The following is a 107117-nucleotide window of genomic DNA, read 5'->3' as shown; positions in this document are numbered from 1 at the left end:
ATGAGGATCTTCTGGCCAAACATGATCTAGAACGAGGAACTCCGGCACAGAGCGGGCGCAAGCACCATCGCTGAGACCATCGCAACTCGTCGATGGAGATGGCTCGGCCACGTCTGCAGAATGCCCCTGACTCACTACCAAGGGTGGCACTGAGATGGTCTCCACAGGGGAAAAGGAACCGTGGCAGACCCAAAGAGACCTGGCGCCGAACCGTGGAGCGAGAACTCAAGACCAGAGGCCTCACCCTGCAGACCGCCCCCATAACAGCAACCGACAGACCAAAATGGTGCTCCCTTGCTGTCGCCTCAAGCACCAGACGGCGCAGAGAGAATTGATTGACACACACACACACACACACACACATATATATATATATATATATATATATATATATATATATATATATATATATATATATATATATATATATATATAATAGGTTTTGTTTCATAATACATTTTATTTAATTAACCCTTTTACTGTTTTTTAAAGTGTCACATAAACAGGACAGGTGAAATATTTTCATGTAATGCTTCTCGAGGGTCGATGGTTCCTTCCGGGGATTTCCCGAGTTCTTACTCCACCATTGATACTGGCCGCCATGTATAGCCTATCGTGTGCTGAAAAATGGCGTTAAACCCTGCAACAACAACAACAACCATGAAATGCAACCTTAAACACATGATAAGACCTAGGTTTCCAATTTATGATTAAACTCTACTATCTACACACAATACATAGACGTAAAATGTAAAAACTTAAATATCTTGGAAACAGTAGCCAATCAGTTATTTTAATTGTCATGTTTGAATTCAGCACATCATAATCCATAATAAAATAGCCCACTTTACCTCTGAAGCAGACAACTTCTTAAAAATTGCAAACCAGTGAATAAGTAACTGTTGTGTGATGGTTCGGATTCCAAAATGGAAAGCGTGGTAAACTACAATAAAAGGTAAGATCTCCCTATGATAATTATGAAACATTGAAAAATAATAACACAATTATTTCTTTTTATTTTAAAGAATTGTTTTTCCAAAAAAGAAAAGTTTCATGCCAGATTCAGTTTGTAAGCACGTTATGTTGATATGAAGCCTTTAGATTCGTGGAAATTATAGCAAAGACTACAGTAAGTGTGATATTCAGTACTGGAAACAGCTGCAGTAAAACTGTGATGTACATTAATATGTCAACTACAACAAAATCGCAACATAGAATATTTATTGATCTCTTTATGTAGCTGTTTCCTTCGTTAAATAATCCGGTTCCTGTCTTTGCATGTGATTCTGGAGGTACTGTTTGTTACGGAAAATGTTCTTCAGACTCTGTATTTAAAATACACGAATATGTGTTGTTCCTCGTAACGTTTAAGATAACTCTGTGTGCATAACGTTTTCGCAGAAACCTTGCAATAGTATAATTCTCTATGCAGCGTCAAGTGCCTGCTCAAGTTACAGCCGAATCAACACTTCTTACTGCAAACCTGGCAAATGCGTTCTTTTGTCCCAAAATGTTTACAAACGTGGTCGTTTGGTTTTGATATGCTCTCACACTTAAAACTGCATATTTCGGACTGAAATTTAAAATCACGTTTTTATTTCTTATTGTGATTTTTTGAGTCGCTTCGGTTAGCAGAAGCCTTCCCACACTTAGAAAAAAGAGAAGACCTGAATCCAGTTTGTGACGTTCCACGTTAAACTTGCTAAACGACCAAAGCCACACTCCGTGCAGATATGTGTGACATTCTCTTCATCTCTGCCTTCGTGCTGTTTCATTGAGCTGGCGGACTTGTATTTGTTTGTGCAGAATCTAAACAATCCACAGTGATATCTGAAAGAAATGATTTAAATGGGTTAACATGAAAACCTTAGCATTGAAATATGTCAAGTTTGTATAAATAAGTTAAAGGGTAATAGATTAAAACAATTCCTACCATCCTTTATCTCAACCGCGAGAAGGCTATTGGAATGATACAACTTAATGGGTTTGTGGGGGTTATCCTATTGTAAAAGATGGTTATCATGTTCAAAATTGCATACGAAGTAAGCATTTCATGACAGCCATCTTATTTGAGCATTGTCTGGAAGCGATATCAAAAACTAGACATCCACCAGGTGACTCATTGTGAAAAATTTGCTTACATTTGAAGTTACATGCTCTTTTATAAATTTCTAAGGACTGATCTTGGTGCTATCTCAAATAAAATTTAACTTTGCGCGAATGTTTCCAGAAACCAGACAGTCTTTGGTACTACCATTGATACATGTTGTTGTTGTTGTTGTTGTTGTAATGGGGTTTAACGCCATTTTTCAGCACAAGATAGGCTATACATGGCGGCCAGTATTAATGGTGGATGAAGAACCCGGGAAAACCCCAGAAAGAAGCACTGACCCACGAGAAGCTACCGGCAAGCTTTCTCACATATCCACATTAGCCGAGCCCGAGCCTCGAACCCACGCAGACAGAGGTGAGATGGCAGTGATCCTTAACGGCGAGCGCTTTAGACCACTCGGCCACTCGGGGCCCCTTGATACATGTTGATTCCTTGCAATTCACAATGGCACATAGGGCACAGCCATATTTAAGATGTGTGGAAAATAAGGCAACTTGAAGCAAACATTTACCCTAAAGTAAAAACATGGCAGTTGAAATTATGTGGCATCTATCTCTTTTATAATGTAGTATATCAGCCGTGATATTCGTTGTCTGCGCTTGTTTGTTTCTTCTTCTCTCGCTAATCACAGAGTTGGCAATACGTCGAACGAAGTGCATACACTTCAAAATCGTGGAAGACATTATTCCACGCCAGGAGAAACGCATCCTTTACGCCTGGCTCTTGTCAGGGACACCCTGCCATAATTGTGTTAGGCACTTCGATTGTAGAGAAGATCCCAACAGCTAGACGAACCTCAGGAAGTGCCGCGTTTTCAAAGCCTGATCACAAAGTCACATCACATTTAGTCACCATTTCTCAACTGGCTAACTTCTTTCTTTTCCTCTTTGAAGACAAGCTTGCAGAGTAAATGAGCTATATGCTCTGTTCGTAAATTCAAACTACATGCAATTCAGTTCCGATGGCTTAGTTCTACTAATAATGCAACCTTTCTCAAAGTAGGCTTTGAAGATAGGTAGTCAACAAGTAACAACCCCCCACCCTCATATCGATAGATACGTCGAGAGACACGAGTTATAAAACCCGGTACGTGACCTTAGACGCTATCTGAAGCACACGGAGAATGTTCGCTACGGCCGTCAAACGCTCTTCCTACGGGTTATGGCAGGAGAGAAAGACGTAACTAACACAAGTGGTTGTCAAGGTGTACTCTTAACTCTCACAGGATCGGGTGCGATTCATGCAGATTTTGGTTCGCGAAATACAAGCTTTTTCTACGAGCCTGGCCGTCGAATGTATCTCCGGTTTCTACTTGCTTAACATGGCCTCGCAAAGGAGAGAGCTAAATCTTATCGGGCTACTGGCAGCTACCCAATTAGCTACCACGCACCGTTCATTACTTTACAAACAAAGTCCGGGGCTGGATCTTGCAACTTTCTACATTTATTAATGTAAAGCAATAGCCAGGTGCAGGATCCCCCAGGGATCGACTTTGCACGTGTATAAACGCGTGCTCTTCGGCTGTGCTAACCTCACTTAAGGAGAAGTTCCTTCTTTCATTAAAACAATCTTCGTGCTCCTACAGGGTAAGGTAGATGTAGGATGCTCAGGCATTTGCTCCTCCTCTTACCTATTATCCGAATGTTAATATGACTAGGTAATGTATTTGGTGCAGAAAAGAAATCTTTTAGTAAATTATGTTTCTCTGAAATTATATATCTGATTACATTACTATAAATCCTCCAACCCCCAACCCCCCGCAAATGTAAACATTGTTATTAGTTTCACTTAAGCTTAAACTAGTTACATCTGGGATACCAGTGGCCACGTAGCAGAAACAAGAGGCCTTAATCTGTAAGACGGTGGGGGATCGTTCGAGAAGGGCTGGATTTGGAGGTAGGAGAGATTAATTTCCTTATGCCATTGTGATCAACTACGTATTTTATGAGAAACATAATTTACACAAAAATTTCCTTTCTCTTAAACTAAAGAAACCCTCGTAGTAATAGTTTAATCAGAGGTAATGCTGTATCCTACAGACAAAAATATACTAAAACGAATTTTCAGTTTTATTATTTATGTGGAAAAGACCATGAAATAGGAATTATTGTGTCTCACTATGGTTGCTACTGACCAATCTTGCTCATCGACTATCTAGAATTGTTATGTGTTACCATAATAATGTAAGGGCATATAATTTAACCCTTGCCCATTGATCTCACATTGGTTAGGTGGTGTGTTTAAGTTAATTTTCAGGCACGATAGCAGTGTATCCACGTTCGTTGAATTTACATCGTGTTTCACATAAGACTTTAAATATAGATCTGCACAACATTTGCGTCAAATGCTGTTATTAGTTATTGATGTAACATAATGTTTCACGGTCATCGGATCAATATACATCTTTTGTTGTATGACATAATATATTTGTTGACATTAGAGGGCTGCTAGAGTAATAATGTATTACTATTTCGTTTGCAGTAGTTGTATTTGTTGTTGTTGATGTTGATTTTGACAAACATATCACATTCTCATCAAAGATATAAATTAAAAGTGGTAAAGGTGGGTCGCAGGTATTTCGAGAAATTGAATGAACTTTCTTTGATTAAAATGAGCATCTTTTTTCTTGGATGAACTAACTTGGTTCTTTTACCTTTTATATTTCTACCTAAGCTTGTTCAGAATTTCTTTAACATGATCGTACTTACATTCTTAAAATCTAAGTGTTAGTTGCATTATACTTCTATTTGTCACTTTCTATTTTGTTTTACTTTGTTACGTATATCTGATTTAATTCATATTTATTTTAATTTAATTGTTTGTCAGTTTAAAAAAATTATTCTATTTTATGCTATTATAATGTAAATTTATTCACTGGAAATCATATTTTTCCAGAAAATTGGTTGACCTGAATCATTCTTTTCATAAAAACCAGGTGTTGGCCTGGATGCTGACCTTGATTCAAAGTTCTATCTTTGGTTTAATATGATTGGTTGTTGTCAAGGTCATGATGGGGCTTTGGGTTTTAGATGTAAACAACTTTTTTATTTTTTTTATTTCTTAGAGAAAATGATTGGTTTTCGTCAGGGTCATTTTTGGTGTACGTGACAAACACAATCACGTGACACCCCCCGTTTGATTTCACAATTCTGTTTTTTTTTTATTACTATGCATTTGCTAGTTTTAATAGAGATGTATATAAATAGATTTCTAAGTTTTGGGCTTTTACACTTGGTATCAAGTTGTTTTCTTTGTTGTTGCCAGATTTTGAGTTAATAATCTTCAGATCATTTGGATTTCAAAGGAATTAATTCTTTTTTCTCTGGAAATATTTTGAGGAGTGCTCACACACAAATTTTGGAAAGACACTGCTTCAAGGTTTAATTTGGATTTCCGATACCGGAGTGCCATTATTTCTATTTCTACAAGGAACTGTAGATAAGCACAGCACTGACTACAGCATACGTCATCGTCGTCCATCTTGGATTTTCCATCAGGATTCGAACTTAAAATTATTATAACATTTGTTACTAGAACTTGTCGTGGATTATTCTTAGATTATTTTTGGATTGGATTCTTGAAACCGTAAGTTCTCCTTTTTTCATTTTTACAGAATTTTTCCAGGAAAATAAATTATTTGTTAAATTTTAAAAGGTTTGTTGTTGTCACTCTTTCTGTGTTTCTGTTTATTCGAGCCTAAACACGTAACAACTTAAAGTCATTCTAGATACAAAACCTAAGGTAACTCAAGCCTCATACTGGTAATTAATGCATTTTAAACCAAGACATCACTTCTTTTTTAAGTAATCATTGAATATCAGTTATGGAGAACATTGTTAAAATGTTAATGTATCATGCTTTTTGTATGAACTTATATGTACATTAAAAACTCATTTTCTTAGGGAAAACATTTTCCAGCCGAATCCCAAAATTATCGACTGCAATACCTCCTTGACTAAGGCTCGGTTTGCTGGTAATATGGCGTGATTTTAGGGCAAGCCGACCAAAATCTACTGTAGAAGTACTGACTACACTGTCATTTCAGGTAAAAATGATGGATTTTGTGCTGTATGCATTCACTAACTGTAATTAACAAATAAAATAAAGTTAGATTGTTTCTTTGTTTTTAGAAATAAAATTCCAAATTGTAGAAAGACTCGGAACACTGATCCCTTTCTTTGTCCAGGCCATCTCAACTCGGATAAAGTAACCTACGGACAATGGACACAGAAACACCGAAACTAAAATCGGTACTTTCCTATAGCTTACCAAGCCACCCACTCCTGGCTATGCTTTTTATATACCTAATTTTCGTTCCAAAACCAACGCTAAAATGAACGAAAGGCCCATATCAACCGTTGATATAGTCAGCTGCTCGAATTTTGTTGGCTGGATGTGCTCAGCGTTTGATTGGTTGATGCAGGGCTGTTAATGTAACATGACTGGATAGAATTGCTTTAATATCAGAGGTAAACAGGTAAGAACAGCTTTGATCCCTTGCTGAAAAACAGCTAAAGATAGTCTAGACTTAATTGTTAAATTTAAATTACAGCGATGTGTATTTGCTCATCCTCTGTCGTGCCTCTGATGACACTTAGGGTTTCGATGAGAGAGCGCCACTGCTAACCGTAAAAAAGATTACTGAGGAAGTAGCATTTTGGCTAACAAATACCCTGAAAAAAAAATAGTTCGCTCTGACAAATTATGTCCGTTATATTCATTTAAAACACCTGACCCACGCCACATATCCCTACAATCAAATGGTTGGTCACATATTGCAAAAATAAAAAGATGGTAACATTTCAAATAAAGACATATGCCAGAATGTTTCCGGAAAGTACCCACATCACTGTCACATGTGTGTCAAACCGTGCCGCATTAGTAGGTAGGTAGGTAGGTCAAACTGTGCCGAAAGTTTGTTAGAACTTGGGCCACATCCTTGCCGCAAGTGTGCCAGATGTGTGCCAGAAATGTCTAACGCAATTAGTGTGCTTGAAAAGTAACTTGCGTATCAGAACTACGTTGACCAAAATATATGTTGCGGCAAATAAACCGCAAGTTTTCTGCAAGCGTGCAACGAAGGCTCCACGATTAAACATCTCAATATGTTTGTCTAAGTTAGGTAGCAAAGGAACCTTTTATATTTCAGACAGCAAATAATAAGCAAAAATAATCTTCTGTTTTTTTTTCTTTCATTTTTTAAAATATTTTTTACTTCTCATAATTAAACCATCCAAGCTGACCCAATAGGGATGTAAACAGGCTCTTTTATTACATCCACTCAAACCCGTCTCATATCTCGACCACCTCTGGTGATTTCCCTTTGTCTGGCATTTGTGTCATGCTTCACTGTATCGTTTTATTACTCTTTGTTTTTGCTCCCCTGAGTAGAATAGCGCCTGTTATTTTTGTATTATTTTATTATCACCTTATTATTATAATCTATATCATGTAAATTACACTATTCCACGAACAGAAAGTGTTAACAGGTAAACATTGGATGGTGCAACTCTGTTTTGACTGAATGATCCACTTGTCATGCATTTGATTTTATTCTCATTTCTCTCTTTAGAGAGGATTGTCTACGAAAAGCAGTTTCATCTTACCGCCCATAAAAGAATAAAATATGAGGACTTATTGATTTTCAAAGGTAGGGTTAAGTGACTGAGGATATTTTATAATATCTTTTCATCACCGGCTATCGATTCCTCTGCAACAGATGGGCATTAGATAGAGAGTGTGACGCAAACTAGTTTGCTTTGCATCAACTAGGTCACAAATGAATCGATATATAATTGCATCCGAATCTGGTTAAAGATAACTCTAGCTTTATAGTGGTAGGGACGAGAGCATGGCGACCAAGATGCCGTGGATATTCATTTGAGGTGGCGGATTTGACAGAGAATAATGGATAAAGATAAGGAACCCGACTGTCCACAAAACTTCGACACTTCTACGGATTTATCGCACAACACCAGGTATGCGTATCAGATAGCTAATATGCATTCAGACATAAGTGGTGGAAGAACTGAAGCTAGGCTTTTATTTAAAGAACACAATTTTAAAATGTGCTTTAACTTAAGATTCAAATTATTCAAGTACTCTTACCTCTAGATCAATACAATTTCTATCAAAAACCATAAGAGACGGTGATGTAATTTATAGCTTGATCTCCAAGGCAACACTCGAGTAACGACTTTCACACGAATCCAATAATCAGATAGGATGAAATTTAAGTCAATGAACAGTTTGAACAATCCAATGCCTCAATCCCGAATTTAACTCTCAAAACGTGCTATGACTTTTACACCAAAACTAGAACGTGACTTTCTTAAAACTTTAATACAATGTTACAGTTCATTATTTTTCAATCTTTGAATAAGTTTGTACAGTTTTTTACATTTTGTTATATATATATATATATATATATATATATATATATATATATATCCTCCTTGTGCTTCAATCTGTATAAAGAGGCTAAGTTTAATGTGCTATTTACTTGCAGATGTTGTAAATGTTGTATTCTTTAACTAGCGCGTTGGTTGGCAATCTGTGTATTTATTTATTTATCGAAAGTCTATGAAAAGGAAAGATTTTAAAGTTGTATTTTTACATCTTAATACTCTATTATTCATTAAGTATTTGGAACAAAACGCTGAACTTGTTAAAGAACGCTCGGAAACTTGTGTTAGCACATCGTTTGATAAATCTCTTTTGGCAAACGAAATGTATGATTCACGCCAAGGACACAAAACCAATGATTATGTGGGTCTGAATGTGGTGGATTCTTCATCAAAAAGGCACTGATATGAACGGACAAAGTTGATCTTGATCATACAAATTCCTACATTGAAATAAAATCAAATCGAACTTCTGATTATCTGTTATTCATTTTGTTGATGAGCTTCGCTGGTATTCACCTGTAGAAGAATATTTAGCTCAGTAATGTGTATTGTCTTGTAACTGTTTAATATGAATGCCTTGGTAGAAAAGCGATGCCTGTGATGGAACTGGTCCAATAAAAGCTGTTAAACCTCATGCAAAATAATTATATTGAACAAGTCATTGAAAGTCCAACATGAATGATGCAGACCTCCGCTATAATTGATCTCCCATCGTCTAACTTTGACAAAAAGACCAATTTAGGTGTGATATTTCATTATGATGCTTATCTTTTCATTTCTTTTATTAATTTAAATGTTAACATCTGAAAACATTCATTTGCCTTTATTACCACGTGAAAAACTTTCTCAAACCTTGACACCAAACAGTCTCCTCTCTGACCTTATAAAGGCTTCATAGAAATCAGTATAATATAACGATACTGAATCTTGTCATGCATTATAGAAACTATTTTCGACAATACTCTAGATTAACATGGTATTATTAAAATGATAAGAATATATGGTTAGAAACCAAAACATAATAATAAAATTGAACGTGTAAGGTCTGACAGAGATTGTACTTGTCGAAAAGCACTAAGGCTGAATACATCTGTATGCTGCCATATTAAAATTTTAAAATTAAATTCAAAATGAACAATATGGTCAAACAAACCTAAAGTTGTCCATAGTTCTACCATTAATGAGTATAAAGGTGACATCCAACAAATTGAGCATATGTCTGATTAAATAAACCCACTGGACTTGACAAATGGCAAAACCAAAATCCAGAAAACATATACCTGTCTTATTTATGTGAGGCTTCCACATAAAATTAATCTTCTTTATAACAGGTCAAATTCCAACATCTGGGGAAAATGTACGTGTTTCACTTATTGTTCAGAAAAAATCAGATTCATTCAATTATCGTCCAATATCTGTTTTGCCGCAGTTTCCAAAAGTCGTGAGCAAAGTTTTCATTTCTCAGATAGCGATGTCTCCTGCTCGTCCAGTCCGGGCTTTTTTTCAAGGATATTCAAATGTATAGGTTTATTTTAGATTAGCTAAATATGCTTTTAGCAAATTCAAGAAATAAGCACGTTGGGAATGGCAGCTCTTGATGTAAGCTTTTAAAGAAAGCCTCTGACACTCTCTAATCACTCCATTCTTTTGCGAATATTAAAACATTAGACCATTAAAGATGCTGAATTGCTGGTGTTTTATTATATGTATTGAACACAAATCAATTATCAAGCCTTTATGACTATAAAATTATCAATATAATTGTTCCCCAAAGATCCATCATGGGACCTCTTGAATCCTATTGATTTAAATGATCTGCTTATTTCTCTTAAAGACCCTAAAGTAAACATGATGCAGCTTATTTTCTTTGCTGAGAACAATGTTTTCAGACTAAGATAAGTTCTACTATGAGAACGTTATGTATATGAATGACTGAATGCCAACGAACCATGTCTCCACACAATAGAAAGAAAATTGGTTGGCGCCAAACTGTCTATTAAACTTAGCAATGAGTACGGCAGTTTCCTGGGTTGAGAACTGTGACTATATATATATATATACATATCGATTAACAGTCTGAAATATGTTTGTTCTTTAATTCCATCTATACCTGGTAGACCTTGTATAATCCTCACGTTCTTCTCCATATCGATTATACTTCTAACATGTGTTATTGTCTGCCAACGACTGATACTGATAGACTTCAGAAAATACTCAAACTATCTCACTTGTTCGGTATTTCATTTAAAAGTAATGTACAATGCATGCTACTGAATGCGAAAGGAGGGCGTGTATGGATTGGCTTCCAAAACGCTTAACAGGACAAATACATTCAAGTCTATTTTGATTTCCAACTCTTCTAGTTCAGTTTCAAGATGTGTGTGTATATATGTAAAGATCAAATCTATTCTTGTATCTATTTGTTGTCAATGGCATGGAATGAACTCCTAACAGATATATACAATCCGCTACCATCTTTCAAACTTGAAAAGAATAATTATAAAAAACTAAAAAACATTGTGCCCATTATCTACAGTTTCTCAAAGATTCATTGTAATATTCATGACTTGTGATAAATGACATAAAATGTTTTAGCTGTTCTTACAATTTAATTTTCCTTTATGAATAATTATTTTTTATTATATGTATGATATATAATAATGTCTTAATATCTTCTTATCTGTGTTTTTATCTTGTATCATAAATAAGTTTTAGGCAACCAGTATCTTGGTGTTTGGTATTCCTTTTTTTGTCATGCCTTTCCTAACTTAAGTCCACAAAGCTGTATTGTCTCCTTTTGTCGCGTCCATAATGTTTTTATGAATCATTGTTATGTGATTTTTTTTAACAATCTCTCGTCTTTAATGTAACCTTTTGAAAAACAATTGTTTTACAGCTGTCAAGATAATCGTATTTGGAATGAAAACATCGCTGTTTCCACAGTCCTTCAAGAGTGTTACGTTTTGTTCAAATAAATAAGCAATCTACATGCGTTCTATTCCAGACTTCTTTCATATATTATTTATAGAGTGTATGCTTGGCAAAGTGGGTAGAACGATGTACATAAATCATTCGATGTCTTCATAGGCAGCGGCAAACCCTGCACAAACTCATTATACGATGCAAAATCAACTTGAATATTGCTCACGAAAAAGCATCGCATTTGTTTCTGACTTCACTTCAAACCGTTAACCACATATCAATATCACATATCAACAATGGGAAGTTCAAGTGTTTCAAATATTCAAAACGGAAACAAATGTCAAATTAAGGCCAGATACAAAAAAATACTAGATTCATATCCGATTTTGCTGTAACTGACATACTTCAAAGCATTTATTATACAAAAGACTGTTTATCGTTTATGTTCTATCATGACAAAGTCTTTGGAATTTTTATACATTTACCGGTATGTACGCGTTCAAGTGGCGCATTCGTTTGAAGGCGCATACATATTGTGATTTTGTTTGCTCCAGAACTGGTGGGGGTCCACACAAACACAGAACCCACCCAGCACACCGCCTATTCCGTTTCCAAATTCACGTAGTGTAATATTCATTTTTTAAGTTGTGTAAGAAAAGCAAACCACAAAATCTCAAAATCCATTCTATGTAGTCAAAGTCATATATCAGTATCTGACAGTGAAACGGTTCATTTTCTAAACAAAATTTGTAAGAAATGTCACAATCCAATAAAACTACTTTATTAGAATGATTTTAATGAAAACATTCAATACAGGGACCCAAGTATTGAATCAATAGTTAAAATAATTCTCATAGTTTCACTGACAGAGTTTTTAAAGCATTTGATAAGTCATATTTTTCATACCCTGTTAACCCTCCCCACCCCCTTCCATATTTATATACCGCTAGCATTGCATACACAAAGCTGGAAATAGTAAGCTTCATTTGTGTAATTATTTTAACATTTAGTATGGAGATATGCACGTTTCAACGATGCATTTATCGATGATTTAGTGATTTACTCCAAGAATAAGTAACTTCATCACAAAGCCATACACCAGAGAAAAGAACTAATAAAATTAAGGGCAATGTTATTGAAACCATGAACTATGTTTTGTCTTCAATAGTTTCCCTCCACTTAACGAAATCGTCCATATGCTACTTTCAGAAAATTCAGCCTGACAATAATCAATAAAGAAAAACCTTTCAAGATGTATACCGAAGAGCGGAAAGACTCAAGGTAATGAAGTCTTTTCAGTGCCATTTATATATATATATATATATATATATATATATATATATATATATATATATATATATGTAGAGAGAGAGAGAGAGACATACATATATACATACATACATACATGCATACATCTGTGGGTGGGTGTAAGTGTGTAGGTGGGTGTGGGTGTGTTAATTTCTATGTAAATATTACGCCAATAAACCAGCCTCTCACCTATAATAATATTTGACTGGCAGTTTAGGGGCTGATATCGCCTATTCATTACAACATGCACAAATCTTCTGCCGCTTTTTTCTACACACATCGGTGTATATTTTATACACTTACTGGTATATCTCACAGGATAATGTGACTGGGTGGGACATCATGCTATATGTATGCGGCATGATGCCCCAGTGCTATACATCACTAGAAACTGCTTCACTGCAGACATCGTAGCGATATGACTGAAATTTTTTTAAAGTTGCGTCAAAAATCCAAATCACACACACACACACACATACACACACAGCTTTTGAGCTACCATCGGCTGAATGGTTCTTTTGGCGATATGTTTATACTTTTTCCAAATCATATTCCACGTGGAATAACACAACCCTCTGTAATATGGCCATTTTGAATGTCGCGCTAGATATGACTGTTACCAAATAACAGTAAATGCCTAAACTGTACGCAGGTGTGTTCCGGAAGCATACGCATCAGTATCAACACAGATTTGGGGGCTGATTTATTGGACTATGTGGATATGTACAAAATGTAAACGGGTAAAGATGTGAATACTTTATTTTGCCTGTCTTAATGCACATTTATGACCAGTAAAAGTGCATGATAAACGTAGGCCATATTTTATCCTATTTGTTCTTCACAACTAATATGGAGCAATAGTCATGCAAATGTCGCATTTTCGATCTGAAACACAATAGTTTCTGTAGTGCAAGTTTACGTTCAGTTTTGTAAAGTACACGGTATGCATCATAAACCTTTAAACTTGAAAATCTAGAAAAGCATTTATAGCATGTGCGTGTCTAAGCTGTCCAGATCGAGAGAAAGGTTTAAGTTTTCAACTCAATGCCCTACTTAATTTGCATATCTAATAAAGGCTTGATTATAAGATTCTGGCTATAAAGATAACGTGAATTGTCTAGCAATATCTTCTTCTGTGCTTGTTCATACTGGAAAACACAACAATTAAATGATTTCGATTGGAAAACATATTTCAAAATCAGAGACTGTTCATAAAAAAATGCAAATAATACTGTGAATGGAATATGGAAATATATGTCTGTCTCGATAATGACCATCAGAGAGAGAGAGAGAGAGAGAGAGAGAGAGAGAGAAGAACAGAGTTATGGGCAATAAAAAGGTAGTTCCAGTTTCACTGAGATTAAACTGCAGAAATAGAGCAATATCATAAAGAAACACAAAATACTCGTATGCACTTGTCGTGTGCATCCTGGTTGAGGAATTATGCTTATAGCTTTTTTATGTGTGTGTGTGATTTGGATTTTCAACGTAGCTTTAACGATTGTTCAGTCATATCGCTACGATGTCTGCAGTGTGGCAGTTTATAGTGATGTCTAGCACTGGGGCATCATGCACCGACATGTAGCATGATGTATATATGCTGACACCAGTCCGACCAGTCCTAGCACTAACTCATAATGCTGAACACTAAGCGAGGCAGCTCTTAGTACCATTTTTATAAGTCTTGGGTATTACTCGACCCGGTATCGAACCCATGACCTCCCGCATCCGAGGCGGACGCTCTAACCACTAGGCCACCGGAGCGGTCGCTTTTTTATGAAATATACATAAATAAAAAAAAGCATAAATATAACAGATTCAGAAAGCTTTGCCTAACATATCAAGAGATCTTGTTTACAATGGCCAAATATTTGAAGCTTAAGCTGAAAGCTTATTAATGAGTTTTAAGACTCCTTGTCAACGTATATTATCTGAAATGTTTCACCTTTAGGAACGACATTGTATCGATGAATTCTCTTTAGATCAATCCTTTTCTTTCTCTTTTTTTCAACATCTGAGTCATTAGAATGCATTTGATAATTGATTTTAACTTACAGAAGATGTTTGTATTTGCTTTCGTATATTGGTATATCTCTTGCAGTACGAAGGTCAATTTCACACCCTATTACTCTCATACCAACAGGGTTGTTTAGACAAGGTCTAAACCAAACGTAATAGAAATGGCCTGTTTAAAATGTTATTGTTACATAATATTGTTTTCCACTTCCACAGCGATGACGAAGTTCAGTTGGTCAAAGAGGTATCGGAAGTATTAAAGAAAAGAGAGGTTTTTCTCCTCAATATTGCCTGGTTCGGACTCAGTCTCATGTTTCTTCTTCTTTCCGTGGAAGGTGAGCTCATCATTAATAACCTCAGTTGTTTTATGTAAGTACCCGTAAAATATCTCATATTTACTTCTGTAAAAAGGCAACAGTTATGTAAATGAAGGCTTGGAATTCTAGAGCCAGCGTAGCTCAGCAGATGTATCGAACTAAACATTCTGCATCATCTTTCATAAAATTTAAAACTGTAATTACCCTTTTCTTTCTTTCAATAAAAATGATTAATTTTATTCATAGAGAAGAAATCTGATTATAAATAAATAGCTATGTTGATTATTGGGTTGGAGTTGAAATTTCTGCAAATCCGAGATGTCAATTATTAGTAACCAAACATGGCCTCTAAAATGGTTGGCGTAAAAATCGTGCTCTTCATATATAACGTTTGTACATAGTCGGTTATCATGCTAGCTGACTTTCTAGTCGTCTTGTACTCATTCATTCACCTACCAATCTAATTAATTTCCTATTTAATGTATTTATTTTTGGTTAAGTTTCGTTATTTATTTATTTTCCTAGTTGTACCCGCACAAATCCAGTCTCTGGTAGGACCAGCTGTTAAAGGTCGATGGCTTGGCGGTATGGTGGCGGTAGGGGCAGGTAAGATAATTCATAAATCTTTACAAACTTAAACATTTTTAATGACAGCAGTAGAAAACATAATTTTACTAAGTAATGGGGATTAAAGTAAATATGTCAAGATGACAAATAGAACTCCATTTGTGTTTTCATTTGTGTCACCGGAAAGAAAGTAAAATAAAGTCTGAGAATAGACTGGATACAATCCCTGTTCCATATTAATTGTATAATTTTACATCGACTCCTCTCGAACATGTTTATTTTTTTCATGTATTTTATAAAATTCAAATGCATTTTCCATTGAGACCAACTTGTGATGCAATGTAGTCAATAAAAATCTAATAAAATGTTATGGATAAGAAGACTATGTCATGTGTGCTGTAGGATTATTTTGCTAGGACACGGTGACCTATATTACACTATCGTACAGAATGCAGTACATGTTGGAGTCAATTTCTACTAAATTAGTTTGGATAGACGATAGGTTTGAAGATAATAATAACATATCTCAGCAAAACGTAAAATATATACTGACTCCTAATTCCATTTTTAAGAAAAAATTGAAAGCGTTTTGTTAATGCTGTAAACAAGTCGAGCCCAACCTTTTCTTCAAGACATAAATGAAAACAAAAATTATGCTTAAAAATGGAATATTTTTCTCTCATCTTTTGACTGTTCAAACCAGTTCAAGTACACAGAACTGGTATAGTGTATATACCAACCAAATGTTGCTGCTTGTGGTTTTGCATGACTAAGATTGAATTACATAATTTGATAGATTCAATTGATATTCATGGAATCAGATATATGATGTCCGAGAAACTGTCTTATTTTTTATGACTATACTTTTCGATCGACCTTCCATGATAAATGATGTCTAAAATCAGCAAAAGAAAACACTACAAAAGCGAGTAAATGTATCAGTTTCTCTCCTTTTATGGGAATATTAGATAATAATTGCCTAACGCAAATATGCATGTAAGAAAATGGTTCAACGGCAAGCAGACACCTTTCAATCCAGCAGAAAATCTTGAAACGAAATAATTATGTTTCTTTGAAGGTCAAATAAGTATAATTACGTTGTCAATGTGACATACCCCGGCACATCTATGCAAGTTGCTTTTTATTCTATCAAAAGGAAAATAAGAAAACGTATCTTATGTCACCCAAAAAGAAGTTAAATTAGCTTTTTATGTCTCGATGTGCTACTAGTTCATGTCTTGCCCTTTCCTGATTGAGTGCTTGTATTATAATATGACAATACCGGAATATAATGTCATTTCACACACGAAGGAATATCGTTTTGACATTAAAGGAACACAAAACACGTGACTTGATGTATCAACATCACGCATATGATTTATTTCATCATGTACATACAAACGGAAATTCTATGCATAGAACAAGTTCGAGATCTCGATAGGCAAGAATTAATCCCCTTTTATTTATGTCGTTCCTTATTGCCGTATATGGCGGCATAATGAAGTAGATAGGTTTTACTCATAAAACAAGATCAGGATCTTGAATGATAAGAAAGACTCCTTAACTAGGTTGACCTTAACTTGATATTATGTGTAGTAATTGCAAACTAGGAAGCTTCGTTTATCAAGAATCCATGTAATCTCCACTTTTCATTTTGACTAACAAACGGATTTAAATAATGTCCTTAAAATATGTGTTATCTCTTAATGATTTCTCTTATTAGACACATTCAACGTAATTACCATATAGCAACGATATTTGGGACCCACAATCTTGGACTTTTTTCAAGTAATTGCAGACAGAGACTGCATTTAGACCCAATCTAAATTTTCCAGATTCCCCCAAGAGGAATCATGATGAAAGCAATATGTTATTTCTGGATTAATGGAGATTAGTTTTTATTGATCTTTTCCTACAGTGATGCATAATCACATAATAACATCCCTCTACACTCTTAATGGGAATAATAGAAGGAAAATTTAATAGCATTTAATTTCGGGCATATTATTAATATTTTAATATTGGGCAGTTGTATTGGCTGTTATTTTCACCAGAGTAATGATGACTAACGAATATCGTAGTTTCCATTTCTGATAAATTTATATTCGCAAATAAAGATAAAGATTTTTTTTAAAAAAAGTATTGGATGTAATTTTAAGCATCTCTCTCTCTCTCTCTCTCTCTCTCTGTCTCATGACTATGTATATTGCATGATATTAACCACGTACCGTGGCCAGGACTACTAGTACACAGGTGGTTCGAAAGATGAAAACAATGTTGCAGGCTGCCCCACTATATCCAGCTGGTTACTGTACTAAGAATATAAGGGCTGTTTGCGAATTAGGCGGCTGTGACGCTACGCGTAATAGCCCATTTCATGCTGACTTCGGTGAACTTCGTAATTTGCTCGGAAATTTTGATCACGTGGCGGGTGGTCAGCTGACCGTAATAGGTGGTGGGCAAAATACGGCTAACGTTTCAGCATTGGCATCAACTTCTGTAACTACTTCAACATCGTTTATCCAGTTGAAAAATGCATATTCAACAGAGATGCTGACGCAGATATTGACGAAATTTAATACTGGAACCATCCTGTCTTATTTTCTGGAAACCAGGGCGGATTTCAAACCCATACGAGGGGTAGCTTTGAGCTATTTACATCTGGACATGTACATGTAAGTAAGGAAACGGTGTCGAAGTAAACAAATTTAATCCTGACAGGCAAAGAGCAAGTTGTTCAAACTATTTCTGTGCATCCGAAACGTCACTATAATAAAATGCGTTTCATATGAGTTTATCAGATTTGTTTTTGAAAGTCTGTGGATAATTTACATATAAATGTCAATCATTTAATTAATTTTTTTTCTGAAATATTTCCAAAAAACAATGGACGCCATTTTGTTATGTACATGTGCCCACCAGCGTTTGATTGGCTGGAGTATAAAGTAACTCGGGAGGTTATTCGGATAATTACGGAGCAACTCGGTTAAATTCGGTATGAAATGGGCTATGACAAAACGCATAAAATAGCACCACGTGGGAAGTGTCTTAAAACCTACAGACAAACTTTGTAACATGGTAGCTTAATTTCAAAAGGCAGAGTTAACTTAAAACGATGTTATCAGGGCGAAATTTCCTTACAACCCAGTACCTAATAGTAAGTAATAATTTGTACATATTGATATGATGATAGTAGTTTATCGTTAGTCCTAGTGTGTACTACGCCTCCCTTGATATTCGTGATTTTTAGGTCGCCCTTTTACCGCCTAAATAAGGGCGCTGTGTAGCATGTTCCGAGGTTGACTAACATTGGAACGAGAGGTCAAGTTTTCAGGAATATCTCACACACTTGACAGCCCATATCTACGCTTTTCTACAAACTTAAGTCATATTGCATTAGTCGGACTTTACTTACTCTGATGTCTTTTTTTTTTTAATGAAGTCAAATCTCACACAAGCAAATGTATTTGTTTTAAAGTTCTGTTAACCTACATTTCGGTTGGATGGAATGCGATGGTAGCCGGGAATACCGAAATCGGTTAAAGAATAATAAATATCTTGAACGAAACGAAGTTATCTAAAAACTTATTATTCGTTTTGTTATATATAGAAACATGCTTCGCGCTTCATTCATGAAACTGACGTTCTAGTCCGATTTTCCTCTGACCCTTGCCACCCCATTTTTGATATTTGGACGTTTATGTTGGGGTGTAGGATCAGAGTCAATTTCCTATCGAAAAGTTTGAATTCGCCTACACCATTTGGGGTCGGCAAGGGGTAGCCGCTTACTAGCTCGTCTAGCAAACTTTAACGAAGTTTCACCGAGATATACCTGCATGAAATCGATAGGAATATGATTTATTTTCTCAGATATTGCGAGTAGAGCATTTGTTATATCTTTAATCCGCTGACAGACTAGCCTGAACAATAGCATTGATGAAATTTGACCTGGAACTCGCCATTTGCATTCCGAGTCACATGACTACACAAATCTCGCGACCTACATGTCAGCGACATCAGAGTTCAAACAGTCACGTGATATCAACAATGAATCATTTCTAATGTTGCTGCAGGAAAACAAATCGAACATATAAATGAAAGTCACGTACTATTTACAGGAAAATGAAAGAACATAAACTTCTAAAACTACTTATTCTGAAAACAACGACCAGAAATCTGTAAATGTTGCAGCAACTTGGAAAAAAAAAAACATATTCAACAAACGGAGAGCACAGGTCAATGCGGTAGTCACGTGATACCAACAAAATACATTGCAGACACGTGCATATAACTTGATGAATCTGGTTTTCTCCACCTTGCTGCGATATCGACAGGTTTCTAGTCGTTGTTGTCAGAATAAATATGTTGGGAATTAAGCGTACATTATATTTATGTACAAGTATTACGTGACTTTAATTAATATTTCCGAATTCTATGTACAACAACTTTCGAACTGGTATAGTGCTGATAGCACGTGATTATTGGACCTCTGATGTCATTGACATGCAGGTTGCGAGATTTATGTAGTCATGTGACTCTGAATGCAAATGGCGAGTTCAGGTCAAAATTCAACAAGGATGTAGTTACATCTCGTCTGTCAGCGGATTAAAGATATAACGAATGCTAAATTCGCTATTTTTGAGAAAATGAACCATATGCCTATCCATTTCATGCAGGTATATCTCGATGAACTGTCGTTTTAGTTTGCTAGGCCGGCTAGTAAGCTGCTACCCTGTGCCGACACCAAGGGAATTGAATCTGACCCTAAACTCAACGTAAACGTCCAAATATCAAAAATGGGATGGCAAGGGTCAGAGGAAACTCGGACTACTGATGTTCATGCCAGTACCAGCTGATCGAAATTTAATTCGGTTTGTGATTTAAGATGACGTTCGTAATAAAAAGGTCAAAATCTGAAGTAGTTACTTTTGTTTTTAATATGTGTATAGGAATGTTGTTAAATTCTCTGAAAATTGATAAGCATATAACAAAATATCCTTATCATAGTAATTCGATCTTTATTGCTAGACCATGTCTTATAAGCATCAGACAACTAGGATCATGATTCGACGCTTCGCGTCTGGTGTATATACATGTATCCCAGACCTTGATAGCGGGGTACTCCATTAATTCTTATTGTTGTGCAAATCAGCTACATTTGACAGGTGATACAGATTAGTTAGTGTGATTCAGTGAATCTGCATCTGATGTAGGATACTTCGATTTAGTTGGAGCAAAGAGCGAGTTTGCGTGCTATGTAGTGTATGTTAATGAGCGACATTTCCTTCGTCTTAGCTGTAAGCCTGTAACACAACTCTTACTCCCAAATATCACACTGGCCCCATCAGACCCTAAATAAAGCCGCTCCTGTTCCCGCACATCTCGTTGGCCTCATTAAACCGTAAAGTACACTGCGTTTGCACCGACAATCTCACTGTCGCAATTAGGCTCTAAAAATGTGTTTGTTCACTGGGATAGAGGCTATACAGTAACGGGCATACCTGTTTTGAATGCAGCAATTTTCACTCCTAATGTAAAATTACCAATAAATGTGTTCAAGTGTCTGTCCATAAACTTTACATAAACAACAACGGTTTATGTAATGGATACGTATGTGTTATCATCTGTTCTAATGAAAATAACGTATCAACAACATTGTATATTTCTGACAGTATCAGCCTGCCGTATGTCAGCAAGGCCTGTTTCAGCTCTTCTGCAATAAGATGTCGTAATGGCACTAACGCATCAACAACTTTGTATACTATTGACAATATTAGTAAGCCGTATGTCAGCAAGGCCTGTTTCAGCTCTTCTGCAATAAGATGTCGTAATGACAATAACGTATCAACAACGTTGTGTACTTCTGACAATATCATGTTGTTAATAAAATATTCCTGTTTGCATTTTCTCCCTGGGGGTAATGACACTATTTCCCCGTTTGTTAAAGCTAACGTTAACTCATTTTTGACCTTATGATACTAAATGGGTAGTAATCATATATTGTGTATGAAGATACCATAACTTCCGAATCACATTTGGAATAAGTAGCATACACATGACTAATAATTGCCATACTGGAAGCTGTTACACGTATTGGCTGCTGAACCAAATGCACAACACTACATGCAGTAATCACATCCAGTAACTTTAGTCTGGTGTGTAATGGCATGGTTGAATGTCAGGGCATGTCCATTCGTTCAGTAAGACAAACTTTAGCATTTGGTGGTCTGTACATACGAGCTATTGAAAATAACTTTAGCATTTGGTGGTATTTACGTACAGGCTGTTGAAAATAACTTTAGCATTTGGTGGTCTGTACATACATTGAAAATGTCTTCTCGTGCTATACATGAATCTCAGTACAAATAGATTCAACATTATTAGTCTCAAATTTACATTTTCTGACCAAATGAATACTTTAAAATATATAGACAAACTCATCATATACCATATTTTGTCAAGCCTACCTTTCCATACGCTAATACTGACATAAAAATAATAGTGTTTTCACTAGTATATGGATGTTTCACAAAAAAAAACAGATTATACAAGGTCTGCCTTTTGAAGATAAGCTGAAGCATATTTCGTCTATATTAGGAAGCAAATGCTGGTTATTATGAAAATTTATTCTTATGCCAGGTATATATATATATTGTAAGATCATGCATATTATGATATCTTTATCGGAATTATTACAAAAGCATACATCCTCAATATTAAAATCTGCGTTGGAGTGTGAAGGTGGTATTTTATATCAATATGCAAACTCATTAGAGGTATAAGTTTAAAAAGACATATTATTTACATGCGAATAGTTTTATGACCTTGGAGCAAATTATGGCCTCCCCGGGGATAAAATCTGACTACACTATATGCTATCAATATTATTATTGGACAGATTATTTACATTGCATGAATTTGTCATTTTCACGAGACCTTGGTGGAAGAGAGTAATATGTTATCATAATGGTGTGAAAATGATGATTCTTTTTTGCCTTTCCCTTAGAAGTGATGATTTATGAAAGTCTAGTCAGCAATATATATATATATATATATATATATATATATACGTACGCATGTATGTATGTATGTGTGTGTTTGCGTGTGTCTATGTGTATTACTTGCACATAGTTCTTTTTTGCAGCATTGACGTTTTTCACCAGTCCAATAATCGGAATGCAGAGCGATCGATCCAGGTTCCGAGTGGGAAAACGTAGACCTGTCATGTTGATTGGAACAATTGGTTTATGGTATGGAGCAACAACATTCCCATCCGCATTATAATCATTTTGAACATCACAGTAACATTCTCGTCAGAATTATGGTCATTAACATAAGAACAACAACTAAAACGTTGTAGGTAACTTGAAAACAACGAGAATGGATAAAGTTTTTTATTGCTCATCGTGGCTTTTCTTTTCTTAGATGACAATAATCTTACTTATTAATATTTCTGCCCCCCCCCCCCGCTTGTGACATTTTGAACATAAAACCGTTATATAAGTCAAATATTTTATTTATTCATTTATTTTTATATTTATTTAATTTCCGTCAAACTGTACAATACTGAATGCATTCATATTTCGATCCACAATAAATAAAATTACATTGAAAGAAAAAGCAGAATACTGAAATCCATAAACTTAGCAGGAAATATCAGCAAGAAAGAAAGAAAGAGGACGAGAGCGACAGATTTACTGTTTTCCTTCGTTTGGACAATATCTTGCAATCAGTGTAATCAAATATGAATAAAAGAAAATTCCTATAGTAGTATTTACACGTCGCCGTATCTTGATAAAATTGAGTTTTCTTCTCAATATTGGTATGTAATAGTTGGGAACTATTATACGTTTGCAGCCTTATTCGAATACCGCAAACAGTTCCCACTTTTTCCATCTCATCTTCAAGTTCACCTTTCCTATCGTACTTATAAGTCACATATATTTCAGTCTTAGAACAGTACGGTACACGGCTTATAAATTCCTTAATATTTCAATTTCCTGATTTAACAGTTTGTATGTGTATATATGAATTATTTAATTATAAGGAATAGCATTCACCTGCTCTAGTTGTTCTTTTCCAAACATACCTGTTTTTTAATCTAATTCCATCTTAAAATCTACGTTTGATGTACCCACTGTTATTATTTATTCCCAATATGTACACAAGAATCCTATCATATGTTTTTTTTATTCGTCATTTACTTTCCGCGCCGTCCGTCTCATCGTATCCCTCGTTATCCGCTTCGTTTTCTCCCTCCTGTTACAGATTTATGGAATCTAACGTATCACGATCCCGAGCATTTTTTGCCCTTCTCCATCATCAGCAGGTGTTTATTATATGATGTATTTTGAAATAGTATTCCCAAAAGCATAGTTGCCATGCTCAGTAATCCCATTTAAGTTCAGGAATAATGTATCGTTAACGTTCATAGTGTGATACACAATTGAAGCAAAACTATTTAGTATTTTGGTAAATTCTGTATGTTGTTTCAAATTGTCTGATATCGTCAACATGAATATCTATTTACTGAATTATTTTCCGTTTAATCTATATAGTGTATCCAATAGGTAATTAGCTGCTTTCAACATATCATGCCAATATTATTTTTAATTGTCAAAATAAAATATTATAGATATTATTTCTACAATTCAATTAAATTTTTTTTTTTTAACAAACTATCTTTTTTCTATATGCTGAAAAGATGCCAGATCTGTGTAATTTTCAAGGCCACGATATATTTATTAATGACAATAATTTTAAAACCTGTTAGACTAATCCCTTGTATCAACGTTTAGCGTATAATTCTCTCTATCCATAATATACATATATGTTCAGAAAACGTCGTGTTAAATTTGTAAATTATTTGAGCTTGTAGATCTGCTAGCGAAAGAAATAAGTGATTCAAAATTGGAATCACTTGCTGTAATTTATCCAGTTGGTGTTATATTTTCCTTGTAATATATACTTAACAAATTTCAAACTTTTTGGCATTTACACTCATAATTATTTGTTTGTCTTTTCTAACTGAACTAAACGCTTCATTCCTATTCATCTAAACTCAGATTCCCGCTGTAATAGTATGTTATGGCGACATGTTTTATCACTAAGCTTTCCACTTCCAATCCAAACAGCTTTTATTTTGGTAATGTTTAATTTGATTCCAGACATCAAGGCCACATTTTCAAGGCCTTCTCGATCTACGTGTGCTGATGGGAAGGAACCATCAAGCGTTAATATTGCTTCATCTTCAAATAGTGAAATTAAATAATTTGCGTCATCAAGAATTGTCTCTTTATAATTATTATTACGTTTCAAACAATCTACTACAATTTCTGCACAATAAAAAACATATGGACCAAGAGGATTCCTTTGTCAGCACCCTCTTGTAATATTAAAAACAAACAAAGAAAGATAATAATTTGGGATACCTGCTGATAAGATGGTACTATGAAACGATTTAATCTGGATTTATATTATTGGACTGAAATAAAAAAAGAAATGACTTCATGCAAAATTATCCAACTAAAGGAATTAAAGGCAATTTGAAGAAAGAAAAAAATACAGTCAACGAGTTGTAATATTTCATGTATTTCTTATTTATATTGTATTACATCATATACCGTGATTAATTTTATGTTATCTTAAATATATCTCTATTTTGAAAACCCTGTCTGATTTTCTTCAGACAAGCAAATTTAGTATTACCTAACAAATTCCACCACACGGAATTAAAACCTTTTTCAAGGTCAACGAGAAGTAATAAGGCTTGTATATTTTTTCCCTTATATTTCAATCTATTTTTTACATTATTAATCTTGTGTTTTCCCGAATATATCTCTCTCTAAAAATTCGATTCGGATATATCAATATGCATGTTTATGCACTACATATAAAACATATATTTGACCCAAATTTATCATGTTGTATTTAAGTTAATCATTTTTAGGGATCCATATTGTATTAAAACAGTGAAACATTTTCCAGTATCATAAACATCGATTGGTCTGACTATAAAGTAATTTTCATTGGCTAGCCGTGTAGCACGTATTATGATGTGCATTTAAACAGAGCTAACTTAATTTAATGCATATTTGTCCAATGGTCAAAACACGCACTTTATTGACAGATGGATCTAAACTAGGCAAAGGACGATTAGTAAAACCTAATAACAGCATGAGCAGCAGAGAGGGCGATCAGACCACTTTAGGGAGTGGCCACCCTTGTGTTTGAACAAAAAAAAAACAGTGACCCTTCATAGAGGTCAATACCATGTCTACGATTATTGTTTGTCCCAAACATAATTGTAGACGAACCCTCTCTGCTGCTATTCATGTTGCAAAAGAAATTTTTACCACCATATCAAGTTTGATGAATATTTCTCAACGCGTTCTCCTCATCTGAATCATGGGAATCTTCATCTGAATCATGGGAATTTGTTCTATGTTTCAAGTAATATTCAAGTTCTGATGGTGGTTTTTCTATTTTTGGATTTATGTTCTTTCTGTGTTTATAATATATCATCAAACTTCTGTATCGATCTCCACCGCAATTTTTGCAAATCTGATATAATCCTCTAACGCCGTTGTTACATCCAACACAACTTCGTGGACCAGCATGAGGATTTTTCTTTATAAGATAATTATGTTTTTTACAATATTCTCCACGGCATTTTTTATCACATTTGTTAGTGGTTCCTTGACGCAGCCACGCACAATTGTTCATTATATGAATGATATCTTTTTAATTAAATTTACACCCCTTCTGCTGATATTAATTAAATCATTATGTTATAATAAAATGGTACATCCGGAATCTCATACTGCAAGAATAGCACGAGAACGATTAGAAGCAATTAAAAAATTTCTTCCTGTCAGAGACTCATTCAGAAAAAATCTACAAGCGCAGCAAGAAGCACAAGTTGAATACGAAGAGGACACTAAAAAACTGTTTAAACCCGTCACTGCAGCTACTGAGAAAGTTACAACTGTCATCAAAGAAGATCTTCTTCCGGTATCAAAACAAACTGTAGCACAGACTGAAAAAATAGCAAGAAGAACTAAACAGGCAAAGGAGATTTTACGAGATCTTCCAACTAATATAGCTGCGGCTCAGCCTCCACCTGTTGGTGAGGAAATACTTAAAGAAATTGGAAAACTTCATACTGAATTAGCCGACGTGCAAAAAAAAACATGCATCTAAACCCGAACTAGTAGAAGTAAATCCAGAATTGATTGCAAAATTTAACGAAAAGGTTGTTGATGATATTAGAAATACTAAAGAAGAAAAATTACCTGAGATGATATTAGATAATATATTTAATAAATCTAGTATTTTAAAACCCCGTCATGAAAAAATAAATGATGATAATTTCATTAAATGGATATATCGCGTATATTACAACAAAAAACAAGCTAGAGGTCAAAAATATGAAAGTCTTGATAGAGAAGTATAAAGACTTTATGGAGAGAAACTGAAACAACTAAAACAAGAACAACCCTCCCAGCGGAAACTTCCTCCATCTTTACGTAAAATAATTTCTGCGCCGGAAATGACATTTACACCGGTAGATTCACCACATGGATTTCGAAGAAGTGACTCACCTGACACACTCCGGGTCATCACTGAAGTTCTTACTCCGGTAATGCAACCACCAGTATTTAAAACACCTCAAGATGAACCTAAAACAGGATCTGGTTTATGTCCTGATAGTATCATTAATGACGTGTCACGGTTAGAAGTTCTCATAGGAGGAAAACGTGCCGGAAATAATTCACCAGAAATAATTAATGAAGCAGCTGATATTTGTCGGCGATTATTTCAAGGTGGTATCATGGATATTGGCGTTTACCGAGAACTTATCGATGAACTTGTTGATGACTAGTTGTTAGATAAATGGTAAATAAAAATAAGATGATCATACATAATAATCATCGCAAACCTGTACAGGTCAGAGCGGTAAACTCACGATTACCAATCTACAGAGCTACTTACGGAGATGGACTTGGTGATGTTATTCAGGGATTATTTACAAGGATAGCTCCAAAAGTAGCACCCGTTGCAAAACAATTATCGATGAAAGCTGTTGATATTGTTCGTGATAAAGCTCCTGGTGCAATTGTCAATGTTGCTGGTAAGGCGTTCTCGGCGATCAAAGAAAGACTAGCACGATTATTGCGACGAAAACGACAACCACCAGAAAAATGGCCAAGTACTGAGGTGATGCCTGCAGATGTCAGTAAAATAATAAATCAGGCTGCAAATCAAAAACTGGCGGCGTTAGCAGGTGAATCAGGGAATAATATTTCAAGTTTGCTGTCAGGAAGTGGAATTTCCCGAACGCGGTAATCAACGTGTTAGACGAAAATAATTATAATAAAATGTTCAAGCGTATATCCGACACAGCATTTGACATGGAAGCACCCGTCCTTAAGGATGAATCGGTACGTGATTATCAATTTTATTTTTATGACGCACGAGTACCAGATCAACGTGGAAGAATTGAACTACAAGTTCATGACACAAGTAGATATTTTCTACCCGCTGAGGCTTTTCTTGAGGTAGAAGGTACAATTGTAAGAACAAACGATGCTAATTACGCAAATGAAATAAAAGTTGGTTTTGTCAACAACGGGATCATGGCATTATTTAGTAGCGCCACATATATGATTGATGGAAAAAATATTGAATCACTTCAGAATGATGTCGACGTTGCTACAACAATAATTGGTCTAGCAAGATATTCTGATGATTATGCAAGATCAGCAGGTCCTACAATGATGTTTGTGAAAGATAATACTGGTCACCCCAATGATGATCAGTATAATATAAGACGACCAAGAAACGAAACTAATACCGCTGATGCTGCTGTGTGGCCAGTAGTTCATGGTGCTAATCCAGATTTCAACTTGGGATTTGCAGTGCGTAGAAATATGTTGCTAGGAGCCGATAGAAGATTTTCATGTACAATTCCACTATCGCATATTTTTGGATTTTGTAGAAATGTTAGAAAGGTTATTTTGGAGCTAGACACACCGTTGTTCTTGAGAGAAAAAGTGATGATAACGATGCTCTGTGGAGACCCGCTGGTGATGCTGGTAAAGTAGTATTATCGAAACTTTCACTGTGGATGCCGGTAATGACTCCAACGATCGCAGAAGAACAAAAGTTGATTTCTTTCATGGACACTGGTGGTAAATTCTTGTTGTCACGGTTAACAACAAGCACGGATAGCATGCAAACTAACGTTAACGGTCAGTTTACATGGCATATAGCATCACAACAGGGTGTTTCTGCACCACGACATATTTTTATTGCTTTTCAGAACTATGATCGATAAGGCTCACAAGTTCACTCTCATATGATATTTGACAAACTAGGTATCACAGATATTTCCTTACGGATAAACGGGCAACAAGAACCAACAGAGAATATACAACTAAATTATGAACAAAATCGTATAGGACGTGCATATCATCGTTTAATGTCATTCATGGGACGTGATCAAAATGTTGATACTGGATTGCAAATATCGCAACATGATTTCAGAACTTTATATCCGATTTATTATTTTTCATTAGAACATCTTGATCTATCAAAACAATCTGTCGTTGATATACATCTCAAAGCAACATTAAATACCGGTAATGTTAATTACAGAGCAATCGCGGTCATACTTAGCGATAAAGCCATGTTACTTGAAGGTGGTAGTGGTCGAATGAGAGTCGTTGATGCACCAGTGGAAAATCTTTAATTATTCAGAAAAATATTATTTATATAAAAATGTCGTATAGTCATGTTAATGTTACTCTGACTCCTGGTCAGGTAAAAAAGCTTCAATCAAAAACCGCCAACAAATGCGGAACTAAAATATCACTAAAACGAGATCAGATTAGTGGTGGTCCAAACAAATTATCGTTGACAAATAATCAGATTAAACATTTCAATAAAGCCCTGGAATCAAAAACTGGAGTTCAATTTCATCTTTCCCCGAGCGCCATCAAAGACATGGTTAAAATAGGTGGTATATTTCCACTTCTTGCGGCTATTTCAGCGTTAATAGCTGCTGCTGATCCAGCCGTAGCAAAAGCAGCCGCGTTAGGTGCTGTTGGAACAGCTGCTGGAATGGTTCTAAAGAAAGCAACAGGAAATGGATACAAAAAAAGGGACGCGGCTTAAGATTGCCAGGATCTCGTTGGGGGAGAGGCCTAAGGCTTCCACGTTAGACGTTCCAGCATCAAATTTTGATTTACTTGATGCTGCTAAAAAATTAAAAATAAAAGCCTTTAGAGGTGTTTTTATGCGAGATCAATTACCGAAACAACCAAACAAACTCGAAACAGGTATTATTAATCTAGACTCGAATTCAGGACCCGGTACTCATTGGGTATCATACGCGGTTGATCCACGTGGAATCGTTTATTTTGATTCGTACGGGTTAGCTCCACCCGTTGAATTTATCAAGTATGTCGCACCACTTCACGCAAGAACCTCTGGTTGTAAAGTTTGGTATTCAACGCTACCCACACAAACAATGACAGATCCGCCAATATGTGGCCGTGAAGTAATTAATGTACTCGACGCTATATCAAAATCATCCAAACCACCACATAAAGTTGTGCATGATTATACAAGTAACCGATTCGTTGCGCGTAAAGCGTTTTAAACAACAGGTCTTATTATAATGGTTGATATTTACGGAAGAAGATCCTCACGCGTTAGGAGAACATCCGGCGATGTTGATCTGTCGAAGTATGCGACTAAAGATGACCTCGCTGATATCATGAACCTGGCTGGAGTTGACCCAGATGAGGTTGTTATTTTTCAAGATCGATATGGTAAACTAAAAACGAGCAATATCAGATGAAATGATATAGTTCGACGAGTACTTGGTGCAGTCACGGATAATATTCCAGTGTTTACTGACAGCGGCAAAATCAGAGATTCAAGTGTATCATTTGCAACAATTAGAAATGAAATTGCAAGAAGCGTTGCTAATCGCGTGAAAAACACCGTCGACACAATGACGGGTGAGCTCAGCATGAACGGAAATAAAATAGTAGTTTTAAGAGATCCAACATCTGACGAAGACGCAGCAACAAAAAAATACGTCGACAACGTGGATGGAAAACTATCCACGCTGCGGGCCGAGTATGATGTTCACGTGGGTGCTTTTGCAAGATTTCGAAGAAATTTTCAAAAAACCGCAGAAGAAGTCTTTGGCACTCCGCACGCCATTGATATAAAACTCGTTGATATCAAAACTAACCTAGACACGATCAAACAAACACAGCAAGACATCGTAGCGGGAATTCCTGAGATCGTCAACAAAACCAATTTGATTAAAATTCCAACTGGAATAACTCCCGGACATATCACAAACATCGTATACACGGTATCATCGGGTTTTGCAACATGGTCGCAGCAAAATAAAACTATCAAATATACCGCAACAGTCACTGGCGTGTACAGGCTGTCTGTGTTTAGTGCTGAAAAATTTGAAATATTTACAACGTTTCCATGGCGTCATTCAACCGATAGGTTTTCGGGGGTTGTATCTGTTATATTAAATAGCGGAACCGAAGAAATATTTATTCTGGAAGCAGCTGATAAGAAATTAACCGCAACATCTTACTGGTGGTGTTTGGAATTTGTAGCTGAAAACACCTCAATTGGTTACTGCATAAAAATATATGGATGGTGCACAATACAGGTACAATCAAGCGCGTGAATGGCAGGCGGCGCTAAAAAATCAAGTCGATCAGTATACAGTAAAAGTAAAAAATATCGACGACGATTAGTTATCGTTGATGTGATCGTTTATTCAGTATCTGCTGTTGTTGCTGGAACCGGTGTGATATTATCAGCGGTGACAATGATGGCACCAGTAGCCGTAACTATTTGTATTTCAGCAGCAACAACTATTGCAGGTGTGCTTAATATCATCGTAAAAAATATATGTACTTGCACGAACGAAAAATTATCCGATTACATAATAAAATTACACACAGCGACGGTAGCATACTCGAAATTATCCTCGTTGTTATCAGCGAGTCTTAGTGATGGAATTATATCTGATTTCGAGTTTTCAGTGATGACTAAAATATACGACGAAGGTATCGGTATTAAAGATACAAGTATTAATAATGACAGAATTACTCCAGCAGATCGTGACCAACATAACTCCGCCAAGGATAACGATGATCTCGGTAAGTTCATCTGATCCTGAATTTAGTGTTAATTTTCCTACTGCAATTCCAGTAAAAGAAATAGCACTAGCGCAATTACGGGTATATTACAGCTGGCCAAATATCAGATCAAAATCATTTCATGGTACACCAGCAAATAATTCGCTTGTATTTGCTAATAAAAATAAACCCGATGGAACACCTGACTGGGTTGTTGTTGGAATACCAACTGGCAGTTATGAGGTCGAACAAATCAATGAGGAATTTCAGCGTAGAATAAAATCAATAACCGGAAAAGAAGCAAAAATATCAATTAATGTTCATGAACCGACCCTGTCCTCGACGATTGAGATACATTCCCCCGATTACGTCGTTGATATTTATCAATCCACAATAAGATCCGTACTAGGCTGGCCTGAAATTCCCCCGGTGTATGAAGGACCACCAGAACCAACGAGGGGTGATTTTACGTCAAAGAACAGTTTTCGTCATGATATTAAAATGAATTCAGATTGGTTAGATTACATATAAGTAAAACCAAAAAGGGGGTGGGGGGGAAGGGATATCCTATATATGATCCTGAAGGTCCTTTTTATAATCTTAATAAACGTGTTATTGCTTTGAATATTGATTCTATATTTGCTTCAATAAACTCAGACCATGAAATACAGGTAAATAATTTACGTGATAGTTTTCAAGAGTATTTATTTGATTTGACATCTGCGCGCGATAATATTATTAGGTACACAGAAGTTTTAAATTATATAGTTAATTCTTCTGAAGTTATCTATAATAGAATTAGAGATATGGTTCTTAAGTCATCAAGCAATTACAAAAATTCCTTCGCAGCCAAATACAAAATACCCGAAGCTGACATTGTAACGTTTAAGTTTCCTGATTATAATCCAGATAAATTAAGAAAATCTGTCAATGATGTCATTGATGAGTTTTTTCCTAAAATACTCGATGCGTGGAAAAAAATAGCACCACTAGCATCTGTTCTTAGATAATGATCCACATGGCGGCGGCAGACACGTATCTCCGGGAATCGTTAATATAACATCGACAATCGTGGTCAATATGGTTTGTGACGTAGTCGATGGCAGCTATCAAATAGATCTCGGAAGATCAAATCAGGCTCAACAAGGATATATTTTATACACATTTACACCACAAGTTTCCCCCGGAAGTTTAATCGTGCAGGAACCAACTAATCCTGTGTATCTGCGGTGTCACAATAATATGTTAACACGAATAAATTTTAAGCTTACAGACCAGCTTAATCGCTTAATTGACATACGTGGAGAAGAACTTGTGATAAATCTGTATGTGAAATCTTAAATATTATGTAATGTACCAGCACGTGAGGGTTTTTATACATGACAAAGAAGTACTTGAAAACGCCATCAGAACAGCGTTTTCACAAAATACAGAAGAATTTAACGTTAATTTAGTTATTGATAAATACGGAAACGAGGATTTCTTATTAACACAAGAACAGTTAGATGAGCTCTGTCAAAAACGTATTATCGAGATCATTTGTAGCAGAGATCAGATCCTAAATTATGCACACTCCTGTATTAAAGTCGATCAACTTAAAAAAATTTATTCCAGAATGAATAAAATAAGGAGCGGATTAAGAAATATTTTATTTTATTTTATCAGAAATATTTTATTTTATTTTATTTTATCAGAAATATTTTATTTTTTTCTGAATTTCAGTGAAAAATCAACAAATTTCGTGTTTTTTGAGGGGTATTTTACCCGACGATCTGATGGATAATTCAGAAAATAAAATAAAATAATAAATCTGAGTACCAACTAACCCATCAGAGTTATAAATTTGATTGATTTACATAAATCTGAGTACCAACTAACCCATCAGTTTCAGAAAAAATAAAATATTTCAGAATAAATATAATCTCAGAATAAATAAAATATTTCAGAAAAAATAAAATATTTCAGAAAAAATAAAATATTTCAGAATAAATATAATCTCAGAATAAATATAATCTCAGAATAAATATAATCTCAGACAGGGTTGTTTTGGTCGTTACCTGCTGACATCATTTTTCTTAAGTATCTTATGCGGGTACTGATTGTTTTATTCGTTTCGTACTCGCTGGATAATCCCAATCTGACCTTTTCTACGGCAACAGAAAGAGGAACAAATTTATTTACTTGATCATCGTTCACCATAGCCAATGACTGAAACATAGCTGCCTGAATCCGCTTTATGAACTTATATTGAGATGATAGAACATGCTTATTTTCATTCTTAAGTTCTAATAACGTTTCAAAATCAGATATTATTTTTTCAGGATTTAGTTCATCAGATATATTAATTCCGTTTTCTTCTAGTTTTTTGATAGCAGAAATAATGTCTTTGATATTTTCATGGTTCATTATATAATATATAAATCTTTAAAATAAAAAAAAATTATCCCTATAGAACCCCTATCGAGTCTTTAGCGAGTTCGTCGGGATGTTTCAAAGACGGCACAACATATTTATCCTCATTAAACTCGCAGATTACCACCGTATTCTACTAAATTTAGAGGATATACACATAACATTCAATGAATGAAGAGCTCCTATTCGAGTGTCTTAGCGAGCTCAGATTATGGATATATACAATGAATGATGAGCCCCTATTCGAGTGTCTTAGCGAGCTCAGGACAGTACAAACATATAACTTAATTAAGGAAATGTATATATACAATGAAATGGGTATGTACAATGAAATGGATATATACAATGAATGAAGGACAGTACAAACATATACGCTCAGCAAAATCCCACCCACAATAATCAATCCCGTGGGTGATACGAAAATATGTATCAACCACCGGTCGATATGGTAGTTGAATTTTGCTGAGCGGGGGTTTTACGGTTCCCCAATTGTTATAAAAATTGCAATTATGCGTACACCACCTACAAGTTGTCAGCCATGGGGATTCGATCCTGTACCGCGAGCGTCACAGTCCAATACGATACTGACTGAGCCATCGAATCTTGTTACAAACATATGTTTCGGAAGTTAATATATAGCTAAGGAACTAATTTCAAATATACTTGCTCAAAATACAATTCTGAATTCAAGAAATACGTTTTCACCAAACAAGTTAGATTTATAAAGCTGGATTAAGGAATTTCCTATTTACTATACCACGCCATCTATGATAGAACATTCGGTCCAGATCATCTAACTGTTAGATGTTTTCATCCTTCCTATAACATAACTGTTAGAGGTTTTCATCCTTCCTATGACTATTACGAGATTTTCAGTCCTCTCTATATCTGTTCTATGGAGAAATATATATTACGAGATTTCCCACTCGTAAATCTGTATCCATGAACATGGTCAAGGGAGTATATAGTTGTTAATATTACTCGATAAAAAAAGTAACCACACATACGCACACAAATACATAATCACACATACGTATACAAATATATATCATGTACATTTTGCTATGAACAAGGAAAAATGCAACTGATTTTTAATTCCAAACACTATATACACGTATTTCTGTAATCGAGTAAATACATGCAGGATCCCTGTAATGTAGATCTAAAATTAACCCGCCACGATTGATACAGACTAGACGCTGGATTCTACACTCAATAAGCTGGAATATAAATGTCGGTTTTCTGTAGTTTAGATGTAATGTATATGCTGTCTATGTGTTGTGTTGTTCTAAATGTTTCACGAATAGAACAGAAAAATACACGAACTGCATATTTTTGTAAGTTAGAAACCGTAGATAATTATGACCGTATACCGAGGATCATAAAATTACCTCCCTTTCATGAGTCAAAAAATAAGTAGTGTATGGGGGAAATACTGTGACATAAATTAAAAAAATTAATTCGAGGTAGAGATGATAATTATTGATATCGGAAGGTGATTCTCTGTTTATATTTTATCGAGAAAGCGGTTTTATATATATTTTCTGCTACTTTTTGTACTGAATGCGGGTGAATATCAAAATATTTCGCAGCTGAATGCATCGAACGAAATATAATTACTTCGCCAGTTTCTCTGTTTGTGGAATTTACCGCCCTTCTAGAAACTGTCTTACATCTTCCTGTATTACCACATGCAGAGTTCACGCTTTGCGTGACAACACGAAGGTTGGATAAATTATTGTTTTGAGGATCCCCATCAATATGATCGACCACTAGACCGTCATTGATCACTCCGAAGAAACACTCATACGTGAATCGATGACACAGATAATGTTTCTTTCCTCCCTCGTATGTGAACATTAGATAACCATGATTATTAATATAACCAACTGGTTTTTTTAACCTGCAGTAACCTGCAGTGTCTGATCACACCATTAGTATCTGATTCATAGTTTGTTATTGTGGGATGTGGGACAAATTTATTTTGCTCCATTTATACAATAATATTACTTGTTCAAATCATTGTTTGTCTGAAATCTTGATATATAATCCTCCACGGATTTTATAGCGTTTTCACCATTATTATTTTTTTTGGTCATAATATCTTTTAAGTTCTCTGAACCGTTTTCCACCGCACTTTCCACATAATCCTGTTTTTCCTCGCACTCCAATACCACACCGCAGACATGGTATTGGTCCTAGACTTCCTCGTCGTATACTTTGTGAGTGCATCCAACAAAATTCCTTTCTGCAGGATTTGTTGCATCGATTTACTGAGCCGATCATCAACCATTTGCATTGAGACATTGTATATATATATAATTTGCTTTATTTAAATATTTGTTTTAATTATATGAATGAGTTTGAGAGATTATCCCAAACTAGGCCTGTTAAATATAAATTCAACCTCGACAGATTATCTCCAGACTTGCCAGTGCGAGATTTGGTTGATCCGAAAAATAAAAGTTTGATCTCGAAAATTCACGACGCCAAGAAAGAATTTTACACGGATGGTGCATCTCATACATGGTCAACGTTCAAGATTATACGCAATACTATCAAGGACGCCACAATGAATGACAAGCGAGCGGCAACAATCATTAACTACATCACTGAATACGAGGGTAATCAAAAATATTTCTTCAGAGTAAAATTTATTGTATTAACAGAAACAGGTAGTTGGATTATCCGTGACAAATATGATCCTGTCCTTGGCAATAATAAAACTGTCATATTAAGTAAAAATTCCAGACCGGGTCTACTGACGGGTATTGACAAACCGTATTATGAGCGAGCGTATCCTGTAACAGCGGTTATTTATGGAATCTATGAGATAAATAAAAACCCAACGTTGATAAACTGGCACCAATGAAATTTTCAAGGTTAAATTGTGTAGCCGAACGAGTAATAGAACACTTTAAAAAAATAAACTCGTGGGCTGATTCAGTTAAGGATACCGGTGCTACAATAAAAGATGTTGCTGAACTAGGAAAAATATTAAAATTTCCAGTAGCAGTATCAACAATAACGGGAGAGGTACTGTACGAATCTAAATATAAATCGAAAGGAGCTCCAATAAATATTATTGATCATATCGCGCACGCATGGACTAGCGCAGTAACAATATTTCCACGTGATCGAACTGTTAGATTTTACCCCTCAGATATGAGTATGTTTGATTTTATCAACGAAATAAGTAAAAACGATCCTGTATCGGTATGGTTATTTAAAAGTAATGAAGAAGGTGGATTTGATCAGTTTGTCAGACCAAATGGTGAAATATATCGAACAGAATCCCTCCATGACGAGATGAAAAATCTCGCGGAGAAGTTTTTAGAGTGCAAGCACGCGGAAAATACTGACAAATTACTAACTAATTGTTTTACCGTTCCATCTGTTGCGGTTCATTTTGCTAGAGAAAAAAATTCATGGAAACCAACACGATTTGATTTACTCGAGGACGTACGCGCAAGTTGCGTCGAATACGGACACGGTGGATTATGGAATACCAAATATAATTACAATGATGTTATTTCGGTTGATATGGTTGCATGTTATCCAGGAACTTTTCTAGGATACGGAGATTGTTCTGTGTACTTTAAAAGATTTGGTCACCCTACAAACGAGATGACGCGAGTGGCAATTAATGGACCATTACCTGATTTTGATCTGACTGGATTCGCCTGTTTTGAATCATTCGAGTTTAACGAAAATCTTCACAAGATTTGTTACGTTTGGTTTGGTAGACATTCTTGTGAAAAACGTTGGGCACCTATAGTTTTATTACGATATATGCTAGATTGTGCGATACTGACATCGTTGGTGGTCAGTGAGGCGATTATATCATATCATGCACAGACCAAAGTTTGGTTGCCCATGTCAGATTCTATCAATCTCGATGAAGTTATTAGCGAGTTTAAGGAAAAATATCCTGATGTTTCCGAAGATGATATTCCTAAAATTCTCGAGATTAAACTCAAAACCGCAAAAGATCTCGGCAGAAAAAATTATAGGCAAATTTACTCAAGGTGGTGCATATGATCATAGAAGACATCACGCACGATTAATTTTAGATGATGCCGAGTACGATTTTATAATCGCTGATACAACAGCAAGAAATATATTTGTAAATCGAGAAAGTGTTTACTTATCCGACGGAACAAAATTGGGTACGATCGTTAGTTACATAAATGACGTCTCCCCACAGTATACTCATCTAAGATCTTCCATGTTGGCTTATGTTTCCATAATTTTATTATCGATGATTAATAAATTTCCTGAGACCGCAGTCAGAGTCGCAACAGATTCGTTTTATATTTCAAGTAAATATTTAGAATCTGTTATGAAATTTGCAAGTAATGATGAACGATGGAGTTCGTGGAGAATAAAAAAAGAATTATTACACAACTACACAGAATCAGCAGATGTTCCAATGAGAGATTTTTATCGTAAGGGTAATAAAATATCAGAAATGTCGAAAGCGCCATCATTGAGTGATCCAATAACTAGATATAAGACAGTATATCTCAATGGACCTGGTGGATGCGGCAAAACTACTCGAGCAATTAATGTTTTTAGAAATTCAGATATGATCGTGCTGACACCCACACATAGACTTGCACGCGAGATGAAACAACGGCAAGTACAATCGTGCACGTATCATAGTTTCTTTCGGTGGCGCGGGGATACATGGACTCCTGAACGAATGGGAGAAAAATATATACCTAAAATAATTATTTGGGACGAGATATGTACGGTGTCATTGGATACATTAAAAACGTTTCTTGATTGGTTGTTGACGAAAAATACCGCTATAATAATGTGTGGCGATCATGGTCAACCGCCGCCTTTTGTTGGACCATCTCCACATGATTGGTTAAAAAATTTCGTTGATTATTACGAAGAAATAGATGATGATCATAGAGCTCTCGATGCAAATTTAAAGGAGTTTAAAAAATTAATCAGATTACAATCAAACAAAATTCAGTGTGAAATAATACGTGGAGTGATCTCAGAGACCTCAATGAGTGATTTTTTAAATTTATGGAGACCCAACGATTTGATAGTAGCAAGCAGAAAAATAATCAGAGACGCTTTACAACAGCAGTTATTTCAACTACATAAAGAAAAATACTCAGAATTACCCATACCGTTGTGTTATAGACCATCAGATACACGAAAACAGAATATTAATGTTGATATTCCAGGACAGACTGAAAAACAGAATCTCGTATTAAATGATATTGTCGCCGTTGATATCAGTGTGGTCGAAGATGCATTACGCGCTGACAAATCTCCATGGGTGTTGGGATACGCCATGACGATCCACTCGTCTCAGGGATTAACTATTTCTGATACACGAGTTTGGATTGTGGACGATCGCATCAAGTGGTCAAATTTAGTTTATTTAGCGGTATCGAGGGTCAGAAAAATATCTCAATTACGTAGAATTATAATTCCTGAAATCGTTGATAAATTTAACATCATCGATGATGATATAATAAGAAAAAAATTAATCGGATACAAACAATCTGATAAAAAAAATAAACGTGACTTTGATCTTGATGTTGAATTTATTATTGAGTTAAAACATCAGCAGAATAATCATTGCGCAAGTTGCAATTGTATAATGCTGTGGAGGTATTCGAGTAATGATTCAAGACAATTTACCGTAGATAGAAAAGATAATAGTCGCGGTCATACACGAGAAAATGTGATGTTGACCTGTCTTGAGTGTAATCGGCGTCGCGGCGCTAGTTAAGTGATCGCGGTGGTAGTTGTGTATCCTCGGGAATTATTTGTAGTTGTTCACGTGTAAATCCACGCTGAGGAGCAGCCGAATCTAATCTGTAGATTGCAGGTCTACCTGAGGATCTTGTCACGGTGGATATTTTGTGTGTGGTAACACTCCAAATAGGATCAGTCGCTCTCGCTTTACCACCTTCAAGTTCACCAGGCTCATATAAATATCTAACTGTAACATCACCCAATAGTTTTTGTTTTTCAGCATCTTTTTGTTGTGTTGGTATATTGTTTTTTGTAATTGCATTAATGGGTTTCATGTTTGTTGTTCGTGTAATCTCATTATTTAATGCAGCTATCACGCTTGGTAATCTTGCAACCCACTCGCGAGATCTTTTATCCTGAATAAATTCCCTCGCGTATTGATATCCAAATAACCGCTCAGCGAGTGTTCGATTAAATCGCTCAACAATTGCCTGATCACGGTGAATTGCAGCATGACCTCGTCGTATTTTGGTATTATGTTGTTTCATCAACGATGATACTGGACCAAGAAATTCCTTACCAGGATCAACCTGTAATAATTGTGGCCATCGTAATGGTCCTCGTTGATAAATTCGTTCAAACGCATCGGCTACTTCAGATGATGTTTTCGCTGATAGCGGCTCTGCTTCTTTATATCTACTTGCAACATCAACTACGGTTAACGCGCATTTGTATGTTTTTCTACGCACAGTATCATGCGGTAAAAACAGAATATCAGCTTGATGAACTTCATTAGGAACACTGACATCGAAATACGCGTACTGAATTCGTTTCGGTGGTGGTAGATAAATTTGCCATATTGCTTGTTTGGATAACCACGTTTTAGCAGCAGAATGTTTAACCGCTGCTGCATCAGTTTACCAATTGCTGCTTTGCCTCTCCAGTATCCTCTTGGTGAATAATAAATCGATTCCATTATTAATTACCAGCCCCAAATGCTAATTTACCTTTCATCGCGGATCTTACTAACCAATTAGCTAATGATTCTCTAATATTTTTATTTTTTATGGAATTTAACGCGTGAATTAATTTCACATCTACAATATGCCTATCTTGTAGATTTTTACTTTTATAAGCTACATCATGAGCGTGACAAGCTCGATCAATAGCGTTTATTGGTTCCTCGCCTGGTTTTGGTTGATCTTGATTATCGAGCCTGATATCAAGTCTGGTACCAGGACCGCAATAAATATATCCTGGTAGATGTTTTTCTCCGCTGTATTTAGCCCATGGAGTACCTGGAAACTTTGACATCAAATTAGCAATATCACCACCGCGCTTATTAGGTAAAAACGAAAATTTCTTTCTACCGCATACAGAACATTTTCCACCATACGCTATTTTTTTATTTTTTGTTGTAACTGTAGCTAAATCAGTAGTTGGAGTTTTAACTCTACAGCGTAAGCAATATAAATTCATGACATAATATATATGGATATAATTGATTTCTCAGCAACAAGAAAACGAGAGCCAGTTAAACACCACCCTGCGTTACCAAATTCCATCAGAATGATTATCATAGGACCATCTGGATCGGGTAAGACGCAGTTATTACTTAATCTGATAATGAGATGGTTGGAATGGGATAAATTGTATTTAGTAGAACCATCCGCTGATGATCAACGATGTTATGATGTACCTAAAGATTTCAATGAAAACGCGCGATTACTGGATGAAGGTAATGATGTTATAGAGTTTATAACCGATATTGATGAAGCACCATCCGTAGATGTTTTAGACGGATTTATTAATAATTTAGTTGTATACGACGATGTGATGCTAGATAAATAATCAAATCCAGCCAGAATATTTTCCCGAGGGAGACATAAAAATACAGACGTGATCTATGTTACTCAACGATATACACAAATTCCGAAGGTGATTAGAGACAACTGCAACATTTTAGTTGTGTTTAATGGCGTAGACACACACACACTTAGAAATATTCATCAAACTTGGTGCAGCGGTGACATGGATATAATTAAATTCAGAAATTTCTTCTCACGAGCGCAAGCTACTCCTCACGGATTTATAACAATAAATTTATATGATCCAAGAACAAGATATCGTGTGGGTCTTGATAAAATCTTTTAATTAATATCAGCAGAAGGGGTGTAAATTTAATTAAAAAGATATCATTCATATAATGAACAATTGTGCGTGGCTGCGTCAAGGAACCACTAACAAATGTGATAAAAAAATGCCGTGGAGAATATTGTAAAAAACATAATTATCTTATAAAGAAAAATCCTCATGCTGGTCCACGAAGTTGTGTTGGATGTAACAACGGCGTTAGAGGATTATATCAGATTTGCAAAAATTGCGGTGGAGATCGATACAGAAGTTTGATGATATATTATAAACACAGAAAAAACATAAATCCAAAAATAGAAAAACCACCATCAGAACTTGAATATTACTTGAAACATAGAACAAATTCCCATGATTCAGATGAAGATTCCCATGATTCAGATGAGGAGAACGCGTTGAGAAATATTCATCAAACTTGATATGGTGGTAAAAATTTCTTTTGCAACATGAATAGCAGCAGAGAGGGTTCGTCTACAATTCTGTTTGGGACAAACAATAATCGTAGACATGGTATTGACCTCTATGAAGGGTCACTGTTTTTTTTGGTTCAAACACAAGGGTGACCACTCCCTAAAGTGGTCTGATCGCCCTCTCTGCTGCTGCATGTGGTCAAGATGAAATTTAGAAAGCCCCGAGAGTTTCTCTGTCAAATATATCGTCTACTCATCGATTATATCCTTGCGAGCCTAAAGATCGTTTTGTATCGCCACACATGAAACCTTGAAACCATCAAACCAACTGATTATTGAATCAAACATCAACAAACAGGCGTTAATTTGTAAAATGGAAACAGTTGGTATTGTTCCTCGTACTTTTGCCACTATTGATAATACCATGTTTCACTTCATTTGTAAATATCATTCATGTCTCCTAAAAAAAAAGTAGATATGTTCTAAATAATTGTACAGTGAGATTTATTTTATAAGTTAACTGTAATGATACTCCTTGCCCAGCCTAAAGAATATTAAATCAACATCCAGCCATTTATCTCTCACCCATCATCTTTACATATTAAATTGTCTAATACATAAATGTTGAGGGGTAGTTGTAACATTAAAAATAGCAGGAAACAAAACCAAGCTTAATCATGGAATGAAGCTAAACAGTGTTAAATTAATAAAGATAACGAGCAATAATTTGTATGGCTCACTGCAACAGCTAGACAATACATATGTAAATCATGCATAACATACAAGGTGGTTTTGCGTGTCTTATCTAACCAACGTTTCATACTCTTCTTTATATCAGTCAAACATTCAAAGGAATAATCTGTGATTAGATAATTTTTTTCGACGACACATTGCGTTTCACATGCGCAATGGTAGTGTGAATGTAAGAAATGTAATAACTATTTGTGCACATTACATTAGCACACATACTGCCTATACGGTTTTAGACATTTGCAGTCATAACAGGAGAAACAAAAGAAGAAGAAAAGAAAAAAAGAGTCACGTGTACTGCAGATTGAGGTAAAGCATTCCATAATGCCAATTCGATGAAACCTCCATTATGAATCAATTACGACAAAACTTTTGTAAATGTTGGGGGTAACACAGCTACGGATCGTGAAAGGATGTGTATTTATATCTTCTATTATATTCATCCAATAATCAGTCAGATCAAGCGATAAGATATGTATATATGTATTGCATTCATGTATAACTACGAAATTAAGGTTAAACTATTAAAAATGTTATTGATCTTTTATGCCTTTTCTTAGAAAGTAGTCAAGTTCTAATTATTGATAAGTTTTGTTATATGTCTATTAATTCACAGTGTTTGAAATCAATAATTTCATTTCATCGAGTGGTTGTGTAACGATCTGTTAAGAAACAGTTTGCTTTTCCAGCATCGGGTTAATTGGGATGGCTCTCAGTGCGCCAGAAATCGACATGCAGTAAGTACATAATTTCGTATTAGAATGTCCTACGTACATGAAAAGGCGATGATGGGATAACAAAGTGAAGTGCGTGATCATTTGTTAATCGGTTTATCATCGAATATACTTGTGGACATGGTAGTACTAACTCATCATGTAAACACATACGTCATAAACAACAAAACCGCATTAATAATCTAAGAGCAACTATTGTACAGATCTGTACAGCACAAGTAACCTAATGTCTATATTCGCGAGTTAGTACAGTAACTCTGCAAACTGTATAGACCCAGATGTCTCGGCTCCTAATGCGCCAACAAATCTTCGTCTATGCAATTTGAATAGAAAGAGAAACATAGGCCCTGTTCTGCTGGCTGATTATGAGACGGCAGTTCAGCGTTGAAGTTTCTTGAAGTTTGACCTGTTTTTGACGCGATCATTCAGAGGAACACAAGAAGTGCAAACTTCAAACTTTACAAATACTGATAATTTCCCATATCAGTGGACACGTCTTTATTTTCTATACTATTTTACATACATTACCTATTGTAAATGTGCCGCCATTAAGAGTTTATTTGGATTTATTACACTGAATTAATATAATTTTCATAATTTAACTTGTAGCTTTTGTTGTTGTTGTTGTTTTATCCAGAATAATGTTTTTGAACTGAATGTTCATGATAAGAATCACAAATATTTAACGTCCCAAGAACATTTAGAACTTTCTGATAATTGCATTTCCATCTTACGTGAATGAATAAATGCGAATATCATTTTGTATTTAAGAACCATAAGTATATGTAGATTTTGTATGGAGTTCAATACTGCATAAACGATTCAACACTGAACCCACCGCAAGAAGTAAGTCTTAAAAAGGGAGAAACGTTTGAGAAGTATGTTTGTAAATGTTCCCCAAAGGTGTGCATATTTCGTCAATATTGGTCACTTAGTTTGTTACTCTATATTTAGTATTATTGAAGTTAACGTTTAGTCATTATGAAAAACTATTTTAAATTCATGTAGCTGCTGAAATCAGTAGAACAACTTTGTTTTTATCGTTTTTTCAGTACATCTTCACACGGGAAGGTAACAAAAAACTCGTCTGGAACGGTGAGTACTGAAAAGCATTGACGTCTTTGTACATTTCATAATTAAAATTCACATTAAATAGCCTTGATCATGGAAAGAGTCCCTTTCCCAAATGCGTTTAATAGGAAGGAACAAAAATATATCAGAAGATAAATAATTGATATTAGCAATGTTGAAAAGTGTATTCCGACTACGAACGGAAATTAATAATAATAATAACAACAACAACAACAATATTAATAATAATGTGAAATCAGAAGTATTAGCTTGGATACAAAGTTCGTGGTTTGGTAGTAAACTGACTATTTTGTGGGAATAACATTTTGTGAGTCAAACTGTTTACATTAATACCCAATCAACAAACCCAATGTTTATATTCAATACCTAACGAAAAGAAACGAAATTAAATTCTCCACAAATATTTCTAATTTTACAGTAACTGATTTTTTGTATAGTGCGTTACAGATTTGGTTGCCCAGAGATGCAGACCATATTGGAATAAATCAGAACACAACCCACTTCAGGCAATACAAGCTGAACAACATCCTGTTTCGATTATAGACACCAAACTCGTAGATGGATTTGAAGTAACCAGAAAAGAAACACAAGGGAGCATAGGTTAATTTTTAAATTCTTTACTTCCACACTTTTGAGTGGGGGTGTTTTAACACACTCTGTCTGTCCTTCCGTCTGACATTTATCATATCTCCGAAACTACAGGGTGAAAATTCAATCAATTCTGTAAGTATGTTGCCCTTCGGGCAGCCATCCACAAAATTAGTGTCTTCCATTTCTCCCACCCCTGTCAACTATAATAATATTTTCAAATATTTTCTTAGCAAACTGCATGCATGCAGTCATAGCAAAAATAAGTCTCATAAACAGTGCACAAATCACACTCTGCGGGGTGGGGGGGGGGAGAGGAAGAAAATGGTGGTTTAAGGAGTTGGAGTAGGGTTGGAGTGGGATATACAATAAAGGCGTGGGGATTAGCGATTCGAAGTTATATAGTTGATATAATTCTTGAGTTCTATTTAATTTTATTTATTTCTCGTAATGGCTATTGGAACATATCTTTTCTTGTGTGACGTTGTAAACTTATATTCTTACTCTGTCCAACTACATAATCGTGCAACGCAATGAAAAGTTTGAGCTTTGTAATATGGTTCCAGCTCTTTCAATATTAGTACGCATTTAACTTACAGAAGAAGATCGAAGGGTAAATCTTCAACAAGTCGGCGAATTCAAACAAAGAAAAAGAAGTCGCAAAACATAAAATTTTGCTGTAGGTTAAAAAAAAGCCAGGAGTTGGTTTGCTAGATATGCTTTAATAATGGTGCTCCAGAAAGTTTATTATATTTAGGGTGGTAAATTGGACGGGATTTATTTTTGCTGTCTCACTCTGGAACCGCTGTATCTATAAAATGGGTCACCGCTACAATTTCGAGACATACGGCATATATTTAACATCAACCCCATTTTAAAGTAAACAAATATCAATGGAGATTTGACCTTCAGTTTATAAAACTAATATATGCTATAATGTAATACTAAGATGTTTAATCCACACGCAGTCGCTGGGAATCATAGTTGTAACATAGAACAGTCAAGCTTTGCACGAATATTTTATAGGATTTAAGTAACCAGAGCTGACATTTTCGTATAAGTATCCTTATTAGTTTCAATTATCAAAGTTTTGTGTAAATTCTAGTCCTTACCATGAAAGTTTTATTAATTTGATGCCTTGACAATCTTATGTATGTATGTATGTTATGTATATATATATATATATATATATATATATATATATATATATATATATATATATATATATATATATAGAGAGAGAGAGAGAGAGAGAGAGAGAGAGAGAGCGTCTTAGTTGGTGCTAGACTTTTCCACTGACAAATAATGGCATAAACAATTATTTGGTATACCAGGTATGGATTACAAGATGAATTTGTCGTGTTTCAGAACTGACCCCCATTCAATATTAGTCATTATTGAATGGTTATTCTACTGTATATCAGGTAATTGAAATATTGGATAAAAGATTAAAGTGTCTCGATTTTGTTGCAGATACTAGCATTGTTTGCGATATGTCTAAGGCATTCGACCGACCGGGTTTGGCATGTAGGTTTCATACACAAATATCTTGTTTTTATATGGATTTATTGAGGATTCTACATTATGACTTGACAATAATTTTGCAATAGAAAACGTGTCGTAGTTAATTAATGTAACTTTTCCTGGTGCACATTAAAGCTGGAGTAGTCTAAGGGTCTGTCATCGGACCTTTACTTTTCTTAATACATCTCCGTGATATTTAGGAAATACTTAGGTGTTTACCAAACATTTGCCGATGACAGGTCATGCCCAGCTAAAGAATAAATATAATAGTCTAAACTATGATTTATTTTAAAACCCATGTTTTCTCAATCCAAAAGTGTCGATGTGGAGTCATGGGAACTTCATAGCACTATTACCTTACAATGGTCTTGTGAAGGCATGGGAACTTCATGTCACGATGACTCGAAAATGTCATAGTGGAGACATAGTAACGTCATGTCACGATGACCCGAAAATATCATAGTGGAGACATAGTAACTTCATGTCACTATTGCCCTAGAATGTCATAGTGGATGCATAAAAACTTCATGTCACTATTACCATAGAATGTCACTGTGGAGGCATTGGTACTTCATGTCACGATTACCCGAAAGTGTCATAGTGGAGACATAGTAACTTCATGTCACTATTACCCTAGCATGTCATTGTGGAGGCATGGGAACTTCATGTCACTATTAACCTAAATGTCATTGTGGAGGCATAGGAACTTCATGTCACTATTACCATAGAATGTCATTGTGGAGGCATTGGAACTTCATGTCACGATTACCCGAAAGTGTCATAGCGGAGACATAGTAACATCATGTTACGATGACCCGAAAATATCATAGTGGAGACATAGTAACTTCATGTCACTATTGCCCTAGAATGTCATAGTGGATGCATAAAAACTTCATGTCACTATTACCATAGAATGTCACTGTGGAGGCATTGAAACTTCATGTCACGATTACCCGAAAGTGTCATAGTGGAGACATAGTAACTTCATGTCACTATTACCCTAGAATGTCATTGTGGAGGCATGGGAACTTCATGTCACTATTAACCTAAATGTCATTGTGGAGGCATAGGAACTTCATGTCAGTATTACCATAGAATGTCATTGTGGAGGCATGGGAACTTCATGTCACTATTACAATAGAATGTCATTGTGGAGGCATGGGAACTTCATGTCAGTTTACCCGAAAGTGTCACAGTGGAGACGTAGTAACTTCATGTCACTATTACCCTAGAATGTCATTGTGGAGGCATGGGAACTTCATGTCACTATTAACCTAAATGCCATTGTGGAGGCATGGGAACTTCATGTCACTATTACCATAGAATGTCATTGTGGAGGCATTGGAACTTCATGTCACGATTACCCGAAAGTGTCATAGTGGAGACATAGTAACTTCATGTCACTATTACCATAAAATGTCATTGTGGAGGCATAGGAACTTCATGTCACTATTGCCTTAGAATGTCATAGTGGATGCATAATAACTTCATGTCACTATTACCATAGAATGTCATTGTGGATGCATTGGAACTTCATATCACGATTACCCGAAAGTGTCATAGTGGAGACATAGTAACTTCATGTCACTATTACCCTAGAATGTCATTGTGGAGGCATGGGAACTTCATGTCACTACTAACCTAAATGTCATTGTGGAGGCATAGGAACTTCATGTCACTATTACCATAGAATGTCATTGTGGAGGCATAGGAACTTCATATCACTATTACAATAGAATGTCATTGTGGAGGCATGGGAACTTCATGTCACTATTACCCTAGAATGTCATTGTGGAGACATAGTAACTTCATGTCACTATTACCCTAGAATGTTATTGTGGAGGCATGTGAACTTCATGTCACTATTAACCTCAGTGGCATTGTGGATGCATTGGAACTTCATGTCACGATTATCCGAAAGTGTCATAGCGGAGACGTAGTAACTTCATGTCACTATTACCCTAGAATGTCATTGTGGAGGCATGGGAACTTCATGTCACTATTACCATAGAATGTCATTGTGGAGGCATTGGAACTTCATTCACGATTACCCGAAAGTGTCATAGTGGAGACATAGTAACTTCATGTCACTATTACCATAAAATGTCATTGTGGAGGCATAGGAACTTCATGTCACTATTGCCCTAGAATGTCATAGTGGATGCATAATAACTTCATGTCACTATTACCATAGAATGTCATTGTGGATGCATTGGAACTTCATATCACGATTACCCGAAAGTGTCATAGTGGAGACATAGTAACTTCATGTCACTATTACCCTAGAATGTCATTGTGGAGGCATGGGAACTTCATGTCACTATTAACCTAAATGTCATTGTGGAGGCATGGGAACTTCATGTCACTATTACCATAGAATGTCATTGTGGAGGCATGGGAACTTCATATCACTATTACAATAGAATGTCATTGTGGAGGCATGGGAACTTCATGTCACTATTACCCTAGAATGTCATTGTGGAGACATAGTAACTTCATGTCACTATTACCCTAGAATGTTATTGTGGAGGCATGTGAACTTCATGTCACTATTAACCTCAGTGGCATTGTGGATGCATTGGAACTTCATGTCACGATTACCCGAAAGTGTCATAGCGGAGACATAGTAACGTCATGTTACGATGACCCGAAAATATCATAGTGGAGACATAGTAACTTCATGTCACTATTGCCCTAGAATGTCATAGTGGATGCATAAAAACTTCATGTCACTATTACCATAGAATGTCACTGTGGAGGCATTGGAACTTCATGTCACGATTACCCGAAAGTGTCATAGTGGAGACATAGTAACTTCATGTCACTATTACCCTAGAATGTCATTGTGGAGGCATGGGAACTTCATGTCACTATTAACCTAAATGTCATTGTGGAGGCATAGGAACTTCATGTCACTATTACCATAGAATGTCATTGTGGAGGCATGGTAACTTCATGTCACTATTGCCATAGAATGTCATTGTGGAGGCATTGGAACTTCATGTCACTATTACAATACAATGTCATAGTGGATGCATAGGAACTTCATGTCACTATTACCATAGAATGTCATAGTGGATGCATAGGAACTTCATGTCACTATTACCATAGAATGTCATTGTGGAGGCATGGGAACTTCATGTCACTATTACCCTAGAATGTCATTGTGGAGGCATGGGAACTTCATGTCACTATTAATCTAAATGTCATTGTGGAGGCATAGGAACTTCATGTCACTATTACCATAGAATGTCATTGTGGAGGCATTGGAACTTCATGTCACGATTACCCGAAAGTGTCATAGTGGAGACATAGTAACTTCATGTCACTATTACCCTAGAATGTCATTGTGGAGGCATGGGAACTTCATGTCACTATTAACCTAAATGTCATTGTGGAGGCATAGGAACTTCATGTCACTATTACCATAGAATGTCATTGTGAAGGCATAGGAACTTCATGTCACTATTACCATAGAATGTCATTGTGGAGGCATGGGAACTTCATGTCACTATTACCCTAGAATGTCATTGTGGAGGCATTGGAACTTCATGTCAGTTTACCCGAAAGTGTCACAGTGGAGACGTAGTAACTTCATGTCACTATTACCCTAGAATGTCATTGTGGAGGCATGGGAACTTCATGTCACTATTAACCTAAATGTAATTGTGGATGCATGGGAACTTCATGTCACTATTACCATAGAATGTCATTGTGGAGGCATTGGAACTTCATGTCACGATTACCCGAAAGTGTCATAGTGGAGACATAGTAACTTCATGTCACTATTACCATAAAATATCATTGTGGAGGCATAGGAACGTCATGTCACTATTGCCCTAGAATGTCATAGTGGATGCATAATAACGTCATGTCACTATTACCATAGAATGTTATTGTGGATGCATTGGAACTTCATATCACGATTACCCGAAAGTGTCATAGTGGAGACATAGTAACTTCATGTCACTATTACCCTAGAATGTCATTGTGGAGGCATGGGAACTTCATGTCACTATTAACCTAAATGTCATTGTGGAGGCATAGGAACTTCATGTCAGTATTACCATAGAATGTCATTGTGGAGGCATGGGAACTTCATGTCAGTATTACAATAGAATGTCATTGTGGAGGCATGGGAACTTCATGTCACTATTACCATAGAATGTCATTGTGGAGACATAGTAACTTCATATCACGATTACCCGAAAGTGTCATAGTGGAGACATAGTAACTTCATGTCACTATTACCCTAGAATGTCATTGTGGAGGCATGGGAACTTCATGTCACTATTAACCTAAATGTCATTGTGGAGGCATAGGAACTTCATGTCAGTATTACCATAGAATGTCATTGTGGAGGCATGGGAACTTCATATCACTATTACCATAGAATGTCATTGTGGAGGCATGGGAACTTCATGTCACTATTACCCTAGAATGTCATTGTGGAGACATAGTAACTTCATGTCACTATTACCCTAGAATGTTATTGTGGAGGCATGTGAACTTCATGTCACTATTAACCTCAGTGTCACTGTGGAGGCATTGGAACATCATGTTACGATGACCCGAAAATGTCATAGTGGAGACATAGTAACGTCATGTCACTATTACCCTAGAATCTCATAGTAGAGGCATAGGAACTTAATGTCACTATTACTCTAGAATGTCATTGTGGAGGCACGGGAACTTCATGTCACTATTAACTTAAATGTCATTGTGGAGGCATTGGAACTTCATGTCACTATTACCCGAAATTGTCATAGTGGATGTATGGGAACTTCATGTCACTATTGCCCCAAAATGTCACTTTGAAGGCATGGGAATTTTATTAAGTAATCTTCATAGTGTTTATTTATGTGCTTGTCTTTCTATATAAAAAAAAATCGTAAACCCTATTTCACACACACAGCAAAGTGCGCGTATATGCATAACAAGTGAGCAATCTAAATTTCAAGTTTGAGTGTTTTTCTGTTTTCTGTTTTTCATTTGGTTTTGGAACTTCACTTGCAACATGGAGTCATCTCAGTTGGGGGAGGTGGTCTATCAGCCATACTAAAACAATGTCAATTTGACGTAATTTTAAGCTTGAGTGACTGCTGTATTTCCAGCTATCTGTTAGCTAAACCCTTACTTGGACCCTATTTCACCTACACTCATGAAAATTGGTATTAGATGCATATCTAGGAGTGTAACCCATCCATGTAATGTATGCCACTCTAATCTAATTTTTCATCCTTGAGTCACATGTGCATTACTCTCTACACCAATGTTATGTTTATATAATTTATAGTGTGTGAATGATCTTTGCTCTTGGTGGAGCGTACCGTTTTGATCTACCTGAGGTTTGTCATGCTTTTGGATGTTTACTAAACGTTTTGTTCAAGGATTGGGTTTTCCCCTAGAAAGTTCTATCGTGTCCTAGGTCAAGTGAAATTAGTATATATAGGTTTTGTAAACAAATTCTTCATTCCTGTTTCATATCAATCTTTGGGAATCTACGACCGGAGTTTGTAGTTGTGTTCGGATATAATTTGAGAGGTATTGTTTATTCAAATCATTCATTGGAATTTAAACATTACTCTGTGATTACTGAGGACTCATTCAAAGACATACTGGATTGCATCATTGTCATACATCAAGACCTTCAAGACTATTGTAATTGATTCGGAACGATTGATACCTTTTAAAACATTTAGGATTATTTAGGATTTAATTAGTAATACTGGACGTGTCTTTCGAACTTTTAATTTATATTATATTCAATTATTTATTGATTCTATTCAACTTGTTGGTTTTGTATCTTTCTGTTACATAGTTTAAGACAATAGAGTCTTAACACCAATATGTGTATGTCAGCTACCCCAAATGTGCTCTCGTTGAATAAACTTCCTTACACAAATAGTTGGCTATTTATTGTATGCATATAAAATTCAAACGACATTTAATTCAAGCAATTCCATAATTCATTAGTATATGCCGGTAGAGTTGAAATGAAATTTTGTATGCATTGAATTTGAAACTGCCAAATACAATCAAAACCTGCCGATTTGATAACATTGTATCATATTGATTATCTTCTTTTATTTCAATTTTGTATGCATTTAATTTGAAACTGTCAAATACGATCAAACCCTGTCGATTTGATAACATTTTATCTTATTAATTATCTTCTTTTATAGCTATGTACATCATTTTTTATCTGATTGTGACGACTGCTTTCGCCTCCATCGCTGTTCCGTACAACGCTCTAATTGCCGATAAATCCCATCCTACGCAAAGAGGCAAGTCTTTTTATCTTCTTGTTGAAAACGTATGGTGTTTATATAATGTAAATTCGGTAAAATTATGTGTATGCATATTAACTACGAGGAACATAGAGGCTTTTCTTTAAAATGTTTATAATTCTGAAGAAAGCTATATCAGCGCGTCACTAAAGTGATTACAATTCATCAAGGAAATTCGTTTATCTGCATTTTATTTTATTAATTTTGTGAACGTTTTTATGCCTCTGAAAGAGGTCATTTGCTGAATGAAACATATGTGAATGGTGCTTGAATAAATAGCAAGTATTCTGGGAACATGGAGGAAGTAGACAATTGGAATGACATAACCTGTAACAAACCCTAATACAAATGGCTTGACTTAAGAAATGTGAATTAACAGTTGATTGCTATCAAAAAGTTTAAGTTCCAATACAAAAAATAATTCTTCATACTCAATACATACTTGCAACCCTATTAATTAAAACATGCTGTAAACATTAGGTTGGCTGCCTTTAGGATAAAAAAAAAATTCTGGTTTTCTGTTTGTTTTCATGTGAAACTTTCTATCTCTAAAACTTCCGTTTCAGATTGGATGGCGTTACATGAAATATGACTGCATATATACATAGAGAATTTTGTACATAAAATATGCTTACAAAGCATCAACTGAAGTTATGTTCACTACCCATCTAGCTATGAAGACACATTGACAACTAGCTAGCAAGAGTTAGCAAGATATTAAATACGCTATGTCATTTATATTTTCATCCAGGTTTGAATTCTGGTGTAATGGCAGCTATGATTCTACTTGGTAACGTCAGTGGAGCCGCTGTGGGGACAACTTTTACCGTAGGTACACCCAATCATATCTAAAATAACTACTTCATTTGAATTATACATTTATATCGAGAAAGGTTTTGCCAGTTGTCGTGTCCAGCTGTCCGTCTTTCCTTCCACGCGTCCGTCTGGCACTAGCAAGAGCAGCTCGTCTTGCTGCGTTTGAAAGATTGCCATGAAACTTTGTAAATAGTATAGTCATACCTTATTATGCGCAAGTCAACAAATCACTTCACTCCTGATATTTTTGCTCGAGTTATTGGTCTTTTTTATTGTAGCTGAATGCATTATCGGACTTTCTGCTTGAGTCATTCCCCTTTATGTTTTGTAGCTAAATGTAGTATACGAGGCAGTCTCGTTATTCCAACAAGTTGGGCAGTTTCTTGCAGAGTTTGTTCTGGTGTGTGTGTGTGTGTTGATCTGAATCTTAGTACATATTATGGTTTTCATCAAAAGAGGCACATGTTGACCAGTCTTTAGGCTGCCATGGTTTCTGTATCACTCGTTGTCCTGTTTTTTTATATATACTTGGATGTGGGTTCAAAGAATAAGAGAATATTATGGAAACTACTCTTGCAGTTTTCTGGTGTATTACTCTGAAACTTAGTACTTATTATGGTCATCATCAGCAGATATCCATGCTGACCAACTATTGTGCTCACTCTATGTCCATATGATTTGTGTGCTTATTTTACTATATATACATCTCCATAAAGGGGTAGGGGTGGTATGCAAGGGAGGCGCCGGTATATTTATGTGAGTAATTAATTGAGTAGCATTTCTTCTAGTTTACAATATCGCTTGCTTTCTATGCTTAATTTTCTTTTTAAATCCCAAAAACCCTCAAAGTTTCGTGGCATATTTTGAGAAGCAGTGACAGATCAGTATGTCAAGACTGGTGTACGTGTACATGTTTTATGCATTCTGTTAATTGTCAAATGATTTGTTTTCTGAGCTTGTGCATTTGATGTAGCCACTATTTTTACAGTTAGACATGTGTAACATTATTTAACACAGCGTTAGAGTGGTAACATACTATTTATTACAGTGTTAGACTGGTATAACAGTCATGTATTTGAGAATCTGCAGACAATAGTGTTGGTTATTTATTGTCGCAAAGATCGTTTAACCGCCGAAACATCATCTCCATCCGAAAAGTGACATTTTACTGTGATTTTTATCAGATTAGTTATTTTGAAGAAAATAATGAGCATGACTGGATAATGTATTGTCCTAATTTCTAAACCATATAAATAAGTAATTTAGTATAAACAAAACTTTGACCGAAAATGTTGTATTGTTAAAAGAGATAACAAATATCCGCGTTGATTAACTTTTACGTGAAAATAACCCTTTCTGTCATTTCCAGCAAGTAGGCGTCCTGGGATCATATGCCATATCGATAGCTACTGTTATCATTACTCTACTAATCACTGTCTGCACCATTGCTGAGACACCTGGAAAACCGAACGTTGAACCGATAGGTAAGAACATTATCACAGATTACATCATTCGATAGTAGCTGGTTGCAATACTTTGGTAGATGGTTTTGAAACTGCTTTCTTCTGTACATGTACATATTTTATTAGTCTGTACAAGAGCTCGAAGGCTGTGCATACTCCAAAGGAAGGTGGAAGGACCAAATTTTTGAGTCAGGTTTTCATATGTTTCGAGTTTTTGTTTTATCGTCGCAGTCTTAAGAAATGTTTAATACCGGGACAATGCAGGTCATTTGAGTGATGCCCAATATTCGAGTTTTACTCTGTCTGTTTTTCGCTTTATATATATATATATATATATATAGTACTTGGGCACACTAAAATTACCATACTCATGCAAAAATGTGACATAGTGACACTACAGTTACGTAAACCAGTCTCCCAACACACACAAACACACACAAACATACAAACACACACACACACATGCTGATGTTCTCAATGGAAACGACTAAATAATCCTTTTCAGAAGTACATATATACCGAAGTAGTTTTAGAAATTTATTTTTGTGGAACTATCTTTTTATTAAGACAAACCTAAGTAAGATGCTGCTATGTTAGTCGTTCGTCCATTTTGTAAGTTGAATTAATAATCATCATCATCATTATCTGCATCGTCATCAACAACACCATCTAAAACATCTGAAAGCACTCTCGATGAAATGGAAGAAGATGCATATCACACTGATGATGCCAGATTTGTGACAGGATAAACGTTTATGACAATGTTTAGAAAACTATGTTTGCACCAGTTGCTAGAAATCCCCAGTTGTCTAATTTTTATATTTGGTTAGTGAGAACTATTACACATTTTTCCTACTGTATAAACGGTCGAATTAACTTAAGATATATGTCTGTCTGCCCGACCATATGTCTCACAAACATTATGACACACACGTACCATATAATTTTTATACCAGCCTTTCAGAGTACAAAGTACATATACACACGACCTTGAGACAGATGTGGCAGCGGATGGGGAGAGCTGTTTGTTATGTAATTAGTTTATATTGTACATTTGTCCAGGGATTTCTTAGTATGCATCACGATACGGAGATCGTCACACAAGACGTAAATAAATGTCATTAGCTTTTTCTTAAATAGCTAACTTTCGATAACATCGTCTGTTTTATCAAACTTTATTACAATCGTAGCACTTGCTCTCCTACCATTGGAAATGCGCTATCGCAATTAACGAAGGATGAAAACAAAAATTACTACACAAAAATGCGTATTTGCTCTACAATACTGGCGATACAGTTTGCCATTAATATATATATATATATATATATATATATATATATATATATATATATATATATATATATATATATATATATATATTTCATATCCGTATTGCCTTATGACTACAAATCCAATGATCAGTATCTGCATTGCAGGCCAAATTTTTGAACTTTTAGAAAATATAACATTTTCATTTATTTGTATTTTTTAATAAACAATATCAATTTATTGTTTAAGTTCCTCTCTTGTTTGCACCATGAATCTTAAACTGCCTAGGCAACTCTTTTGTAGGTTGTGTGATGCTGTTTTGTGGATTTTGGCAACCTTTAAAGGGTAAGATAATCTAATAATCATGAACTTTTAATGCTAACTTAGCGATTTTTAAAAAGGAAAATAGATACGACTGCATAATTTATGTATGCATGTATGTCTGTTTGATTATATCTAGGTGAAGCTGCGAATACAGAACTTCTAGTTTTCCTTTGGTCAAATCAACGTTGTATCATGTACTTTTTGTGCTGATACAGGTATCCACCAGTTTTTTTCTCTGTCCTTTATAAACTTTTGTCTGATATTCAAATTATTGCTCTTGTTACGCTTTAGTACTGTATACTATTTGTTTGAATTGAAACAAAAATACTAAAACTGGTTCATATTAAACCAATATTCACTAGCATCTACAAATTAAACACACACACACACACTCACACACACACAGAGAGAGAGAGAGAGAGAGAGAGAAACACACAAACAAACAGATTAACCTGACTATAATAATATTGTGTGGTTTGTCTTAAATATCAGCACGTGTATTGGGTGAATGAGTATGCGTGAAAAGGTCTAATATGTGACAAGGGAAAGCTGCAGATCAGTAGTAGATAACTGTACTTTCAAAGGTGACCATATTTATGTATGAATGCGGACAGCCAATAGCAAAAGAAGAAGCTAAAAGTATACTCATCAGTGCATTTTACAGATTGCCACTGTTGTCTGCCTAAAATCGAAGCAGTTTTAGGTTGAATTATGTGGACCTATTTATAATGTCCAGTAATTTCCAATGACTAGACAACAACATCATAGTAATATATATATAATTGTTAATATAATTGTTATGATTACAGTTACAAGTGGAAGTCTTCGGGTATTTTAAACAACCAGTTAAACGGCTGTTATTATTTAGTAGAAAACACAGCGCTTCTAAGCGTTTCAAAGATGAAACCTTTCAAATGCAATCGATATCATACATAAATATATTTCTGTAGATTTGGTTGTGTCTGGAGAACTCGATCATTATAACAGTATCATAAGGAGTGTCGTGCTAAGTTATTATTGTACCGAAACATAATTCACACATACTTTCTTTCTTCCCACTTTATTTAATCTTTTAAATCCCTGCAATTGTTATTTGTATAGGCAATGATAAATCTCTGTCCCTCTCTGTCTCTCTCTCCCTCAAAAGAAAACAAATAGACGTATATTCTTACTACTTCTGCTTATAATTGTATAATTATATTTTGCCAAAATCTGTAAAGAGGTGAATTCAGGGCATTAAGAACAAAATGTGTGACACTGTTTGTCTGTTTTCCTCGTATCTCTCATTCCAGTATGCATTAATTATTTTCTGACATCGATTTGCTTTATTTCCACATAAAAATTGTATCCATTTTGCTGCCTGTCTATATGTATGTATGTCTGTTTATCTATATCCATGCATGTAAATACAAGTTTCCGTTCCTTTCTAGAGCATGATTTCAGATGGGTTTTCATCACTAGGTTCTTGATGCAGCAAGGCGTGTCAACGGTGACAGGGTTAGTAGCAGGACATTTAAAGACCATCTTATGCGAGCTGTTTTGTGATATTAATAACGTTTCTGTCTTTGAGACGTTATGCTGTTAGTTGCATGTTGGTTTACCAGGATGTATGGAACACTGTAACCGTCTTCAACCCTATATAATTTGAGCCCAATATTGTAACGTCTTGAACCTTATGTACATTGAGTCGTAGGCGAAGGGTGTGTGGGGTTAAGGACGGTCATGACGTTCTGTTCTGTTCAAAGTGCAATTAATTTATTACATGATAAACTTTGAATAAACTTTTTCTTATTGAAAAATATAAATAAAAATGCTCTTCAGTCTGTCTTAAATAATTTAATATAGATATGTGCATTTTAACTTTTGAAAGTATGGTTATCAATAACTTTTTTTCACCTCGTATTTCAAAACCGACTTTTATCGAAGTCGTTTTCAATACAGAACTGATTGCAGTGAGCAAAGATTATTTTCACATGGCAAAGGAACCAAGTTCATTTTGCGAGTTCATTCGTGTTTGTTTAATTGGAATCGATATTTCAATCTTTTTTTTCCAGCAAGTAAGAAAAGTCAATACCTTTTAAGCTCGTAGTATAGACGCAAATAGTATATCATATATTTTTTGTAATTTTACATTTCTGTTGTTTAAACACTCTCTAAAGTATTTATTTGATGAGAAAATATAGAAAATGTTTAATATTTATAGATTTTTGGAGTATTGGCTGAACGATATGATATACCTGCCTAATTGCTGGACAGCCGCAACATCCGTTGCGGTCATGCTTCTTCCTCTTCTGTTCGCCGCAGCGATGAGGTATTTAAAATAAATTTTGCATGCTGATTATATTTACTGAAAGTGTTGAAAAGGATTCGAATCTTATAACTTTGCGGACATGCGGTGGAAACTTATTTTGATGAAGTTTTTTAAGAAAATAATAATTAACTATATACTCCTAAGTGTTGTCTTAAATATATCAGGATATTTTATTTCCTTGATATTAGCTGTATCAATACATTACTTGATGACAAGAAAAATACATGAAATAGATCTGAGAACAAAACTGATTTCTTGGAATTTAAATAAATCGTAGAAAATACTATTACAACAACAACAACAACAACACTAGTAATAATAATCATAACAATAATAATAATATTATATAATAATAATAATAATAATAATAATAATAATAATAATAATAATAATGTTATTATTATTATTATTATTATTATTAAATATAGTGAGATTGAAATACCTTAAATAATAAAGGTATGGCACTACTGAAAGGCATAGCAGTAATAATAAATATCGTCTCGTGTACGGTTATTTAGACTCACGAATGGATCCTAAAATCAAGGATTTCATGCCTAAAGCCATTTTCCTGACACCAATCAAATGATAATATTATCCGCAGTTCCATATTGGTTGGGTTCATCTCCGACAGATGTGGGAGACGAAAACCCTTCGTTATTGCTGCAGGTAAGTAAGACAGAACACTAACCACCTCAATCTATTTTTAAATGTAAATAAAAATATTCCTCACCAAAATGTTTGTTGAAAAAGTACACATATAAGTACAACCTTTTCATTTTTCCAAAAAGTTGGCTAACTTACATTAGTTTTGCAATGTTTTATTTGAAAGGCTAGTTCACTGCCATTTTAATTGTTGCTAAACCTGACTCATTATTTGACTATTCGCCATTTTATTCTATAGTCGATCACCTGGATCACTGTTACGTTTATCTGATTTAATATATATTTATTTTAATTTAATTGTTTGTTTGTCAGTTTTAAACATTTTTGTTTCTTACATGCTATTGTAATGTAAATTTATTCGCTGGAGATGATATTTTTCCAGAAAATTGGTTGACCTTAATCATTCTTTCATAAACACCAGGTGTTGGCCTGTCATGATGGGACGACGTGATTTAAGAAGTAATTGCTTTTTTAAAATTTTGATTCTGGGAATAAAATCATTGGTCTAATCAAGGCCATATTCTGTGTATGTGACATAAACACCATCACGTGACCCCCACCCCCCACCCCCACCCCCCCGCTTTGATTTCGCATTTCTGGTTTTTCCACAACTACGCATTTGTTAGTTTTAATAGAGATGTCTATAGAGAGATTTCTCAGGTTTTGGGCTTTTACACTTGGTATCAAGTTTTTGTTATTGTTGTTGCCAGATTTTTAAGTTAATTATGTTCAGATCATTTGGATTTCAAAAGGATTAATTCTTTATTCTCTGGAAATATTTTGAGGAGTGCTGACACAGAAATTCTGGAAAGAAATTGCTTACAAATTTAATTTGGATTTCCAACACCGGAGGGCCATTATTTGTATTTCTACAAGGAACTGTAGATAAGCACAGTACTGACTACATCATACGTCATCATCATCCATCTTGGATTTTCCAGCAGGATTCGAACTTAAGTTCAGTAGAACATTTTATTATTAGGACTTTTGCGATTTAATTCGTGGATTATTCTTGGGTTCTTTTTAGATTTGATTCTTGAAACCGTAAGTTCTTTTATTTCTCTCATTTTTACAGAATTTTTCCAGGGAAATACATTATTTGTTAAATTTTAAAAAGCTTGTTGTTTTCATCTTTCTGTGTAATGTTTATTCGAGCATAAACACTTAACAATCACCATAAATTTTGTTGTTTTTTATAGAAAAAAACTGCCAGCTTTATTAATATTAAAATATTTTTTGAAAGCATATTGTTTAGAAATTAAATAAATATTGTTTATACATAGTGAACAACCAAGTAGTGAAATCAATCTTCATATACATTTAAATTATAATAATAATGATAATAATAATAATAATAATAATAATAATAACTGACTGGAGAAAATCTGTATAATAGTTGGAGGCATAGAACAAAGGTGTACTGGTCGAAACAATGTATACCTCTAAATATATTTTGTATATTACTCAGTACCACCTCAACATATTAAACTGTAAAATCCAGATGAAAAGCACTCCATGATCAGCTTCAAAACAAAAAGAGAAAGAAAAAAATAAAGTTGTTACGTAAGCGCTAAATGAAGCAGCCGAGGTAAAGCGGAAAGGAACTGGGAAGGTACAGGTCGTGCAAAGTAGGTCAATGTCTAATGGTCAGCGTTTAAATGATGAGAGTAAATGTCAGGTTAAATGTCATTAAAACGTATATAAATTTAATGCAGCGGAATAAATACCTGAAAGGGAAATACATTGTTGACTTTTCGAACCTGTTCAATAAATATGTGGACACATACGAAACATTTTTTACTTTGGGGCATATACAATTATTATTTATGTATCGTTTCTAAACTCTAGGACAGAGTAGATGGGCATGTGGTCAGCCACCCTCTACATTACAATTTTCAAGGACTTTAAATGACCGTAGCTGACAGTTTGAACACGGCTTTATTAGTCTTGGATCCTAAGATAGCTTCAGTAGGTATTGTTTATGCAGGTTTTGTTGCAACATTCAACGCAATCAAAATCATCAAAGAACCGAATCCTTCTGCTCTAAAATGCAAAGATAATTACAACACATTACAGACATTCCGCAGAAGATTCAAATATGAGAGTATAGTAAGAAAGGATTTAGAAGAAGAAAAAAGGCGCTGAAAATGCATAACACTCTTTGCTCTCTTAAATTAACTCAATGCCTGATTAAAAAAAATAATATTGGGTTTTGATTTAATAAGATGTTGAAAAATTGCCCGCTGAAACAATTATCTATCTTAATACGCTCCATTCATCCTCCGTAGTTCGGGTCATTCTTAATGTAAATGTTTGACATCCATGAAAGACGGCCAGAAGTTGACATTACCTGGCATGGGTGATCTCTCTTGAACCATCTTGCTACTGTCGTCTTTTTCTGTAATTCTAAATGAAAGGTCATTTAATAAAAAAAGAGATTTTTTTTAACGAAATTAAGTAAATGTTAAATACAAAGTACTGAAATAGTTATTGACCACATGTCAGCTGGGAGGTTGGAGCAGCACAACCCCTGCATGGAAAAACCACTTGACAACATGTCGGCACTTCCAACAGTATGAGAGCTTAAACTCTGTGGTTGAGCTGATTCTATTCTCTTTGTGTTAACGTGCAATACAAAGGTATAGAATTATTAAAGCCCATTTAAAACTATAAAAACAAGCTCTCTTTGTCCGTCAGACGTAATCATTTTGGTTTTGACAAATTTTGTGCATTTGGTTGCCTTCATTCTATAATGAAACATATTTTGCAGTTCGTGTATTCGATCGTACAGGATGTAAAAACTTTACGTTGTATACATCTCGAACCTGTGTTAGGTGAACCTTGGGCTCAACAATCAGTCGATACTAAATAAAGTCTATTATTATTTAAATCCATATGAAGAAATAACAATTCAATCTGGCTCAAAATATACGTTTTAATTTTTGTTCTTTGACTCTCTTCTCCTGTACATCGATAATGAAATTCATACATGTATTATTTTCCAGCATTACTGATGTCAGGCAGCATAACGGCATTGACCTTTATTGAAGGTCATTTAGCTTACTACTTTGCCGTCGGTATGGCATTTCTATTCGGTAAGTGTTATGCACATATTACGGTCTTGACGACAATGACTGATTTTATCTGCCAAAATTACCTGTTTAATGTTTCATGTCAGAACAGTTCTTGTTAGGCATCATATTATTTGTAACTTTCGATCTTCCGAAAGTGTTTTCTTTTATATTCACTTAAGTATGAACACATTATATGTGGTGCCTGCATGCTGAATCTTCATGCTATATATATTACACACACACACACACACACATATATATATATATATATATATATATATATATATATATATATATATATATATATATATATATATATACTTCTATTGCATATTATATCTTGAATGTTCCTGATCTAACTGTTTATTAAAGTAGCTGTAATCTCTGCGTGACGGTGTCAATTGGAAGGGGGTGCAGACGAAATAAGTAGAATATCTAAAATATTTTTTATGAAATGTCTATATAATTTAAATGTGAGCGTGAGAAGAAAGGTTTAGCTTGATTTTCAGATTTTGCTGTTTAAAAAGAATCAATAAATATATTCATAACCACTCTGCTTTATCATTTAGTGCTAACACTGATGATTACTCCAACAAGATACACACCTAGAAGAATGCAATTCATGTGAGCCAGTGGATGCTAACCCTCCACAAATCAGTTATAATTTAGCGCAACATTGAAAAGTCTTTTAGCAATTGACCAGCCCAGTACTAAAATTCATGAATAGTAAACTACCGTTTCAACTTGTGTACAACGAACACACAGCTGTCAAAAACGTAAACCCAGAGTTGCAGTCAGGTAATGTGTAAGACAGTGGTTCCTAGCCCCCTAGTCGCGACACAAATAAGGGCCACGATGACGTTGTGGATGGTCACCAGAATGTTCTGAGGGTTGCAAAACTTATCAAAATGTGGAAACAGGTCGTGAGGATCAGATTTTTTTTTTTAGGATCGCGGCCATAATCGGTTGGGAACCACTGCACATCAGGGTGTTCTACACATGATTGCAAAACAAACGACGCAGAGGCCAAATAGTTCACCCGTTTTAAGACCATCTAATTCTTTTGTCTCTTGTTTGAAGAGTGCAGCCCGCCCCTCTTCATTCAAGTATGAGGCAGTAAAGAATTTCTCATGGCTGATTTTATGTGTTTAGTGCTTGTTTTGTGGATGTGACTCGTATATTTAGCTCGAAATGATGGGATAATCTGCAATACATTTTTGTCGTTACCAGTTTGTCTATGTGTGCGTGTATATATATATATATATATATATATATATATATATATATATATATATATATATATATATATATATTATTATTGTGCTGTTTAGGTATTGGATTCGGGTCTTTCCAATCAGTTGACTTTGCTTTAGTGATGGACGTCCTTCCAGAAGAGAAAGAAAAGGCTAAAGACATCGCCGTGTGGCATCAGGCTTTGATTCTACCCAACGCACTTGCAACTCCTGTCGGCGGTCTTATATTAGACTTCTTCGAGAGCGTGAAGTGTGAGATAGGGCTTGGTTATATAATTTTATTTCTGGTCACCTCAGTGTACTTTCTTGCCAGTGGCATTTTTGTGCTAAAGATTCGTAGAGCTAGGTAAACACTTAGAGTAGCTATCGAAACATGAATACGCTATGTGAAGATATGCAAAATTCATGAGAAATGCGGATGCAATTTCCATGACTTTTAGGCATTTTGAACAGCGATGCTCTGGTTTTAGTGTTTATTCACATAGTTGCTTAGTTTTCCTCAACATTGCTATTGCAAAATAAATATTTGTAGTGCTAATTTTCTGTGTAGGAAAATCATATCAAGAATAAACAAGACCAAAACCACAACTTCTATAAACAAAAATAAAGGTAGCATCAGTGCGCACATTTAAAAGGTCACAATATTATTGTTACAGTCAAGGGGTCTCATACGGAGCGAATCAAATTCTTGCATGAGTCTGCGAATACTGCAAATAATTTCGATCTAATCACCGAATGACCAGACATTATGAAACTATAATTTCGCACTTGCATGGTTTCCTTGTTGCATGACTTATTAGTAAGCCCTTCCAAGCGGAATGCAAGTACATAACGCCATACAATACAAAAAATAACACAAACACAAAATACGAGGATTGTACAAAATAATTCATGCTGTAATAAAGTCTCATGTATAATCTAATTTATGATGTTTTCTGCTAGAAATTGACTAATTACTCGGTTTGAGAAATATCTTGCCAAAACCGAATCCCTATTATCAACAAATAATAGGAATTAAGGAAGATGTAAATACAAATAGCATATACTCTCGGTTCATTACGCAGTGATATGTTGAGGTTTAGTTTTGGTTTGGTTTATTTAAAGACATGGCTTTAAAATCCTTATCAAGATAATATTAATTTTCTTGGTATCTTGCTAACATAAGTACAAATGAGTTGTCTTTCATTATGTTTGAAAGATGATTTGAGTTTTAATGAACAGGTAGTGCTGCCACATATACATGGGTGTCGATTCATGCAGAAGAGAAATATCAAATAAAGTAATACGCGCAGATCTTGATGAGACCGCTAATTACTGAAAATTCATTTCATCAACAATATTGTCTAATGGCCCTTTACAAATGGCTGTTGTTAAGGACAGGTTTTTTTTTTATAATGCAGGTGACCTTAAGATAGGTGTGACAGTATGGTGGTAATTTTGTAGACTTACCTATGGTACTGATTTATTTTTTTGTCCCACTGATAATCGTTATGTGCTGATATTTTGAATACTTGCTTGCTACCTTAAAAGTATATACGGGAAATGTGCAAGTTTATGGCAGTCTTTCATTTTGTAATAAACAAAATAGTAAAATTTGGTGTGGGGGTATTGTTAATAGGAATTTGCATGTGTAATTGGGTTTTAAAGCAGCAATTACAAGTCAATTTAAATCGAAAATTATGTTTCAGACGTGTGATTGTGATACGATTCCAACCTCTTTTGTTGTTGTTAATGGAAACAGATGTGTAAGCTCTCGTTATTGTTACATTGTTAAAACTCTCTTTATCGTATAGTTATTAAAGACTTCGAACACTAATTGTTCCATTGTCGTTGTGATTTTTTGGGGTGGTGGTGGTGCTGGTTTGTTTTTGTTTACAATTTGTATCCCCATCATTGAACGTTACTGAGCAATTTATAATTGATTATAACTTTAGGAGATCAGCTTACGGCTGCCTGTATAAATATACATATCACTAAAGTGGCTGCAAAACGTCTAACAAAACTAACTTTAACAAGAATTTTATTTAAAAAATGCTAAAACTGTATATAAAATATTAAATGCTTGTAGTGACAAGAAAATCTAACCATCTACATGTGCATACAAGTATTCATACCGTATTTCGTTGGTCGACCACAAATTGTGTTTGCTTTATCGTACTAACAAGGGTTCTGACAAAAGAGTCTTCAAATTCCAATCACGTGTAAAAATGAAACAGTACTTGTCTGAAAATCTGTGACAGAAAAACCGACAAACAACAGTTTCCAAACTGGTACTAAACCATCCCAAGCACTTTCGAAAAATCTACCGATTTCTTTTTCAATGGCACAAAGCCACAAAAGACAATTTCACAAACGAAAACATGATAAAACACTAAAACGTGAATACTATACGAGTTCTGCTGTAGATAAGTACAATTCTATGCAAAATATAAGTTGAACGATGTTGAGTGTTGTTTCTACAGACTGAATGTCGCTCGCTGTTTCGTCACAATGAAAGCTATGTAGCATTTTTGTATTTTTAAAAATGGTACCTAGCCACCCTTGTAAAAGTCCATAGCGATCAAACATTTTCGTCGGCAACATTCTTGATGATAGTTATGTTGCGAAGCATTCAACAATCAGAACTAAACAGACTTTGGTTAAACTATACGAGTATTAAACGTTTAATATTTAATGTAAGATAAGTAAATGCCCCTACATGACCATATCAACATATACTTTACATAGGCAGATTAAATGTTATATCCTAATTTTTTCCCCTAAAAACGCACAAAATTATCACAGGAAAGTAGAAACAAAATCAGGTTAACAGGTTGGCATGGTAACAATTTTCACATCTATATGGTCTAATCATCTGCAATCAGACCCTACTAGTGGGCGTACGTGAACTTGACATTGGATGTTTTAGTTTTTGTCTGAATCGTACACTGTATATAATGAAGACAAGGTCAGACTGTGGCCATATTTGCTTCCCTTCGATAGAATCCTATAAGCATTGAAACTTCCGTTACGGAGTGATGCTTTCACACATTTCTGTATTAGATGTAATACCTTTGCCAGTATTTAATTGCTCCTGACATACTTTAAACATATTCCTAAATGCCACCATAAAAACGACACACCGACCAAGACAAGTGAATGGAGAATGGATGTTTGCATCTGCATGGGATTTCCTTCTTTTGACTGGTCTAAAATTGTACTAAAATTGATAACTGGAAATACATATTATCTGTTTTAGATTGTCCCTGAAATTTCGAATGTGTACCGTATAGCGGATCTTTCTCAAACAAATATACTTTTAAACATAGTTTTAGACGTCCCCATAGATGAAGAACATGTAAACATTTGTTTTTTAATGATCTATTTTACTTTGCTCATTAACCTGAAAAATATAAACAAGACAGATATTAAATCGACAATTTTAATGAAAGTCCGTCAAAAATTCAAAGCAGAAAAATTACCATTTACATACGATATGTCAGGATCAGGGCGTGCCGATATTCAGAGAGGTGTTCCATCCATGTGATACAGAATATATTGATGTTAGTAAAGAGATAAATTAATCCCGTTGGCTAAGTTTTGGTCCATATCTACTATTCATTGCGTAAAACATCTTTCTGCATGTCTGCATGTGATGTCAGCATTTCCACTATGTGCGGTAATAGCAGCCATCTTAACTCGAACGAAATTAATCAAACCAGTCCTTATTGTAACCATCATCATTATCATCATCATCATCATCATCATCATCATCATCATCATCATCTAGTTGTATCCTCAAGAAACAGGAATTAAAAAGTGTTTTAGTAATAAGAATTATTTCGTGCTCGTCCTTAGAAAAAATAAATACGTGTCAGCTAAAACGAAAAGGAATATTGAAAGGTTATGTGTGTTCTTGAAGAATATTGGAAAGGTAAAAACAAAACAATCATGGCTGGTATTATCCACAACGTCTGTACATTATTTACAATTTGAAATAAATTTGCATTGTCCAACCAATCTTTATTTAAGGCTTATACTTGTGACACAATGAAAAACAATCCGATTTTCGTAAAAGATAATGAAGAATGCAGAGTGTGTTCTGTTTCGAATGATTCCATTTTGCATGTAGAAAATATCTTTAAAAAATTTGCTAATTAAATCAAATATTTTGCATTCTTCATGTGCAAGGCACTTTATTCGGCTTAAGACACTGATTTGAAATGGTAGGCAATTAATGCACGAAATTATCTGATTTTACAGTAGTATTAAGTATGTTTGAAATAAAAGCAATTATTTCAAACATTGCATCATCAATATCGATAATTTCGTCATGGATATTGAACATTATGTCATGGATCTTGAGGAGTACGTCATGAATCTTGAGCATTACGTCATGGATATTCTCAATAGTTTCAAGAATACATTTTTAGAAATGTCTTACGTCTCTAAAATGACGCTCTTTGTCTACAATTCCATTTTTGCTCCAAATTTTGAAGTATTAAGTCCTTATCACCGATACAGTGCCCAAACTGCACCAATATGGTCATTTTGCTTCCAGCTTGACCAACAGCCAGATGTCATTTCTGTCCTTTGAAATTGCTCTTGGTTGATTGTACGCGTAAACAGATAAGAAATCATAGTGTAATACTGCAGAAACTATTCCGACAAGGTCACTTTGTTACAGTATCGTCATGAACAACCTAAATGTCCACGTAACTTAACGGCATGATCAACCTATACGATTTGAGCAACATTTTTGAATTCCGATTTTTTCTGATTTGTAATGTCAGAAAAAACAAACCAGTCAAGAGAATAAATCAAACTATGCAAATTTAATTTTCTATTAACTACTGTATATCACATTTAAATATAATGGACACCCAGTTATACTGAACTATTCTCAAGAAACTAATACCATTATAGCGATGTAGAATCTTATGACGATACATAAGGCGAAATGTTGGATTTTGCTGGCCGATGTTGGCTTTTGCTAGCCAGTGTTGTTAGCCAATGTTGGTTTTTGCTAGCCAATGTTGGCTTTTGCTAGCCGATGTTGGTTTTTGCTAGCCAATGTTGGTTTGCTAGCCAATGTTGGTTTTTGCTAGCCGATGTTGGTTTTTGCTAGCCAATGTTGGTTTTTGCTAGCCGATGTTGGTTTTTGCTAGCCAATGCTGGTTTTTGCTAGCCGATGTTGGTTTTTGCTAGCCAATGCTGGTTTTTGCTAGCCAATGTTGATTTTTGCTAGCCGATGTTGGTTTTTGCTAGCCAATGTTGGTTTTTGCTAGCTAATGTTCGTAGCATGATCCTGTGCCATGTGTACTGTGTTCATCACGGGTTGCATTGACAGTTTCATAAAAGAACCAAACATTTTAAATTTAAAGGGCACACAAAGGCAAGGACATATTAAACATTGAAATACGTTTATTTCTTTTTGTATCACAAGAATCGGAAGTAGTTTCAAATGTATATGTTTTTCAAAGAATATTTTCAGGAATCATACACTCGAGGCAAAATATGTAAGTAGACATGTTTTCTTACCAACTGATTTAAAAGCAGCCCAACACATTTAACTTTTTCCTCTTCTAAAATAAGATTTGCATCCTCAAATATTGGATGATGTCCGGTTCTTAGAAAGTTTGTCTTGACGACCTAATTATTCAGGCGGAAACCTCGTGAAGCTATATTATTTCTGATCCATTCTCCGTATTTTGAAACATCCGTGTAAATTCCTGGGTAGAATGGAAGAGCACATCCATGACCCCAGCTGATTATGCCTGTAAAAAGTATGTAATTTTACAAATATCATGATACATACATACGTACGTACGTGCTTGTGTGTGTGCGTACATCTATCTCACACTGGCAAATAAGTATTTCCTCTACAAGTCTACACTCCTTTTAAAATATTTGACATCTTTGTCTAATTAAAAGCATGTAAATCATTAATGACAGGTTCGCTGTGATTTTGATTCTCAAATTTCAAAGCCAAAAATAACTAGAATATTTTCCCCCAAATAATTTGAATAACAGCTTTTTATCGTTGGATCTTCATAAATAAGCAAAACAATTGTTTAGGGCTAACACAGATTACAAATCAATTTACAATGATAACCAGAATAAAACATTCGATTAATTGAAGTTTAATTAAAATGCTTGTAATAGGATGCAAAACAAAACGTACCTTGTTGGTACCAAGTGTCTTCAACCTTACAAACGAATGGGCCTCCGCTATCTCCCTAGTAATATAAGTGAAATATATTAAAGTTTCTAACATCCGCCAATGTTCCAATTGAGCAAGCCATTAAATATATAACTTTGTGGTAGTCAAATCAGGGTATTTATTAACATTTACGGGATTCGCAATTATAAGGACGCAGTAATCCTTACCGAAAATAAAATTATATTTATCCTTCACACTAAACATATTTTATAAAATGTTAACTCAGTTAAATATAATTTCTAGCACTGTTAAAAAAGAGAAAACTAATGGAAAAATGCTGCAAAATTATCCGTCTTCTCAGTCAGATGTCTTTTGGTGACTTTTAAAAAGATTTATTGCCAGAGTTTTGTTTACAAAAGTTAAACTCCATATTAGAATGACTTTTCTTTTTTTCGCCAAAGGAAATTTGCTTCTACCGTTAACTATTTGAGTCTATATATAATTTATCATTTTATTCTCAACATCATCGGAAATTATTTTGGGCCAAAAGAATGTTAAAATTAGTCATTTTGACATGCTCGTTATTGGAATCGGGTTCTAAACCAAAGTATTTCTTCTTCATTTCATTATTGTGCAACTTTCAGTTTTATTTCTTTCATGTATGTAATTGTTATTGGTTATAACTAAGATATTCGAATACATACAACGCATGCATCTTGCCCTCCACTAGGGTATCCAGCACAAAAAGTGTAGTATTTGATGAAGTTACTTCCATACCAGTCTTTATGAGAGCACCAAGATTCGGGTATCATCTGAAGTTTCACTTGGTTTAAAACTGCACGAGAGCTGGTGCCTGCAAAAGCAAGTATAAAGCGTCAACATGGATTGATATGCTCTTTTTTAAAAAAAAAATATCTTCTGATATAAATACTGTTCGAAAGATGGCTGCAGTATAACAAATCGAACCATCAGCATAAATACAAAACATCAATAAAAATAAGTTTTAGTTTTATACAATTATTTGTCATCGCTCCTCAGACACGTGCGAGTATATTTCCGCCTGCTGGCACGTCATATGCGCATGAGTGTTAATGTGTGTGCAAGTGAACATAGAACTATCTAATTTTTCTATTTTTAGAGAGAACAAATATTACTACAATAAAAAAATATTCCTTCATAATGCTACTTCGTACTGGTTAATTTAACACATACAAGATAAGGAAACATTGAAAAATAGAATAGTAAAAGTTAACTTTTTAATAATAATAATAATAATAATAATAAATAAATAAATAAATAAATAAATAAATAATAATAATAATAATAATAATAATAATAATAATATTATTATTATTATTATTATTATTATTGGTGCATATACCCTGTGTATCACCCCATCCTGTACTGTAGCAAGAACTAGTGGTGTTAGCCACCCTTCTCACAGTTGGTGGTATACAGATGGGTCTGACGTAATCGTTATATTCCACGGGCTCTAACAGCTGAAGCAGTGTTATGTCATTCTTGACGGTAGTGCTGTTGTACTGGGGATGTATAATAATCTGTGAAACTCTGTGTGTGGACTCTGTAGGGTCCACTCTGTCCAGATGATGCTTGCCCACACGGACTGTCCAACGCGTGATGTCACGACTCAACTGGCTTATGAACATAAACAAAACAAACCACATAAACAGTACTAGACCATTCCATCATGTATATCTTTTATAGCTTGCATCTTTTTTTAGTATATTTCATGATATCACACGAGGCAAAGGCTTACCGTATCAGGCGTCTAAATATGATTTAATTGAATTGACCAAATACAACTTGACAGCTGGCAAATAAAATGTTGTCTTCGTGTTCCTTTCATGTTAAATGTATGCAACTCGTTGACCAGCCACAGTAATTTGGTCATATAACCTCACAATAAACAATTGGTTTAACAGATTCAAACTATTAGAACTAAGTGTACCTGATACGAACGCCAGCTCCATGTATTCAGTTAACATTCTTGACTATATTCGGTTCCAGTAAATGTAAAAAAGAAAAATTTAAGTTAAAACCACACATTTAGTGACTATGTCACATATACGAAAAATAAAAAAGTAAGGATATTCCTTACACCAAGAAACTAAGACCAAATAGAAAAGTACTATATCGCTGTTCCATCTATTACATTGTTTTTCATTACTGTTCAATCCATTTGGAGGTCATGTCATTACGCCAGTGTTAGCAGAATATAACGTGTGTAATTTTAGAAGATTGTGTCAGAGATTGGATGCAATGTTCACTATTTATTGTGAAACAGAGAAACATGCTGACATGATGAAATTTACTTTATAACTGGAAAGATATACTTACTCTTCAAAGCAATGGGCTGCCGTGAGAATGAAGTGTTCATTTAGGATGCTACCGCCACAAACTTGATTTCCATCTTCGATAAGCATTGCCTGCAGTAACATGAAAACTTTGCAAAACGATGTTTTGGTGTGGTCAGTTTTGGTGTGGTCAGTTTTGGTGTTTCTTCTCGGAAGTATAAGTAAGAAAAAGAAAATGCCGAAAAGCAACATAAATAAGCTACACTGTAGACCTGAGGATGTATTTCTCTTTTTTATTTTCTGTCCCTTAATACGTGAATATTGGCTACGTATTTTTTATGAATACAGCATTAATTTCAGTCATGCACAAAGTAATTCATTTGCGAAAAGAAAAATCAATCACCCTATATGATGACAGCGTTATAGTATGAAAACTGATTGAGATATATTTTTTATAGCATCGGATTAAGGAACAGCTGATATACATCCATAGGTCATAAATTATTGCAATTTTGTTATAATCATTATTTAAGACAGTCTTCCTATGGTATCCTTTATACCTTCCTAACTGGTCGATTATGTGTAAAAGTCACGATAAATAAAAGTTTGTTAAAATTTTACAGGATCATAAAAATCGTATAGATCACGAAAAAATCGTATAGGAAATCCAAAGAAACCCATTGGATTAGCCGGCCGCAAACACTCAAACCCAACAGCTATGATAAAAAAAGAATCCTAAACGACACTTTTCCATGCATAGATAAGAATAAATTTCCAAGTTCCAAAAATCAAATTTTTCTACCATTATAATTCTATTTTTTAAAGAGTGATATCAGCTTCCATTCTCCCGTATACAACAATTTCATATGTAGAAAATATATATAGTTTATTTTATCTTATTTATGCCTTAATTAGTCACAACACAAGTTAGTATTACCATTTTAGAACAAATGTTCTGAAGTGCTCGCAAGGTCAAAAAACGACTATATCCGGAATAAAATTAATTTGGACAAGTGTCGTCAACCCTCAAGATGGTGCAAAATTTTCATTGCAGACCTACTTGCTGACGTCATCAATTAGATTCCTTGGTTCCAATTGTTTCGTTTCTATTTACATCCACATTCAATGTAATTGTGAGTTGTGTATATTTTCTTCTTATCTTTACTGTGTATTAGTTATTTGCAACTGAGAAGATAATCTGTGGAGGTGGTTCACATCAGGTGTGCTCTTTGTCAGTTTATGTGTACACACACACACACACACACACACACACACACACACACACACAGAGATGTCCATGCGAAAACCGGCCTTATGACATTGAACGAGAAACGCTAGAAAACGCCATTTAAAGAATGACATCAAAGTTTCGTACGTGACGATTTCTTGATAATGTGGATAATTAGAACCCTGAGGACAAACAATCCAACAGCGAGGAGGAAGCCATTGATAATGTATATAACAACGTAGTTACTAAAAGAAAGAAGAACATTGGACAGTTTTATCAGCAAGATTTGCGGTTGACGAGAAAGCTGTATCGCCAGTTAGAACCAAACTGTCGTTTATGACCACGTCTTAAACATGGGAGAAGGATAAGAAAGAAGCAGTACTCTATCAGAACTCCAATATCATATTCATTCCACGACTTAACACAGTTAAAAGCATAAGTGACGATAATAAAATCTGCATGATAAATAACAAAAATATTAAACATTAAAGAACTAAACATAATTTTGAGCCAATAAATAATCTGTCATGAGAAATTTGCAAATGTTTATATTTATATAACCAATTCAACTATAACGCCATTGTGCAACGGTACCTAAATATAATGTCGTTGCATTTTGAAAGCAGTATGGATTCCCCCTCAAGATCGTGGAAATATAATCAACACACTATGGTGCTAAAGTTATATCATTGTGGTTTCAAAACATTACTCCATCAGAAAATGCATCAAGGTAAAGTCGAAATTTCATGTCACAAGGCCGGTTTTCCTGTCAACCGGTTCATTTACATATTTACCATCCATGGCCATGACCCATATTTGGCTTCATGTCCACCCACAATCCTCGTTTCGCTCGGGGGGAATGTAGGGTGTCCACAGGAGGCGTCTTAAAAAATTAAAAAAGTTTATATTTTTCTCTGCGATTTGTCTTCCAATCTGCGTCTTGACTAAATAAAGGCACAATATTGTCCGAATGTGCATGAACATAATTACTTTCACATATCTTACACCAACCTTCAATGTCTCCATGCAAACGATATCGCACCCATTTCCATTCCCACTAATTAGCAGTGTGATCTGTATACAAACAAAACTCAAGAGCTAAAAAAACATTGTGTTGCTGACCCTGCAATAGGTTCTCACACAGGCAGGCCGTCCAAGCATTCACACTCTGCTGACGAAGATGATCCTTGACCCTTGTTTACAGTTTAGAAAGCCCATATAACCCATGTTTTGGAGAAATAATCTCAGTAGAAGTTGGGCTGTTAAACTGTTGGTTGTATGTTGTAATGTTTGGAGTTATTTCAGATTACTTGGTTTGGACTTATTTCAAATTACTTGGATTCAAAAGGATTAATTTTGTTATTTTTCTGGAAAATACGTGTGCTCATGTAATATTGTGGAACAAGGACAGTTTTTTTTATACAAATTTATTCAGCTATCAGAAACCGGAGTGATAATTTTCATTTCCACAATGAACTGTAGACTTCAACACTACAGAATGTAGCATACGTCATCGTCTTCCATCTTGGATTCTTCGTCGGGATTCGAACATGAAATCAGTAGAACATTTTGTTATTAGGACTACTAAAATTCTATTCTCGGATTATTTTTGGATCATTTTTGGATTTGATTCTATAAAACCGTAAGTTCATATTTTCTTTCATTTTTACAGAATATTTTCAGGGAAATAAATTATTGTATTTTTAAAAGCTTATTGTTTTCACTCTTTCTTGTATTACTGTTTATTAGAGTCTAAACAAGTGACATAAGAAATTGGTGTTTCTTCTCGTCCTTAGGATAATTTAGAATTTTGGAGAGAATATTTCAGAAAACTTTGTTTTCTGAAATTTGATTTCCCCATGTTTTTGAAATCTTAGTGAAATCGGCAATCTTTTTCTAAAATGTCATAAAAAGTAGAAATCTTTCTTTCAAATCCTACCCAGGAACAATTAGATCTTTTAAAAAAAGATGATTTGATTCAACTTGCCAGAAAATACGATCTTTCTTAAAGGCTTCCTTAACGAAACAGGAAATAAGAAATATTTTGGTTCAATATTTGGTAGAAAAGAATGTTTTGGATAAAAGTGCTTTGGTTTCAGTCAGTAAGTCTGTATCAGACTCTGGCACAAAAATAAAGGAATTATAATAAAAATATAGGATGGAATTGGAATTAAGGAAGCTGGAGCTTCAGAAAGATAAAGAAGAAAAACAAATGCAAATGCAGTTGCAATTGGAAAAAGAAAAAGAACAAATTAAATTGGAAAAAGAGAATGAACAAATGAAATTGGAGAAAGGGAAAGAACATATGAAATTGGAGAAAGAAATATAACAAATACAATTACAAAGAAAAACAAATACAGTTACAATATGAGAAAGAGGAGAGAGAGACAGGAAAGAGAGAAAGAAAAACAAATGCTTTTACAAGCAGGAAAAGGAGAAAGAAAGACAAATGCAGTTACAAAAAGAACAAATACAAATGCAAAGAGAGAAGAAAGAGGGGGATTATCAATGTAGAATGAAATAAATAGAACTGGCAAGTGAAAAGCACATTCATTCTTTAAATCCAAATTTAAGTTTTGATCTTGCAAAGATTATTAGATTAGCACCCCCTTTCAGAGAAAAAGAAGTAGACAAATATTTTCCTTATTTAGAAAATGTTGCTGAAAATTTGAAATGGCCAATGGAGCATTGGACTCAATTATTACAATCTGTACTCACTGGTAAAGCTAGTGATATTTACCGTTCACTGTCAGTTCAACAAAGTGGTGACTATGATACGGTTAAAGAATGCATCTTAAGGGATTATGAATTAGTCCCTGAAGCTTATCGGCAAAACTTCAGAAACTATAGAAAAGAAGCTGGACAAACTCATGTCGAATTTGCTAGAGAAAAAGAGAAGTTATTTGATAGATGGTGCTTAGCCAAGAAAGTTGAACAAGATTATGAAATTCTTAAACAACTTATATTACTTGAAGAGTTCAAAACTGTACATAGTGACATTAAGACTTATCTTGATGAGCATCAGATTGAAACCTTGGAAAATGCTGCTGATGAGTATTCTTTAATTCATAAAGTTCCTTTTGTAAATAAGACTTCTACTCAACAGTCTTTTGGCAGACAAGTTCCTAATACAAACCCTTCTAAAACTCAAACAGGCACAACTTCTAAAAATCTAACTTTGGAGAAGTTTGATTCAACATCCTTGTCTCTTCCTACGTGTCCCTATTGCAAGAAAAAAGTACACGTTATTTCTGATTGCTACAAATTGAAAAATAGGCCAGGGAAATAAATTATTGTATTTTTAAAAGCTTGTTGTTTTCACTCTTTCTTGCGTTACTGTTTATTCGAGCCTCAACAAGTGACATTGACAATAGAGGATCTACTACGGTGAGCTGAAAGATGGAAAGCAGTCTTATCTTGGTCAGAAGAAACGCTTCAAGATTCCCTCAAGTCATGCCTGAAACACTTTACCATTGACCCTGAGTCTTGGGAAGATATCACACATCGCTTTACTTGGTGGAGTCTCGTCCAGACATTTTGAGCGGAGAAGAATTGCAGAAGCTCGAGCCGTGGAAATCGCAAAACTGCAGCACGTTTGTTATTGCTCATGCAAACCTAAGAGGCATCTTCTGTCAAGTGTGCAACAGACAGTTCAGTGCACAAATTGGCTTGATCAGCTACTCACATGCATATTCAAAGAAACCAAACCAGCTAGTAATGCTATGGTCATCTTCGAACTCGAAGGACGAGTGACCCGAGTGACCGAGTGGTCTAAAGCGCTCACCGTTACAGATCACTGCCATCTCCCATCTGTCTGCGTGGGTTCGACTCTCGAATTTGGCCAATGTGGGTATGTGAGAAATCTTGCCAGTGGCTTCTCGTTATTCACTTGAAGTTGAAAGTGTTACCATAGTGTCTGCGTGGAGATGCTAAAGTTTAAAAGTCTATATATTTAAAAAGATAATTGGTTCATGCAAATTTTATAAATATTGTGCTTTTATTTAGCAAGAGTAGATCGAAGTGCAAGCCGAAGATGGTTCCTGGGAATACCATACAGCTAAGAAAAAGAAATTTATTTTATTATTCCATTAATAGTTGAACGTCATATCAGTGTACAATATGAAAAACACTTGGATTCATCACGCATTTTGTGCGACTCAAGTTAATGTGACTGCAGATTATGTCGTATAGCAACAACAGAACTACAGTCTACATAGCTTCCGTCCAGCCATGTGTTCTTCGGTTGTAATTAACATATTGAGGAGTTGGGTCAATTATTTATCAGGAGCAAGGCTAAATTGCATATTCATGTACAGTCATGTGACACTGTCTGCCAGTCAGCTCCCCAGAATATTCAGCCTTTGTTGATATTTGGAGTCAGCAAACCATTGTGTCGAAAACTATGGAGGGGGATTACCGCCATAATTTTCTGTACGCATATTCTAATCTTCCTTGCTATATTACAAGTTACACAGATTGCACCTTTAATATAGAATCAAGTACGTTGCAAGTTATCATCACGGAAGTTAGCTTAACGCCTCATTTTGACAACAGATGACGCTGTGACATGTCAATTTCTTACAATACGACTACTACCCTGACCGTAGCAACAAGAGGTTATACCACTTTACAGCATGTGTGGGGCGTCTTATTTAAAATATCGTTCGAATCATATTACCACATTACAATCAGCTGATTTATCAGAGTATTAACATTCGGAAGTTCGGTGGCCTGCAAGAAGTGCAAATCAAATTAAATGTATCAAACTGTATACAATTAGATGTATTTACACAACTTTATATTTCCGCTGAGCCTTCCTAACGCATTTTTATTTGGACATTTTGTGGGTGCAATTTACCGCTATCGCACGGTGGCAGAATAGGGTAGCCAATCTACAAGCAAAGTTTATGGTCATTTCTGTTTATATATTCTCATTCAAAATGTTATCAATTTAGAGCATGTTTATTATTTTAGAGTGCAGTGCAAATTCTGCTTTTTGTATCAGTAAAGACCTCATAAGGTTTGAGCAAATTGCAGATAACTGCTCCTCAAGGTTATAATTTGTCTTTCTTGTTTATTCATGAGAGAGAGAGAGAGAGAGAGAGAGAGTAAATTACAGAGATGAGGATTCTGTTTATTCTCTCATCCCGATGAAATTAATTTTCATTGTTAACCTACAGTTTACAGTGGCAGTATACACACACACACACACACACACACACACATATATATATATATATATATATATATATATATATATATATATATATATATATATATATATATATATATGGACGCTGTATTAATAATATAACACGAGATCTAAAAAAAATCATAAAAAGGAAACGAGGCTAAGGCACCTCTGCACCGTATTCCTGCATTTGACCATTTGACAAACCATTTAGCAGAAAAATGGTATAGTGTCGGTTCATCACTTAATACCAAGTTAAGCAACCAATACTTGTTGACATAATATGTACGTCGTCAAAATTTCCATGGGCTATTCCTTTTAAGAATATTAAAGCAAAAACTGTTCTAAAAGTTTAGGCAATGTTTTTTAACACTCGTTTGCCACCCCAAATCTGTTCAGCAATTAAATGTTTGTTTATTTCCAACAACTTATGCATGAATTAGACATCCATCAGTTTAATTTTTCTGCCTGTTACCCTGAAAGTCATTGGACTACCAGAAGACTGTCCATAAACACTCTCACCTACCCAGGATACATGTATACAATTACATTGAATCAAACCTTAAAAAGGACAGTGTTCAGTAAAATCCTGCATTATATAATTATCCAGTTAGATCAGGAGAGGTTTTTTTCCCCATATTGGTAGTTATCAACAAATGAAAAACCCCTGACTACCCTAAAACAGCAAAAGACTGTCCCAAAACACCCTCAATTACCCAGGATACATGTAGGCAATTAAATAATATCAAAGCAACAAACAAAAAATGACAGTGATTAGTAAAATTCTACCCTGTATAATTATCGAGTAAGATGAGTAGAGTTTTTTTTTCTTGTTGATACTTGCTGAAGGAAAGACGCTAAGACTGTCCCAAAACACGCATATCAACCCAGGATACATGTATATAATTGCAATAACTTAATAAAATATTCTGTTTTTGGTGCATTCTATATCTTTCTCTCTTTGATCATAGATAATTCGCTAAACTTTTTATATTGCAAAGATCAGCACACTTAATAAGTCGGAATCATGCAACACTACATTCATATTTCAAAAATCCTTTAAAGTTGGTTTTTTAAAAAAAATCTTTAATGTGACAAAAATCAGCTGAATAATTAGAACCTATGGGTGATATATTTATATTTATAAAATCCTTTAACCAAATATTGAATTTTGGTTTGATAATGCTAAGAATTACAACAAGTAAAAGTAAAATCTCCTGTAACATTATGTCTTTTGTCTCTGATTAGTTCCACTTTTAAAGACAAATGTTTTAAAAGAATGCAAACCAGTTTTAAAACCGTTTTTAAAAACAAATACATTGAAAGGTTGAGGCTCTGTACGTTAACAATGCAAATTAAGTATTGGAAAACAATCGTACACTAAATCTAATACTTCTAATCGCAAGTAAACATTTTTATTATGATACGAACATGATTTTCCACAATTTGGTTATTTCGGCTTTTGCCACAAAATATCTTCCACGATAAAGATTGTGATAAGAACAAGAAAACCTTTAGGAATGATTAATTTTTTAAATGTCATTATGCCTACAAACTTTTTTTATGTGTTATTGATGTTGCTCTGAAATATATTATATTTGTCGGAGCTTATGTACAGTAGTATCACAGGAAAAGATAGACGTCTGTGACGTGCGTCAAAATTGGTGACGTACAATACTATCCTTACAATCAGGGTCGACTGATGAAAGCTCGTTAAGAACAGTACAAGGGAATATATCATTGTCATTTCTGATCCTTACTTTGCCAAAATAACTAATGTTTCCAAAGTAATGAGAGATATCACTAAGAAGTAGATTTCTTAAAGAGTGAAAGTAAATATTTCAGTGCGTCAAAACTGAATTTAAAGAAGAAGGACCACCTTGCTGTACTGTATGCGTTTTTATTTTCGTAATGTGTTATAAATCACTTAGATCTTCGAAATAGCACATGACTTTAGAGAAAGATTAAATTTTCATTGCTAACGTTCACCTAATAAAAAGGGACTGAAAGAGTTACAATGTTTATCGACACAAAATGAATGCCGTTAAGCTCCGTGGGGACCATCAATTATTTCTGGTAAAGGAAACAAAAACTTTAGAAATTTAGAGCGTCGTCTGTTGTCATAATGTCATGCTAATCTCTAGTATGTCATTATGACAACAAATGGCGAGACGAGTTGGACAACAAAGACGATACTGATAAAGTTTAGTATTTACATAGTTGCAAGCAGGGCCGACAAGAGGGCGGGGGGCAACCAAGACCCTGGCCCGTAAGAGGGCCTGGGCCGAACAACACTTTTTAATTTTATAAAATAAAATTTTTGTTTGAACAAGAACTAAGACAGACCCGGGTGTTTCTTACCCCAGGTCCCGTGATCGCTCTCTACAGCCCTGGTTGCAAGGCCAAGTCTGTATAAAAACAGCAGTTGGAATAATATAATTGTAATATGGCCAGTTTATAAACAGAATTTACAAAACTTGTAATAACTGACATAGCGTTTGCCATACGATAAACTACAGAATCAATTCAGTAATTGGCAAACTGCAATGTAAAATGAGGCAGAAGGAAAGTAGATCTAAGCAATTGCAAGCAAGAATTTACAGCTTGCATCAATGAAGAATAGAAACTTCATAACTAGAATTATGAATGTAGCACTTGCAAGCAGCCATTGACAATAATGCAGAAGGAAAGTAGCACTTGCAAACTGCCAATTACAGACAGCATCAATGAAGAATACAATATAAATGGATAGAATTATGAAAGTAGCACTTGCAAGCAGCCATTTACAACAATGCATCAAGGAAGATTAGAAAATACGTGCATATAATTATGGCAGTAACCCACCTCCATTGAAAACAAGCTATTGGCAGCCTTAGTTACTGTGCCTAAATCCTATAGGTGTTTTAGTTTGTTTCAGCGGAATGGCCGTTGTATGAAAAAATGTTGGCTCTTCAATAAAAGTATACGACGCACGCGTCTTTCCAGGATGACTCAAGGTAAAAATAGCGATCTAAGCTACCTCGATTCTGATGTCATAGATACGTATGCTGATGTTGCTGCTGATAAGTTGTTTTCCTCTCTCTCTCTCTCTCTCTCTCTCTCATTATTGTATGTATGCACATAGATTACAAATTGTATGACAAATAACAACCTTTGCAAATGTATTGGATCTACATCAAGATCATGGTTGCCAATTAATGATTCGGTGCATACAACAAACTGACAACACAGTGCAAAGCCTTAGCGATTTTAGACCCTAACGGACCTTTTCTCAAAGACATACGCAAACAATGAATACACATAGAACGAAATGAACATCTTCGACTCTTAAGTATATTTTATTTCCAGTACTAATTTACAGAAGAGAAAGGAAAAGTTGAAGTAAATTGCCAGACTTTTAAATACATGGATTGGTGACTGCGGTTTGGAATTGAAAATGGTAACTTTTCGATTTTTTATTACGAAATGATACAAATGGTTCATGAAGTAAAATCACGCACACTAGCTGGATCTTACTGCAGACTAAAGAGAGCTACGAAACATCACTGTCAAAGCACAAATGATGTCACCCAACTGACGTCACCCATAAGCCTATCACTTTTTGGCACAACCGAACTATGTAAGTAAAAAAAATTAACAAAATATTCGGGGCCCCGAGTGGCCGAGTGGTCTAAAGCGCTCACAGTTACGGATCACTGTCATCTCACCTCTGTCTGCGTGGGTTCGAGTCTCGGGTTCGGCCAATGTGGGTATGTGAGAAAGCCTGCCAGTAACTTCTCGTGGGTTGGTGGTTCTTTCAGGGGTTTTCCCGGGTTCTTCCTCCACCGTTAATACTAGCCGCCATGTATAGCCTATCTTGTGCTGAAAAAAGGCGTTAAATCCTAAAACAACGACAACAAAATATTCACCCTCATGATGAAACTAGCACGTATTAAAGCACAGGTACTTACGAAAAACTGCATATTCATAACTCTATAAAAAAAAAAAATTGTTACATAAACATCAGTTACAACGAATCCATGCTACCACACGGGAAGAGTGATAAACTAGAATTATTTTGACTAGAAATACTATCTTTGTGATTAGGTCATGTTCCTGTTTGCTATGCTACTGTTTATAATGGGAGCCATTAAAAATATTGTACTGAACATAAATGTACACACTTGCCCAGAGCATGTTTAACTCATTACGTGCCTGCAATACCGGGATAGCTCTGATGGCCTAGTGGTTAGAGCGTCCGCCTCGGATGCGGGAGGTCACGGGTTCCAACCTGGCCAAGTCATACCAAAATCTTTTAAAATGGTACTAGCAGCTGTCTCGCTATGCACTCAGCATTAAGAGGTTAGTGTTAGGGCTGGTCGGCCTGGTGTCAGGATAATGTGACTCTCTCTCTCTCTCTCTCTCTCTCTCTCTCACACACACACACACACACACACACAAACCTGCAATACAGGGGTGCAGTATATATCTTAACCTTATTATATATCGTATCTGCTCGAATAATGCGCCAGCAAATCTGGATCTATGCAGTTTGTTAGGACTAATCAGTTGAACAAACAACATAGATCCTGATCTGCAGATGCACTATACTACATTATACACTATACTATGTAAATCAGGATCATTGTTGTTTGCAGTTTGAGTCGGCGTGTAAGCTAGTACATACGATACTTCATTAACATTCGCATTAGGTTAACCTTGTTGCTACCGTATTAGATCATGCGCTATTGACCGCAGTTTTAAAAAATATATTAATATCTGTCTTGTATGGTAAACACATGTCCCGATTCATATGAGGCGCCGTAGCGGACAAAAGTTGGTCCAATCTGAACGTTGCCGTTGAAATTTTAATATCGTATGTCCAGAATTCCAATTTCACGTGTTGTATCAAATATGCTTGTCCTTAAAGTTCCATTTCCTAGGTTTTAGATTGTATCTATTAAATTAAACAGTAGTGGTTGAAAGTTATATTTTCTATGTCGAGGTTTTAGATTGTGTCGTTTGAATTACACGGCGGTTGTTGAAATTGTAATGTCATACGTCGAGAATTCATAATTTACGTATTGGTTCAAAGAGTTCCATCTCATACCTTGAATATTTAGATTTCATCTGTTTAATTGCACAGCGCTGGCTGAAAATTCGATGTCCAATGTTGAGTTTTAAGATTGTGTCTTCTGAATTACGCGGTGGTTGTTGAAATTTTGATGTCATAAATCGGGACTTTTAATTTAACATGTCAGAATTGTTATTTTTATATGGTGAAATTATGTGTTGGTGTTAAAAGTAACATTGCACAATGTCCACTTTAACAATTCAAAATAATATTGAGTATTAAGATACATCATTCGTGTATTCAATTATGAGGCACCATTTCATTTCATGCATTTACAGTTTGAAAGTTACCATTCACAGCTCGAGAATTACTATGAATTTCTTCACTTGAGGTCGCTCTCGTGAAAGTACCGCGTTATTTTTAAACAAGGAGGCTACTTTTCCTTTCTGTGAAATTCAACAGATGAAATCTAAATAGTCGCCATAGGAAATGGAACTTTCATCACAACCAGTTACATACAACGTGTGAATGAGAGATTCTTGAATTGTGATGTTGAAATTTCAACCACCGCTGTGTAATTCAAAATATGCACTGTAAATGGTCGACATAGGAAATATAACTTTCAACCACCACTGCATAATTCAACATATACAATCTAAAATCTCGATCTGGAAAATGGAACTTTAAGGACATGCAATTTGATCCAACACATGATATTGGATTTCTCTGCATACCACATCGAGATTTCATCTGTAACTTTCTCATTGGACCAACTTTTGTCCGTTACCGCGCCTCATTCATTCCATGAAGTACTTCTGGTTAAGGCTAAATGAAAATGTCGAATGTCGAATGCTGACCACGTGAAAATCTGATAGGCCGACAATGACTGTAACCTTTTCTACCTGACACATGTGCTGAAGAATTATTAGATCTAGCTTTCATCGAAAGAAAAACATATATCATCCAAATAGATAAATACAATTAGAATACGTCAAAGGACTTAAATTGCCAGGAGAAAAAGAAAGGAAAATACATGATGATTTATACCATTTATATCAAAAATATTGAAAATGGACAGCTAGTGGTCGCTAGTTACTGCTGTCTGAGAGAGAGAGAGAGAGAGAGATTAACCTTTGATCCAACGTATTAGTCAGAAGCTTTCCTTTCACGTATACAGTGCACTTTTATTCACTTAAATATCATTGCTTTTATCCTGTAGTAGGAATTTAATGAAACACAAGTTACATCAAATGAATCTATATCCGTTTCTCAACGCATTGTTCATCACCTATGGACCACAGGTCCCTGGTAACAGTCATCACGCACACATAACTTTCAAATTTACACGCATCATTATAGCAACATTGAGTAAATGACAACATTAACCGTACGCGGATTTTTTTTTCTTCTGGCTCACCTTTCATAATAGCATCTTCAGTTTTTATTATGCAATGAGTTACTTTTTTTTCCTCATATCAATATTTCGTTGTGTTTCGTGTGACTTTTAAGAAAGCTAGTTTCGTGCTGAATGAGAATCACCCCATGTACTGTATATTTGTATCATCAGTATAATATTTCAAATGTATTTTATTACAGTCATTTAGTTAAATGACATTTTTAATTTTAAGATCCTATGAATGGGTTGTGTACTATAAAGATTACTACATGCATAATATGTAGCATTATTTTCATTCATGAGATCTCAAGGTTGATGTACCAAGTTCAAGAGAACATCACTTGGTCCAAATAGGCCATGAGTGACGCGAATGGAGGTCAAAATAACACCAAGTGATCCAAGAGAACAGTTGTACTATAGAGAGGTCCGACTGCCATAGTTTTTTTTTTTTTTTTTTTTTTTTTAAAATTACATTTAACACAGCATTTCACAATATTAAACGATTCATTGAAAGAAACTAGCTACGGCGTTGTTAAACTGAATTATTTTTTTTTTTATATAAGCAATAAGCAATATAACGCGGAAAAGCTCTCATCCTTATGAGTCGATAACTTTCTTGTGACAGGTACTTTTGGAAGCTTGATTTTTTTATTCATTGTTCGTTGGAATTGCAGAATTTGAAATATTTAATATGATAGACAATACTTTATAATGGACTATTGTGGAATTTTTGAAAGATCTCGGATATATTAATATATTTGGATCAACCGTGAAAGAATGACAATTTTATGATTTTAAATTCTTAGGAATCGCATTTAATTCAAGTAAAGACTTTTGGATATTAAAAGGGTGATTTTTTGTGGTGTCGGCACGTAAACACATTTGAATTTTCATCCGAAATGCATTTGGAGAGTATGCGTATTAGTTGGAATTGATAGCACACGTTAGGAAATATGAATTCATACCATATTGTAGGTTATATTTAATTCTTTCATTGTGTAGTTTAGGAAAATAAATTTTTATTTTTCAGTGATGTCAAACTTTTTGGTGTTGATTGCTCTTTGTGACAGTTGAAGGCTCCATAGATCGTAACATTACGCGCGCGCTTCCATATAAGTTCAGTAGCGTGTATTATTGCGCGGTGATCCGTTTCGTTCACTAAATGAAAGACATGTAAAATGTCCAATGAAACGTTCGAAATATTTTTTATTGTGTTATTACTATAAGATAACAATCATTAATCTGCTTTATAAGTATATAGTAAAAAGGTTATTGACTGAGTATTCAAATATAGTGCCCCTCCCCCTACCCTTCAAGTGTCGTGGAATGCCCATGTAAGCTCGTGCATCAAGCGCCAAATAACCTCGGGTCCAACTGGTTCAATACTCAGTTAATAATCTATGTGTGAACTTTGATGTTGTTGTTTTCAGTACGGAGTAAGTATAGTATCCTGAGTTATAAATCAGTAATTGGTAAGTCAGTATTTTCAGCTCGCAGGTGAGAAGCACATTTAGTAGGTTAACTATGTGGTTGGTAACTTTCAGTAAATATATATCATCACAGATAATCGATATGAAGCTACCAAAGCCATGTGCATACGGTACTCCTCATTGTCTATAATCGCGGTTGATCTGGGTGGGTGAATGTTCACAAGTGATCGTGTGCTGATGTATATTACGTTTGTTATTGTTTGTCATTAAGTGCGTGTGTGTGTGTGTGTGTGTGATGAATTATTCACATTAAGAGATGAGTAATCAAACTTTAGTTTTAGTAATGGAACCATGATGACTTCAACAATCTAATTTTCTTCATATATCATTGATACATGTATCAATGATGGCTCGGTATATAACATTCAGTTCATATGCAAGGAGATAAGAAAGACAGAAAATGTTCAATTTTAACTTACAGTCGGTCACGACAAAACCGTAGCTGATAACTGTGCACACGTGGAGCACTAGTACCGAAGCCAAACCTTTCATCTGGAACACAGAGATCACATTGGATAAAATGATTTTGTAGTAAGATGTTTGAATTTGACAGTTCATAATGATGTTTGAGATTCAGTTATACAATTTTATGCAAATAAATGTGACAATAAAGATCCAGAAAGTGTTACCTTCAATAAACACTGAGGTCTCCTCGAATGTGAACTTTAGCCTGTATAGAATAACGTCAAAAATTTGCCAGTGAATAATTCACAAGATATCTTTATCTTAGATAATCTCAGAGACTCAGACCTATGTCCTGTGACATCAGTCATATTAAGAAACCCTATCAGAGTGTTGCATGATGGACTTGAACAAAGGGATAAAATAAGCCACCGTGGTTAATTCGAATCACTAATAAAATTTTCGAAATGTTTGGGATGTTGAGACTAAAGATAAAGGGGAACATCTTACTTCAAATTCCTGATACTTTTAAACAAAAGTTAAGAGACATTCTTGTACAAAATATACTCAAGTTCCTGGCTAATAAAAATGGAACTCCACGTAGAACCGTTATGACTTTGACTGTTCTAAATTATCCATTAAAAATTAGTCTCATGAAATAATCATAAAAAATATCGAACTGTTAATAATAAACGTAATTAGTAGAATGATAACTAATTATTAAGGAAACATATCAATTAGTTTTATTTTCAGTAGAGAGAAACAACTGAAAATACTGATGACATTACAATATCTTTGAGGCAAATTACAGAATCACTTAAACAGTTTTAGCAAATTTAGACCGAGTTACAGATTCCCATTTTCGGACGAAGAAATAATATACCTTATCTACATTTTCATCGATTGATAAAGTCGGCTGCTGTTGTGAATGCCCTCACCCTAGCCTCCCCCTCATCTACTTCCCCCTCCCCCGTTTACCGTTAACATCAGTAACCTTGTTATGCAGTATCTGTCATTTTACATCTAAAAAGTCTTGTATATTTGTCGATACTGTGTATAAATAAGCAACGTTTCAACAAGAAACACAATCTATATATCTTCAAGGAGAATGAATATAGACATAAAGTCTGTACATTTTACTTTTCCATTAAAAAAAGATTAAAATCATAAATCTGATATTCTGATACAAGCCGCAACCCGTCTCCACCCCCAAAGAAATCATAGGTTACCGCGTGATAAGATATAAAAAATAACAGAAGAAATTTATTAACTTGGAAGAATGACCGTAATAATAATGCAGTAGAGAGATCAGCTCTTTTCAGTGTTTAGTGTCCAATATAGGATAAATATCCCCTATCCTTCTTCATTAAGTATTCATTGCAATGTCTTTCAATGCGCTCCTGTGTCTTTTGGCATATATCTTAAGATTTTATAGCGATATTCGCAGATGTTCGACTCACATAAAAATGTAATATATAGAAATGTATTTTATTTTTTGCAAACTTTGAGTAAACTAAAATATGGTCGTGAAAAATTTTCCGGAAATTGATAATGTGTGTCTGTTATGCATGGTGCTAATTAAAAAAAAAAAAGAAAAAAAAACAGTATTTGTCGAACTGATTATTTTGATTCTGCACAGTTTGCTACGAAACTTCGTACGTATTTCTTAGAGCATAATTCCTCTCAAAGACTACGTAACCACTGATTATGAAAGTTAAATTGGATTTTGTTTAAAGCTAAGGATGTTTGCATTCACTGCAAAAGTTACATTGTTATTTAGTTCGTTTTAAAGAAGGGCCATAGTTAATTAAATATATGTTCTTTTATTTATTTATTTGCTTTGTCGTATATTTTGCATGGCTTCTGTCCCTGCACAATAAAGTACAAGAAAATCAACCTATAAATTCAATATATGCATCTCTCAATGTCTATCTATTCTAACACAGTGTTAGAGCTATTGAATGTCTAATTTAATTAATTTATTTATTTGCATAACCTTCCCCCGATAACAATTTTCTTAATTTATCATTACGGGGATGCAGATTTTTTTCCACAAAAGTTTTGTTTGTCATGACAATTTTATAGTCATTAACTTGAAAATATCATTTCTTTTGAAGGATGTATTGTGATGTATTTCACAATCATTCTACCGAAAAAAGTTTTTATTACTGCATTGTTATCGCATTCTTTCCCTTTTGTATCAAATAGCACGAACAAAATATTAGTAGATTCAAAATATTTTGTATTGCTATCCGTAATTGCTACGTTTCTATGGGATACAGTGATATGTTGGACTGAGGTACGATGATTATTTAAAATGTTATGAATATTAGTGTGCTGTACGTAAACCTTATGAACTTTAATTGATCCCGACGAATTAATGATTATATAATAATCTTCTTCAATTGCCCCCTTCACAATAGACACTTCCCCTTCACCATTCTCAGACAACGGTCTTCCAGAACATGGACTATCTTCCATCGATTCGCAACCATCTTCAAAGCCATGAAACCACCTCGAAATTGTAGGAAATGGCGTAGAATTAAAACTCCTTAACTTTATTCAAGTCGAACTTGATAACTGTCAGAGAGTACCCTAAAAGCGTCTAGATTGTACAGCATGCTCTTTGCTCACTCGTAGAATTGTGATATACTACTATTTAATTTAATTCTTAAAAACTCTGGCCACACTGGTGACTGAAGTACGCATTAGTACGTGATCGAGAAGCACAATATCAGTTAGGAAACAACTTGTTTAAACCTAATATATGAGTATTTTCCAGTACAATGACCGCTGTGAGAGATCATATCCTTAATTTGAATAAGACAATTATGCAAAATTATTACAGCTGAATGTTGGTGTGGAAAGATTTAACATGTATTCCAGCACAGAAATGGCGGTCTGTTCAGATAGTTGCATGGGTTGTCACACAACGTGGCAAGATCAAAGAAACATAAAAATACTCCCAACACACTTGTATTCAAACACGTATTCGCTCTTTCATCTTATTCATTTCATTGGTGCATACAATTTACCGTTCATTCTTGAAGTGTTCAAGATCTTTTCAACTTTGTAGACGTCATCTTTTGATCGTAAAACTTGTCCTAAATAACCTCTCTTTTGAAGTACATATATTCCAGTTTGTTAATTTCTGGATGACCTATCATTTTTTACTTAGGTTTAAACAATTCCTTGGTCAAGTTAAGACGGTATCCCTTTGTAACATATTTTATATTTCAAGATTCTTTCTGTTTTCTTAAATATTCAATTATTGGATTGTTAATGGCGATGATGTCAATCAACTGAATAGATTGCTACATACTTTTGATATGTGCTGCTTTCTGGATGTCTGTTGATATGTGACGAGTGTTATTATACCCATCACCTAGCTTGGATAAGAGTCAATCCACTTCCTAGATTATTTTTTAATGAAATAATTCCACATTTTGTTGTCTGTAGCATTTTATTCTGCCTTTTCATAGCCTGCCTTTTTGTCTCAGTAAGTAAATCTTTACTCTTTAGCTATAAAACACTTTTCGCTGATCATTCAGTAGTCCTTGGATAGTCTTATTATGTGCTATCTCTTCATTTATATATAAAAAAAATTATTTTGAAAATATAGTATATAGTACATTTTCAATGGTCGAAACGAGGATCCATGATAATGATGCAAAATCGCTTGAAAAAAGGTTACCTATACTGATAGCTTATTTAATTTACAAATATATAATTGAATTTTGATGTGTGGACAAAAGGTCCAAAACTCTTATCACCAGGCTGAAAACTCCGTTCTTTTGTTTCTGTGATACCTTAATATCAGTTTCGACTAAGACGAGCAGAGATTAGTTCTTGCTACTTCACAAGCCTATGACAACTTATGTTTGAGATCAGAGACATAGTCAAGGAGATTAATTTCTCAATCTTTCGTTAAAAGAAGTTATTCTTGTAATAAATTAAATGGTCGACAAACGGTATGAACACAAATTAGTTCAAAAGTACTAGAACCCAATGATTCTTGAACTAATTCCGTAACAGAAATCAACAGCAAATGAACACCTTCGTCCCCAATATTTTCCTGTTTCAAAGGAGTATGACCGAATCGTATTCTTCAAAGTTTGATGAACTCTTTCTAAAGCCTTTGACGTTCATGGCGATAGGCAGAAGATTTAAACTGATGTATGCCTAATTCATGCATAACTTGTAGACGTAACATTTTACCCTTGATCAGATTAAACAGATATGGGAAGGACACAAAGTGTTTAAAAAAAGTGAGTCAAAACTTTTACAATTGTTTTAGTTTTAATATTCCTCAAAAGAATTGCCTCTGGAAATCTTCTACACGCACATTATGGTCAGCAAGTATTAGATGCCTGACTTGGTCTAAGGTAAGGGACCGACACAGTGTACCATTATTATATAATATGGATCGTCAAATGCAAGAATAGGTTGTAGACGAGCCTTAGATATCTTCTAATTGATGTTTTCTACCATCTGACAAGTGTGACACCATCTACAGTATTTAGGAAAATCCCTTTTAATTTGCCGCCAATGAAAATGATTCAAGATGTTCTGATAAGTCTTACTGACTCCTTAATGATAGGCCAAAATAGTTTCATTGGCTAGACTAAACAGTTCTTGTCGATACGACTTAGGAACAACAATTTGATAGCCAACTAAGCTCGTCTCCAGCGGATAATTCATCTTGTCTCCATATTATAATAAGGACATAATTTTTAACAAAACAACAAACATGTACTAGTGTGTCGTGCGTTTCAATAATAGCCCTCTGAAACAAACAGGAGATCTCAAGATCTATCGTATTCCTGTTCGACTACTAGTGATTGTTGTTTGTTACCCTGATTAGAAAAAAAGAGAATGAGTAGTGCAAAGAGGACCAATGTGATCAATACCTTTGGATTGATCAACACCAGGAGCAAAAGTGTCCTCATCAAAAGACTGACCAGAGTAGGTCCTGGTGTCACCATGGACGCCATTCTTGAACTTTCAACTAATATGAATTGTCTGAGGTTATCGTAATCGTGAACAACCTTCGTGACTGAGCACCGTCTATCAAATAATTGTTCTTTTTCTCTTGCAAATTCGACATGGGTCTGCATAGTTTCTTTTCTACAGTTCCTAAACATTTATCGATATGCCTCAGCTACCAAGTCATAACCCTTCATAATACATTTCTTAAACACGTCATAATTAGCACTTTGTTGTAGCAACGGTGAAGTGTGGACTTCACGAGCTTTGTTAAGAAGTGCAAGATATAATAACAGAGTCCAGTGCTCTCTTGGCCATTGCTAATTGCAGCAGTTTTCTCAAAATGAAAATTTTGATCAGTCTTTTCTTGAAAAAGAGGTCCAAACCAAATATTTTTTTTCTAGCAATGTCAAAAAACTGAACTGTGTTTAACGGGGGTGCTTTCCGCTTGCCAGTTTAATTATTTTAATTTGAATTGTATTAATCTTACTTCCTCTTCTTCTTCTTCTTCTTTTCTCTCTCTCTCTCTCTCTCTCTCTCTCTCTCTCCAATTGCATTTGTGTCTCTCATTCCTCTTTCTGATTTTGGATTTACTTCATTTATTCCTGAAACTGACATTTTCTTAACTTTATTTCCATCTGAATATTTAATTCCAATTCTTTTGATTCCATTTCAGAGCCAGATCAAGACATACAAATCAAATCCGATTCAATTCTTTTCCACTAAATATTGGACTAATATATGTTTCGCTTCAGGAAGATCACATTGTCTGGGAAGGAGGAGCAATTTGTCCTTTTTTTAAGGATCCTAATCCCTACTTGATAGGATTTAAGTAATGTTCTCCACTTTAGATGATGTTTTGAAAGCTTATTGGTTTCACTAAAGATTTCTGATATATATGAAATTAAAATACCAGAGATAAAATACACCCCCATACCAAGTGAATTTGAATTTCAAAAACATTTTTTTCTGAATCATTTTAAAGAAATTCGCAACCCGGATAAGTCCAATTTTCTGTTACGTCTATCTTGTCAAAAACTAAGTAACATAAAAGAGAGAAAACCAACAAGTTTTGTACAAATCAACAAATAATTTATTTCCTTTGAATTACATATTGATTTAGTCCGAAGTTAATGATGAGCACTTCGTAATTGCAGCGAATAATTTAAATAAATTATTCCTCTCAAATTAAAACTGAACATAAAACTATGACTTTGGATCTTACGATAGGAATGAAAAAGATCTTCCTTATATAAAAAATTAAGTCATAATATGATGATCAGGGTGAGTTTATTTCTAGAACATTCTAAGTTGTCAGCAAGACCAGGAATTTCCAAGTGAAAGACAAATGTCCTACACTCAGATCCAAGTAAACATGATTACCTCCAAGTAGAAATGATCTTAAAATATAATCTAAAAAGCAGCAGGGAGGGCGGACAGTCTTTAATTGATTCACTCTTAGTTCTTCAAATAAAAGCTTCCAAGAAAAAATCGTTGGAAAAATGCCGTATTTACCAAAAATAAGGCTTCCTTGTGGATTATATATATTAGTCACATATAAGACTACATCGTGAACAATCTCGAAGGCGAACCCTCCCTGCTGCTATTCATAGGTTAAAATATTTTATCAAGACCGATTCGATATCTTGTTCTAGGGTCATGTAAATTTATCGTTATAAATCCATGTGGAGATAACTGGGCATGACTGAATAGATTTCTGAATTTAATTATGTCCATGTCACCGCTGTACCAAGTTTGGTGAATATTCCACAGCGTGTGTGTGTCTACGCCGTTAAATACAGCTAGAATATTACAATTATCTCTAATTACTTTTGGAATTTGTGCATACCGTTGAGTAACATAAATAACATCAGTATTTTTATGTCTTCCTCGAGAAAATATCCTTGCTGGATTTGACTGTTTTTCTAACATCACGTCATCGTATACAACTAAATTATTGATACTTCCATCAATAGAATCAGCAGATGGAGCTTCATCAATATCAGTTATAAATTCGATAATATAATCGTGGTGATCACTCAACACTCTCGCATTTTCATTGAAATCTTTTAATACTTCATAACATTGCTGATCGTCAACTGATGGTGCTACTAAATACAATTTATCCCATTTTAACCATCTTATTATCAAATTAAGCAACAACTGTGTTTTTCCACAACCAGATGGACCTATTATGATCATTCTAATAGAATTCGGTAGCGCGGCGTGATGTTGAACTGGTTCCTGTTTTTTGTGGCGGAAAAATCAATTACATTCATGATATAATTATACCATGGATTTATATCGTGTAAAATGTAAGGCTCGTACTCCAACAATTGGCCTAACTACGGTTGTAACGCGCAATAACAGATCAGCTGCTACAGGTACATGTGCGCGATGTGGCACAAAGAAGTTTAGATTTATTTCATCTGGTCAACGACAAAATCCAGCCAAAATAAAGTCAATTAAAAAAAAGGAAAAAAAGGGCGGTGATGTTGCAGCACAATTAGCAAAATTACCCGGAATCCCCTGGGCTAAATATCCAGGAGAAAAACATCTTCCAGGATATAATTATTGTGGTCCTGGAACCCGACTTGATATCAGACTTGACAATTATGATCACCCAAATTCAAATGAAGAACCAGTAAATGCTATTGATAGGGCGTGTTATGTACATGATATTGCCTATCGAAGTAATGATTTACAACAAAGGCATCTCGCGGACGTAAAATTGATTCATACATTAAATTCTATTACTAATAAATCTGTTAGAGAAAAATTAGCTAGTTGGTTAATCAATACTGCAATGAAAGGTAAATTAGCGCTAGGTGCTGCTAATTAATATTATGGAATCAATTTAATATTCACCAGTTGGATTCTGGAAAGGTAAAGCAGCAATTAATAAACTTGCTAAAGCTGCAAAAGTAAAAATTCCTACTGCAGCAAATTGGTTACCTAAACAAGCAATATGGCAAATTTATCCACCGCCGCCTAAACGAATTCAATATGCACATTTTGATGTTAGTGTTCCTAATGAAATTCATCAAGCTGATATTATGTTTTTGCCTCATGATATTATTAATCAAAAAACATACAAATATGTACTTACAGTAGTTGATATTGCAAGTAGATATAAAGAGGCAGAACCATTATCAACAAAAACTGCCTTTGACGTAGCAGATGCATTTAATAAAAGTTATCAACAAGGACCTCTACGATGGCCAAATTTACTTCAGGTTGATCCAGGGAGAGAATTTCTGGGTGCGGTATCATTTTTAATGAAGCAAAATAATGTTAAAATACGACGAGGACACACTGGAATTCACCGTGATCAGGCAATTGTTGAACGATTCAATAGAACACTCGCTGAGCGGTTATTTGGATATCAATATGCGAGGGAATTTATTCAGGATATGAGATCATACAAGTGGGTTGAAAGATTACCAAATGTAATATCCGCGATAAATAATGAAACAACACGAGCAATAAATATGAGACCGACCATCGCGATTACAAAAAAAATTATACCAATACAACGACGTGATTTTTCAACAGAACCAGTATTGGGTAGTATCATCGTGAGATATTTATATAAACCAGGTGAACTTGAAGGTGGCAGAAAAAGAGCGACTGATCCTATTTGGAGTATTACAACACATAAACTATCCGCCGTGACAAGATCAACTGGTAGACCAGCAATTTATATACTTGATTCACTTGCTCCTCAGCGCGGATTTACACGTGAAGAACTACAAGTAGTTCCTGCGTATACTCAATTGCCACCTAAAACACTCAAATAGCACCAGCTCCACTACGTCGATTACACTCCAGACACGCCAACGTGACATTTCCTCGTGTATGACCAAGATGGTTATTTTTTCTATCCATGGTGAATTGTCTTGAATCATTTTTTTATATCTCCATAACATTATGCAATTACAACTCGCGCAGTTATTATTCTGCTCTTGTTTCAACGACATAATAAACTCAACATCAAGGTCAAATTCGTGATTATTTTTTTATCAAATCGTTTGTAGCTGGATAATTTTTTTTTCTTATTATATCATCATTAAGTTCATCGTTGATTATCAACTTGTCTAGGATAATTCGTCTTAATTGAGATATTTTTCTAACCCTAGATACCGCTAAATAAACTAAATTGGACCATTCTATGCGATCATCAACGATCCAAACAACTGTATCAGTAATAGTTAATCCCTGAGATGAATGGATCGTCATTGCATATCCAAGTGTCCACGGATATTTATCCATATTTAATGCTTCTTCAACGAAATCAATATCAGCTGTAACAATATCATTCAACGCTAAATTCTTTTTTCCTTGTCCCGGTACATCAATGTCATTATTTTGTTTTCGTGTATCAGTTGGCCGATAACACAACGGCACCGGCAACATTGGAAATTTCTCTCGTTGTAATTGAAATAATTCCCGTTGAAGTGTATCTCTGACTATTTTTCTGCTAGCAACTATCAAATCATCTGGTTTCCAAGCAAATGAAAAGTCTTTCATGGATGTTTCTGAAATTACCCCACGCATTAATTTCTTAAATTCACTTAATTCTGCATCAAGTGATCTATAATCGGTATCAACTTCTTCGTAGTAATCAACAAAATTCTTTAACCAATTATGTGGAGATGTTCCATCAATCGGACTTGGTTGACCGTGATCACCACACATGACCATAGCTGTATTTTTCAACAATAACCAATCAAGAAATGTTTTTAATACCTCTAACGAAACAGTAAATATTTCATGCCAAATAATAACCTTATTAATGTATTTTCCCCCATTCTACAAGATGTCCATGTACCACTGCTATATTTGAAAAACTATGATAAGTACACGAATTAACTCCTCGTTGTTTCATTTCTCGCGCAAGTCTGTGTGTTGGTGTTAAAACAATCATGTCAGAATTTCGAAATAATTCTATCACTCGTGTCGTTTTACCAGAACTATCTGGCCCGTTCAGGTAAACTGTTTTATATCTAGATACTGGATCATATACAGATGGTTCTAACGAAATTTCCGATATTTCATCGTGATAATAATTATCCTTAGTTTCAACATCAGCTGATCCACAATAATCAAGTATATTTTCGTTTTTAATTCTCCATGAACCCCATGAACCATCACTTACTAAACTTTCTAACAGCGCTGAATGTTTTTTATCGATATAAAACGAATCAGTAGCCACTCTAACTGCGTCACAAGGAAATCTATTTATCATCGATAGTAAGTTTAAAGAAACATAAGCCGGCATCGAAGATCTTAAATGAGTATATTGAGGAGATTCTCCATCAATATAACTAACAACTGTGCCTTATTTGTCCCCACACTACAAATTAATATTTTCTCGATTACAAAATATATTTCTCGCAGCGGTATCAGCAATTATAAAATCTAATTCAGCATCATCCATGATTAATCGTGAATGATGCCTTTGGTGATCATATGCTCCACCTTGAGTAAATTTACCAATTATTTTTCTACCGAGATCTTTTGCTGTTTTTCATCATGTTCGGTTGGTAACCAGACTGATGTTTGTTTTCTATACGATATAATCGCTTCACTGACTATCAACGACGTTAATATCGCAGAATCAATCATGTATCTCAGCAGCGCTGTATGGACCCAGCGTCATTCTGAGAAATGTCTACCAAACCAAACATAACAATTTCTATGAAGATTCTTGGCAAATTCAAATGATACTACACGAGCGAATCCCGTCAATGGAAAATCTGGCAACGGACCATTAATTGATACTCGTGTCATTTCACTTGTGGTATGTCCAAATTTTTAAAGTATTTAGCGCACTCACCTAATCCTAGAAAACTTCCTGGATAACACGCGAACATATCAACGGATATCATATCGATGTAATTGTATTTAGTATTCCACAAACCGCCGTGTCCGTATTCGATGAAACTCATCTGGACGTCTTTGAGAAACTCATTTCTTGTTGGTTTCCATAGATTTTTTTTCTCTAGCAGCGTGAGCAGCAACAGATGGAACTGTAAAATAATTAACTAGTAATTGCTCAGAATTTATTGAATATTTTTCCGCTAGTTTCTAAATCTCATCGTGTAATGATTCATTTCTGTTAAGTCTTACAAATTGATCGTATTCGTTTTCAGAGCTTTTAAATAACCACACCGACACTGGATCGGATTTACTTATTTTGTAAATAAAATCAAACATGTTCTCATTAGAATTATCTAACGAATATAATTTCACAACACGATCTCGTGGAAATATTGTTACCGCGGACGTCCAAGCGTGTGAATTATGATCAATGATTATAACTGGCGCTCCTCGAGATTTATTTACTGATTCATATAAAATTTCCCCCGATAATGTTTTTACTGTTATTGGAAATTTTAGTTTACTTGATAATTCAGCAACATCATTTATTGATGCTCCTTCAGCGACTGATTCAGCCCATGTGATTATTTTTTTAAGTCTTAAATCTGTTAAACCTGATCCACGCTTCGTAGTTTTAAAATGTTCCATTACTCGCTCAGCTACACAATTTATCCCTGACGAAGAAAGTTTCATCGGAGCAAGATTCCTAACATCGGGTTTATTATTTAGCTGATAAATTCCATAAACAACTGCTGTTACAGGATATGATCGTTCATAATACGGTTTATCAATGCCGGTCGAAAACCCGGGTCTAGAATCACCAGACACAATAACAGTTTTTTCCACCAACTACAGGATCACGTTTATCACGAATAATCCATACATCGTTTTCGATCATTTGTGCAATAAATTTTATTCTAAAGATAAATTTCTTATCATGATGATTACTACCGATATAATCGATTATTTTTTTCGCTCGTATATCATTCATCGTATTATCAATGATACCTTCTGGATGCATAATTTTCCACGTAGACCACACACGAGATGCTCCATCATCATAAAACTCTTTCTTGGCGCTATTAACGTCATTTAAATCGTGTTCGGCATCATCGAGATCAAATAAATTCATGTTATATTTTAGACAAATATCTAATATAATAATGAATCAGTGCAAATGGCTAATGATCGGTTTGTTGGATTATTGTGCAAAATCATGCAGAAGTGAATTCTGCGGGCAACATTTACAGTGTATTCGTCGAAGTTGTTCAGAACCAACTCATTGTATGCGGTGTGATGCTGGAATCAGAGGAAAAACAGAATTATGTGCAGATTGTGGTGGAAAACGTTACAGAGAACTCAAAAGACACTATGACAAAAAAAATAATGACAACGACAGAATCATCAAGCGCGAAGAGGATTATCTAAATAAGTTTTCAGACAAATCATGATTTAGACAAATAGTATTCCTATAATGAATGGAATATTCACGAAGCATCCAATCATTAAAAACTACGAAGCATCTTGCGATGGTATAGTTAGACACTGCAAACCCAAAAAATCAGTTGGTGTGGTTAATAATGCTGGTTATCTTCATTTCAGAGCCGGAAAGAAAGATTATTTTAATCACCGTTTCATTTATGAATGTTTCTTTGGATTAATCAAAAACGGCCTTGTAATTGATCACGTTGATGGAAATAAATTAAATAATTCCATATCAAACCTTCAAGCGGTTACACCGAGTGAGAATAACATACGAGGAAATACCGGCCGTCATGATAAAAGTGCCAAAGCGGTTAAATCCATAAATATGGAGACTGGTGAAGAAATGATATTTCAATCGATGTCAGCTGCTGGTAAATATTTTGATATTCACTCCGCTTCGGTATACAGAGCTTCAGAAAAAAGTAATCAAATCGTCGTTTTCATACAAGTTTGGAAGCTGGATTTCATTTTATTATGTTCCTCTGATATTAGATAAAAATTATTTTATTTTAGAAATCATCTTATTTTTATTACTTTTAAATAAATGATATTTAGTGTAATGAATGACGAAAATATCAATAATGTAACTGATGCTATTGAAATATTAAAAATTCGTGGAATAAAAATATCAGATGAATTAATCACTGAAAAAATCATTTCTGATTTTGAAATACTGGTACAGAATAAACACTAAGGAAGATATATTCTACCAGCCGAATACAGATTTATAAAGAAAATTCAGTCTGCGATGTATCAATCATTAGCTGCCATAGATGAAACACAGATAAAGGAATTTGCTGATTTGTCTAGGGCAATTTAGAAAATTAGATCAAAATTATCTCACGAGTACGAAGCAAAGAAGATAATTAATACTCGCGTAAGGCAATTAAGAAAAATACTAGATAATGACGAAAAGTGAAAATTAAAAAAAAATGATATTTTGTTAGCTTTTATTGATTTTTATCTATTTTTTTTTACGACTAGAGGTTGGAAATATTTACGATCTTATAAGTAAATTGATTTTTAATGTTTCGTTCCTTAGATCTAATAAATTCCCAGACTGATCTGTTAATCTGAAAGTCATCCTTGATAATAGACGATTATGACATCGCAGATAAACCGGATTGATTGGTTCCTGCACGATTAAATATCCAGGTGGGTCTTTTGGCGAAAATGAATAAAGAATAAATCACTGCTGAGCTTCATTTGACATTGTCGTGTCAGCGCTATAGCTACCTTCGACGACATCACAACCAAGATTAACTGCGACTACGGTTGTTATATTTGCTATTTCTGGTGAAATATGCCGTCCACCTCCAGATGGATCATTATTGTGTCTAAATATAGTTGCTGGCGGTAATGATTTTCTCCACGCGGCTAATATTTCGAGGAAAAACTCACCAATGACATCGCTGACAGATTTTCTTAATTCGGGTGCGTTATAACCGGGAATTTTATAATTTGTCTGCGACAGTTCTGTCAGCGAATACGCATCTAAAAATATTTTGTCTATTTTTTCATCAATTATTATCTGAATTAATCGCTGGTGAATATATTTCATGTCGGATGCGAGCTGATTTAATATTTCTATGTACTTAATGATTTCGCTACATGAACCTGATACATTAAAAACACACTCTTGAAAATACTGTCGTAGCACCTGCAGCTGTCGTTTATGTTCTTGATTAATTTCTTCAAACCATTAAATAACTTCAGTTATATCAGCAGCTATAGTTCCTCTCTCATTAGTTATAGTTAAATCCCATAATATACCTTTATTTCTGAATAAAATTTTACTTATTAAAGTTGCATCTTTCAGATAACGTATATATTCTTTGTGATATTTATTTAGTTTAACATCATGATATGATTGCCTGTCTGTGGTATAATCGGATGTTTTAGGTTCTGATGGCACTGGTGGTGTTGGTTGTTGAATTTCAGGCCATCCTAGGACAGTTCTTATTGAACTCTGATAAATATCTACAGCGTAGTCGGGTGATTCTATCTCGATGATCGAAGTCAGCGTTGGTTCGTGAGCGGATATTTTTATTTTAGATTCTTTATCTCCGGTGATATTTTTTATTCTGCTTAATAATTCATCATTGATTTCTTCGACCTGATAACTACCGGTTGGTAATCCAACGACGATCCAATCATGAGTGTCCTGAGTGCCATCGGCACTAGGTTTATTTTTATTAGCAAAAACAGATGAATTATTTGATAGTAATCCACCAAATGATTTTGATCTGATGTTTGGCCAGCTGTGGTATACTCGTAATTGTGCTAGCGCGATTTCGTCAACTGGAATTGCAGTCGGAAAATAAACACTAAATTCTGGATTAGTCGAACTTACCGAGATCATCGTGGTTTTGTGTGGAATTGTGTTTGTTGCAATCTGTTGAAGTAATTCCGACATTATTAATATTTGCAGCTTTAATATCAGCTTGATTATAAATTTTAATCATCGACGAAAACTCAAAATCGGATATAATTCCATCATTTTAGACTTTCCGATAACAACGATGATAATTTTGAATACGCGGCTGTTGCTTTGTGTAATTGGATCACGTAGTCGGATAATTTTTCATTCGTACAAGAACATATTTTTTTTTGCAATGATATTAAGAACACCTGCAACCGTTGTTGCCGCTGAACTACAAATCGTCACGGCTACGGGAGCCATCATTGTTACCGCGGATAATATTATACCGGTTCCAGCAACAGCTGCGGACACCGAATAAACAATTACATCAACGATAACTAATCGTCGTCGGTATTTTTTAAAAATTTTTCCCGTGTACGTATCAATTGTATTTTTCAGCGATGACTGCCATTCACGCGCTTGATTGTATCTGTATTGAGATGCATCACTGACCGAGGTACTCATTATATTTTATTTACTAAATAATTGGGGTGATTCAGCTATAAATTCCATGCACCACCAGAATGATGTTGGATTTGTTGTCTTATCGATTCCCTTATTTAATAAAACAGTTAAAAATCCGAGAAACCTATCACTGGGATGTCGCCAGTTATATTCTTCAGCAATTATTCTCAATCTCACAGAACTAAAAACATATAATCTGTATACGCCAGTGACCGCTGCGGTGTATTTGATGGTATTATTTTCTTGTGTCCATGTTCATGATCCAGTCGATGTCGTATATACGACGTTGTTGACCTGTGACGAGGTTATTCCTGGTGGAATTTTAATAAAACCAGTTTTTTCAATAATTACAGGAATCAGTATTCGAACTCCTTCAAACAGGTCAATGTTGGCCTTGATATCAGCGAGTTTTTTGTTAACTTCATCAATTTTTCTGATACTTTCATTGATTTTTGCAGTAGCAGTTTCATCGGTTTTTCTGAAATTTTCTTCAAGATTTGTGAAATCATTCTCGTGATTATTATACTCGGTCCGTCGAATTATATCATTTAATTTGATATTACTCGTTTTTAATTTTCCATGCTGGTCTTGAAAAATAACAACCTCATCAGGATCTATTCCTGATATTGCTAAAAGATTATTAACATCATCCTTTGTTGCATACTTCGACAAATGGAATTGCACATGAGAACTGTCTACGATTACCTTTTAACATATTTTTTTACGCGTAGCAAATCCTAAATTAAAATCAGGATTAGCACCCATAACTACTGGTTTTATATCAGCATCAGCGTCATCAGCATGGTTTCTTGGTCGTACTATATTATACGGTCTGTGATCAAGAAAGTTAGAATTATCCTTGTAAAACATCATAGTCGGACCAGCTGATATAGTAAAAATCATCTGAATACCTCGCTATGCCTATAATCGTTTTAGCAACATCAACATCATTATGAATCGACTCAATTTCTTTTCCATCAATCATGTATATAGCACCTTTAAATAATGCCATAATACCGTTATTAACAAAACCAAGTTTGACATCGGCTCCGTATGGTGTATCATTTGTTCTTATAATTTCACCCACGACTTCAATAAATGCTTCACAGGGTAGAAAATATCTGCTCGTATCATGAACTCGTAGTTCGATTCGTCCCTCTTGATTTTGGTCTACCGCATCATATGAATAATATTGATAATCACGTCCCTATATCGTCCCAGGGGTTTTCTCCATGTTAAATTTACATAGTCCCTATATCGTCCCCCATTACTACTACCGCATCATATGAATAATATTGATAATGGCGTACTGATTCATCTTTACCTACCTCTTCATCCATGTTGAAAGCTGGGTCGGACTCTCGTTTAAACATTTTATTATAAATTGGTCATCTTCTAAAACGAAGACCACTTCCCGATATCAGACTATTATTTATTTGATCGGTTCCTTGATTTATTAACTCTGCTAGTTTTTGATTTGCTGCATCATTTATTACCTTACTAACATCACTAGGTGCTAGGCAATTTGACCGGAACCACCTTAGTGCTAGGTGATTTTACCGGTTGTTTTTTTTTTGCGTATTAAATTTTCTATTCTATCTTTGATGGTATTGAACGCTTTACTAGCAACATTACCAATAGCAGCAGTGGCTTTATCACGAATAAAGTCCATAGCCTTCATTGATAATTGTTTTGCGATAGGTCCTGCTTTAGGAGCTATCCTTGTGATAAAACCTTTAACATCATCACCGAATCCACTTCCATAAGTGATTCTGTACATCGGTAACCGCGAGTTTATTACTCGAACAGGTATAGGTTTACGATGGTTTTTGTGTACGATCATTTTATTTAATTATTTATTTATTCAACAACTAGTCACTGTAATCATCAACAATTTCATCAATGAGATTTCGATAAACACCAATATTTATGATACCACCTTGAAATAGTCTTCTGCAGATATCAGTTGCTTCATTAACTATTTCCGATGTGTTATTTCCAGCTCGTTTTCCTCTAATAAGAACTTCTAATCGTGATGCATCATTGACAATATTGTCAGGACAAATATAATTATTTCCTAAACCACTACCTACAGTGCCAGATGCATCATCAGAAAATTCTTCCTCTGATGATTGTAGTTGTTGATAATGTCCTCTTACTGCGTTCACATCTTTTTCAAATTTTTTAAACTCTGGATCTTCTAAATCAATATCCATTTTCTTAGAAGCAAAATATACCGCAGGAACCCAATTATCGGGGTTTATTTTATCAGCATATTTCGTTAATAGATATCGACCTTTATCATCATAATCAAACGCAACAATATTAATTAATGTATTCTTATCTCTAAAATCCTTAAGAGCATTATCGGTAAATATCAAATCAGGTCTTATTAATAGTTGTCGTCGTGGAGGAGGTTGTTGTGTGTAAGGTCGTGGAGACGATAGTGGACAAGGTCGTGGAGAAGGTTGTGAGAAGATGGTGGAGAAGGTTGTGAGGTAATTTGCGTATGTCGTTCCTGCATCAAATAAGATTGCTTATCTATTGCATTTTTAAATAAAATGTATCTGGGATCTTTCTCTCTAACATATTTTTCACCATAATAAATACGAAATATCCATTTGTTCCAATTAACAGGAGCGACAAATTCACCAGCATATGCTGGTTTTAAATATTTATCTCGTTCATGATAACTCCTAGCTGCAAATCCAGCTAAAATATTTTCGTCTTTAAATGATTTTATGTAATTAATACCGAAGAAAGTAAATTTTTTCGTTTGCATCAACCCTGGCCCTGGATAGTCCTGTTTCTGTATATTATCATCTTTCATATCATCCTCTGGTATTTCTTCAGCGGGTTGAAATTGATCTTGAGGTTGAGGTTGAAATTGAGGTTGAGGTTGAAATTGAGGTTGAGCTGCAGCTATATCAGCTGGAAGATCTCGTAAAATTCCCTTTATTTTTTTAGTTCTCAACGCAGTTTTTTCAGCCTGTGCTGCGGTTTTTTCAACCTGCACTGCGGTTTGTTTTAATACTGGAAGAATACCCTTTTTCTTTCATCAGGATCTTTAATATCTCCCAATATAACTCTTTCAGTAGTCGTTGTCATAGGTTTAAATAGCAATTCAGATGACTCTGCTAAATCTTCCAGTGCTTCCCCTCGTGATTTTATTTTTTGTCTATCATAATCTCTCAATGGAAGATATTTCTTTATTGCTTCTAGTCGCTCTCGTGCTAATCTAGCAGAATGTGCTTCTCCTACATCCATTTGTTATTGACATATTAATAATTTTAATTTATGATGATAAATTTCACAAATCGGTCTTGATAATATATTTTAACCTATGAATAGCAGCAGGGAGGGTTCGCCTTCGAGATTGTTCACGATGTAGTCTTATATGTGACTAATATATATATAATCCTCAAGGAAGCCTTATGTTTGGTAAATACGGCATTTTCCCAACGATTTTTTCTTGGAAGCCTTTATTTGAAGAAATAAGAGTGAATCAATTAAAGACTGTTCGCCCTCCCTGCTGCTTCTAAAATCATATAGAAATATTAGCTATGCATTGTGGCAAAACTCTTCCCTTAATTAAGGATAAAAGTCAATTGTACAAAATAAATTAAATCTACATAACATATAATCAAGGAATAAACCTCAAAAAAATACAAATTTAAATACACACAGCAATATGCATAAACATATATAAATTTTTATTATTATTTATTTTGTGTGAGCAAAGCCCACAGAAAGTTATCTTACTGTGTTAAGATTGTCAATATTTGATGACAATACAACTATGACACGCACTACTCGAACAACTATAACTACAATGCAAGCATCAAGACCATCATCAGGAAGAAAACTGACAACAATATTAAAGACTAAAACAGTAAAACAATACAACAATAAAACAAATCAAAACCAAAAACCATAATGCACACAAATTAAAAGAGGCAAAAATTGCATTT

The 107117-nt window shown here is 34.8% G+C and overlaps 2 protein-coding genes across 4 annotated transcripts; one reads left to right on the top strand and one right to left on the bottom strand.

The window, feature by feature from the left end:
* The first annotated feature begins 7918 nt into the window (after nucleotides 1-7918).
* LOC149803739 (uncharacterized) lies at nucleotides 7919-66504 on the top strand. The gene is made up of 17 exons (XM_089953494.1): nucleotides 7919-8091; nucleotides 12652-12723; nucleotides 14983-15101; nucleotides 15609-15689; nucleotides 22795-22900; nucleotides 43977-44024; nucleotides 45074-45116; nucleotides 45551-45713; nucleotides 53411-53512; nucleotides 54267-54343; nucleotides 55701-55815; nucleotides 57367-57408; nucleotides 58818-58884; nucleotides 59591-59698; nucleotides 60300-60364; nucleotides 63367-63456; nucleotides 64767-66504. Exons 1-17 carry the CDS (start codon nucleotides 8021-8023, stop codon nucleotides 65036-65038), a joined length of 1641 nt encoding a protein of 546 aa, XP_089809620.1. The 5' UTR covers nucleotides 7919-8020; the 3' UTR covers nucleotides 65039-66504.
* A 3569-nt stretch (nucleotides 66505-70073) lies between these two features.
* On the bottom strand, nucleotides 70074-88243 carry LOC149803738 (trypsin-2-like). Of its 3 annotated transcripts, XM_089953495.1 has the most exons (8): nucleotides 88133-88243; nucleotides 87923-87995; nucleotides 75168-75256; nucleotides 73189-73277; nucleotides 72212-72486; nucleotides 71535-71683; nucleotides 70852-70906; nucleotides 70074-70444 (listed from the first exon to the last, which is right to left on the bottom strand). In XM_089953495.1, exons 2-8 carry the CDS (start codon nucleotides 87993-87995, stop codon nucleotides 70320-70322), a joined length of 855 nt encoding a protein of 284 aa, XP_089809621.1. In that variant the 5' UTR covers nucleotides 88133-88243; the 3' UTR covers nucleotides 70074-70319. The 3 variants fall into 3 exon arrangements, with proteins under 3 accessions (XP_089809621.1, XP_089809622.1, XP_089809623.1); XM_089953496.1 differs by lacking the exons at nucleotides 75168-75256; nucleotides 87923-87995; nucleotides 88133-88243 and adding an exon at nucleotides 75496-75587; XM_089953497.1 differs by lacking the exons at nucleotides 75168-75256; nucleotides 87923-87995; nucleotides 88133-88243 and adding an exon at nucleotides 74968-75149.
* Nucleotides 88244-107117: the final 18874 nt, after the last annotated feature.

The sequence above is a fragment of the Sinohyriopsis cumingii genome, chromosome 3, assembly GCF_028554795.1.
Source record: "Sinohyriopsis cumingii isolate HCF-2022 chromosome 3, ASM2855479v2, whole genome shotgun sequence".
NCBI lineage: Eukaryota > Metazoa > Mollusca > Bivalvia > Unionida > Unionidae > Sinohyriopsis > Sinohyriopsis cumingii.
This window is presented reverse-complemented; position numbering and strand designations above follow the sequence as displayed.

Excerpts from the sequence above, each read along its gene's own strand:
- LOC149803739 (XM_089953494.1), top strand. The coding sequence starts at position 8,021 with ATGGATAAAGATAAGGAACCCGACTGTCCACAAAACTTCGACACTTCT. Across the intron at positions 57,409-58,817 it reads ATTTTGGCAACCTTTAAAGG|AGCATGATTTCAGATGGGTT; the intron begins GTAAGATAATCT and ends GTTCCTTTCTAG. Across the intron at positions 59,699-60,299 it reads CTGTTCGCCGCAGCGATGAG|TTCCATATTGGTTGGGTTCA; the intron begins GTATTTAAAATA and ends TATTATCCGCAG.
- LOC149803738 (XM_089953495.1), bottom strand. The coding sequence starts at position 87,995 with ATGAAAGGTTTGGCTTCGGTACTAGTGCTCCACGTGTGCACAGTTATC. Across the intron at positions 73,278-75,167 it reads ATGGGTCATGGCCATGGATG|GCAATGCTTATCGAAGATGG; the intron begins GTAAATATGTAA and ends ATGTTACTGCAG. Across the intron at positions 70,907-71,534 it reads GAGGGCAAGATGCATGCGTT|GGAGATAGCGGAGGCCCATT; the intron begins GTATGTATTCGA and ends TTATATTACTAG.